Consider the following 113,457-nt stretch of genomic DNA (forward strand, 5'->3'; position numbering starts at 1 on the left):
GTCGGCTTCTACCGACAATCCTACTATCCTACTAAATATTATAAAAGCGAAAGTTTGTATGGATGTTTGGACGTATGTTTGGATGTTTGTTACTCTTTAACGCCGCTACTACGAAAGCCATTTGGCTAAAATTTGGAATGGAAATGGATTTTACTCTAGATTAACACATAGGCTACTTTCTATCCCGAAAAACTCCATGGTTTCCCGAGATTTGCGAAAACTGATTTTAATGATATGAATGTTTGTTACTCTTTCACGCCTCGACTACTTAACCGAATTAGCTGAAATTTGGTATTGAGATATATTATAGCATGGATTAACACATAGGCTACTTTTTATCCCGGAAAATCCATGGTTCCCGAGGGATTTGTGAAAAACTAAATTCCACGCGGACGCAGTCGTGGGCGTCCGCTAGTAGCTAAATACATGAAACAGCTCTCTCAAAATCTCATTTTCATCAACATTTCTTGCTATCTAATTATTTATGGGTTACTTGAGAAAAGGGGAGTGTTTGTTAACAATCAAAGGAACTTCAACCCTACACACAGCGTCCACAAGTGCGTGACTCTACTCAAGGTCATTCTCTGCCATTTTTGGGTCTTATTTCGGTTACAGTTTGAATTGTTAATTAAGTTTCCCTGACAAATTTTGTGAATCAGAACCTTTGTTCCACATTGGTTCTTTTTTTTTAAATCCACTTTTGAAGCTTCTGCTAAAAGTAGGTATATCTCGATAGATAGGTAGGTATACCTATGACATGATCATCGGGACTAATTTTTAATCATCAGCACCTTTTTTGGTACGTTGGGGTGCGAAGGTGCTGGAATGGCGACCCCGCATTAGAAAATGTAGTAACACCTGCTTGAACCACCGAAAGGTCAACGCACTTTATTGCCAATCTATAAGGCACGGACCATATGTGGCTACTAGAAAATCAATCAAAAAGCCCCACCTAAGTAGGTTACAATACAGTAAATTACTAAGTAGGTACAAATGTACCTATGTGGTAGTGGTATTTCAATTCAGGAATTTTAATTGATTGTAACGACATGGTTAAACGAATGAATACTTAATTAGAAAGGATCCTTTGTCCCAATCAGGGGTCCTAATCTCGTAAAATGTCGGCCCATATTATGTTTGATAATTATTGCCGATAATTTAGACTTTTTAAGCACCTCTCTGTCGTAGTAAGTAATTCTGAGGTTTACAATTGAGGTCCTAGGTTCGATTTCCAATCAAGTCATCATACCACTCTCCTGTCTAACAGAAAAAGAAGAGTAGTGTGAAGACAGGTGATGAAGCGAGCTATGCTTGGGGTTTCTCTGCGTGATCGAAACAGACATGAGGAGACCCGCAGAAGAACCAAAGTCTCTAATTACAACATAGCTCAGCGAGTCGCGAAGCAAAAGTGGCAATGGGCAGGCCACATAGTTTGAAAAGCCGATGGACGTTGGGGTCCCAAGGGGCTGGTATGGCGACCCCGCACTACAAATCCCTATTGTATAAATCCGATAATGCGCAGTAAGAGACTTTGAGCTCATTTTATTGATCATATCTATTTTTACTCGTATTCTATACCTATATCAATAAGATTTGCTGACCCGGCAAACGATAATCTCATCTTCATGGAGCAGGATTGCAGGTCCAAGCTTACTCCTCTTCTATAAGAAGACCATGCCTAAAGCTTGGCAAATTCGTTCGTAACACTCCCGATAGTCCGCGCGGGCCGGGAGGGGGGTAGCGATGCCCCGCTAGCACGACTGACATACCCGTGCAGTCCGTTCCCCCCGTCGCCCGCATATATATTTTTTTATCCTTTACAAGTTAGCCCTTGACTACAATCTCACCTGATGATGCAATTTAAGATAGAAGCGGGCTAACTTGTTAGGAGGAGGGTGAAAATCCACACCCCTTTCAGTTTCTACACGACGTCATACCGGAACGCTAAATCACTTGGCGGTACGTATTTTAAGCCACGGCCGAAGACTCCCACCAGGCAGACCTAACTTCAATCGTTTCAGCCGGAGATCGAATCCAGGACCTCGGTCATGTAAATCCACCGCGCATACCACTGCGCCACGGACGCCGTCAAAAAACTCGTCGTTGCACTCAGTGGTGTCTACAAGGGTAGGAGGAGGTGCGCATATCGGCGCCTTCTACCACCCGTTCTTACTCTGCGAAGCGGGTCAGCATCAAACGCCCGTTCTCTTCTTCTCCGATGCCTCTTTTAAGTACAGTGAGTCAGTGAGTGAGTGAGCTATTGTTCGGTCAGTATTGAATTGTTAGTTACTTGGCTGGGTGCCAACACAAGCGGAGAAGGGGAGTGATAACATGTTGTAAAGGGGCCCCTCAACCCTACTGGAATCAGTTGCAAGTCCGAGATCCGCTGGTGGCTGACTCCTTGCCATACGCTAGTTAATCCTCGTATACATCTGATTCAATATTGTAATATGAGGGTAGAACGGTATCAAGCAAACCGCAAATTGTTCCACAAACAATTGATAGTGTTACTTTGTGTATCTACCATCCTTGACACGTAAAGCTTAGAACCTGCTCTGAGGCTACGGCTTCTCCGCCATCAGAAGTGGAATTTAGTCTGGTCCGCCGTCTTACATATAATGCCTACCCTAGTTAAAAACCTCGTGCACACCTGTGCACAGGTGTATGAGGGCCAGACAAGCGCTGTAAACTGTAGAGACGCATTATAAATTCATACCTATTTAGAAATTTCGCTACTGTCTCCCGCCTCGGACGTGATCTCGAGCTTTCTCGCTTGAATACTAACGAGATTTACTGCTTAATATCTTTGTACGTAACCATGGGATTCATAGGGATTAGACGAGTAAGCACTTACCTACTATACCTACCTACACTTGGCGTCAGTGCTGTATTTACATTTACCGCCACAAGTTATAAAATACTAGCTGACGCCACGTGGTTTCACCCGAGTGATTCTCGTTCCTGTAGGAATACGGGGATAATATAATATATATCTAACACTGTTTTTCAAATCGGACCAGTTCCTGAGATTAGCGCGATAAATCAAACAAACAAACAAACTCTTAAGCTTTATAATCGTCGTCGTCGTCGTTATCAATCCATATACGGCTCACTGCTGAGCTCGAGTCACCTCACAGAATGAGAGGGTGTAGGCCAATAGTCCACCACGCTGGCCCAATCGGATTGGCAGATTTCACACACGCAGAGAATTAAGAAATTCTCTGGTATGCAGATTTCCTCACGATGTTTTCCTTCACCGATTGAGACACGTGATATTCTATATTTGTTAAGAATTGTTAGACTTATTTTAGAACTACCAATTCTTGTTGACGATATTCTTGTTATATATATATGATTACTTTCTTAGGTTATGCATAATGTCAAGTAGGTATAAGTTAGCTAGTTACTTCCTTCCTTACTTCTTAGTATATATGTATGCATAGTTAAGTGTATTTCTGGTAAAGTAAGAATCACCTGTACATATATTAAGATAACTAGTAATAAGAGTATTAGACTGTAGTTACTAAGCAATTATAACGTATAGATAAATAGACCGATTAACCAATAATGTTAAGTACTAATATTATATTGTAAACTATCTGTAATGTATTACATTGTTGTATCTGTATTGCTGCATCACTCTAATTGTAATATTGTCTCTTTCTAACGAATATGCACTGTACTACTCACACACTATTGTTATTTCACTTATCATATAATGCTATCTCATTCATGTCTATAACTCTGTCTCTTTTGTATATATTTTTATAACTGGAATAAAGTTGAGAGAATGCGAGCGCTTCTAATCCTATATAATTCAGCACCCCAATAATATTTCACACACTTCACTCCCGAAGCCTGAAGCGATCGCACCTCTACATTAAGAAATTACGTGTTTTATTTATACGCGTCTCCCTGTGGTTTGGACTCTCCAAAATCCTCCACAGTGCATGGTCCTTCGTACCGGATTCACCGAGCCGGCAAACATTTGAAGAATAAGCTCAGGCAAGAGAGCGTCTCCGTGGAAGAACTGAAGAGGAATCAACCTATCGCCGCAGAACAGGGTTCCGCGGGCTGGGAAGATCGTTCAGTTGGGCCACGGAACTGAAGTGACGTCATCGAAGTCTGCCTAGACCGAAGAAAAGGCATCAACCCTTCGCTGCGGGTGCATTGAGGCGAAGCTCAGTAGTAGCTGCCGAAGACCGCGAGGCTTGTGGGGAAGATCGTTTCATCGAGCTACAGACCAACTAAGGATCTACGACGCATCCACGAAAAGGAATCTACCTTCGCTGCGGGTGCATTGAGGCGAAGCTCAGTAGTAGCTGCCAAAGACCGCGAGGCTGTGGGGAAGATCGTTTCGTCGCGCAGTAGAAGACCTTCAACGGAGTCACACCTTCAACAAAACGAAGAGGAATCCACCTTCGCTGCGGGTGCATTGAGGCGAAGCTCCGAGTAGCTGCTGAAGACCGCGAGGCTGTTGGGAAGATCGCTTCGTCGCGTTGGAGAAGACTTCAAGGGAGTCACCTTCAACAAACCGAAGAGGAATCCACCTTCGCTGCGGGTGCATTGAGGCAAAGCTCGGAGTAGCTGCTGAAGACCGCGAGGCTGTTGGGAAGATCGCTTCGTCGCGTTGGAGAAGACTCTAAGCGGTTTACCGCGCCTCATCTGTTCACCACCTAACGGTGTCAAACGGTGAACAGTGAGTTAACGCCTAACGGCGGGAGCAGTATACCAGACGATACTGCCAGCTTGCCTTAACCGGCAGCTGTAACAGTCTGATCGCGCCGATACGGTTCACGTGAGATAGGGGTCCTCCTAGTAGGCACAGCCGAGGGTGTCGGGCGTTCCTCCCGATACCTGAGCACTCTAACCCTCACGTGTTACCCTCTGTCGGGCGATTCCCACCTCACCTTACCTATTACTCCATCCCTGGGAGAGTGTGTCTTTCGAGACCCTCAAACAGGACTGCTAGGGCATTAGGGCTGATAGGGCAGTTAGGGTATTAGGTACGGTAGGTTTATTAGGGTATTTATGTATTTTATTTTTAAGGTATTTATTTATTTTATTTAGGGTTTTAAACGGTATATTTATTAGGGTATTTATTTATTTTATTTTTCGAGTATTTATTTATTTTATTTAGGGTTAACGTTAGGATTATTAGGGTTTTAGGGACAGTAGGATTGGTACAGTTCATAAAACCCCGAAAAAGAAGAGAGCAAGATTAGCTCCAAAATAGATTAAATAAAGAGAACGACGTACGCAAGAACATGGATAGTTTAACAAGCACAGAAATGCAAATGCTATTAAACTACCTACAAAACGTAGAACGAGTATCAAATGAAGACCCCTGCATAAATAATAATTATCGAACACAAGCTTTATATGACGGACCCCGCATGGATAAACGGATACGAGACTCTAATGATAAGAAAAGGAGAAGAGCCATTTTAGAGGCACGTCTAGAAATTCAAAAAGCACGATGTGAACGGGCAAATATAGAAGTCGAGTTAGCAAAAACAAAAATTGAACTTATGCAACTCACAGAAGAAAGTAACTTTAGTAGAGAAATAGAAATTGTTAATAACGATATAGAAAAATTGCCAATGACAAATGAAAATAAAGACATTAACTTTATAAATAGTTTAGACAGAACAAATGCGACAATAAACAATTACAGTAATTCAAATTCAAGCTGTGATATCCAGTCTCAAGATGAAATTAGAATAGTTTCAGCCAGCTCTACTACAGAAAAAATAACTCCTTTTTGCAAACTATACACACTGGAAAGGCAAAGCTCCATAACTAAATCACGTGTCATGGAAGATGGACTACAATCAATAATTTCAAAAAAGAAACTGCAAACAAATTATCATTTAAAATTAAAACAAGATACTACAACAACATGGCCACATAAGTACGAGATTGAGCAACGTGGCAAGTTTGGCAAAAACACTCATATCATACGAAATGCATCTGTATCTTTAGATAAACTATATACAGCGAAACGTTATATAAAATCAAAACCAATAGAGCTGTATATAACAAGCGCAAGGGCAATAGTTAAATTGAAAAAATTACCTACAAGAATATTTCACATGATAACTAATCAAATGTATAGCATTATTGCTTTGGAAGTAAACCTGCTCAAGAATACAATTTCTTATGATTCAACCACATCAGAAAATTTCAACTTAGCCTCGAAATCAATGACAATAAAAAACATCAAAGATTGCCCACAAATTAAGGATAGAAGAACACTTATGAAATATGAAGTAAGATCATCTTCTTTCAAAGATATAAAACAGTTTAGTAATGGTTTAAAAACTAATATTTCGGTTAAATCAACAAGCTTTCTGAATTACGTAACATTAATACCAACCTACGTCTCAGGAATTAAACCTAAACTAAAAATGTCATATTACAATGAAATAAAAGCAAAACTTAATAATAAGATAACACAGAGATTCGACGTAGAAACTATAAAACTCATTGCATTGCCTGAAAATAATTTAAAAATACGTTTAAACTTACACCGCAACATAATAAAACAAGAACCGTTGTATTATATAGAAAAAAAGATATTCAAAAAACCTACAATAGAGATAAATAAACAAGTAAGAAATTGGAGAAACGAAACAACAAAACCAATCATCGCAGAAATAAAAAATGGTTTACTACAGCCACCTGCACGTAATAAAATAATAGTTCTAAAGCTACGACACAATAACAATGTCATAAAACAACTAATCCAAGAACGCTATTGTTCAAAACTAAAAGAAATACCTAACGAACATACAAATGATGATCCCACAAACGAAACCTTAACAATAGAAGGTACAATAAAATATGTTTCCGAAATACTCGACCATATTTTATTATCGTCAGCTGCAGATAAAAAAACAATGCTAATTCACCAAATCAGTAATAACCACGTGTATAGAAAGATAAGAATACTGCCGCAAAGCATGAAAATATTTGGGCATCGTTACAATAAACAGATAATAAACCCAATCTTACAGAGATTTCCGAATTCGGTTATTCAGTTTAAGGGATTAACATTCGACGAGATAAGTAAGATAATATGGAAGTTGAAATCATTAACCTGTTCCACTGAATACACGCGTACAACAAGAATTTATTCACATAAAATAGCTCAAATAGAACATGGACAAAATTGCAACATTAAACGTTTCCATATTGAGCTAAAATTCCTAATCATAACAAAGACGAAAGACGAAAGGAACAATCATTTATTGACAATAACAAAATTCATAGAAAGACGCATAATTTTATCACCATCGTATCAACACACTCAATCTCGAGACGAGGGGGAGCTCCATGTTAATGTAAATTATATTAAATTTATACATAATCAATCTTGGAAAACTAGACTCAAGAACTTTAGAAAACTTAGTCTTGATGACAAGACAACGTCTATAACAAAACTCACTTCAAGACAACAACTACAAGGTTGCAACGGAATTAAATTAATAGCACAGCGAAATGCACAACAATAGCTTGAAAACTACTAACAATCATTAAGTATTAAAAGTAATTATTAACAAGTACTATATGAAAGCATGCGAAGAAGAAATCAATAATCATCTACTTATCATCATTAAGACTGTTAAGAAGTGTATACGTAATCACAAGCTAATAAGGTTAATCTTTTATTACATGTTTGAATAAGTTCAGAGTTTAATTAGATTTAATAATTTACTTGTCAGGAAAATTAAAAAATTGCAAGGTCCAAATTAATTGTACATGATAGTTTAAGAGTATTGACTCGAAAATCATAATATATTTCAACGTAACATAGCCATTTTGAAGCCTACTTTACTAACTCTAGACTAAAATAATTTACTTTAACTTTAATTTACAAACTAAAGCTTTCTATACGAAAACAATAAGCATGATATCAGCATCAGCTTCTTATTATTGTCAACTAAATCTGAGGTAAACTTCCCGTCTTTAACGGCATAAACAATTGTAATAAAAGAACATAAATTGTTTAAATAGTAAACTAGTATTGATTGACAAAAAACAAAATATTAATAAAAATCTTAGATTCAGACAATGAAACAAACTGTCACTAGTTAAAACATTTAGTTGTTGTAAAATTTATTTGATTTGGTACCAAGAGTTTAGATATCGCCTGTATCGTCAACCCCTACATTTGGTGCTGCAGATTACATCTTAACAGATCTTATCTTCGCACGAGGGGGAGACTGTTAAGAATTGTTTAAGGACGAATTCTAGTTGACGATACTCTGATTAATGTACATATTAATATATGATGTTAAGTAGGTCTTAGATTACTTATTTAGGTTTAACCATACTTCCTAATGTATCTGTAGTTCACTAAGTACATTAAGTATAATACATGTATGTGATTATATTGCTTCATACAATCTATATTTAGATAATTAGTTATAAGTGCAATTAATGTATATAAATAAATATGCAGGTAATTTAAAAGTGTTACTCATAAATTGTGAATCATCATTACTTTATTACAACACTACATTACTCTCTATAGCCATCTGTTTGTTAACTATCATAGTCTATATTGCTGTATCTCTCTAATTGTTATATTGTCTCAGTCTAATGTATTTACTGTACTATTCTAACAATATTGCTATCTCACTCTTTAATGTAATGCTTTCTCCTTTGTATATGTAATTCTGTCTCTTTCGTACTGATCATTATAACTGCAATAAAGATAAGGGAATGCGGACGCTTCAAATCCCATATAATTCCGAACCCCAATAATATTTCACACACTTCACTCCCGAAGCCTGAAGCGTTCGCACCTTTACATCAAGAATTACGTGTTTTATTTATACGCGTCTCCCTGTGGTTTGGACTCTCCAAAATCCTCCACAATATTATATAAATTATATATTATATAATTTCTTAAAATGCACACAACTGAAAAGTTGGAGGTGCATGCCACGGACCGGATTCGAACCCACACCCTCCGAAATCGGAGGCAGAGGTAATATTCACTGAGCTATCACGGCACAGCTTTATAATATTAGTATAGATTTGCCACCCCTACTGACCTCTAAAATTAGATATCTACACTGGTCACAATAACGTTAGGTAATTCCCTTTTTTAGTGAATAATCTAGTTATTAGGATTATTTTTACAACTTTTTTAGGTATAATTTTAAGCTAACAAAAGCAAGGCATTGTTTTAATTGCACTTTTTACAACGTGTGATGCACTTCTTACAAGCTAGATATGCTTTAGCTGCGATTTTGCCGTCCTAAGCTTCAGCTTTTTCAGCTTTTATGGCAAATCCGGCACTGGCTTACGTCACGGCTGTATACACGTAATATGATATGAAATTATTGACGACTCACTGGCTTGCGTTCTATAACTATTAGGCAGGAACAAAATATTTAATCATGACCATACTTTGTGTATATTGTCACATCACATACATTTAGGGGCTTAGCTACCGCCGTATCAGCGGTATCAATGATACGGGGTCCCCAAACTACAGGGCCTCTTTAGGTGTGAAACAATAATTTTTGGTTTCACACAATTTATTAGTAAATTAATCCACATTCTCTCTTAACACGTTCGCTGCGGTAACGAGGTCAATTGACCTCGTACGTCTAGTGTCGTCAAGAGATACGAGGTCGATGGACCTCGAATCGCACCACATGAAGTTTTAGTATGAGGTCAAAAAACCTAGTACCGCACCAGAGGAAACTAAAGAAAAATCAGTGCCGCAGCGAACGTGTTAATCTGATGCTTCCCAGTGAAAAAAACATGAAAAACTGCTAAGGGATTTTGAGACTTGCCGCTCGTCTTTTAGGCTCCCCAACTAATATTGATACAGAAGGCAAGGTACGCATACATGGCTAATCAGACAAAATCATGAACGTATCTAAGGAAGGTGGTGGGACGTTTTTCTTCAAGCCATCTTCCAGACTTTGGTGCAACAACATGTCTCCAAGGCAAGCTACGCCATTGCATACATGGCTAATCAGACAAAATCATGAACGTAACTAAGGAAGGTGGTGGGACGTTTTTCTTCAAGCCATCTTCCAGACTTTGGTGCAACAACATGCCTCCAAGGCAAGCTACGCCATTGCATACATGGCTAATCAGACAAAATCATGAACGTAACTAAGGAAGGTGGTGGGACGTTTTTCTTCAAGCCATCTTCCAGACTTTGGTGCAACAACATGCCTTCAACGCAAGCTACGCCATTGCATACATGGCTAATCAGACAAAATCATGAACGTAACTAAGGAAGGTGGTGGGACGTTTTTCTTCAAGCCATCTTCCAGACTTTGGTGCAACAACATGCCTCCAAGGCAAGCTACGCCATTGCATACATGGCTAATCAGACAAAATCATGAACGTAACTAAGGAAGGTGGTGGGACGTTTTTCTTCAAGCCATCTTCCAGACTTTGGTGCAACAACATGCCTTCAACGCAAGCTACGCCACTGCATACATGGCTAATCAGACAAAATGATGAGCGTAACTAAGGAAGGTGGTGGGACGTTTTTCTTCAAGCCATCTTCCAGACTTTGGTGCAACAACATGCCTTCAACGCAAGCTACGCCACTGCATACATGGCTAATCAGAGAAAATCATGAACGTAACTAAGGAAGGTGGAGGGACGTTTTTCTTCAAGCCATCTTCCAGACTTTGGTGCAACAACATGCCTCCAAGGCAAGCTACGCCATTGCATACATGGCTAATCAGACAAAATCATGAACGTAACTAAGGAAGGTGGTGGGACGTTTTTCTTCAAGCCATCTTCCAGACTTTGGTGCAACAACATGCCTCCAAGGCAAGCTACGCCATTGCATACATGGCTAATCAGACAAAATCATGAACGTAACTAAGGAAGGTGGTGGGACGTTTTTCTTCAAGCCATCTTCCAGACTTTGGTGCAACAACATGCCTTCAACGCAAGCTACGCCACTGCATACATGGCTAATCAGACAAAATGATGAGCGTAACTAAGGAAGGTGGTGGGACGTTTTTCTTCAAGCCATCTTCCAGACTTTGGTGCAACAACATGCCTTCAACGCAAGCTACGCCACTGCATACATGGCTAATCAGAGAAAATCATGAAGGTAACTAAGGAAGGTGGTGGGACGTTTTTCTTCAAGCCATCTTCCAGACTTTGGTGCAACAACATGCCTCCAAGGCAAGCTACGCCATTGCATACATGGCTAATCAGACAAAATCATGAACGTAACTAAGGAAGGTGGTGGGACGTTTTTCTTCAAGCCATCTTCCAGACTTTGGTGCAACAACATGCCTCCAAGGCAAGCTACGCCATTGCATACATGGCTAATCAGACAAAATCATGAACGTAACTAAGGAAGGTGGTGGGACGTTTTTCTTCAAGCCATCTTCCAGACTTTGGTGCAACAACATGCCTTCAACGCAAGCTACGCCACTGCATACATGGCTAATCAGACAAAATGATGAGCGTAACTAAGGAAGGTGGTGGGACGTTTTTCTTCAAGCCATCTTCCAGACTTTGGTGCAACAACATGCCTTCAACGCAAGCTACGCCACTGCATACATGGCTAATCAGAGAAAATCATGAACGTAACTAAGGAAGGTGGTGGGACGTTTTTCTTCAAGCCATCTTCCAGACTTTGGTGCAACAACATGCCTTCAACGCAAGCTACGCCACTGCATACATGGCTAATCAGAGAAAATCATGAACGTAACTAAGGAAGGTGGTGGGACGTTTTTCTTCAAGCCATCTTCCAGACTTTGGTGCAACAACATGCCTTCAACGCAAGCTACGCCACTGCATACATGGCTAATCAGAGAAAATCATGAACATAACTAACCAAGGTTTTCGACGTTTTCCTTTAAGCCATCTTCCAGACTTTGGTGCAACAACATGTCCTCTGAAAATTGCCCGTTAAGGTTAAGGTTAGTTACCAGATTAGATTTTAAACATATTTTTTATCTATTATGCAAAAAAAATTACAACCTAAGAGCGTACATTTTTAGAAAAGTGGAAACTGGAAAGTGTTCGTTGCATTTCTTGAGGTTTGTTGTTCAGGTTACCCCAGTCATTCAAGCCCATCAATTGAGGTTACCTGGCAAAATTTCGAGGTGGCAAAATGTATCGTCATTTTGGCACCTTTAATTTTTGCCGCCAGGAAAAATATAGGCCAGTTGTTTGTTCTAATAACCGACAGTTTTCTACTTACTTATTAAGTGGGTCATCAAATTAAAATGCTTAGATCGAATTAATGTCTATGATTTATGAATTATTATGAATTATTATAAAGAAGTAAAGGGGCAGTACTTACACCGAGAGGAAATGGGTTCGATTCCCGCCTGCTGAACTATTGTGGTACCCACTCCTAACACTATTTTTTCCGACTAATTGGAGGGGAATAATAATTTTGCTCATATTAAATATAATATGGCAAATAATCTTTAAAAAAAATTGGTTATGTAAAGTCCTACCTATTTTATATAAAGTCAGTAGATACTTAGGTAGATATTTGGATCTACAAAAATATTTAAACGCCGTTCAAAGACCAATTAATGTTCGGCAAATTGCTCTAGTTCTGTTGAAAACTCACAAACAGACCAAACAACAACCGCGAATCTGCTATTATTTAATCGTTTTCGAGGTGTTCCGAACACTCTACGGAAACCGTAGACCCGTACGTGTAGATCAATCAATGTAGCTTGTAACACTTTAACTACCATTGCTCATTGGGTAGGTAATTCATATAAAATAACCTCGTAAAACCACCATTGGATAGCGTATACAGGAAAAATGTTGAGGCCCTTATATTATATAATACTTTACCAACAGGTCATGGTATGGGGTGCCCACTGCCCGGGGCACGGCAGTCGGGAGGAGTTGGATCATCTACACTTAGTGATACCAGATGAATTAAATTACCAGTGTGATGGGGAAAAAATCCCCTGCTGTGAGTGGTTTAAACTATGTATTTTCCTAAACATTACAACAAATAAGTTAAACCCATTCGGGGTTTAGATTTAACTTACTGAATATCACGCTCTAAAATTATTTTATTAAACAAACTTATCAATAATTTATTATTCATTTATCGAAAACTAGCTGATCCTGTGGGATTTCTACATTTTCTCTTGTCACTATTGACCTACCCATGTAATAGAGCCTTTTGATGGCCTCCGTGGCGTAGTAGAATGCGCGGTGGATGTGCAAGACGGAGGTCCTGGGTTCGATCCCCGGCTGGGTCGATTGAGGTTTTCTTAATTGGTCCAGGTCTGGCTGGCTGGCTTCGGTCGTGGCTATTACTACCCTACCGGCAAAGACGTACCGCCAAGCGATTTCGCGTTCCAGTACGATGTCGTGTAGAAACCGAAGTGTGGATTTTCATCCTGGACTTAACAAGTAAGCCCGCTTGAATCTTAGATTGCATCATCACACATCAGGTGAGATTGTAGTCAAGGGTTAACTTGTAAAGAATAAAAAAAAAGAGCTAACAAACCAAAACTATTATATCGTTATTAACTAACTTAAAAAGAAACGAACGAACGGTAAACATTATTATATACACACAAAGATCCTTGGATTTTGTTGGGATAAAAATCTTCTTCTTCATGAAGGAGTAACGAACACACACATTTACACAGACACAAGCTCTCGCCTTTGGGCTGTTATTGTAACTACACACACTGTTGATATATATATATACCGTCATGATGCGTCGCCACGGAATGCGTCGCCACGCCAGAAATCGGTTTTATGTGCGGCTGTAAATGTTTCACATCAAAAAACACGGAAAATTAACTTCAAAGTAATCACTTCCAAATTTGTTCTACGGATCCCAGGCTAGAGAGTAACAAAAGCTACAATATTATTAAAGCAGGCCAAGTAATATTTTATTAAACGGGGGAATTAAAGTCTCCAGTCTGACAACCCCAATTTCAAACTGCCGGTCGACTCGCTCAGTCTTCACGGGGACGCTAGCGGACTCACAGTTTGCCTCGGCAATACATCTCATCCCATTTCATACTAACGCGAGTGAGTGTATGTGAACTTTGCATTAACTTTGTGTTGTCAGATTAAAAAAAACAATTAAGGTCACAATCGAGGCAGTTGACACCTGTTGTTTTCTCACGTTACTTGCATATAAAGGTATGTAATATTGTTGTTATGTCTCGTGTAATTTAATTATGCATGCTGTCGGCAGTCGTTTATTACGTGTAATTATGGCCCAACTTCTTTGTAGTTCAAGGTCGTTGGATTTATTTTATTTCAGTGTTCCAGATTTGAAGATTTGAGCTTTTTGATGGCAATTTTCTTTATTTTTTTAATTATTATTTTACCTATTACATTAAGTACTTAAGCTACAACATTTTGAAATTGTTTAGTCTATATAAAAAATATTTGTGCTGTTTAAAAAATTTTAATAAATCTTTAGTAGGTACCGTACTTAGTAGAAAACAATTATTTTTTTATTTTAAAATTATTAAAAAAAAATTGTACCTATTACTTATTTTACGAGTATATGTACCTATATACCTACACATCCAATTAATTATTATGTCTATTAACTTTTACAACTTGATAAACGATGGATCAATGGATTAACTAATATCGGTAAAATTTATGGTTCACTTTGCAGATTTGACCCGGTACGGGTAGAGAATTAAATAGACTGCTACCACGTTTCATAATTTACCTAAAATGACCGTCCAATCAGCATCGATTCCTAAATTATTATGCGTTTTTAATTTTATTAATTAGGAAAGAAACACCTGAAACCGATCCGATGAATTGGCGATCGCTCATAATGGATATTTTAAAACAACAAACTTTTTTTTTAAATAATACCGTCAAATATCTATTCGAAATGATGTCGACAAATAGGAATATAATATTGTTTTGAAGCGGCAATTGGTATATCCTGCACAGTTGGCTACGGGGCGGCGGAAGCGTCGGATTCATTCAAATAATTTAATTAAATCTCACGCCGAGCAGAGGGCAGCCCAGTTTCACAGCTGCAGATGGAAACAGAGATGCGCTTTTATGACTATCATTATCGATAAATGCAAATATCATCATTATCATCGATAAATGCAAATATCATCATTATCTTCGATAAATATAAATATCATCGATGAATGCATCATCATCATCATTATCAGCAAATGGACTTTTACTGACGGACATAGGCCTCTCATAAAGATATCCGAACAACACGGTCTTGAGCTGTAATGTAAAAATGTACCTATTCTACCAAAGATAACAAACTAAGATAACAAAAACCTCAATAGCTTAATATTGTCACGGTAGAAGAGACGCTGATGGGTTCAAATACGAGGGGATATAGAATCGATTCCCACCTTCCGGAGTAGAGACAAATAAGCATCTCTAGCACTACCCCAGCACAGGATTTTTGGTATTGACTTAGTCGGAAGAGAAATGATAAACTGGTTATAATTAGGAGAAATAAAAAAATATTCTCTAGAATATAAAAAATAATAATTTTATACTTAAACTTTTAATAGTTAAAAAAATCGTTAAATCTGATTTCTCTCGAATGTTGTATGAACGAAATCAAAATTAATTCTAAGGCTTGATATTTACTCAATAAAGGTACAAAGATATTTACTGAAAATCTAACTACGTCGTACAAAACGTCCCGGACTGTGAAAGTCCCATAAATCTGACCTTTACAAGTCTAGTGAAAAGATTCTGTAATTTCCAGAGGTCAAGCTGTCGATAAGAAGTGGGTGGGCATGACCTTTTAACATTGACCTTCCTGTTTAAAATATCGTTGTACAAAAAAGGGTCTGTTTAATCTTATCAAGATAAAAACCAAAGACAAAATGATAGTATCCAGGCTAATGATAGGCTTCCAGTTTCTCATGTACCTATTAAATTTAAACATTTGTAGTGTACATAAAGTGAATTTTGTAGCTAGCGATTTTAATCTGTAAATCGCTAGACATGATACTGTCTCGAGTTATATAACTCCTAGTAAGTTAGATTATTCACTGAGATAGATTATTTTAATCTTCAAGTAGGTGATATTTACATAATAGTAAATATTATTTTAGGTATGTATTTCAAATAAATATTTACTTATCTTATTTACATTTTTTAACCAAGGCCGTAATTTGAAAAGTAACATAATTATTCAGAATTAAAAATAATTTATCGATAAATTAAATATGCAAGTAGGTACATCCCTAGAAGAAGGCGGCTAGACAGAAAATAAAAGCAATCGCTTGATCCTAGGACGGAGTTGGCGTTATATTGGCTGACAAGTTGCCTGTGACTTTGTCCGTATTGTTATTTGTAGACTCCGCGCCACAAAATAAGTCCAACGGCTAAAATCTGAACTGAAATTAACAGCGCATTACTCAAATGTCAATAAGACCGCCATTACCAAATGACAATGAGTGCCATTAAGACTTCAGCGCCGCGTCTACGGGACTTTTTTCGTGGTGCGAAGTATACCATATACATTTATGTATAGCTGATTTTGGTGCAGCATAACACAAAATATCGCTACAATTCCGCTGGGATACGGGGATAAGATATTACCCATGATACTCACTACAAAACAGAAAACGCTAAAGGTTACTTAAATCCGTGATACTCATAAATAACGTGGCTTTTTATTGGCAAAAGAATTTTCAAAATCGGTTCAGTAGATTATCCCCTACAATCTCACAAACTTTACCTCTATAAAATGTTAACCTCAATAGCTCAATGGTTAGAGCGGTCGGACTCTTCACCGAAGGGTGGTGGTTCGATCCCCGCCCCGTTGGTCTATTGTCGTACCCACTCTTAGTACAGTCTTAGTTCAGTTGGAGGGGAATGGGAATATTGGTCATATTTAATAAGATATGGCAAATATTTTTTTTAATAAAAAAAAAATAGTATAGTAGATTTACTTGTACATAGAACAATATTGATGTTCAAGGCTTTAATGGGCAGGTATTATATTCTTTAGATAAACGTTACAATAACTAAATATTTAAAGTTTGACAGTGATGATTCATCAAAAAGCTAAAGTTATAAAATGTAGTCCAACTTCGCTAAATTTAACCTTTAGTCAAGTCAAAAATGTCATGCTAACATTAAAGTTGGATACCGCCCTTTAACTCTTGTAATGAACTGAACTAAAAGAAAATAATGTATTTCAGTTTCAGACAAAGATCTAAATAAATGTTGAAATGACTATAGTTCCGATACCGGGAATCGAACCCGTGCCTCTTTCATCGGAACTATAGTCATTTCATCATTTATTTATTTAAATCTTTTGTCCGAAACTGAAATATAATATTATCTCTACTTTACTAATCTATACTAATATTATAAAGCTGAAGAGTTTGTTTGTTTGGTTGAACGCGCTAATCTCAGGAACTACTGGTCCAATTTGAAATATTCCTTCAGTGTTATATAGCCCATTTATTGACGAAGGTATAAGGCTATATATTATCCCCGTATTCCTACGGGAACGGGAACCACGCGGGTAAAACCACGCGGCGGCAGCTAGTAATAAATGTATCTATCAAAAATTTTCGTGTGCCAAATCAATTAGCAGAATATTTGGTATAGATACAAAATGTTTTAGGTATTATTATTAGGTTACAGGTTTCGTCGAATGCCGTCAGGCCTCCGCCTGCACTCCAATTATGGATGACCCAATAACACATCGATCAGAGTCTAAATTCACTTTGCAGATTGCCGCTAATAGCGAACCATTTTTGTTTCAATATTAGGTATGAGTTCTAAATAAGCATTTTAAGGGGATTGCAAAAACTGAAACGAGAAAATACAAAACTTTGAAATAAGATATAGGTAATTCTCTGAAATATATATATATTAAAATTAATATTTATTAAGTATAAAAAACTTCAATTTCTAAAGAGAAAAAAGATATTTCTGTAGATTAAATATTGTTTTTAAAATAGCAATTTTAAAAAAATGTCGTTATCACGTTTTGGATTTTTGTTCGGAATCTGCTTATGTGTTTAAATTCAAGTGAAACTGTTTGGTCTTTGAATAAGTTATTTATTTATGAGATAATAAAGAAAAACCGTAAAATAGATGGAGCTAATGCCACTTTATTCCCGCTCTTGTATACTACAATGACGGACTTATTGAGCTGGCGAAATTAAAAAAAAACTAATAAATTAAATATCTATCTATAGACAGAGAGCCAGCGACACCCAGACCTTCGTCATTTTTAACCGACTTCAAAAAAGGAGGAGGTTATAAATTCGTCGGAATCTTTTTTTTTATGTATGTTCACCGATTACTCGAAGACGCCGACTCGTATATGGGTTGATAACGACGACGACGACCTTGTGTTTGGGCTTGATTAATTTGTATTAATGAGAACTTTACATGTTGTGACTGCCATTAGGGGTCTGATGATGGAAACGAAGGATAGTTAAGGGAACTTGTCAACGGTTTACGGTAGCTACCTTATGTTTGGGCTTGATTAATTTGTATTGATGAGAACTTTACATCTAGATGTCTTGTGACAGTCATTAGGGGTCTGGTGATAGAGACGAAGGACAGCTAAGGGATTTCAACGATTTACAGTAGCTATGTTGTAATTTTCTTTCTTTCTTTTTAATTGGGCTTGATTAATTTATACATTAAAGCTCATTATTCGCGTTTAATAAAAAAAAATGTGTTTAAATTTGCAGATTTTACGTCAGTCAGATTCGCGATTTTAACGTCCGTTAAAAAAGTTCTCGTGCGAATGAGGGCTAAGTCTACCTTGCAAAAGCGCAGCTGGAATCTTATTTGAAATTAAAAACATGTCATATTGACACAGTTTTGCAAGTGAGCTCTCCATGCGCCGTCGCGTGTGCCTTTTAACTTGGATGCAAACCAAAAACTGAAGAGCCGCTGGCCTTACGTGGAACGGAGTTTATAACGTATTATAGTATGAATTTATTTTATACTAACGACCTGCCTTAGCCTCAAAGTCACAGCAATTATACGAGTATCTATACATAGCCCACAAAACATAGAAAACTGTTATTATTCCGTGACATCGCCTAAAATTCTGTTCATCGTTCTCTATATCAGACCAGTATCGCGTATCGCGTCACGAAAAAATTGTCTGTCATTTTCTAAAGAAAACGAGTTTAGATTTGGTGTATAACTTATACTAAACTAGTAGTTTTTGCCCGTTTTTACACCATTCAACTACACCAAAAGGTATTTTTACGGAGCTCTTTAACTGACGAACACGATTACAACTATGAAATATCGATCTTAGAGAGCCAGTTTTTATAATCGCATTAGATCGTTGATCATATACTTTGACAGGAAAGTAACGTCTAGCGAGGCAGGTCCTATACAATAATTGGTCTGAGTTCTCTCCTGAATTGGTCAGTCATTGATAACCTTTTCAATACCAAAAAAAAATGCAGCTCTCTGTACCTACTTCAAATGTCTCATAAAAAAAGTTGTAATATATTTTTTTTAATATACCTCAATACCTCTACCGGTTAAGTGGTCGGACTCAACACGCGGGAACGCGAGTAAAGCTGGCTATTCACTAATTCGGTCTTTATCAACAACCTATTAAAAGAAACTTCAAATCAATTGAGAAATGTCATCTACCCACTGTATGATATACACGAAGGGTTGTCAGTAGGCAAGGTTACATAGAATTTCAATTTCGTATATGACAACCATGTCTACTGTACTGTATATATGTTAGGTATTATAAAGTCTGATGTATTTGACAGTTTCTATAATTTTCCTACTCTTTGAAATTACTTTGCGGAAAATCAATAAAATGTTGTTTTCATGATTCTATTATCTTCCGATTTCATGATAAACAAAGTGGATCATTAATATTAAGCTTCATTTTGTGATTAATTAATTACCTTTGCGTAACAAATGGGTGCTAATGAGCCGACCGATGATTTTGCATGTTAGCAGTTGGCTGTTTATTGGAAATTCGGGGAAACTGTAGGTTTAGTACAAACAATAACATTACTATAGCTATTCATTTTCGATCTGCAATTCTATCGACTTTAATTTTTTAACTTTTAATTAATGCTTGTATTAATTGTGAACCCTGCCAGTCTTGTAATTTTTAAAAATAGAAATGTTTTGACGTGACAACGTCTTATAAATTGGTTTGCCGGGTGACACTTCAAGAAACTGCGTTACGCTCCGCTCACGTTATGCGCTCACAATGAGAGCGAGTGTATAAAATTTTGTTAATATGAAATTCAGTGCGAGATTCTTTGTATAAATTAATGTTTTAAATATAATTCTTTGTATAAATAAATGTTTTAAATTGTTACTGTTATTTCATCCTTCTTCCTACTATACGAATGAATATTCACATTAAAATTATTTTACCACTCAAAGTCGTTGTCACGTAAAACTTTCGCCCGTATACCGACTTTACAGGCAACCAATTTTTTTTTTCTTTACTCATGTACCTACATTCTTACACTCGCAATACATCATTACATCTTTTATCTGATACTAGTGGACGCCCGCGACTTCGTCCGCGTGGAATTCTGTTTTTCACAAATCCCGCGGGAACCATGGATTTTTCCGGGATGAAAAGTAGCCTATGTATTAATCCAGAGTAAAATATATTTTCATTCCAAATATCAGCCAAATCGCTTCAGTAGCCGCAGCGTAAAAGAGGAACAAACATACTTACACTTGCATACTTTCACACTAACACACACACATAAACTTTCGCCTTTATAATATTAGTGTGATAGTGCGATTAGTATGAAATATGATGTGATTCATGCGATAGCGCTTTGAGCCGTTTTATTGGTACCCTTTTTTAAACTAATCAACGGATTTTAATACTGTAAAAGAATTACATTATCGAATGAAGAAAACATGGTTTCCAAGAGTATGAAACCGCGAAAAATTTGTTAAATAAAAATAAATTTTGGCGGTATATAGCAAAAAAAGCGAATTTATTATTTATTGTTTTTCTTTACACAACATTCACACGTGATAGAAAATCAGTGGGAATCATAAAAAGTGACGAAGATAAAATATTTATGTTGCAAAAGTGCTTTGATTTCCTTTTGCGTAGCAATAGCGGTAGAAAAACCGTCCAGTCACATTAGGCTCACGCAAATAAGACCGCCACCGAAGGGGCTCATAAAAGCCGTAAATCATACTTAATTCTCTGTCAGAGACACACTCTCTACCCCTCGTCCGTGAGCGGAATACCTATTTACTCTTTAACTTGTCAAAGGGGCTGCTATAGCCTGACTTACCTCATTTTAGGAAGGCTGAAAGTTTGTCTGCACATAGTCATACAAGGGCGTAGCTACAGCCCTATCAGCCAATGATACGGGGCCCAGGGGCCCTTTACGTGTAAAAGCAAAAAATCAGTAAAATGTAGGTAATGGATAACGTTTTTTTTCTTTATAATCCATACGATTTTTTTTTGGTCAAGCGAGCGCCCAAAAGTTAGATTTATTTATTTTTATTTTTCAAAATACATAATTATTGAAATTAAGCTTAACCATAATGCAACATACACGACAGTTGGTTTTACTGTACACTGATAATAGTAATTAAACAAACAATATTAAAAAAATATTGCCGAGGAAATTATAAAAAAAAATCGGTTGTCTGTAAAGATTTACTGGCGATAGTTGAACGTGACAACGTCGAAAATACTGATGGAATGGTTGCATTTTTCAAAAGAAAATGTTCGTTTTTCTAAAATCTCCATAGACCAAAATATACTTTATTTCTTGTAAAAAAAGTTGGCAAACTTAGAACGAGGGAACGTCGCATGACATCATCTTTTTTCAAGTGTCCGGCTCCATCGAATTAGACGACGTTGTCACGTCAAAAAATTTTGTACTTGGACTCTCAAGTCTAGATCTTTGTAACCTGGTATACATTCTGCCATTGTCCAAACTTCATAGTTGGCTACCGTACTCAATAAAATAAGGTATGTCTGGCCATTACAGACTCTTAGTCCATTGTGAAAAATACGTTTTATGTCATCAAAGATTTTATCAACGCAATATTTCAGTGATGGTGTTAAGCTGCCACATAATGAAATTATAGAGCAGTCGTGCTTGCTTGGTATCTATGAGAATATTTTCATAAAAATAACCCCGTATATTAAAATTACGGTTATTAAGTAGCAAAATTCATAAAATCAACGACGAACTTTCTATTGAAAGGCCGGTATTAATTTATAAGGTTCGTGACTGTATATTTATCATACCTACATCGTAGAAAATAAGTTATTTAAAAACAAACATCAAGATTAATCCACTAGCAGGTACCTATACTATGCAAAATTAAAAATGAAATTATAATCATTAGAGTTTTTTCACACTAGTATTATGATTTTGGGTGTTCCTTTTTAGATGTGTTCTGTGGACAGCGTTCGAATTTCGAAATGACTCTTTGATCTATGTTATTGGAAGTGACAGCTCGTATCTAATATATATATATATATATATATATAAAGTAAGTCTGTCTGTCCGTCTGTCTGTCCGTCTGTCTGTCTGTTACCTTTTCACGGCTAAACGGCAGAACCGATCAAGATGAATTTTAGTATAATGGTAAATGAAAACTTGGAGCAAAACATGGGGCAATTTTTGACCCTAAAATAAATAGAAAGTAGGTGTTCAAAGTTTGTATGGAAAGTCCCTCATTTTTAGAGTTACAGTTTTAAAAATTTGTTCGTAAATCATAAAAAAAATACGAAATATAATGTGATTCAAGGATTTTTAAAATTCAACCCCTAAAGTGCTGAAATAGGGGTTGAAAGTTTACATTGATTTCCACGCGGATGAAGTCGCGGGCGTCCGTTAGTTCGTTGTAGTACCTACACGTAAAAACGCAATAGTTATTATACTCGTTTATAAAATTAAAGGTTGACATAGGCTGGAAATCGAAGCTAGGTCCTCAAAGTTATAAATCAACACACTTAGAATTGCGCACTTATATCATAATTCTAACATTGTTTTGTTTGTCCTCTCGACATAATGGATTCACGAATACATTTAACAAGAATACATATTGGGGATAAATCTACAAAGCAGATTTGCGATTTCAAAGGGATTTGTTGAATATGTTTTGCGACTTACGAATATGATATGGAATTAAACAGGGTTACTCGATTCGAAAACAAATTATAACAGTACCTATAGGCTACTAGTCAAAGAATGAGAAAGAAGAGATATAAAAGAACCTTTATTAAATTAATTATAGTTAATACTGTGTACCTAACAAATTTGTTCAAAATGTCAATAGACTAGACTAGTTTAGATATACATTAAAACTTACCACAATTGCCTAGCAACCATTAATAGATAAAAAATTAACAACAACTTAAAAACATTACAAATTACGGCAGAAACTCAACCGTTGTACGGACGATTAGTTCACACAAATTATTTTAACCGAAACATAACATAAATAAAAGGCTGAAGCTACTTGTCCGGTTACCGGAAAAATAAAATTATTTTATAAAATAAAACTTATTTTTACGGTTTCTGTATGAACAGTCACTTCGTAAATACAATTAATCGCGTATTGAAACTATATACAGGCGTTTTTTGATTAAATATTTAAAGTTGAATGTAAACTATTTAGGTGTAATTGTTTCAACTATGGCTCAGTTTAAATTATTTGAGTTGTTGAAACGGGGATAATATTATAAATGAGACCCTTTAGCATTTTCGGAGGGAAAAATGTCAAAGGTCAGTTCGAGGTCACGCAACACCGCGGTATTCTTGGTATGTGTTCTTAGATCATTCAGTGGACAGGTTTCTCATCCCTTGCCATCAGTAGACCCTTATGTCTATTCTTATGATCTGGTAACCAAGGACATTTGGGGTCCTTTTTTGGAATCTGAAGGCCAAGGACGACGTTCGGAGTGTAACGAGTTAAAGCTTTGTTAATACATAATATTACTGCCTAACTAGACTTTATAGCTTATGGGTTCGATCCCTTGTCAATTATGTGCTGTCTCCCAGGAGTAGAACGTGGTCGAACGATTATCACTGACAGGTAAATTGTAGCAAATAGCAATATACCTGACATTGCCATTCGATTGGTCAGTGTGCCGTGCAATAATTGTTGATATTACTGTTCCACATGGTAAAAGCTGAAAAAAAAGGTACAAGTTAACCGTTATTATTCCGATAGTCGTTTAAGTCAATGTCTTATAGCAAAAAGCTTTAACCAACTTTATCTTTAAGAACTTACTCCTTACACTTAAAGAACTCCTTAGTTTAATTGTTAGATCAAGGGCCGGAGACAGAAAGCTTTAAGGCAACGCGTATGGTGATTTCCTCGTCTTTCTTCATTTTGAAATCCTGATCGCCGAATGAGGAATCAAAAGCCATACAATCAAGGATTTTTTTTTAATTTTTAATTAAAAATACTGCAGAAATAAATCGATAAATAAGAGAAAATATATCATTTCCATCATAATAGTATAAAAGTACGAACACATAGCCGCATAGTACGCAAACGAAGCGAGCTCTAGTGGCTGCAAATTTATTGATCTCATTATCCTTTAGTATATCAAAGGAGATCTCCGGCTTCTACTTAGCGTTCGCCAAACGTCTAAATCTCTTGGAAATCTAAGGTTTAATGGAAGGAAGGAATATCATAAAAGCGCAATTTATCTGTGCGATTTTTCCGAGAAATTTTTAGTTCTGTATTTTCTGTAAGGTTAAATGTAAATGTCAGACAATTAAATTCCTTGTAAAGGGATTTGAGTTGAGGTTACATTTTTTTTATTGATAGTATTGTTTTTTTTTTAATTCCGATGCAATGCGTCTGTTTGTCAGTGTTTGTCTGTCTATCTGCCATAGCTTCCGGACGGATGAAGCGATTTCAATTTAGTTTTTTTTTTTGTATGAAAGGTGACTTACGGGCGAGTGTTCTTAGATATGTTCGATGAAAATCGGTTGAGCCGTTTTAAAGTTAAGGTTGAAAGTGGAGAAGAAAAACCGAATGTCTGAAAATATACTCGAATGGGGTCTCAAATGAAAGCGCATTGAAAGGGAATATTCATGACTTGATCGTAAGTGTAATTTTTAATTTCATGACTCGGGTTTTTTTTATTTTAAATAATTAATTTGCATGTAAATAACTGTCTTAGTTTGAATAAACAGGGACAGTCAGCCTGCAGGCAGACATGGCTATTTGGAGTTATAATTACGCGTTTTATACTGAAAAGCGTTAATCTCACAGTTTAAATTGCGAAGTTTGGGAATCTGCATTTTTACGCAACAGATAAGAGCGTATGGTTTCTATGTATAAGATATTATATATAATTACTAGCGGACGCCCGCGACTTCGTCCGCGTGAAACTCGATGTAAACTTTCAACTACCCCTACCCTACCCCTACCCTACCCCTACCTTTTCCTGAATTTTCATTGATATAAACCTCACGGAGCCCGAGATCTTTCCAACGAATGCAAAACCATGGAAATCGGTTCGTGCGTTCTGAAGTTATAGCGTCAGGAAGGAAAACCTGACTTTTTTTATATAGTAGAATAACAAGAAGAAAATGAAATATGAAAGTTCAATTTACACCTATAATTCTTATGGTTTAAAATTCAAACATACACAAACTTCCACTCTACCGCCCGCCCACACAATTTAGTAACAATGTTTGTTTATTAAGTTGTTTCAGAACTTGAAACTTCGAATTTATATCAAGTTTGTACGTATACGTATTTATTTTTATTAGTATAAAACAGTAATGTATATGTGTTGTCTGTATGCCTTGTTTTATATTATACTATCGCTCGCGTTGAATTCAGTTTTTCACAAATCCCGCGGGAACCATGGATTTTACCGGGATGAAAAGTGTGAAACCTTTGTGTTAATCCAGAGTAAAATCTATTTCCATTCCAAATTTCAGCCAAATCGCTTCAGTAGTCGCAGCGTAAAAGAGGAACAAACATACTTACACACTTACAAACTTTCTTTCTTTACTTTCTTTCGCCTTTATAATATTAGTGTGATATTTATACACGAAATACTCAAATTAAAAAAGCTCATCATAAGAATAAAGGCGGTTTTACATTTGTCTGATGTGTCGTGTCGTGACGCATCAGAACAGAATCGGTGTCATACATTGTGTATAGAAACGTTTACACGTATGTGTGGTGTCGTTAACTTTGTTTCTTGGTGTTTTCATGCTATTCAGTCATAACTTTAAGACTTCAAAAACAAAAGCTAAGGTGAGAGGCTAACGTAAATAATAAAATGGCCCTCCAGTCAACTCTGACAAAATAAACCGGTGGGAAATAAATAAATTGGCCAAGTGCGTGTCGAGCACGCATTAGAGACGGAGCCGTCTGCTAATGTCGGGAATCTTTTTTTGGTTTTTTTCGTTGAAATATATTATTTTTAGTGCTACAGATAATAGTGACTCGAATATAGTTTTATTGAATTTTGATAATAATAGTTTTATTCTTACCTCATCCGGGAAAGAACTACCGCTGATATTGTTATTTCAAGGGTTGCTGATGTAATTTCAGGACCTTGAGGCTTTACCGCCTAGTGCATATGACCTCTGCTTCAATTCAGAGGAAGTAAGTTCGAACCCGGTTCGGGGCGAGGAAACCTGCATATCTGAGAATTTTTTTAATTCTGTATCTATGTAAAGTCTGCTAATCTGCATTGGGCTAGCGTGGTAGACTATTCCTAACCCCTTTCATTCTGAGAGGAGACTCGTGCTCAACAGTAGGCCGAATATGGGTTCTTAATGATGATATGGCTGAACATTTAGTATTGCTACTCTGGTAATAGGCGATAATTCTCCACTTAGCAGGAAGTAAGCTTCTGAAAAAATAATATTTTGTTCCAAAATTCTTTTTTCATCCCCTGGTGTGCTAGCGGTTTTTTTATCTCATTAAATATAGAAGTTTCTTAAAGTGTATTTATAAATATCTTTTGAATTTCAATGATTATAATATTATTATTACGCAGGTTTAGCGGAGTACCTAACGTTAAATAACACATGCGTCGATTTCATAACCTACTTCCGTTTCTAAAGCCTTTTAAACCTATTGAAATACAGTGCTTTGTGTACCTGCGTACAGCTATTCAGGCCCGTGTGTGTTCACTAATCATTTATGAGTTTATTATCAAAACAAGGTCACGTCGAGAGCTTATAAGTAGTGCTTTGTGCTTTCATAAAAGCACACAGTTCGGAATATTATAGAGATCTTTAATATTCACAAGTTCATTTGGAAAATTTTACATACACTGCGCCGGTGCCCGAGGGACTAGGTCAATAAAAGAGAATAGAGGTGTACCTACGACTGTATGGGTAGGTGTTTGGGTAATTGAATTGTCTGAGTTCCACCAGCCTTTCATATAATAGGTATGTGTTTTAAAACTAAAACTAATATTAGAAGAAGAAGAAGAAGAAGAAGAAATATACTTTATTGTACATTAAAAGAAAAATAAACAATAACAAAAAATAACACTTAGAAACTAATGTACAAATGGCGGTCTTATCGCTAAAGAGCGATCTCTTCCAGACAACCACTGTGGAAGAGAAAAAAAAACGTAAGCACCGATTCGAGTATACGCACGCAAAAAATAATATTAGCGTTTTTCATAACGTTATTTTATTTTATATAAGATATAAAAATATAATATATGTAAATAAATATTATATCCTATATATATATAAATATATATATGATATAATATTTGTATACGTATTTTTTTTGTATAGGAAGTATGGCAAAATGCTAATTTAGGGCCTTTTACTAGGTAATGCCACATATTGCAAGGCATTCTTATTTTATTGCTCCACTATTTGCGTGGACAATTAAGTATGTACTTAATAATTTAGAATTTAAGAATGTAATACATTACTTAAAAATAAAGATCTTTCTTTCTTTTTCTTTCTTATTGATATAGATAAACGGCTAAACTCAAATAGGGCTAGATAGATTAGTTAAACATTACTTACTCTGAGAATTGGATATACTCAGATACACATAAGGTCGTTTATTCTTTTTAGTTATTTACAATTCATTCAAGTACGAGTATATAAATGCATTGCCTTATTATATTAATTGAAATAAATCATTATTTAGAATAATATGTGCAAACATAAATGCACGTCTTTAATTAGACTATAGGTAGCTATACTAATATTATAAATGGGAAAGTAAGTCTGTCTCTCTGTGTGTCTGGTACCTTCTTACGGCTAAATGGTTGAACCGATTAAGATGAATCTGTCGAGTGAGTTATTCGATCGGTTAGCAAAATCTACGTTAAAATTTTTATTTATTTATTTATTTATTCATCACGCTACGATCAATAGGAACATAGCAGTGAAGTGAAATGTTGAAAAAACGGGAGAAGTTACTCCATTTTTACAGCGATACAACTGTAAGGGCTGGATTAAAGAGATTTAAGGGCGGACGAAGTCGCGGGCGTCCGCTAGTTTTTAATATGGCATTTACGTATAACTAAGTATTCATGTATAGTTAGGATTGCATTGTTCTCTGCATCGACCCATCCTGTAATTATAATTCCTCTCGCCAAAGGTAGCTTGGGAGATCGTTTTAGATATAAGACCACTTTAAGCTTATAATAATACGTAAGCTTCTTATGTGCTGTTGTTTGCACACAAGATAACAATTTGCAAATGATGTTAGTAATATAATAGAGTCGCTACAAACATACTTGTCTACCAAAAATGCTCTCAAAAACATATTTTGTTATTTACTTATTATGAAACACGTCTAAAACTCAACTGATTCAACTTTATAAAGGAAACATAAATACACCCGGGACAATCGCACATCAAAATTTTGGATTCCGTTCACCTAACCTAACTTTGATATACCAACCGAGGTTACCTTACCGGTACAAATTCCCCATACAAATTGACCAGATCCGTAGAATAAAATTTTTTATTGTGATATTTCACTTTTTCTTCGCATAGTTTATCTCCGGGGTGTCCCCTCCTGTAAAATAAAAACACACAATTAGTAGATACAAATATTTACAATAAAAATTTAATTTAATTCCAATTTTTTTCCAAATTTACGCTTAAATTCACCTTGCTTTGTGCCTCAGCACACCCGGGACCATCGCACATCAAAATTTTGCATTCCTGGAAAACTTTTTTGCGATATGACCTATAGTTTTAAGTAGGTAATGCTATACATCGTAATATATTAAATAATTAATATATTATTATATTATAAAAATATAATGTGATGATGATGATATTCAATTTTGACTTTGAGTTAGGCATTGGTACCCTTAGTAGAGGTATGTATCGTTCGATGTCTACTAAAGGTATTAGTGTCACCGCACACGGGCCACACGACCAGCCATAAACGCTGCTACAAGAAGCAAGAAGGGGCCACAAATTAGCAGAAGCGCGCGACAGCCACTTGTAGTCTAGTTGACGAGTTGAAAATGGTACAAAATAGAGATACTGCTCTTAAAATTATGTGTGATGGCTCATTGGATCCGCAATGACTCCTAGAAAATTGTGCTAAAAGCGTGTATTAGCACATAAAAAATTGCAAAAGTTATAAACAATTAAAGATGCAAAAAATGGCGTTTTGTTTTTTGCCAATATTCCATAAACTATTGAAATTTCTTAAATATTAATAGTTTATGAAGTATTAGCAAAACACATAATTTTAAGAGCAGTATCTCTATTTTGTACCATTTTTAACTCGTCGACTAGACTGTGGCCAACGGCGCCACTCAGCACTATCTATAGTCGTGGGTTCGATTCCCACAACTGGAAAATATTTGTGTGATGAGCAATGGGTGTTTTCCAGTGTCTGTGTGTATTTAAAGTATTTATATGTAGTATATAAATGTATATGAATATTATAATATCAACTATCTTACGTAAGCGAAAAGGATTTGAATTTTGTAACAGCTTTCTCGTTTGATTTGGACAACAGCAGTCTGTTTTCAATAGTCTAATACAGGATTTATTAATTCCTATAAGAGAACAGGATTTGGAGATTACGAGCTACGCTCTTAAATGCTGGTTGGCGTTTTACAGTGGCGTTTGTCAGGGTTTTCATTGTCTTGGCCCGATTGGAAATTTACCGCCCATGCGATGACCAGAAATACGACCCCCCCTCTCTATTTTAACTATTACTATTAACTTTAAATATATATTTTAGGGGTCTTCTGCCAGGTATGACTAGGTTCTCGTATAAATGGAATTTACATTGTATTATGCTGTTTCGTGATCAACTTAAATTTTTTATAACACAATTTTCAAAGATAATGAGTAAGAACTTCAACTTATTTTACTCGAAGGACATAAAGCAAACATCAAGGTAATAATTTTCCTTTGTCGCGTGATTCAAAAGTAGCTTTTTTATATCTGCCCTCAAAAATTATGTTTGTCGTAAAGTGAAAAAGGAAAAAGTGGAACAATTATGTAACCTTGATTTTGGAGCTAATAATGATAAATAAGCCAATTACGTGTTAATTACATTTTTAAAACAGTAAAGTTATAGTCATTTTTCTTTCGTAATAACTGTATTTCAATGTTTGTTTTGCGTTCTTTTTCACTCATAACCTCAATACTTTACAAACTAGTAAAGAGTATAATGTATAAACCGTGACTGGAGACAATTCAATGATTTACAGCCTTTCTTGGTGAGTACTGTTTACTAACAAAGAAATCAGAAATTAAGGTAGAAAACACATGCCATTTCATATTAATCATATGTTCTAAGCTTATTAATCAAATTTATTTTCGTTAGTTTAAGAACAAGTTAATTATAATTATTATTATACCCTCATTTTTAATTTGTTTGTTGGTAAATAGTACTCATTAAGAAAGGCGGTTGTATAGTTATTAGTACTTTAGATTGAAATACCTTAAAGGTAATTAAATGTAGGTAATTCTAAATAAAAATAACACAAAAAATATATATGTATTACCGGTTTGGAGGGCAGGTGCTAAGGAAAAGTCACCACAAGTAGACAAAACTGACTATTCAAAAGCAAAAGTGCCTCTCAATATTTCCTTGAGAACAAGAATTGAATTATTTCTGTAGTCATAGAATCTGGCTTGTATTAAAATCGCTAACCAACATACAAACACACTTGACAATTCAAAACTGTCTATTTGAAATAAATTAAATTATTTGGCCTGCCGTTGTGTGTACATACGAAGTACGAGTATCAATATACAATATCGTATATACATATATAGTAATATCGTATAATATATCGTTACTGGCAAGTATCAATATACAATAGGTATTACGATAAGTAGATTGTTCTTTTATCTTCTCCATTTCCTATTTGGCTTTGTATTCTCGCACAAATAATGGGAATTGCTTTTTATCGGGGAACGCAGAACAAATTCTTTCTTGCATAATTTTGCATAAATCGATATCAAATGGAGGCAGCGCTATAATTTCACTTTACTTTCAGAGGCAGGTATGATATTTTTGACGTTTCATTTCAATACGTTCGCTTCATTTTATTCTGCTATTTTTTTGTAAAATGTTATCTTACCAAACAAAAAGTGAAATATTTTCATAAAAAAATTCAACAGACTTCCGACTCAAAAAAAACCTAAACTAAAAAGCAAAAAATAACATCTTACCTATGTGCTACCTTCTGATCAGTTTGAAGGCGGTGTCAAGCCAGTGATGTTTTATGTCAAGCCATTTAAATTACAAAATTTCTGTAATTCTTTCAGAAACTTCTTTAATTAAAACACGACACTGGATTGGAATGGACATGAAATGGAATGGACAAAACAACAAAATTGGTCCATAAATCACGGAATTATCGCTGGACATACATTAAAAAAAAAACATACATACAGCCGAACGTAGAACCTCCTCCTTTTTGGAAGTCGGTTAAAAATGATAGTGAAATTCAATATTTAATATGAATTGTTATCGACTGTACCTGCAAAAGAAATGATATCTAAGTGGGTACCAAATTCTTATAAAAATTTGTCTGTCTGTTGTATTAATTTACACAAATTGACGTACAAATCAAAAATTATATGATATATCATTTTGAATAATAACAACGGAAATGTGTCAATTAACTAATGTTCGTAAATCAACAAGAACAGAACAATGCTGTAATGTAAGACAATTTACTGTACGTGTTTGTAATGAGTTTTGCACAAAGCTAAATAAACAACACTAAGGGAGCGGGGGGCTTGTTTTAACAAGCCTCTAGCTACTAAACTATACACAACAAAGTATGACGGCCTCCGTGGCGCAGTAGTATGCGCGGTGGATTTACAAAACGGAGGTCCTGGGTTCGATCCCCGGCTGGGCAAATTGAGATTTTCTTAATTTGTCCAGGTCTGGCTGGTGGGCGGCTTCGGCCGTGGCTAGTTACCACCCTACCGGCAAAGACGTACCGCCAAGCGATTTAGCATTCCGATACGATGCCGTGTAGAAACCGAAAGGGGTGTGGATTTTCATCCTCCTCCTAACAAGTTAGCCCGCTTCCATCTTAGACTGCATCATCACTTACCATCAGGTGAAATTGTAGTCAAGGGCTAACTTGTATAGAATAGAATAGAAAAAAAAAAAAAAGTGTTTTAACTTCAATGTTTTAACTTCGGGTGATGCTAACGAACAAGTCACTGGTGTACATCAACTGACTGCTTACCGCCGTGTATCTATACTAATATTATAAAGCTGAAGAGTTCGTTTGATTGAACGCGCTAATCTCAGGAACTACTGGTCCGATTTAAAAAATTCTTTCAGTGTTAGATAGCCCATTATCGAGGCTATAGGCTTTTATAGACATTTTATCAACGTATTCCTACGGGAATGGGAACCACGCGGGTGAAACCGCGCGGAGTCTACTAGTCGTAGATATCGCATATGGGTGCAAAAGTACAGGTAGGTTTTGTTTTTTCTTCTCTACAAGTTAGCCCTTGATTACAATCTCACCTGATGATAAGTGATGATGCAATCTAAGATGGAAGCGGGCTAACTTGTTAGGAAGAGGATGAAAATCCACACCCCTATCGGTTTCTACACGACATCGTACCGGAACGCTAAATCGCTTGGCGGTACGTCTTTGTCGGTAGGGTGGTAACTAGCCACGGCCGAAGCCTCCCACCAGCCAAAAGGTAAGCAAACATTTTTGCGTAATGTTTTTTTTGAATTGAGCTTTAATTAATTACTTTCGGGATTCATGTATATCTAATGATTATCAAGTGGAACATTGTATCTGTTTGGTATTTTGTTAAATAAATGGGAAGTAATTTTTTAATATTTTTTCATTTTTAAAAAGTACCTCTGAAGCAATAAAAATAGTATTGTTTGGCTTTAGTACGAAATGAGTAGAGTAAGTATTAACCTGTTAATATTTGCCCACCTTGAAAGATGTGAGGTTCAAAATTTAAAGTGCGGTGTTTATTGTTGCAAAATGAGGACTTACACACGCAAAACTATTTAAACATACCTAAATATTACGGAACCACCTTCACCGTAATTTGAATTTTTCTAAAACAGCTTCTAAAACTGTCTTAGAATATTTCTCTTGAACTGTATACATATTTACTGTAGCAAGGTTATAGCGTGAGACGAACCGCATTTCAAGAGCTTTAAAGAGGCATTTTCAATAGCTAGGGTAAGTTTTACAATATCCCACTTATGAAAGCTTGTTGCATGAAATACATATGGAGTGACCTCATAGGATGGGTACGGTTGGCCTTGTTTCTATTTCAGTCGTCTGCAAAGGACGTTTTTAGCTGAAAATACCTGATCTAAAAGCAGACAGGTTATTTCAACCGTTGTGCTTATGGTTTACTAAACATGATAAGCCTTCCAAGCTGTTATTAATACATTATTGGAATATTTATAGAATAACCCCAAAATTTATAAATAAGCGTTCGGTATCAAACATACAAGGGAAATGAATGTTTTGCACCTCTGCCTCCGATTCCGGATGGTGTGGGTTTGAATCGGTCTGGAGCATGCACCTCCATCTTTCAGTTGTGTGCATTTTTTTTTAAAAAATAAATATCACGTGCCTCGGATGGTGGCGGAAAACTTCGTGAGGAAACCTGCATACCTGAGAATTTTCTTAATTCTCTGCGTGTGTGAAGTTTGCCAATCCGCATTGGGCCAGCGTGGTGGACTATTAGCCTAACCCCTCTCATTGTGAGAGGAGACTCGAGCTCAGCAGTGAGCCGATTATGGGTTGATAATGATGAATAATAATGAACTGAAGAATATTGCAACTAAGATAAAAAATAACAAGCAATCAGTCCTATGATGATTTAAGAAATAACACAATAGTAATTAAAGCAATTAAAAAAAGAGTTTTCAAAATATTCTCTTTTAAATACTGGGCTTATTTACTTACTTGTTTGAGCACGTACGATTCAAGACTTGACTTTACCAGCAAAAAAGTACAATCAATCAAATCATTATCATGGAAAACTTATAAAAGACACACTATAAAACAATTTTCGCATATAGAAAGAAATACTAGAGCTTTGTAACCTTTTTTTGGAGAAAGAGCAATGAAATAAAATCTTCTTAACAAAACAATTAAACCGACTTCAAAATCACAAAAATAAACTAAAAAGCGAAAAATAACATCGTATGTGCTACCTTCTAATCACTTAGAAGGCGATGACCAATGACGTATTAATTAAAGTTATGACTTACAACGAAGTTATGAAGTTAACAAACATTAAAAAAAACAATACGCGTCGTATTGAGATCCTCCTCCTTTTTTTTAAGTCGGTCGAAAATAGGCTGATCATGATTATGATGAATATTAGAATCTATACATTACAGATAGCTAAAAGAGTGTGCAAAAATCTGTGAAAAAAACTTGAATTTTGTTTTCAAAAAGCTGTGAAAACCTGGCCTACAAGTTAAAAAAGTCATACTCCACGTTGCTTTATTTTTGATCTGAACAAGTGAGAATTTTTCGTTTGCCTCAAAGCTATAGAGCTTCGCTATTGTTAGGCAATACGAGTCCCTTAGGCGTGTTTGCTACATTTTATAAACTGTATAGTTCCCTTTATTCTAAACAATGGATCTTTAGAGAATACTCAACGTCTTTGATGGCACATACTTTCAACATGTATGGGTGTGTGAATAACGAATTCATTTAACTGTTTTCTGTAAAAGAACAGAGAAATCTGTGTAAGATTACTATTTAATGCGTCATACGAGGATTCTTAAGGATGTCATTAAAATATTATATTACAGTCTATCTTGTTTAAAAAATTTAAACTATAATAAACGTTTGCCAATTGCTCGTAGTGGATTGATTTAGTATTTTTATCTCTGCATTTAGCAGGTTCTTTTTCATTTCTTCAAATTCAAAGCCCGTATCATTACTTATTTTTTTTATTTAACAAGTTGTACATACAGTAACAGTTTAAACTTATTATGTCTATGCTTTGTATGTTAGTATGTTGTTAGTCAGTTATTCGTATTTCTATTTAATTAAATATATCAATTTATTAATTAAACTAGTAAGGTATTGGGTATAGCCCTTTTCGAGACATACCATTCAGTTCTATTTTTAAATTATAGGAACTATTAATTTTATTTCCACGATTATAAGTCGAGAATAATACGTTTGAAGTCATGCCATGTACATGCCACCGTTAGATTGTAAAATACGTTAGTTATAATCTCACTCGTGATATCATAATCTGCCGCCATATTGTGAACTGAAAATACTGTTTACAATTTAACGTGTTATTTTTCGGTATATTATAAATCTATCGGAAGTGAAACCGTTAAATTGTCAATCAGGATATATTTACCATGCGTACCCGGAGGATGCCCATGACTTGATATGGTACTTCTATTTTTAAACACGAAACCTAGTTAGGTAGATCTGTTTATCGCCCCCGAAACCCTCTGAATTCTAAATTTCATGAAAATAGTTTAAGCTGTTTCTGACCTTCAAGAATTTCAATTCGAAATATCCGCATCGTTAGTGTCGGAAGCTTTAAACGAATTTTTAAACGGTACATTCATGTCGTGCGATTCATACGATTCGGGTCAGTGGACGCATTTGTATGACTTTCTATACTAAGAGTACTACGATGCGTCCGATACTTACGATGTGGATATGGGGACGCCGATCGTTATCAACCTATATTCGGCTCACTGCCTAGCTCGAGTCTCCTCTCAGAATGAGAGGGGTTAGGCCAATAGTCCACCACGCTGGCCCAATCCGGGTTGGCAGACTTCACACACGCATACCAGAGAATTTTCTTAATTCTCTTTTAAGAAAATTCTCTGGAATGCAGGTTTCCTCAGGATGTTTTCCTTCACCGTTTGAGACACTTGATATTTATTTTTTTTAAATGCACACAACTGAAAAGTTAGTGGTGCATGCCCCGGACCCTCTTTCGGGGATTCGAACCAACAACCTCCAGAATCGGAGGCAGATGTCATATCCACTAGGCTATCACGGCTCTTCCAAATTGAATTTAAATACCGCTATACTTAATTTTTACTTTTACTTAATACTGTCGTGGCTATAAAAAAAGACAGCCTAAGTGACTGGGATTAAAAGAAAATGCTAAAGTGCCATACCTGGCCTTAATGAGGAATGACTTTCATAAGCTTTTATATCCAGGCGTGAATGGGATGGTTCGAATATTGTACGGCTGATAAATTACTATTGTAAGGGGATTACAAAGTCTCCAATAAGTTGACCTTTATTTTACCTATGACAAGATTTTAGCACGATTACCTAGAAACAGTGTCGTACTGAAACTATTATGTTACCTGCAGCTTGTACTATTATTACTCGTATTCTGTATCTGCAGTCTGCGAGACAGCTTCCAACCTTCCATACATCATACACCATATATTAAAAACGGTTAAATTTAAGTTTGAATCATATTCATCATCATCATCATCATCATCATCATCATCATCATCATCATCATCATCATCATCATCATCATCATCATCATCATCATCATCATCATCATCATCATCATCATCATCATCATCATCATCATCATCTTATAAGCCGATGGACATCCACTACAGAACAAAAATGCCTTTTTGTAGGGATTTCCAAACATCACGATTCTGAGCCGTCTGCATCCAGCGAATTCTTGCGACTCGCTTGATGTTGTCAGTCCATCTGGTAGAGGGGTCAACCAATATACTTAGTATTGAAAATATATGTTTGTGCCAAACGTCTTGCAATTACAGATCTTTTTATTAATTTATGGCATTTAGACTGCATCAAATTACTACTAGGTTTGTGTAATTTTCGTGTATTCGAATTTTTGGTTTGGACGTTCAATTTCATTATTTTAAAAGTAGTATCCGTTCAGATAAAAAAATAATGAGCTCAAACCAATGGTATTAGATTTTGGTATTAGAATGGAATGAGTCATGGTAGCCCAGTGAATACGACCTTTGCCTCCGATTCCGGAGGGTGTGGGTTCGAATCCGATCCGGGGCATGCACCTCCAACTTTTCAGTTATGTGCATTTTAAGAAACTGAATATCACGTGTCTCAAACGGTGAAGGAAAAACATCGTGGGGAAACCTGCATACCAGAATTTTCTTAATTCTCTGCGTGTGTGAAGTCTGCCATTCGCATTGGGCCAGCGTGGTGGACTTTTGGCCTTACTCCTATCTTTCTGGGAGGAGACTCGAGCTCAGCAGTGAGCCGAATATGGGTTGATAATGATGATTAGAATGATTAGAATCGTAAAAAAGGGGGTACAAAGTTTCCGCGAATACCGAGCTTTTACATATCAACAGTTACGAGTACAAGAGAAATTGGCATAAAAAGTCCGTGTTTCGACATTTACGAGGATTTTATAATTGTGTCAGGACATACGACTTGGCATTGAACTTGGGGGGACGGAGGTGTGTCTCGGCTGCACGCTCCCAAGGCCGTCGCATAGCATTGTATTACCCACATCGATTTATCGAACGGCGCGCGCTGGTGCTGGCGGCCTACTTTCCCCCCACTTTCGCCCCACCCTCGCTTCTTACCGCTCGTAAGTTGCGACTCGTGGAAGCGACTTATCTAACGGTATTTTTCTCCGCAAAAGTTATATTATTCTAGCTGAGGCGCAATAATATGAATTTTGCTGTTATTCTTTTGATGATTAAACGCTTGAGGTTTATATTAATGATGAAGAGATCCTTAGTTCAAATACCGATTTAGTTTGGGCTCATTTTTTACGTAGAAATTTTAAATTCAATGCGAAGGGCGTAGGTTCGAATCCGGTCCGAGTCATGCACCTCCAACTTTTTGTTATGTCATCATTATCAACCCATATTCGGCTCACTGCTGAGTTCTAGTCTCCTCTCAGAATGAGAGGGATTAGTCCAATAGTCCACCACGCTGGCCCAATGCGGGTTGGCAGACTTCACACACGCATAAAATTAAGAAAATTCTCTGGTATGCAGGTTTCCTCACGATGTTTTCCTTCACCGTTTGAGACACGTGATATTTAAATTTGTTGGAGGTGCATGCTCCGGACCAGATTCGAACCCACACCCTTCGAAATCGGAGGCAGAGGTCATGTGCATTTTATGAAATTAAATATCACGTGTCTCGAAGGAAAACATCTGAGGAAACCTGCATACTGAGAATTTTCTTAATTCTTCACGTGTATAAAGTCTGCCAATCCGCATTGGGCCAGCGTGGTCGACTAAGGCCTAACTTTGCTCATTCTGAGAGAAGACTCGTCCTCAACAGTAAGCTGAATATAGGTTGATAATGATGAAAGTAACCGTTTAACATGCTCTCCTAAGCTTTTTACTGAAAATTTATTAAAGAAAGAAAAGCTCAATATTTCACAGCCCGACCCAAGACTCAAAGCCTAAACCTCCTGATATAAAGCCATAACTTAACCCTTGAATCAACGAGACAGTTTAAATTTCTAGTAAAGATTTGTTGGTAATCATGAAAAATCATTTAACGCTAAATAATTCAAAATTGTTTTAAATATTTAACATTCATCAGAACTTTCTGTGACTATCTTACATTAAAGGCGAATTTAATAGCTTGTTAGAACCAAGTTTGAGCTCTATTTCATAAGCTGTAGGGTTCCGCAGGGCTTCAACCTCGTTACACAAGGATATCGTCTGCATACAGAGTAACCTTAAGTTAATTTACAGAAGTCGTTTCTCGAGGGATTGCCCCTTGATCTCGGAAAACGGTACTTTGATATGCTCTCCTATTCTATACATGATCTGAATTTATTCGTACGACAAGGAATCCTTAAGTTGCAATTAGATTAGGTGTAATTGCTTTTCCCTTTTTCGGAATATCCATTAGTCCTGTAGTCAATAAATTCATGTAGCTTGTTTACTTACTATCTATTTTATATCGCAAAAAGAAGGGTTTTATAAGTTTGATGTTCTGTTTTTGTATCTGTGTTTGTCTGTGGTATTGTAACTACTAAACGAACGTACTGGTGCGGTTTATATTGTTTGATGGACCTGTCAATGCATAACTTTAAGCAATGTGTTAAAAACATGTACTTAGTCGAGGTTACCTACTACACCATTGATGAGTTCCTTAATGATAAAGGTGCTTGGAGGCCATTGGATTAGCTTCCACCTTCACACAGAAAGTAGTAAAATAGTAAAACTATAAAAAATTGCATTTGGATCTACAGCACCGATTTTATAAATTCTTTCATCGATAGAAAGCTACGTTATTTGCGAGTGTCATAGACATATTTTTTACTCCGTGTTCTTTCGGTAACAGGAACTATGTGGGTGAAACAGCGGGGGGCTTTTAGCGGCATTTTTGCGTCTTTTAGAAATTTTGTATTATCTGTGAAACTATATGACTAATTAAACATTAAAAGGCAAATCTTATTTCTATAATATCCTCTCCATTATTAAGTTCATTCATTTTGATAAGGATTTAAGTTTAGTTGTGTAAATAATGATGTAAACCTAAGTATATGATTTAAATAATGTATTAAAGTACAAAAGGTACTATATCTGCTAAAATATAGAATTTAGATATATGCTGTCACGACACTTTTTGTAGGAAATAATATGTTCTACAAAGTTGTAGTACATTATTTTATTCTTACATCAATAGCTTTTGCAGCGCACGCCATGTAAACAAAACCACCACCACCTTGGATTACATTATTAGAGTTTCAGGGAGGATCCCTAATTGTTTTGAGTATATAATATAGCCTATAGCCTTCCTCGATAAATGGGCTATCTATCACTGAAAGTATTTTCCAAGTTGGACGACTAGTTCCTGAGATTATCGCGTTCAATCAAACAAACAAACAAACTCTTCAGCTTTATAATATTAGTACAGAAGTATAGATTTAAATAACTGTCATCATCTCTATTAAGAAACTTTTCCTGACTGAATTGCTGAGATTATGCTCACTTCGTCTAGCAGCAGTCTAACATTGCCAGCTTCTAAAGTTTTAATAGGCTAATAACTACTTGATCTACTCGGACTTACTGGGACTCCTTGCCTCGTGTAGTTTCTAGCTAGACTCTCTAATGTGCTGGAAAATTCAAGATTCATTATGAACTTCACATCATCGTCTTTATATTGGAAAAGTATCTACCTGGCGATAAATAACGATTAAGTCCAATAAAGCAGAGTATTAATTACGTGTAGTTGTCAAAGTTTCTATAATTATAATTACGTAATAAATTTGGAATGAAATACGAAAGCTAATAGAGTCCTCATAATATTATATATATTTTTTCATTTATCAATCATTTTACACCAATATTTATTTATAACTAGCGGACGCCCGCGACTTCGTCCGCCCTTAGACCTCTTTAATCTAGCCCTTACGCTGTAAAAATGGAGTAACTGCTCCCGTTTTCTCAACATTTCCCTTCACTGCTCTGCACCTATTGATCGTAGCGTGATGAAAAGTATACTTTAACCTGCCCAGGAGAATGAAGAATAATTGTATCAAGTTTCATTTAAATCAGTAGAGTAGTTTTTGTTTCTATAACGAACATATAGACAGACAAATGAAAATTTTACTGAATGCATTTTGGCATCAGTATCTATCACTAATCACCCCCTGATAGTTATTTTGGAAATGTATTTCATGTACAGAATTGACCTATACAGATTTCTGTTGTCGCCGCAAATTAGACATTTAAAAAGGAAATACCGACCTTTTTATTGTACTTATTTAAACCGGCCGGGCAAATAACGGAACATATATCGCTCAAGGGTAAGTGACAGTTTTGACAGATATAATTACTCAGTTCGTTACGAATTATCCAACTGTCAACATCCCTTGTACCGGTAAACGTCGCGAAACGCTCATTTTCGCCGATTATTTCTGTGTTTTGTTTCGTCCGTTACAATTTCTTAATTTTCTTAGTTTACAATAAAAATTCATTTATTAATTATGTAAAGAAGTGAATTACATTGTATATTGTTGAGCACACAAAGATTTATTTTCCTTGCGCTGCATTATTTACGGTTAGCGGCCATATTTCTGGCCAATATTCCACTGCACTGAATTCAAAATTATATCCTCATCATGTTGAGTGAATTATTAAATTACAATATTATTATTTTTTTGGGAAATGAATTATATATTTTTATTATTGAGGACACAACGATTTATTTTCGTTGCACTAGAACAATTACGGTGATCTCCTATATTTTTGGTTAATATTCCACTTCACTGAATTCAAAATTCATCCTCATACTCAGCATGATGAATGAATTATTAAACTTTTGTATTCATTTTTAAGTTTACAATAAACTTTCATTACCTAATTTATTTATATATCATGTACCTAAGGAAGTGAATTACATTGTATATTGTTGAGCACACAAAGATTTATTTTCCTTGCACTGCATTATTTACGTTTAGCGGCCATATTTCTGGGCAATACTCCACTGCACTGAATTCAAAATTCATCCTCATACTCAGCATGATAAATGAATTATTAAACTTTAATATTCATTTTTAAGTTTACAATAAACTTTCATTAATTCATTTATTTATCATGTAAGGAAGTGAATTACATTGTATATTGTTGAGCACACAAAGATTTATTTTCCTTGCACTACATTATTTACGGTTAACGGCCATGTTTCTGGGCAATATTCCACTGCACTGAATTCAAAATTCATCCTCATACTCAGCATGGTGAATGATGAATGTATTATTAATCTTTAATATTCATTTTTAAGTTTACAATAAACTTTCATTAATTCATTTATTTATCATGTAAGGAAGTAAATTACATTGTATATTGTTGAGCACACAAAGATTTATTTTCCTTGCACTACATTATTTACGGTTAACGGCCATGTTTCTGGGCAATATTCCACTGCACTGAATTCAAAATTCATCCTCATACTCAGCATGGTGAATGATGAATGTATTATTAATCTTTAATATTCATTTTTAAGTTTACAATAAACTTTGATTAATTCATTTATTTATCATGTAAGGAAGTAAATTACATTGTATATTGTTGAGCACACAAAGATTTATTTTCCTTGCACTACATTATTTACGTTTAGCGGCCATATTTCTGGGCAATATTCCACTGCACTGAATTCAAAATTCATCCTCAACCCGGCGTCCAATGTTGAAACAATGTAATGCGTCCCCGGAGAACGGTTCGGACGTCCGATGAAATAGTGATTACCCGGTGGCTTTGAGACCGAAGGTTCTTTGGGACGTGCATATTTATCGGTTCCGTGCCGCAATCTGTTGAATCGAAGGATATTTTATTGGTATCGAAAATAACTCTCCCGGATTCAAACTTGATCGTTGTTTTGTAAATATAAAATATCAATGTTAATTTATTTTTTGTCTTCGGGATGATAACTGTTCAACGAATTTGATTTGGATTGAAAATGTAAACTAAAGGTATCTGTCTATTAGGCACTTTAAAAGAAATTGTAAAGTTGAAGAAATTAGGTTCTCTGAACCAAATAATTTAGAATAAATACTACAATAATAATATTTTTAACATAAAAATGGAACCGACTTCAAAGACGTATTTCAGCTATTTTGATTTTAACACAAAATTACTACCTACGAGCTTCATGAAAATGAAGTGAGACTAATCTGGAAGTATACTCTTGCAAACAAAAAAATAATTTTCAAAATTGGTTAATAAATGACGATGTTATGAGGTAACAAACATAAAAATAAAATACATACGCGCATCAAGAATCATGATTTAAAGAAATTGTATGTTAATGAATGCTTGAGATTGTTCACATTTTTTTTTTTTTTTTTTTTTTTTATTCTTTACAAGTTAGCCCTTGACTACAATCTCACCTGATGGTAAGTGATGATGCAGTCTAAGATGGAAGCGGACTAACTTGTTAGGAGGAGGATGAAAACTCCACACCCCTTTCGGTTTCTACACGGCATCGTACCGGAACGCTAAATCGCTTGGCGGTACGTCACATTAACAAAAGTTTTTATTTCAGCGATAATACAATTTTTGAAAGTAAATTTACGTTATTAAAAATACTGCAGTCTTTGCTGTAGTACTTACTCACCATAGACGTTGACTCCGCGCCACGAAACAAGTCCCATAGACGCGGCGCTAATGTCATATCGGCGTCATTGTTATTTGGTAATGGCGGTCTTATTGTCATTTATGTAAGGCGCTGTCAATTTTAGTTCAGGTTTCAGCCGCGGGACTTTTTTCTACAAATCTACATGCACAATATAAATCTAACTACCTACAAAAAGTTTTAGCTCGGAACTATGAAACATCTCTCACGAGGATTATTTGATTTTCAGATGAGCTCGTTTTGGTTTTGTGGCTTCCTTGGGGCACTTGTATAACCATATGAATTTATTTTTATGGACAAACTGTTGAGTGTTGTTCTACTGTTCAGTTCAAAAGAGTGTTAATATAATTCGATTCAATTTAATGCAGTTTCTATAATATCGAAATCAATACACAACCTTTAAGCAATGTGTTAAAAAATATTTACTTAGTAGAGGTTACTACACTATTGATGAGTTCCTTAACAATAAAGGTGCTTGGAGGCCATTGGATCAGCTTCCACCTTCACACAGGAAGTAAAAATATAAGAAATTGTAATCGTTATCAATTGTAAATTATAATTGTATGACTTTTTCATTTCAAAAGAGCAACTGTTGAGTTTCTTGCCGGTATATTCTCAGCAGAACCGGTGGTAGAATCTTTACAAATAGTCAACTGACGTGTCAAAAGTGCTTGTAAATTGTACCTACTTGAAATAAATGAATTTTGATTTTGATTTTGAATATCTGCAACACAACATTCATGGTTATTGATGAAGTCTCATTAATTATGTTGCTTATTGTAGTGTATTGTATGAAGTATACCTAATTATTCAATTTTGTTTATGACACAACATGTCTTCTCGTCGTCGTTATCAACCCAATAACGGCTCACTGCTGAGCTCGAGTCTCCTCTCAGAATGAGAGGGGTTAGGCCAATAGTCCACCACGCTGGCCCAATGCGGATTGGCAGACTTCACACACGCAGAGAATTAAGAAATTTTCTGGTGTGCAGGTTTCCTCACGATGTTTCCCTTCACCGTTTGAGACACGTGATATTTAATTTCTTAAAATGCACACAACTGAAAAGTTGGAGGTGTATGCCCCGAACCGGATTCGAACCCACACCCTCCGAAATCGGAGGCAGAGGTCATATCCACTGGGCTATCACGGCTTTTGTGGTCTCTTCACATGTCTTCTAATCTATACATAATATTATAAAGATTTAAAGTTTGTTGGGGAAATCTCTGGATATAGTTAAACGATTTTGAAAATTCTTTGACTACTAGCAAGTCACGTTATTTGTGTATTACAGGCTGTATTTTATCCCCGTATTCTCACGGAAACTACGAGAGCAAAACCGCAGGGCGTGGGATAGTATAATAATATTATTTTGTATCTCATTTGTTTTGTGTGTGTTTGCTTTATTCCGTTATATCTCGTTAGTATTGTGCAGTCGAGATACACGATAATAATTTCTGGAAACTCTTTTGTGCTTAGATGTTGGATTGTTGTTATTTTACCGGGATTTTGTGCAGAAAATTTCTGAAAAGCTCCGGTGCGATGTTTTCATTTTGCGGGAACATAGGTTAGTGTGGAAATTCTGTTCCGAAAATGTTTATACATTTCTATGAGTTTGACTTTTAATAAACCTTTAAAAAATTAAAGTGTTCTTAAAAACAAAAAGTATACAATACAAAACACATTGATTATAAAAAAACGTTAAGAATAAGAAAAATTACATATAAAAATTACATTGAACTAAAAAACTTTGTTAATTGTTTTGACACATTCTTATAATATATATATATATACATATGTATGTAAAAAAATTTTTAAATACTTTTAAAATACTTTTAAATTTAACAGAGCATTGGAAAAATATAGTAAACTAGCTGACGCCGCGCAGTTTCACCCGCTCGGTTTCCGTTCCCGGAAGAATACGGGGATAATATTTAACCTATAGCTTTCTTCGATAAATGGGCTACCTAACACAGAAAGAATTTTTGAAATCAGACCAGTAGTTCCTGAGCATTTCCTCTTTGAAAATCAATGAAAATATTTTTTGATGGTAGTTTAGTTTTGCTATGTCTTGAAATTATTCTGTATATTTTTCAGATTTTCAAGTTAATATTTAGTAAAGTTAAATAAAACTATCTGACCTACCCTTCCAGCGGCGACATGCTCGTGTTTCAACGGCCAGCGGAACCCCATTTTCAGCGCAATATTTAGTTAAATAAATATTTGGTCAGACTTTTAAAGGTTACAGTTTTTGTTAGAAAGTTATTCTTTTTGAATCTTCTCTCAAATTGAAAGTATCTTAAACAGTTTCTGAGATTCATGCAAAAAAAACTAAAACCGTTTTTATTTTTAGTTAATTGTTTTTAACATTGCAATTTTTGCGAGCCCTTCAATTTTTTAAAAAACTATCTACACCTCAACCATTTCCAAAAAAGAAGAAGTAAAAGATTGGCCTAAACAACACATATTGACAGTATACAACAAGCGATTTAGCTTTCCGGTACGATATCGTTTAGAAACCGTGTGTGAATTTTCATCCTCCTCTTAACAAGTTAGCCCGCTTCCATCTTAGATTGCATCACAAACCATCAGGTGAGATTGTACTAACTAGCTGACGCCGCGCGGATTTACCCGCGTGGTTCCCGTTCCTGTAAGAATACGGGGATAATATATAATCTATAGCCTTTCTCAATAAATGGGCTATCTAACACTAAAAGAATTTTTTAAATCGGACCAGTAGTTCCTGAGATTAGCGCGTTCAATCAATCAAACAAACAAACTCTTCAGCTTTATAATATTAGTATAGATGATTAAACAAAAGTTCAATAATAAAACAAACTCAATTTGGCCCTTTCGTTTTCAGGGAGTGCAAATCGGAGTCTGATTGTCTTTATAGCATGAATTCCAATTTCAGTGTTGGCCATTAAAGAAGTGGAAAGTGCTCGTAGCCAAACGATTTCATTGTGATTGATTTACCATTTCAACGGCTGTAAACCTCCTTCGCATCCAACCGACCTAATGGATTCACGTGCTGCGTGCAGCTTTTACTCATTTATCTTTATTTTATGAAAGACAAATGCAGTACTTGAGTGATTATTTCATTATGAACCAGTGGATATGAGATGGAACGAGCTATGTTAGGAGTATCTTTGCGTGACCGAATCAGAAATGAGGAGACCCGCAGAAGAACCTAAGTCAATGACATAGCTCAACGAGTTGCGAAGCTGAAGTGGCAATGGACGGGGCACATAGTTAGAAGGGCCGATGGACGTTGGGGTCCTAAAGTGCTGGAATGGCGACCCCGCACTAGTTAGCGCAGTGTTGGCCGATATCAAGCGAGTCGCAGGGATTCGATGGATGCAGGTGGCTCAGTATCGTGATGTTTGGAAGTCCTTACAAAAGACCTATGTCCTGCAGTGGACGTCCATCGGCTGATATGATGATGATGATAATGAGAGCCGCTATAGGTAAGTGGATATGACCTCTGCCTCCGATTCCGGGTGTGGATTCGAATCTGGTCCGGGTCATGCACCTCCAACTTTTCAGTTGTGTGCATTTTAAGAATTTAAATATCACGTGTCTCAAACGATGAAGGAAAAACATCATGAGGAAACGTCATACCAGAGAATTTTCTTAATTTTCTGCGTGTGTGAAGTCTGCCAATCCGCATTGGGCCAGCGTGGTGGACTAAGGCCTAATCTCTCTTATTCTTAGAGGAGACTCGAGCTCAGCAGTGAGTCGAATATGGGTTGATGTTGATACGAAATAAAATTGAAGTGTGTCTGTGATTTCTAAATAACTGACTTTTTCTAGTGCTTATAGCTATTTATGTGGTACTAAAAGTCTAAAACATACTATTTTAAAATTTTTGTTTGTCTGTCTTTCTGTTTGTCCAGGCTAATCTCTGGAACGATTTTAATGAGACTTTGTCTTGAGAATAGAGGGGGTTATGGAGCAACATATGGGCTACTTTTTATTTCGAAAGAATACATAGCTCCCGAGGGAATTGTGAGAAACAGAATTTCATGTGTACGAAGTCGTCGGTGTCCGCTTGTATTTAGTATATGTTTTCATTACCTTTATCAGATTTTACTATGTTCCCACTGTTTTACCCAGAAGTAAAAGGGTTTTTCGTGCTTTGACTAACTACCTACTACTGTATGTTTGGCAGACTAACAACGTGGTGATATTTGTGTAACGGTTATTTATAGATTGTCGAGTAAATCAATCGAATCGATCCGGATCGACGGTTTAATGAACTCTACAAGAGCATAATGCATATTTACGTACAAACAAAAAAAACAGTACATAAACTTGTAGTAACAAATTGTTTAACATTTCGAAATTGTAGTCATACATTTTGGTACATTTTAACTATAAATAACTATGGTAACCCATGTATGTGATTAGAAACATCTCCATACTAGAATTCGTGCTCTATAGCATGGTGCGAGTGACAGTCCGTTTCACTCTTGAATTTCGTCGCGATTTACGATAGTAGCACCTACGTATTATGAATGTCATAAAGCAACTGTCACCCGCACCATGCCACAGTGCATAGAACACATTGTATGTTTATTTCATTATTCATTATTGTTTGAAAACTAGTTTGTAATTTGTCAACACAAATGTATGTTTACTTAAATGCTGTTTCATTGTTTCAGGAATGTGAAGCAGCGGTACAAAATTCAAGCAAACTAGAAATGTGTTTTAACAAATACTTGATTAAGCTGGCGGACTACTTTCGGTTAAGCACGTCTCGTTGAGTACACTGAGGAGAAAAAGTATTCGAGATGAGTTACATCTCTAAGATTGTAATCATAAAGTTACTTCTGTGCTTTTGCACGACGACAGTGTTGAGTAGATCATGGGCGAACCATCACGACACTACCACGTCTACTACCCAAACAACACCGACGACTAGCTCCGTACCCAAGAATATTCACAATGACCCTCTTATTGTTGAAACTAAAAGTGGTCACGTCAAAGGTTACGCGAAAACTGTCATGGGGCGTGAAGTACATATCTTCACTGGCATCCCATTCGCAAAACCGCCTCTAGGCCCACTAAGATTCCGCAAGCCTGTCCCAATCGACCCCTGGCATGGAGTTCTCGAAGCAACCGCAATGCCAAACAGCTGTTATCAAGAGAGATATGAATATTTCCCTGGATTCGAAGGTGAAGAGATGTGGAATCCCAACACGAACATATCAGAAGATTGCCTTTACTTGAACATATGGGTGCCACAGCATCTTAGAGTCAGACACCATCAAGACAAGCCTCTTACTGAAAGGCCCAAAGTACCTATACTAGTATGGATTTATGGTGGAGGCTACATGAGCGGAACGGCTACACTTGACCTGTATAAAGCTGACATAATGGCCTCATCAAGTGATGTTATAGTAGCATCAATGCAGTATAGAGTGGGCGCATTCGGGTTTTTATATTTAAACAAATACTTTTCACCTGGAAGTGAAGAGGCACCTGGTAATATGGGCTTATGGGATCAGCAGTTGGCTATACGCTGGATCAAAGACAATGCGCGCGCCTTTGGCGGTGATCCTGAATTGATAACTTTGTTCGGAGAGTCTGCTGGCGGTGGCAGTGTAAGTCTGCATATGCTGTCACCTGAAATGAAAGGATTATTCAAAAGGGGAATATTACAATCTGGTACATTGAATGCTCCCTGGAGTTGGATGACCGGAGAAAGGGCGCAGGATATCGGAAAGGTTTTAGTAGATGATTGTAATTGCAATAGCAGTCTTCTAGCTGCTGATCCCAGCTTAGTCATGGATTGCATGCGTGGTGTGGATGCGAAAACTATATCGGTCCAGCAATGGAACTCCTACACTGGCATTTTGGGATTCCCGTCAGCACCAACTGTAGATGGTATATTTTTACCAAAAGATCCTGATACGATGATGAAAGAGGGACACTTTCACAACACTGAGGTACTACTTGGAAGCAATCAAGATGAAGGTAAGAGCTATTAAATAGTTGATGACCACTCTGATCCATCTATCACTATAAATTTATCATCTATAACTTTATAATTGAGTTGGAATCCTAACTCAGAGCAAATCAGGAATGTATTATTTTATATTTAAACTTGATTAAGTTTGGTCTGTAGACCATTACTTTAATCCTACTAGCAAAACTGTTTATTACAATGATTTAGCGTTTTACCATGTAGATAACAGTAGAAAGTTAAAAACCCCATTGACAGTTAGCGTGCAACCATCTTTTATTAAATTTTACCGCGAATTAAACATCAAAAGAGTTACGGTCCAAAGCTAAAAAGAAAATGTTTTTAGTTCTAGTTTGTTACTTCTTATAAAGGTACTAAAACATAAAGCTTAAACAATACAATATAACTTCTGATGTAAATGCAAATCTACAAACTTTTCCAGCCATGAATAACATCAACAGGTTTTTTGCGGTTTGAGGTTTTAATCGAACGTCCGCCATCTACCCACTTGTTAGTATTGTAAGCGATTCAATCAACGTTCGCTGAACACTAGTTATAGTCCACTTCTTTCCCTTCTTTTACCTTTTTGAATTTTTTTTTTATTTGGAGTTATGCGTAGATCTTCTCTGGTGTCAGTTGTCACTCTATTTTTATACCCTTATTTGTAACCGTTTTCTATTGCTATACGTAAAGGTACTGTTACACATGCTCTAAAATAGCATGCTAAAAACGTGCTATTTAGTATGCTTCACACGAGCATTTCTAAGTATGCTCCTGAATAAGCATGCTCAACGCAAACATTCCAATTACACATGCTAATTTGTATCTATATCTCTCTGCCTATAGTATCGTGTTAGACAGGGAGAGATGAAGGTGATACAGAATGCTGATCGACTAGCATACTGAATAAGCAAACCTGTTCAGACGCGCTAAAAGCATGCCCCCTTCCACTGGCGCAGCAAGTAGCATGCTCATAAATCGCACGGCTGTTGGTTCTTGAGCAAGTTCGAAATAAGTATGCTCATTTTTAGCAATGTTGCGATACACATGCAAATAAGTAGCATGCTTTCGTGCTTGAAATGAGCAGGTATAGCATGAGCATGTGTAGCTTATAGCAAGAAAACGAGCAGGTCACCTTCAGTGAGACGTCGCGAATTGATATTATAAATTTGCTACACCCGAGGCACTGCGTATACTTTGCCGGCTTTCCCACATTGAAATTATTACGAAATATCGATACATAGATTATATATTAAGATGCACGTATTAGTTTACTGCGGTGAGTCCCCGATAAGTTTTTACTTGAGCTTGATCTAGTAGGTCATCATTGTTATACCTGTAATAATAGGTAGCAGAGTTATAATAGATAGGTTTTATGTATTGAGATCAAGTCATATGACCTTGTGAGAAATTAAACTGGAACTTTGTAGGTAATATAAAATTTAGCAATTATGCAAAAATTCAAAACGTTTATTTATGACAACGCGTCGTATATCGCACAGAACATTGAATTATATAATTGTAGGTATATATGATAAGATAAATTTGAACAGTTTTTATAAAAATTCATTTAAAAGTCATAGACAAATATGATTTCCATTTAATGGGTAAAAATATCTAAAACTTTTGCTGCATTTTAGCAGTTGGAAAAATGAAAAATCTAAAATGATTGCGCGGATTATGTATTAGCTACGAGCTAACTTTTAAAATAGATTGGGAGCCTGTAATAACCAGACCTTCGGGAGTGTATAAAAGCTGAAATTATGATTTATAAAATCGCTTTCCTACTATAGGTAAGTAGGTACAGTTCCCAATTATGGATTTTATACCTTAGTGGCTTTAATACTCGTAGCTTACTACGTATCTAGCGACTGGAATTTGATTTCTCACTTCAAGCCAGTTGAAATAGAAAGACTACGCCGAGTACTACGAGTATACTTCAATGGTCTGCACCAAAGGTTATAATTATGCCATTAGATATGTCACTAGCGCGTCTAAACTGAGGCGAACAAAGGAGGCTATTATATATTATTATAAATTATATAATACCTAAATATTGTCCACAAATTAAGTAAGTAAACACAAAGTTGTGCGCAACTGTCACCCGCACCGTGCTACAGTAAATGAACTTTAATCAATATCTTTTAACAGTGGTCGTATGTGTGCGCTCCATGGAGTGGCTAAATTCGGATTACTTTTTGCGGTGGTTTTATAAAAACGTAACATACCTACTTCTCTCATCATCATCATCATCATCATCATTAACATTTGGCTCAGTGTTGGGCACGAGTCTCCTCTCAAAATGAAAGGGTTTAGGCCAATAGTCCACCACGCAAGCCCAATGCCGTTTATCTAACTTCACACACGTAGAGATTTAAGAAAATTCTCAGATATATAGGTTTCCTCACGATGTTTTTCCTTGACCGTTTGAGACACGTAATATTTAATTTCTTAAAATGCATATAACTGAAGCTAGAGGCTCTCCGAATCGAAAGCAAAGGTCATATCCACTGGGTTATCACGTTTCATATCTACTAGTATAAAAGCAAGAGTGAATATGCATCTTCTAGGTAAGCGCGCTCCAACTTAGAACGCATCCATCAGGCTTAATCGTAATCAAGCGCAAGCCTTTATTGCATTAAAAATAGTATACGTCACGTAACATATTATTTTAATAGTATAAAATCGGTGGTCTGAACTATTAAAATCACCAGGGTCCTGAAACCCATAGTTACCTAACGTACTTATTTAGGTACGGTAGGAGTATGGCTGACAAACTATCAGCTTTATAATAAAGACGCAAGTCTGGCGTCCATGGGCCCTTAGTCCAAAGGTATATCGTTACATAACGTTCCGTTCTGTTTCTATGTAAGAACTCATTAATCTAAAGTGCATCGCTGTAATGTTTGCTACACACTGAAGGCTTGACGCAAATATTTGCATTTAATCTTTTACGTGCATTAAGCAGAATGATTTATTATATCAAATTCTCTTTTACCAGCGTAAAGCAAAAAGCTTTAGAAATATTTCCAGGTTAACTCAGAACTAAATTAACTATAAAGTAGTTACTTACTCGACTAAAGTAAATAAAATAGTTACGTTAGTTTTAGTTGAAGGATTTATTTACTAAACTAAAAGTGAACAACTAAAATTAAACTTACATATAAAACAAATATTCCGTCAAGTTGAGTACTTTCTACTACTTTGACGACGACAACGCTAGATTAAAAAAACAATTACTTTTCAATAAGACCTTTATTGAAAATGTGCATAATGTTAATTATTATAACTGGGTTCCATCCCCGGCTGGGCCGATTGAGGTTTTCTTAATTGGTCCAGGTCTGGCTGGTGGGAGGCTTAGGCCGTGGCTAGTTACCACCCTACCGGCAAAGACGTACCGCCAAGCGATTTAGCGTTCCGGTACGATGTCGTGTAGAAACCGAAAGGAGTGTGGATTTACATCCTCCTCCTAACAAATTAACCCCTTTCCATCTTAGATTGCATCATCACTTACCATCAGGTGAGATTGCAGTCAACGGCTAACTTGTAAAGAATAAAAAAAAATATTATAAGTTGACGGAAGAAACAAGAATTAAGAATTTTTAGCGACAAATCCCCGCCATAAAAAATACAGAACGAACGTAAAAAGAGAAACAAAACGGGCAATTTCCATTCAGAATTAATGGACGTGATCCCTATTCATTTGGAAATGTTGATACGGCGAATTATTTCATTCGGGATCATTCCGATGACCTATTAAAACTGTGCGCATATTTCTGCACTCATGTTATCGTTATGTTGTTGGGAACTATATTAGAACTAATGACTTTTACTATAACGATTTTATACTATAGACATGTTACGTGCCTACAAAATAACCTCAAAAAATGATCCGATTTTAGCTACTCCATCTAAGCGCACAAATTTAAGTTTACTTTACACCAACTTTTCAGGTGTGTGCATTTTAAGAAATTAAATACCACGTGTATCAAATGGTGAAGCAAAACATCGTGAAGAAACCTGCATACCAGAGAATTTTCTTAATTCTCTACGTGTGTGAAGTCTGCCAATTCGCATTGGGCGAGGTGGTGGACTATTGGCCTAACCACTCTCATTCTGAGCAGCAGCAGTGAGCTGAATATGGGTTAATAATGACTTTAACTTACTTTGTATGTTTATGTATATAGATATGTAGTTTTTACCCTTCCTGAACACACAACTCGACATTATACACAACATTTAGGTATTATTTGTTTAGATAAGTTTCGTTATTTACTATGCAACTAAATGAAATCAAGACAATTAGCCAGCTTTCTTCGCGTCAGTTTCGACGTGTTAGTAACGTATCTACTAGTATAAAATCTTTGATTAGAATTCGTTAATATAAAGCACTACTTGAGCCTCTATCTTTCAACACTTGAATCAGTGACAAACGACGACATAATGGACGGCAGCATTTTTGACGTTTAGAAAATTTTAAATTGAGTTTTATAAGAAATCCTCAACTTTTATTAATTAATATCGATATATTTCAGACTCTTATTCTATGCGAAATTAATATTGTTTATATTAATTTGATATGAGTCAACTACCCAATTATAGTAAAGTCTGTATCACTGGCAATCATAATCACACATGCAATCTGTATTATACCCGATAAGTATACATTGCATCGAATGTTAATAGTTCAGCACTTACAAAATTAGTTGTGGACTTACAAAATGGAGCTCCAGTGACGACATCAATGTTGAATTGCTTATTATTGCATGTAAAAAAAGCTGTAAGCTCGTCAAAAGAAGCATTGACACACGAAAATAATTGAAAAATTTTGCTCGTTTCTTTGAAAAAGTAGATAGAGTGCAATGAAATGTCTCGTTTTTTACATGGCAAAAATTAACATGTTTTTTCTTTCTAAGTGTACAGAGTTCTTTTCCGAAATCCATTTTGCAACTAGCTCCTGTAAAAGAAAGTCGATAGTCGGCGAAGGCAGCAGTTGCTTCTGCCGATGGCAACACAGCTCGTGTATAAGAGCCCTTATTTAATTAAAAATTATAATAAACTAAATATGCAAAATCTACAAGGTAAACCTTGTGGTTTGGAATATCATGTTTCATATAATACCTACATTGAATGTCATCAAATACACAGGTATTTCCTGAGCTCATTAATATAAACTGCAGTGGCAAGTTTGTTCTACACTTGAAGGCTTTTCGCAAACATTTACATTCGCAAATTAAATGTGCGCGACTGTACGAGTATGATGGAGTTATTTATTGCAATTAGAGCAAGTAGGTTTCGTTTTGACCTTTAGTTTTTTAAGGTTTTTCATCTTCATATTATTTATTATAATTAGACTCAAGAACTCCTAGGCTTGGTAAAATTCAGAAGGTAAGGCTGAAATTCAGAAGGTATTATTACTGAAGTTCTTACTCCTAAAACAATAATGCTTTTCAGCTATTTAGATAGAATAATATTAGAAATTTTCAAGAAATATTAAACTAACCTAAAACTGAAATACGTAAGGGGTACCGAATTTCCAGACAAATTTTGGGAATCAAAGGCTTGGTAATTTATTAAAATCTCTACTCTCAATTAATTAAAACCACAGAACCTAGACAAAGCGTATAGAAGCACAGAACATAGACAAAGCATTTAAAATCACCACAGATACATAGATAAAGCGCTCAAACTAGCGCTAAAACCACTGTGCAAGCAGACTCTATTGGCATACCCAATTTTAACAGTTTGCTGACTTATTAGAGGAAAACGGGAATATTAGTCATGTTTAAAAGATTTTGCAAATATTTTGCAACTAGCGGATGCCTTTATTTTATTCTTATAAGTTAGCCCTTGACTACAATCTCACCTGATGGTAAGTAATAATGTAATCTAAAATGGAAGCGGGCTAACTTGTTAGGAGAAGGATGAAAATCCACACTCCTTTCGGCTTCCACACGACATCGTACCGGAACGCTAAATCGCTTGGCGGTACGTCTTTGTCGGTAGGGTGGTAACTAGCCACGGCCGAAGCCTCCCACCAGATATGCCTGCACTTCGTCCGTGTGGAATTAAGTTTTTCACAAATACCATTGATTTTTCGGGCTGAAAAGTAGCCTCTGTGTTAATCCAGAGTAAAATTTATTCCATTCCGAATTTCAGTCAAATCGCTTCTGGAGCCGCAGCGGAAAAGAACAAACAAGTTTGTGTGTGTGCAAGTTACACACTTACACACACTTTTGCCTTTATAATATTAGTGTGACTCTCAATGTTTAGATGCCTGCAGTTTTGTAATCCATTAGAACTTTTCCCAAAAAAGAAACTTTTTAATGCAGAATTTACCTACATCACGATTTTTTTACCTGATCTCTGATGAGAATTGAGGCTGGTTTGAGCTTTGATAATATATACATGATACTTTAAACCAATTTTACAATACGATTAGTACCTACAATGGGGGATAATATTGTGTTCAATATAGTTGTATGCCTACATAAGGCAAAAATCAAAGCAATGGTAATGAGTAAATGGAAAGTATAAAACTAAGGCTATTAGAGTTTAAGATCTTAATCTGAAAAGAGCCTACGACAAAATCATCCAGAAGAAGAAGAAATACTTTATAGCACTTAAAAATACATTAATAAACAAAAACATTAAAAATTAATCATTTAAACTTAGCATGCAAAGGTGGCCTTACTATAAGCTATCTTTACCAGGCAACCCCTGACGAGAGGACTTGCGAAGAAAAATCAAAATGCAGGATATCGTATCGAAAACTGAAAATAAGTATCAAAATTAGTCCCACGGAATGATGAAAAATTCGGAAAAATGTTCTCTGAGGTAGTCGTTAGGAGATGTTTCAACAATATAAATCATATTCCACGAGATATGACCTTTGCTTGTTTTTGTTGTAAAAGCGTGACTTATCAATATCGGGCATAGGGTTCGAGGTCGTCTGGGTGCTCGCACCTGGAGGCAGGGAGGCACGCATGCGCACTACCACGTAAACACAACAATACCACGCCGTGGAACGTTCGTACTATTGAAGTACTACAGACTCGCCCACGTAACTAGGCGGGCCCCTCTCTCCCGTTTGCCCCCCTGTTGCTACACCCCACCCGGGTTGAGAGAATTTGAAAATGGTGGACCGTATCGACGACTCCATCCTTGGGGATTTTCAAATGAAATAAATGTCTCGCGCTCACCGAGGTCAAAGCACAGTAAATTGCAAAAAACGCTCTTTAAATCACATTTGGTGCAATTTATCTGGATCAACGCCACAGACGGGAAAATTTGTGGCAACGCCGCTGAAATGTGACTAAACATTCTTAACGCATGTTTCAGTTGGATACGAATACATTCTCTGATGTTGACTTGATCTTCATTATCACAGCGTAATGTCTTACGGTATTTTATTGTGGGGCAAGGCTGCCGATATACAATCTATATTTGTACTTCAAAAAAGAGCAATTCGAGCAATATATCAATTAAAATCACGCGAGTCCCTTCGTCAAAAGTTTAAAGAAATAGGTATACTAACAGTAGCCTGTCAATATATATATAACAGTATAGTCTATGTAAGACAAAATATTAATTTGTACAAACGAAAAGGAGATTTAAACCCACGTCTTACTAGACACGGGCATAAGTTAGTTATTTCTGCATATCGTCTCCAAAGAGTAAAAAAATCTTTTGTAGGTTTGGGTGTACTCTTCTATAACAAGATCCCCAAGACTGTGATGGACCTGCCAATGCATAGCTTTAAGCAATGTGTTAAAAAACATTTACTTAGTCGAGGTTACTACAACATTGATGAGTTCCTTAAAGATAAAAGCGCTTGGAGGCCATTGGATCAGCTTCCACCTTCACACAGGAAATAAAACTATAAGAAATTGTAATTGTTATCAATTGTAAATTATAATACTGTATGACTTTTTCAAAAGAGCAACTGTTGAGTTTCTTGCCGGTATCTTCTCAGCAGAACCTGCCTTCCGAACCGGTGGTAGAATCTTTACAAATAGTCAACTGACGTGTCAAAAGTGCTTGTAAACTGAGCCTACTTGAAATAAATGATTTTTGATTTTTTTTTTTTTTTGAGCCTCTCTCTTAATAGAAGGTGGATATGAACCCACAACGCTGCTCTATAATAAACTGGTGGACACCCGTGGCGGATATGAACCCACAACGCTAAACTGGTGGACGCCCACGGCTTCGTTCTCCCTTAGACCTCCTAATTCCGGCCCTCTTGCAAAATCCGTTCTTAGCGGACGTCTACTAACTGTAAGCTCCCTGCCGAATTTCATCTTTGCTTGCCAATTGGTTTTCGAGATTTCATGATGAGTGAATCCCATTATCGTAGAAAGCAGTGATAGCCCTGTGAATATGACCTCTGCCTCTGATTCCGGAGGATATGGGTTCGAATCCGGTCAGAGGGATCCACCTCCAACTTTTCAGTTGTGTGCATTTGAAGAAATTAAATATCACGTGTCTCAAACAATAAAGGAGAAACATCGAGAGGAAACCTGCTTAACTGAGATTTTTTTAATTCTCTACGTGTGTAAAGTCTGCTAAGCCAGCTTGATGGACTAGGGCCTAATCCCTCTCATTCGGAGCGGAGATTCGTGCTCAACAGTGAGCCGAATATGGATTAATAATGATGATCGATACTTTATCACTGATCTTAGTATTTAATTATAGCATGACCAAAAATATCAAAAAAAAATGGATTAAAAGAGCCGTAAGTACCTAATTTTCAACAGTCTTTGCATAATTTGCTAGTTATAGTAATTAATTTTCTTTTTTGCTTCAATATGCTTTAATTTTCCTTGCCACAAATAAGAAACTATATAAAGTAAAAAAAAGTTAAAATATAAGAACTATATATGAAAAACTATAGAAGTTATTGTTATATTAATACTTTGTTTCACAATTATGCATTACGGGACGATTTATGCCAGTTTAGTAAACCGCATAAAAAACATCGATCCCTAAAAAATAAAAATTTTAACTCAACCTTTGACCCATTGACAATAAATTAGGACCTAGGCTTCTTAGACTAACCATTAGAAGGACTCAAACTTAATTTTATACATCATTATTGTAATAAAGTCTTGAGTGCTCCAAATCGTCTTTTGTCCGTAAACGCTTGTGAGAATTTTCGCCGTCGATTTTCGGATAAATACGTGATTACGGTACCTAACACGAACGTCCGGTGATACGTCTACCTCGGACGTTTATGACAATCAGGCAATTAGGGTTTCCGTCGATAGCTTGTTGTTTATTAAAGGGTTCGTAAACGTTGTTGGTCAGGGTTTTATATATGGTTGAATTTTAGCAGCCACTCTGTATATATATTCAACTCTTTAGATGCTCCCGCTCAGTTGGGAAAATGGGAATTGAATATACCTAACTATTTCGTGACGACGTAGCTTTTTTAAAATCTGTCGAGTAATTCTTGATTTAAATTGTAACAAATAAAAAATCTAGTATTGCTTACCTCTTTGTATTATTACTATAGTGTTTTTTTCCTTACATGGCAAAATTGGTAAACAAAGATCCGTTGTCACGACATTCACATATTTCTCACTAACTGTCCGTTTAAACTAAATTATTTATATACACATCACTTCATTTAACGTGTACACCGCGAATTACATAAAAACTGCTTGTAATAAACTATTTTATCACATTTATTTCACTAAAAACGAAATCACAACAAGTTTTATTTCTACAGATTAACGAAAATGTTGCGAATTTGACATTTCGTAATGCTAGATTGTCTATGAATTGAAGAGATGGGAAAGATACATGAAATTATAACGTGTCGATAACTATGTACATATTTTTTAATTTTATTTGTGTCCTTTGTGGCTTATAAATAAAATAAATGTGTATCTTTATTAACACAGCACCAAAGAATATATTATACTCCATGGACAAGAAGTAAATCTACATACATGAAAACGTTGGACATAGCAGCGACATTATTTCCGCATACGAATATTTTTTCATAAAGTCAGTGGCAATTTTAAATGGAGATTTTTGATTTTAAAATAGTTGAAGGAACCAGTTGAGAAAAAACAAATAATAATTTAAAAAAATATATACAACCGACAAAATAATAACGTACCCACGAAATTACAAAAGGGAAAAATAATATCATTATATTTTCTGCCAAGCCAGTGTATTCAATCTATTAATTCAAGGTCTACCCTATCGTAAAGATTTTTGTTTCTTAGACATTATTTTTGTCTGTCATGTGTTTTTTTCAGTAACGTCTTAAGTCAACATCGGGCTTGGCAGCGACTTCAAAATGATCAATAGGTAGAAAATATAATAATGTTATCTTTCCCTTTTTAGTTTCTTTAGTTAGTTTAGTTTTTTTAGTTTAGTGTAATATATAATCTTTAATTCATTAGAAAAACATTTTTGTAGCTTTTTTGTTTTTCTCGATTGTTTTCTTCAACAATTTAAAAATTAAAAATTTCCATTATAAATTGCCACTGACTTTATTTCAAAAATATTCGTATGCGGAAATAATGTCGCTACTATATCCAACAAAATGAAATGAAATGTTAATGTTTTTTTGTAACTTTTGCATCTTTTGTAATTTTTAAAAATTTTAAAAATTGGAAATAAAGGCTATACTATTATTATTATTATTACTATATCCAACATTTTCATGTATTTCATGATTCACTTCTTCTCCTTGGAGTATATATTCTTAAAATGATATTTAATTTCCTAAAATGCACACAACTGAAAAGTTGGAAAACGAAACGAATATGGAACGTATTCGTTTTTTAAGATGACGTATAGTAACGGATATTTTAGTTTAGTTATTTCAGTTCTAACGATACCTACTTGATATCGTTACGATGCCTGCGGTTAACTTCTCAACCATACTGATTGTCTTTGGTTCATAGTCAGCCATTATTGTTGTTTAAAATTGACATCTAAGAAAATTTCGAGTATAGCAAATTTCATCCACGTTGTTTCCATTCCTGTGGAATAAGGATAAAATAAAACCTACGACACTCTATAACGTGTCTTTATATTGGTAAAAGAATTTTTAAAATCGGTTCAGTAGATCCAGAGAGACATCTACAACCTCACAAACTTTACCTCTTTACAATATTAATATAGATATAGATAACATAGTTTAGATCAAAAAAATATCTTGATACAATATATAAAAGATGTTGCAGCTGTGAATATAATATGATATGAGATGACAGAGTCATAAATCACATGAGTACACGCAATACGAGTAAGTACTATCCTATTCTATATCGGTATTGTTGAGTACATTAAGCCGGATTTAAATTTGTCTGACGTGTCGTGTTGTAACGCATCAGAACAGAATCGGTATGATACATTTTGTACGCGACACATCAGAAGCCATCACGACATGCCACAACACATAAATGTAAACGTTGCCATTTAAAATGTATGATACTGATTCTGTTCTGATGCGTCACGATACGACACGTCAGACAAATATAAATCCGGTTTGACCATCTCAACAACAGCATTCGGAAAGTTGTGTAATAAATAATGTTTTTATACTAACGGGTATCTTTTTTTTATGCTTTGCGTTATATTTTCGTTTATAATGAACATCAAATAGCCGATTGAAATATCACTTATCACTCACACAAAAATACACTTTGATTATTTAAGTTATCGTGTGACGTGACGGGTAGCAGCAACAGTGATTGTACTATTATTTTGTGGTAGAGGAAACACCTCGAGCAGGTCCCAGGACTTGTGACGTTGGCGTAGGTTAAAGGAATCCCTTGCATGCATCAACACTCACCGTCCCTGTCTGACATGTTCTCCATGCCCACACTAAACAATTTACTAATAATTACAACACAAAACGATATTGCAAAAAATCACTAACGCGACTGGCAGCGTGACGGTGACTACGCTGCCTAACAAAAACTGAGCTCAAATCATCAAATACCCACTAATTTATATCAACATGGTTACCTCTCTTCTGCAATAACATAAATGATAAATGTTAATACCACCTGTAAGCGCAGTGTCGACCCCCCACCAGGTGGACTGACGACATCAAGCGAGTCGCAGGGATTCGCTGGATGCAGGTGGCTCAGTATCGTGATGTTTGGAAGTCCTTACAAAAGGCCTATGTCCTGCAGTGGACGTCCATCAGCTGATATGATGATGATGATGAGTACCACCTGTAATCTAGGAACTTTGAACAATCGTCCTTTTTATTAATCTTAGCGATCATGACGCGCGGCAGTGTCTTTGTCAATTGTGAATTGACAGACTAGATGTGGTAGTTTTTAAAACTAACCACAAATTAGCAATCATCATCATCTCCTTACCCTTATCCCACTTAAGTGGGGTCGGAAAAATATGTCAATCTTTTCCATTCGTAAAAAGCAAATTAGCAATAAACTTTACCAATGAAAAAACCGTACATAGCTAATAGAAGAATGAACAATTCCAAAAGCGGAAAAAGTAGAAATTAAGATCCAGTTTCAAAAATGATAATAGTATAACGGGTAGTTATTTTTATCATACATCTTCTAACAAAAAGAATTTCATAATGCGCTCGGCAAGCACGCTTCAACGTGCCAAGTAGGCACCCACATACACGAGTGTGTTTTAATGAAGACACTCGCGAGGCTGCTCTTTGTATGCAGGTAGTTTTATATTTCGGTGAATTTTGACAAAATTTATGTCAAAGCAGGAATAATTTCTAGAAATTAACCGACTACAAACATACTTAGCCCTATATCTATCTATATTATTTAAAAACGAATGAAAATATTTTGATAAAAAATACGCTCTTAAAGTCCTTTTCATGAAAGAATCGCGATCTTTGTCATTTGTCTAAGGCGTTGCCAATATTAGATCAGGTTTTAGCCGCGGCACAGAAAACATATGTACAAGGTCGCTGGAATTCTTTCATGAAAAGGACTCTACTTTTAGTAGAGTACTAGTAGTTAGAGTATCCAAGCAATAAAAAAATATAATATGTTTCATATTCTTTGCGATATGCGCAGACAAACATACAGAACTGGTAAAAATTGGTGGGTTGAAATTGATTACCTCCTTTTAGAAAGTCGGTTAAAAAGGTTCATACATAATCCTTATTTACGTTAAAACAAGGTAAATGCCGTCATTGGTCACAGATCATTGAATACCTTAAAAAAAGCTTTTTAATGGTTGTGGATGCAGTTTATGGTCGAACTCGATTACCTAGAAGAATATTGACGCTAAAGGAATATTAACCCTCATTCGCACGAGAGCTTTTTTAACGGACGTTATGAAAGCGTTAAAATACAACAAATGCATTCCCAAGTATAAATATTCACACGACAGCGTTTTTAAAATACGACGCTTGTTTTCGAGCAGTGTGGCATTTTCAATTTTGGGCGTTGGAAATAGAAATTCATTTAACTTCATATTAAATTTGAACGCTTTTTTAACGTCCGTTAAAAAAAACTCTTGTGTAAATGAGGGCTAACGCATCCTTACAAAATATCGCTGGACACAAAGTTTGTATAGCGTCTGACACAAGATGTTTCACAAATTTTCAGTTACCGAAGCGAATTCATACCAAAGGGAATTTGTAATAATTTGTTTACAATATTAATCTTACAGTTCCCAATGCAGGTGTGTCAATCCATTATTTAAGACACGCGATGTAGCATTCAAAGAAATAATTTTCATATTCAGATTGAATTTTACTTGGCTTATATTTATGGAAGAAATATTGTAATTTGAACATATTTTAAACTAATTTACAGATTGAAGATAATGTTCAAAAAGATTTTAACAATTGAAATACATGCCTTCACGATACGAAATGGTGTCTATTTTTCATACAGTGCACGTAATGAAGGGCGTAGGTTCGAATTCGGTCCGGGGCATGCACCTTCAACTTTTCAGTTATGTGCATTTTAAGAAATTAAATATCACTTCTTAAACGGTGAAGGAAAAACAACGTGAAGAAACCACGTGATATTTAATTTCTTAAAATGCACACAACTGAAAAGTTGAAGATGCATGCGCCAGACCGGATTCGAACCCACTACCCTCCGGAATCGGAGGCAGAGGGCAAAGCTGGGTTATCACGTATTCTGTTCTATGAAATAGTAGGTATTATATCTTATAAAATATTTTTTAAACAATGTTCAGTTGTTTAAATAAAAAATGAAAGTTAGCTCTTCTAATGAAATTCTTCTTAAAAACGGTTGAATACTACTAAGACCAGTTGTAGTTTTGCTGAAATACCTTCCATTTTAGTCGCTAACAAGCCTCGTTATTCTGCGCAAACTTTGAATTTCCGGCCCAAGTGATTAATGTAGGTCAAATTTACACAAATATTTGCTCAATTTAACGAAGTAAAGTTTTCGGATCAACGATTTTATTTTTACCTGCTAATAGGTGAACTTTTGGTATTGCATTCAATTAAATAATATCATTAACATAGACTTAATAAATAGACAGACACTGTCTCCTGAAGTAAAAAGTTAGACACCCGTATTTGATGCCGTTCGTATGTACGCACAAGCCAACCGACGCACACATTCACACCATATTCGGCCTGACCGACCGGGCAGTCGCATATTATGGATACTCGGCATCATTATGGTGGTTCAGTTATTTCACAACGTGATACCGTCTGCCTATTTATTATGTAAATGATGATTAATTAAGTTTTCAGTTCAGTAAGTCTGATGACTTCGGATACAATACCCGTCTTCAATTCTTAGACTAAATAACCTATAGACCTAACAATTATTCACTCTGAACGTAAGCCTATGACTATGTGAGAGTAAAAGCTAAGCTAATTACACTAGTCGTCTCACACGAGCGTACTTATCGTAGCGTAGCGATGCGTCAAGGGCTCCTATTTCGGGGCACATAAAACTGCTTACGAATCCTGCGACTACACACTATCTATGTGTTATAAATCTATGCTTCAATGCCTATTTAGCTCGTCTTAAAATTCAAATTGTCTCGGAAAAGCAAACCTCCTTTTCTTAAAGCAAGATTTAATTTACTCTTTAAGCCAGTTATTAAAACATACAGAGACTCAAACATATTAACATAAGGACTGCTGTTTATAATTTTAGAAATACAATTTTAATAATAATAATAATATACCTACTTAAACAATACACATCACTATCTAGCCCCAAAGTAAGCATACAGAGTAGCTTGTGTTATGGGTGCTAAGATAGTTGATATTATAATATTCATATACATTTATATACTACATATAAATACTTATATATAATGTATAAATACACACAGACACTGGAAAGCCCATGTTAATCACACAAATATTTTCCAGTTGTGGGAATCGAACCCACGGCCGTGGATGCAGAAAGCAGGGTCACTACCCACTGCGCCACGCGGCCGTCAATTTTATCTTTATAATTTATTTATTTTATTTATTTATTTTATCTTTATATTTATTTTAACTTTAAACTTTAAGGCTTAACGTGTTGTTTGCTTACAGGTACTTACTTTCTGCTCTATGACTTCCTCGACTACTTTGAAAAGGATGGGCCGAGCTTTCTGCAGCGGGAAAAGTTCTTGGAGATTATTGATACAATATTCAAAGAATTCTCTAAAATAAAACGCGAAGCTATCGTGTTCCAAGTAAGTAAAGTTACATACCACATTTTATGAATATCTAACAGCCAGTTTCTTCATGTAAAGCTAAAGTAACAGTAAAAGTAGTAAGTAGTAAAGAAGACTTTATTTTTCAGTGAATAAGACCGTCACTTTTGATTTATGACGTTACTTTGACTGTTACTTGCGATGAAGAAACTGGCCGTAAGTAGGTACTACTAGTAAGATACACCTATTTGTCTCTTATTTAAGCACTAACGGATGCCCGCGACTTCATCCGCGTGGAATTTAGTTTTTGACAAATCCCTCGGGAACCATGCATTTTTCCGGGATAAAAAATAGCCTATATGTTAATCCATGCTGTGATATATCTCAATACCAAATTTAAACTAATTCGGTTTTATAGTCGAGGCGTGAAAAAGTAACAAACATTCATATCATCAAAATCATCAGTTTACGCAAATCTCGGGATACTACGGATTTTTTCGAAATGAAATTAGCCTATGTGTTAATTCAGAGTAAAATCTATTTCTTATCCAAATTTCAGCCAAATCGTTTTAGTAGTAGCGGAGTTAAAGAGTAACAAACATCCAAACATCGTTACAAACTTTCGCGTTTATAATATTAGTAGGATAAGAATACACAACAACAAAATATGAACTTTAAACCCACCACTCTGCTCCAATACAGGTTGGCGGACAGCCTGATAATGTTTTTTTTAACTATCACTGTCAGATGTTAATCATAATGTCGAAGGCTTAATATACTTCATTCTCTCCGAGGGTATATTTTTTTTTACTAGCGCTTAAAAAATGTTAGATACGCAGTTTTATCGTTACAACGTAAGTTAGCTTAAGTAGTTCTGCAGTACATTTTAAGTCATCCCTCATTATCTAAGACTAAGCCTAACTCAATTGGTTAAAAAGTTTGTAAGAATTGAGTGTTAATTTTGACTGAGTAATTACTTTACGAGGCTCTCAGTGTCAGTGGAGAAGTTACGGTCTATCTTAACAATTAAGTTAAATGTTAAGACTACATCAAGTAGATGGTACTTAACTTTTTTATGCATAGCACGTATGAGTTATTTCTCATGTTGATTATTACATAAATATCCTAATTTATAACAACTCGAACTGACCTTAAAATATTTTGTATAATTTGAAAAACAGTTTCAGGTTTTATTTATATTATTTATTGACTTCCCCTTAATCAATTAAGATTATTATGATTTCCCCTTAATTTATTAATTAGAATTATAATAGAATAATAGGACAATGGAAAGATGTAAATACTCCTATTTGGAAACCATTGAGTTAACCGGGATAAAAGTAAGTTTATTTCATTCCAAATGACGTGAAGGATTAGCAAACATACACACACAAACTTATATACTCGTTATATTAGTGTGTATCTACTAAGTACTTTTTTACTTGTAGTAGGTAAATACTATGTATATCTATACTTATAATAAAACTGTGTATTGGACATTATACAATCGATACTGAAGCCAAAAATATTTTTTTTAATTTTTATCTTTCTGCCTGTGTTTCCGTGGTTTTTGGCATCACGCATAAACTACTGATTGAATTCAAATGAAACTTGACACTATTTGAGACCATAATACGGAAAAGGTTACAAAATACTATTTATTGCGAAAATAATATCAGAATGGGGTGAAATAGGGGTTGAATGTTTGTATGGAAAGTCCTTCATTTTCAGAGTTACAGTTTTTAAAATGTATTCTTAAATCATAAAATATATACAAAGTATAATGTGATTAAACAATTTTTAAAATTTGAACCTTAAAGTGGTGAATTATAGGTTGAAGTTTAAATAGATTTCCACGCGGACGAAGTCGCGCGCATTCGCTAGTTATATTATATAATCGTGATATTCGTAGGTAAAATAAAAATATAAAAAAATGTTGAAGTGCGATGTTAGAGTCATTAGCATGGAGTGCTATTTTTCTCTAGTGTGAGGCAGATTCTATTAGCACTTTGATAGGTCCGTGGGCGTACTCGTAGGCTATCCATAATAAAATGACCTAGATTTTCAGCTTTTCAGATTTATGTTTTTATTGCCCGTCCACGGAAGGTTTACGGCTTTAGATGTTATGTATATTTATGGAGGAGATGAAATAGTGTTTCTTTTTTGTTTTTTTCGTACCTACTCGTACAAAAAGAGCGATTTTTAACTCCCGACGCTAAAAAATGGGTTTTATAAGTTTGAAGTGTCTGTCTGTCTGTGAGTCAGTCTGTTTTAGTCAGTTAATTTAGGTTTTTCGTATGAAAGGTGATTTATGTGCGAGTGTTCTTAGACATGTTTGATGAAGATCGGTTGAGCCGCTTAAAAGTTCTGGGGGTTGAAAATGGGGAAAAATATTTATATTATAAAGACTTTCTTCAGGTACCAAGTTTTCACCAACATCTATACTAATATTATAAAGTAGAAGAGTTTGTTTGTTTGATTGATTGAACGCGCTAATCTCAGGAACTTCTGGTCCGATTTGAAAAATTCTTTCAGTGTTAGATAGCCTATTTATTGAGGAAGGCTATATTTTATCCCCGTATTCCTACGGGAACGGGAACCACGCAGGTGAAACCGCGCAGCGTTATTATAAATTAATAAAATTAAAATTAAATGTAAATTTATTTTACCAATTCTTTTTCAAGTACACGGATTGGGAAGAGATCACAGACGGCTATTTGAACCAGAAGATGATTGCTGACGTAGTCGGCGACTACTTCTTCGTCTGCCCAACGAACTACTTCGCTGAGATCCTCGCTGACTCCGGGGTCGATGTCTACTACTACTACTTTACTCATGTAAGTAGTTCTACTTTTTTAACCCTCAACTTACTTGCGGTCTCAAATACCGATACATGTTTGCAAATTATTTTTGTTTAAATCTGTGGATACGGACCCTATCTACACTTCGAACTGTTATCTGCTAAAGCTAAATGTTTCATCAGCGGTCTCTAAAATCATAGGTTGGTTGTGATTTATTGACTAAGGGTTAATTACATTATAGTGGTGAGCGATATGATAAGGTATTTTTAAATTTATCAGCTTAATTATTAATTATATTTATGTTAATGTTAATTTAATATCCTGTTTAACCATTTAACTACCTTCATAACATACCTACTAGGATAAAATATGAGATAATTAATTATAAATGATATCATGAATTAGTGTCAACACTGCAGTTTTTTATATGTAAGTATTTTCGTATTCGACTCAGTATACCATTATCTTAATAATATATAAATGCGAAAGGTCATTCATCACGAAATCTCGAAAACTTGTTGATGTATCAAGATGAATTTTGGCAGGTAGGTAGTTTGTAGTTAGTAGGCATCTGCTAAAAACGGATTTTGCGATAGGGCCGGATTAAGGAGGTCTAAGGGTGGACGAAGTCGCGGGCGTCCTAGATTGTACTTATCGAGATATGTTTAAGACATTCGCCATATTAAACTTTTAGAGTGCCATCTTTTTCTTTATTGATTAATAATTGACACCGCTATAGGATTACGAAAATAATACTTAATTAGACAACATCTTTAGAATTCATCGATATTTTATTAACAATGACGTCACTAGTTAAACTGAAATAAGCCAGTCATAATGATGTTGATTATGATGACTATAATTTGAAGACAATACAGTGCTGATGTTCAGGACTTGATTGTGAACTTTGTGTTACCTCACCTTGCCTACAGAGAGGCGGTTGTTCGAGGTGCAATCGTGTCATCAAAAGGTAGTCCCAAAGCAATTACGTGTTCTGAAATCAATGTTCATGGGCCTTGTTCATTGACCGAATTGTATTCCAAATTATCATCAGTTGTTATTGATGCTATTGCATTTACCTACAATCATGTACTCATTGTTGAAATCATTATCATTTAGCCTGTTTCTGTTAAACTAAGTTAAATCCTTGAAAGCAGCATTATAGGTCCAAACCAAGGAAACATTTTACTATTCTCCTATTTAGTCACTGGCACCAGTTCCAGGATTCTTCCTTAAATTGTAAATCGATTGGGAGATAGCATACGTCCGGACGTCATGCCTGGGACGCGATAGTAACGCACAAAAGCATTTAAGGATACGACCGGTCGTATCGCTGTAAATTGGTAGGCGATTTGGAATTTAGGTTCACCAGACTGTTCCAATGAGACGTGGCGTGCTTAGGGTGACAATGTTCAACTTGAAACGAAAAGACTATACTATTAAACGACTCCACTGCCTCATGATTAATATTATAAGGCCAAAATCAAAGTCAAAATTCGCTTATTTCAATTAGACTTAGTTTACAAGCACTTCTGAAACGTCAGAAAGTTCAAAACAAGAGTGGATAGGCATCATCGTAGACCTCATCATCTCTTTCCATCAGGCGTTTTGGTCAAAAATACAAGGTGTATAATATAATAAAGTGACAGTAAATGTACTTAAGGTAAGCGTACTTTATCTTGTACTCGTATAACAAGCTTTTTTAATAAAAATTATCACAAAATGTTTACCCGTCTCTTCGTCGCACCCTCAAAGCGACACCTGTCATTTTGTGAACTCTACCCGCGTTCCGCTCGGCATATCGACATAATCTTAAATGACATAAATGGCCCAAATCTGTCATGATAATTTTATAGTTTCACTAGAATATTATATATAATTATTAAGTTATTTTAACAAAAATTGGTCACTCTTGTATCTTGAATCGTCGGTAGTTATAGCTTATTAGCAAAGCGGGTATGAATAGCATTACAAGCTCCATGGGAAATAAGACTAAGTATTATTTTTTGCATGTTTAACAAAGAGGAAAAAATAATCGTATAACCTTCATAATTAGGATCATCATAAAATTAATATCTTGAATATTATCTATGGACTATAAAAAACAACACGTTTCTATTTAGGGACTCAAGGCTCGGAACTAAAACTACCTCCTACATAATTATGAATATCATTTCTCATTTCATCACCTTGTTTATCTATCTACTATCAAATATATTCTACACTGAAAAAAATATAATGCACTAAATACATTATAAAAAAATATGTAATGTACTTTTTACAAACCATGGTTACGAATTGGTTGCCATAGCAGATAACATCACTTGATTAAAATGAATGAAAAACTTTAACAATCTCTTGGGAAGATACACCATAATCTAATTCAAAGGCAAAAAGTCTTTTGAACGCAGAAATGTTTTTCCTGAGCGAATTTTAATTAAGTTTCTTACGTATTGCGTACCTGCTCTTAACTCGTTTTGAGAATTCTTCATGCTTGTAATTGTTTGGAATAATTTAAAATATTTACTACTAGCAGATGCGCGTGACTTCGTCTTCGTGGAAAGTTTACCCCCTTTTAAGTATGGTTATGTTTATGAATCTACCTATGTTATTCAACAAAACTAAAAGTAGTCCCACAGATAGCGTTTAAATAAACATACAAGTATTCTGTTGCGCTTTATACTACAATATATAGGAGAAATTTAATAATTGGGTTAAGATACACAGAATATAGATTCCTCCAAACTTATTAATAAAAACCGCATACAAATCCTTTCCGTAAATCTAGAGAAAAACGTTAACATACAGAAACGCAAGATTTTAAATCAAAGGGATTTTTATTGTGTTTTGTTATTCTTTGATCGCCCCAATTTGTTCTTAATATTTTCATTCAAAGTACTGTGACGTGAGGGGTAGCAGCACCAGTGATTGTACCATTATTTTATGGTAAAGGAAACACCTCGAACAGATCCCAGGATTTGTGACCTTGGAGGTAGGTTCAAAGGATCCTTTCAGAATGCAAAAAACACTCACTTTCCCTACCCGACATGTTCGCCATGCCCACAAACAATTTATGATAAACAATAATTACAACATTATTGCACAAAATCACTAACGCGACTGGCAGCATGACGGTGTCTACGCTGCCTAACAAACAACTAAGCTCAAAGGTCAAGTCATCAAATACCCTCTTATTTATACCAACACTGATACCTCCCCTCCACAATATCATAAATAATGTTAATACCACATGTAATCGAGGAACTGGTAACATTAGATAGTCTTGATGGTTATAATATCTGCTTTTTTTATTAGAAAGGCTCTCAATAATTAATTATGAAATAATAACATCGTGCCTATAAATTAATGGTTTATAAAAAATAATAATTATGGATATTGAACTGTCCACATGTTGATTCCCAGTGGAGTTAGGCGAATGATGGCGACGAGTTCATAATTATTCACGCACAAATCAAATAATGTGCTGACATGTGGATAACTAAAATATAATAATTGACCTTTGTTTCTATTATTACTAATATTATAAAGAGGTAAAGGTTGTAAGGGGTAATCTCTCGATTAACTGCACCGATTTTGAAAATGCGCTATTTGGGCTATATTTTATTCCTAGATTCCCATGGAAACGGGAACTACGCGGGTGAACCGTGGGGCATCTGCTAGTCGCACTGCTGTGTGTGTGTGTGTGCGTGTGTGTGTGTATTTATGTGTGTATGTTTGTTCCTCCTTTGCGGCTACTGCGATTCAGCTGCAATTTGAAAAAGAAATAGATTTTACTCAGGGTTAACACATAGGCTATTTTTCATCCCGGATAAATCCATGATTCCCGCAGGATTTGTGAAATACTGAATTCCACGCGGACAAAGTCGCGGGCATTCGATAGTATAATTCTAGAGGAACAATGTTAGTAGCTATCCATACTCCTCTGATTTTGATGAACTTTTATGTTTATTCGATAGGTCTGAGAATAGGCTGCTATCTATTATAGATTTTATACCCCTAAGTGATAAGGGTGTATCACGTTTGCCGGGTCAGTTAGTATTAAAAAAAATAAGTATAGATTAAAGTAATATAATTTAATTTGCTTTACCTAGCTTAGACTAACAATAGTGAGTATTTCTTTGTTAATAATAAAGGATTCCTTAACATAATATAGTCGAGTTAAATAAATACCGATTATCAGTAACTTAGATTTCGCCCCACAATTCATTTCGTATTACAAATCCTACTATCCCAAGACCTTAGTGTAAATCTGAAGCAAGAATTACTTTGCTAATTAGTGTTCTAATAGTGCAAATCTTTGGCGACAATGTAAAATATAGATTTACGTTTACATCATTTACATTTTCTAAGCAGTGCAAAAATCTCGTATATTTTTCTCCATATTAGTCACTACACCTTCTTGCAGTAAAGCTCTATGTGTTGTTATTGATAAAAAAATCGGTTTTCTGTAAAGTCGGTTTACTGACTATAGTTGAACGTAACAACGTCATAAGAACATACTGATGGAATGGTTGCAATTTTCAAAAGAAAATACGGTTAAATAATCTTTATAGACCAGAATATACTTTATTTCTTGTAAAAAAAGTTGGCAACCCTAGAGTGAGGGAACGATTCATGACGTCATTTTTCGAGTGTGCAGCCTGCTCCATCAAATTATAAGTTATTGTCACATCAATAAATAGATAAATATGGTTAAGTGGCTATTACTCACATGTAAACAGTTTTCTTGAAAAAAATCCTATGTTCTTTTTCATGATGTGTGTATGCATAATTTCATAACGATCGTTTGAGTACTTAGAGCGTGAAGCGAGCAAACAGACAAACACAATTTCGTATGAAAATCTCAGTCATTTATGTTGAACGACCGGAAAATGTAAAGAATCAACAATGTAATGAAATGTAGGCGAAATGTTTAACGTCCGTTTTGTAAATGGACAAACAGGACATGTGGACCAATTGTGTTGAGGGAGGCATAAAACATTAGCTCATCAAACCCCTCGGAACGGATTTGTAAATTCATGCGGGCGAGCGATCGTTAAAATGTTAAATTTAGCCGCTTTGCATTTTCCGCTGAAATATGCGCTTCGAGACAGTACATATGTATAATATATTGAGGAATTAATATTCAGTGATGACATTTTGATGTTTTCGTATAATCTTCTGTGAGCCGAGATGGAGCCGAGCGAATAATAGGGATCACAGATAAGCGTTAGCTTTTAGCGCTGTCTGTTCTGTGATAGGGACCGTTACATAAGATTGACACTACAGAACTTGCTTATACGAGTGGGAGTATGGAACTTAAACCTACCACCAATGATTATATTATACTAAAGATATTTTACGTGCCAACAAAATCACCACAAAATGAGATTTGAATTTAACGACTCCACTAAGAGCACGCATGCATAATTTTTTGTTCATTGACATATATTTATGTATATACTTATAGTTTTTCACTTCCTAAACCCACAACTCGACGTTGTATACAATATTTAGGTAAACCTGTTTTAATAACCTGTTTAAATTATAATGATCGAGACCTGTTTTCGGAGTCACGGGGATGTAACACTACCAACATCCCATCTTTTATACTAAAAATATCTTAAAGAAAGAAGTAGAACTAGACTAGTACTACTTCTTTCTATTGAACCCAGGACATCGTCACCCGAAGATACAAAGCCACTAGACGATAGAGAAGCTGACAACTCAAAAGGTTCATCATCATCATAAGCAACCCATATTCGATTCACTGTTGAGCACGATTCTCCTCTCAGATTGTGAGGGACTAGGCCAATAGTCCACTGCGCTGGCCCATGCGGATTGCCAGACTTCCCACATTCAGAGAATTAAATAATCTCAGATATTCAAGTTTCTTACAATGTTTTCCTTCATTGTTTGAGGCACGTGATATTTAATTTCTTAAAATGCACATAACTAAAAAGTAGGAGGTGCATGCCCCGGACCGGATTCGAACTAACACCTCTCGAATCGAAGGCAGAGGTCATATCCACTGGGCTATCACACTCAAAATGTTACTTGGTACAATTGAAAGATATTTATTTTCCTGACCTCTGTTTTACGCTTGAATGGTTTTGTGGAAGTTTATTGTGAATTGCTACGTGACAATTTATTTCTACACCTTTGCGATATAAATTTTCGAAATAGGTCGTTATAGAGAATTGCGGAATAGGACGTTATATAGAGTTGCGTGTAGGCCTAAGCCCTCATTCGCACGAGAGTTTTTTTAACGAACGTTAAAAAGGCGTTGGAAAACTTGGAAATGCATTTGTTGTATTTGAACGCCTTTTTAAAATCCGTTAAAAATCTCTCGTGCGAATGAAAGCTAAATAGGTCGTTTTGTTCAACTATACAGGCTAAATCGCTTTGTGGTACGAATACTTTACTCGTCTTTGGTGTAATCTGACTGAAGACTAATTTAATGTCTAAGCCCTTATTCGCATGAGAGTTTTGTTACTGCCACTTCAGTACTATGCCACACTTGCTAATTCTTTGGGCTACATCGATTATTTTCGTTCTCCTACGGATTTCTTCCTTCCGGTTTGCGTTTACTTACATTATATATTTATGTACGCTTATTTAGTTTTTAAACTACTCGACATTGAAGACAATTTTAGGTATTATGTGTTTCAATAAATTACGTTGTTTGATAAGCGACTAAATGAAATTAAGACAATTGTACACATTTGTCCGCCTCAGCACAGTAAGTAAAAAATCTATTTCTTTACTGTGGCCTCAGCTTTGCTGAGCGAGTATCGCTATAGCTTGGTAAGTTCACTGATGACACTCCCATGATATGCGGGCGACAGGGGGATGGACTACGAGGGTGTGAAGTCGTGCGCGCGTAGCAGAGGGAAGGACTGCGCAGGTATGAAATCGTGCGCGCGGGGCATAGCTTACGAACGAATTTGCCAAGTATAAAATATCCTTGGCGATAATGATGAAAAAATTCAAAATGAGTGATCCGGAAAAATAGGTAGTACGCCTTAAGAATATTTTGATTGGAGCACAAAAGAGGATGGCATGCCCAAGGGTAACGATTTGCGAACAATGAAGTGGTAATCGGTGCAGTCGTGACGACAGCTCTTTGAGATATAGCGATGTGGCACGTGATTTGTTTACTCAACTCAACACGTGGAGCCGTTGGTCGATAAACATGATTTTCATTATTTATTAACCGCTGCAGCAGGCCAGTAACAAGCCTAGCTAACTAAAAAGGTTTCATTTAGAAAATTAAAGACTCAGATCTAATAGAACCATCAATGTACAACAAATTTTATGGTTTTATCTAGAAAACGTATGCTTTTTTTAACCGACTTAAAAAAAAAGGAGCTTCTCAATTTGACGCTTGTTTTTTTTTAATGTTTGCTACCTCATGACTTCGTGATTTCTTAACCTATTTTGAAAATTCTTTAAAATTTATTTATTTAAAAGAAGTTTTGTGGATTTCATCTTCCTCCTAACAAGTTAGCCCGCTTTCATCTTAGACTGCATCATCACTTAAATCATCATTAAATTAAATCACCATCAGAGGAGATTGTAATCAAAAAACTTGTAGAAAAAAATAAGCATAGCTCACTTAGCTGGAAACTATGCCAGCGAAGGTATGTTAAATAGCCCAGCTAATTCGAACTAACTAATATTGTGTAGGCCGATCCCTAACTACTAAGCTTAACTTAGTTTTCACTTAGTTTAGTTCACTTAGTTTAGTCGGCTTTATAATTGCACGTGGAACAATACACCAGGTTGACCATGACTGCTTTAAGAAGTATATTAATCGAGCACACTTCGCTACAGGCTCTGCTTTCATTGTATAAGTCAGGTAGTCTTTGTTAGCTTGTTAGCTAAGTTTTAATTTATACCCCGAGGAGAATAAACGAAAGAAATACTTGTAGGTATTACGCGATTTAAATGTCATCAACCCGTATTCGGCTCACTGCTGAGCTCGAGTCTCCTCTCAGAATGAGAGGGGTAAGGCCAATAGTCCACCACGCTGGCCCAATGCAGATTGGCAGACTTACATACGCAGAGAATTAAGATAATTCTCTGGTATGCAGGTTTCCTCACGATGTTTACCTTCACCGATTGAGACACGTGATATTTAATTTTTTAAAATGCATACAACTGAAAAGTTGGAGGTCATGCCCCGGACCGGATTCGAACCCACACCCTCCGGAATCGGAGGCAGAGGTCATATCCACTGGGCTATCAAGGCTCGATTTAAATGTAGCCTACCCATACTATACGTTGGGTTAAGCCTTCGGTTCCGGTTATTAATTATCATTCACATCTGCTAGGCTATTCTGTAATGATATTTTTAAAACTTGCAAGTGCGAGTTTATAATTTACCTCTATCTCCATATCCCTATCTAGTACGGGGATAAAATAGCATATAACCTTCTTCGATAAATGGCCTATTTAACAATGAAAGAATTTTTTAAATCGGATCAGTAGTTCCTGAGATAAGTGCATTCAAACAAATAAACAAACAAATTTTTCAGCTTTATAATATTAGTATAGTTATCATTTATTTTAGTTAATTAAACTTTCTGGTTGTAAAACGTTCTTAATATTAGTGTTAGTAGTACATGAAAATGTGTTAGTAAAACTTAACCCTATGGGTTAGTTAATTACTAAACTGAATTTTAAATAATAACACTTTTGAATAACATTTCTTTGGTCCAGATTCTCAACCGTCTAAGTAATAATCATATTTTTGATTTTTTGGTATAATAATTATGTCCCTAGTCAACATTAATATTTTATATGTGAAAATCGAGCAGTTTTTTTAAAGTTTCTTTGTACATATTTTCTCTTACGTATTTTTTTACTTATTGTGTTATGTTTTTATTTTCCCAACAATGGTGCTCACCTAACGTTGTCAACGGCTTTGTGTTCAAATATTTAAAGAATTGCACCGTAGCTGGTTCAGGTTGTTCAGTTAAAAACAACCTTCTTACAAAGAGCGGTAACGTCGTTTGCTCTAGAGGCTTTTGTAATATTAAAGTGGATGTGTGCGCGAAGTTTATTTTTTTAAAATGGTATGCATAAATCTTATAAATGGTTACCTTTTTGCTAACACCATCTGGTAACTTACCGTTTAACTTTACTAACCACTTGAGTTAAAACGTAGATAGATAGGATATGCTGAATTTTTGACGGGTGCTGGTTGACATCGGTGACTACTGGTGGATATCATACGAACAGATGACATGTTTCAATTGATTTGATATTTCTATTAATACTAGCGGACGCCCGCGACTTGTCCGCGTGGAATTTAGTTTTTCACAAATCCTCCGGGTACCATAGATTTTTCTTATTACGGAATAAAAAAAATTACGGAATAAAAAGTAGTCTATGTATGTTAATCCAGACTATAATCTATCTCTACTACTTTCAGGTAATTCGATTAAGTAGCCGATGCGTGAAAGAGTAACAAACATTCATACCATCAAAATCATCGCTTTTCGCTAATCTCGGGAAAAAATAGTTTTTTTTTTGTGATGGGATAAAAAAAGCCTATGTATTAATCCAGAGTAAAATCTATTTTCATTCCAAATTTTTGTCAAATCGCTTCAGTAGTATCGGCGTTAAAGAGTAACAAACATCCAAACAAACATACATCCATACAAATTTCGCCTTTATAATATTAGTAGGATGTTGTTATAATAAAGAGCAAAATGGTGAATAGGCCACCTGCTCACTTCATTTCTTAAACTTGGCGTGACATATAACGAGATTTGCTCCACTTTGATCCTATCCATCAACGATCTGACCTCAGCCTTATCTGAGCCGCAATAAATTACGCCGCGCCACGTAGCATCCATAGCCCGCTAACTGCCGGTGAACAGAGGTTACTAGAGGTTACTTCAATTTACGAAACAAAAGACAGTTTTGCTCGTGTAAATTGATATGGTTTTAAGGTACAGACGTATTTCGTTTGAGATCTTAAAGGTAGGTTATGAATTGTTTTTGATGGTACTTTATTTCAAGATTGAATTATTGTGCTGACAGTGATACTTCTATACTACAGCCTTTCTTGATGAGTACTGTTTGCCAACAAACAAATTAAAAATGAGGGTATAGTCTAGTCATTTCACACCTAATAATAATTATAATTAAATTGTTTTTAAATTAGTGAAAATAAATTTGATTAATAAGCTTAGAACAATTAGATATGGTTAATGTATTTTATATAACATTTTATAAACAAACAATACATAATTTAAAATAAATAAGTTATGAAATGACATGCGTTTTCTACCTTCATTTCTAATTTCTTTATTGGTAAACAGTACTCATCAAGAAAGGCTGAAAAGGCGTTAGCACATTCGAGAATTTAGGACACTTCACATTGTCAGCGAAAACGTTCATTTGGTTATCTCACAGTTAAAGTACCTACCGAGCTCATTAACCCCTGACGCAAAAAGAGGGGTGTTATAAGTTTGACGTGTCTGTCTGTCAGTTAGTTTGTCTGTGACACCTTATCACCCGAACAGATGAGCGATTTCAATGTAGTTTTCTTTGTATGAAAGGTGACTTACGGGCGAGTGTTTCTAGATATTTTTGATGAAAATCGGTTGAGCCGTTTAATAGTTCTGGGGGTTGAAAGTAAGGAAGAATTACCGAATGTCTGCAAAAACACTTGAGTGGGGTCTTAAATGAAAGAAAATATTGTAAAGTACTGAAAGAGAATATTGATGACTTGATCGAGAGCGTAATTAATAATTTCATGACTAGGGGGTTTTTCAAAATTTTCAATTTTATGTTATGTTTTAAAGCCACGAAAATTAATTACTAAATGAGTAGGTAAATTGATTGTTAGAGTTCCACTAAGACAACGGATTCGGTAATCAAGTAGGTACATATTACCTATTCGAAAAAAAAGAATAAAATATTATAATTCGATGGCAAAGTCTTTTGCTAACAAAATTAAGGCGCCGCATTTCTGGACTCCTGTTACTGAAACATCGTGACAGCAATAAAAAGGAATTTCAAATTATGTTAGCAGAAGCTCGGAAGCGTCCATAAATTCTTTTAGGAATTCCTTCGACTTTAATTATTATTATCATTTCTTTGTTTGTTTTTTAACAGATTATCATTTATTCGTACTTTTTTTCACCTAATGTCTGAGGTAATCGCTCGTTTGTCTCAGTTTCATGTATGGTATTTACTAAATGTATTATTTACTTAGAGCCGTGATAGCCCAGTGGATATGACCTATGCCTCCGATTCCGGAGGGTGTGGGGTCCGGGGCATGCACCTTCAACTTTTCAGTTGTGTGCATTTTAAGAAATTAAATATCACGTGTCTCAAATGGTGAAGGAAAGACCTACATACCAGAGATTTTTCTTAATTCCCTGCATGTGTGACTCGAGCTCAGCAGTGAGCCGAATATGGGTTGATAATGATGATGATGATGATGATATTATAACTTAATTCAAAAAAGGCCTTCTGTGAAGAGCCGATAACTGTATATTGTAGTTTGGCTCTAAGATGGTTGTTTTATCGGTCTTTTACTTTTAAATTTTGTAATTAATACATTAGGATTTAATTTTCTATATCTATGTTATTTAAAATACAAAAGATTTTTAATAATGATATGAATAGGTGTTGTTAGGTTAGCTAATTAGAAAGAAGAAAGAAAGAAAGAAAATATATTTATTACTACATTATGCCACACATCACAATTATTTAAGAATAATACCCTGCGATATGTGGCATAACCTAGAAAAAGGTCCTAGCTCAGCATATTGCTGTATGCTCCCCATAAACAAAGAACATACAGCGCTGATTTTCAGCTAGGACCCAGTTCTAAGTGCCACCACGAAAACAGGCAACATAAACCTATATTAAAAGCAAAACCAAATTAAAACTTATAACTAGTTTAAAAAATATAAAAAAGAACAAAAAGAAAAATTATATAACATTAAAGTACCTACAGTATTAAAACCAACAATCAAATTTATTCCCAAGTTTAAATTCACCTACTATACTATTATTATTATATTTACATACTATAACTACATAATAAATAATAAAGAAAAAGAATATTTATATAAAAATGTAATATGAATGAATAATTACTAAATTTGTACATTATTAAATATAATATTGATTACACATATAAGTTACACATAGTATAATATATAAATATTTGCTATAAGAAAGAAAACTCCGCCACATGATGCTGGAATTCCATCTGTTTGTCGAGGAGAAATCGGTTCAATAATTTTTTAAATTTAAATTTAGACTTGAATTTTTTTATTGGTGGGGGAATATTATTCCAGCATTTAGTAGCGGAGTATGTAAATGACCCTCTAAACGCGGCAGTACGGTGAGGGGGAACCCGAAATTGATGTCGGCAGCTGCGACGCACGGTTTCATCATCAGCCGCCCAAGTGAGTTTATCAAGAAGATACAGTGGTTTACCCTCCTTAATAACTCCAAACAGTAAACACGCCAAATGTAACTTTCTTCTAGTTCTCATCTTTAGCAAACTATGATGGTTCAAAAATGGAGTAATATGAGTTCTTGACGGGACATTAAAACAGAAACGAGCACAAGCATTTTGTACTCGTTGTATTAAGCGCTTGGTTCTACACAGAAGTCGAGGACCAAATACAACATCTGCATAATTGAGCTTTGACAATACCAAAGATTCGACCAATTTTATACGTAGTTCCTGAGAGAGGTAATCACAGACCTTATAAATGATTTTTAGCCGATAAAAACAATTTCGAACTACCTCTGCCACATGATCCTCAAACCTAAGGCCAGAATCCATAAGTAGACCTAAATTACGTGCTTGGAAAACTCGCTCCAAAATGTTACCCCTAATGGAAATATTGACATGCTCCAAATTGACTTTATGCAACTGTTTAATTGTACCAAATAAAATGAATTTTGACTTTGAAGGGTTAAGGACAAGAGAATTACGCTCAGACCAGTCTGCTATTCGATCAAGGTCCTCATTAATCAAATTAACGGCTTTATCAACATCTTCCGGCTTACAGGAATAGTACAGTTGCAGGTCATCAGCATACAGGTGGTACTTGCAGTTTTTAATCTGCTGGATTATATCCGCACAATATATAATGAAGAGAAGCGGACCCAAAACCGAACCCTGTGGTACACCTCTAGGTACTAACGTAGATGTTGAACGCCGTTTACTGCCATCATCATATGCTATTTCCACAAACTGTGTCCTGTTACTGAGATAACTATCAAACCATTTAACAGTATCAATATCAAACCCATAATATGACAACTTTGATAATAAGAGTGCAACATTGATACTGTCAAATGCTCGAGAAAAATTACGTGATCACTTGAGACGGAAGCTTCCGTATGTACGAACTGAATAAAGTAACGAACCTGATATTACACATTACATGGATCTCACAACTTTTTACGGTAGAAGAACTGAGTTGCGAGAATTGTAAAGTAAATTTTACAAGTAAAGGTAGGTATTGTTTTTGATGGCTATAATTAATTTTCTGAAAACCCATGGATTCTCGTAACTACGTCTTGATATGGAAGTAGGTACCAAACCGCAGCTTTTTATCAAAGTACGAGTAAATTACTAAAAAAAAATCTAATTCGGTTTATATAGACCGAAAATATCGCTGATATGATAATTTTATACTACATCATTGGCTGAACATCATGTAGCCGAAAGTAGAACTTTTTTATTAAATTTAAATTTCCTTTATGGAAGTCAGTTAAAAAACATGTGTTTCCCTTTCACGTCGAGCAATAAAGAGTTCGCAATCAGAATTTCCTTCCTCAGGTGTTTCTTTCCGTTCTTTTACTCTTGAGTTTTCCTGTAATGTTTCTACTTGAGTAGGTCATCAACTACGGGGAAGCATTTTAATTTAGCCAGATTAGTATTTGGGTCAGTGTTGATTTTTAAATGATTATTTTTTTACAAAATAGCATGGTTTGATTTTACACGCTTAACTTTTAACTGTGTATGTAAAAAAATCTTGGAATCTTAATTTGACCCACTTCCTGGTCTTCGATTAGGATGAAATTTTGCACACGCTCTGAATTATGATGACAATACATGACTAGCTAAGAAAAGTCATTACAAATCCAATATGGCGGCTTCGCCAAGATGGCGGACTGGCTGTTTGAAATCCACCCCCATGATATGGATATCAAATAAAAAGGGTTTGCTGTCAGGAATACAAAAAAAATTGACACGTGACTTAAATCTAATATCTGTAGTTTTTAGTGCATGCTAAAAGCTTGTTTTTGAGTTTTAAATTTAAAATGAGGGAGGAATAGGTTTACTTTGAATGGGTATTTGCTTTTTCTTCATAGAATGAGCAACTAGACAAATGTTTGTGTCCTTTTATTAAAAAATAACAAGGAATATGCTTATAAAATTCAGTGAGCGTCCATTTCTCAAAGTTGTGAACAAATCGCCTCGTCCTTGGTAACTTCCTGATTTATAGCAAACCATTTATCCAATTTGCCCATATTTGCGCCGAAAACATTCTAGTCTTTTCTTTACAATTAGCATACCAAGTGCCTACTCGTTGGTACCTAAGTATGGAAGACTTTAGGACTGTAAGACTTTGTTGGTACTGGTCGTTACAGTTTGTTTCATGTAGGATGGTGCGGGTGACAATTCGTTTCACTCTTGAAAGTTTGCCGTGATTCACGATAATAGTACCTACGTATTATGAACGTCATACAGGCCACTGTCAGCGTACCCATGCTATCTGAGAAAGACTTTCATCATTATCAACCCATATTCGGCTCACTGCTGAACTCGAGTCTCCTCTCAGAATGCGAGGGGTTAGGCCAATAGTCCACCACGCTGGCCCAATGCAGATTGGTAGACTTCAATTCAGAGAATTAAGAAATTTCCCTGGCAGGTTTCCTCACGATGTTTATCCTTCAGCGTTAGAGACACGTGATATTTAATTCCTTAAAATGCACACAACTGAAAAGTTGGAGGTTCATGCCCCGGACCGGATTCGAACCCTCTGGAAACGGAATCAGAGGTCATATCTGGGCTATCACGGAAAAACACTTTAGTGCTAAAATATCATTGTCATTTGCTAAAATCTTGATCACAATTACTCAACCGATTGTTTATAAGTTGAATCTAATACAGGGTCCATGATATTGTAAGTACTTGGTTGTATATCTTTAACTGTTAAGAATTAAAAAAACTCGGTAAACGGACTCACTCCCTAATCCCTTTCAACCCGAAGGTATATGAATTACGTAGTATAACACAAGTCCACATGAACCGCTGTTTCATTAATTATTTGTATGAAGGCAAGCGACCAAGTCTCCCGAATGCTTCATACTAATCGTGCTTTTGATATAATATCACACAATATGAAATTATGAGCTAACATATTCGTATATTCTTTATTCAATTTTATAAAGTTTTACAATAATATTAAAACTACGTACCTAAATATCTATAACTACATATTATAAAAATTAAAAAGAAAATATACTAAATTTAAATTATATCTAAAGGCTTCGTAGAATTCGTCCGAATCGACGATCATAGGTAAAGTGCCCAGAAGGCTGGCAGTATTGCCACGTTGTATGGCAATACTAATTCTTTGGCCTAAATATAGGCCAGCCTTCTGGTCACGAGAGGTGTCGATTAAACGCTTTGCAATTTCTTTGTAAAGAAAGCGTGTACTCAGACCCCACGGTCCTAGTGTTTCGACCGCAAACAGCTCAAATATGTAATCTCCGACGAGATTGCTATATTTGCGCCGCTTGAGGGTCTCTGCTGATGCAGCAGCAGCGCCCGCACATCCCATCGTGCCACGAAGATGTGAAGATGAAATTATTATATGAAGCAAGACAAAAGACTTCGAATAGTGCGTGTTGCCAGTGATGACCTATGATTCTGAGACTTGGTCATAAAAAGGCTCAGTCACACAGCAGGCGATGGAACGAGCTATGTTAGGAGTATCTCTGCGTGATCGAATCAGAAATGAGGAGATCCGCAGAAGAACCAAAGTTACAGAAAGCTCAACGTGTCGCGAAGCTGAAGTGGCAATGGGCGGGGCACATAGTTCGAAGAGCCGATGCACATTGGGGTCCCAAAGTGCTGGAATGGCGACCCCCGCACTAGAAAGCGCAGTGGGTCGACCCCTAGATGGACTGACTACATCGACCTACATTACTTGCTACTGATAATGTAGCTTTCCATAAGAGTAAAAAAAAACAAAATCAGTTACGTAGTTTATGCGTGAAATCGACAAACAAACTCACATTCGCATTTATAACATTTAGTTATAATGTATGGATTAATTCGATACTTTATATTATAAAGCTAAAAAATTTGTTTGTTTACTTGAACGCGCTAATCTCAGGAACTACTCGTCCGATTTGAAAAATTCTTTCAGTGTTAGATAGCCCATTTATCGAGGAAGGCTATAGACTATATATTATATCTTCACTCCTACGGGAACAGAAACCATGCGGGTGAAACCGCGTTGCGTCAGCTAGTTTTAAAATATAGCCTTTAGTAGTAGAGTCCCTTGTGTCAACCAGTATTGTATATGTAAATTATAATGTATAAGGGAAGGGTGACATACCTACTGTGGGGAATAGAATTTTATCAATTTCCCTGCCCCGGATATTGCTACGAGGAAACTTACATTTTCATAAAACTTGAAAGAAATGTTATATTTTTATTACGAATACGTATAAGGTGGTCGTGAAATTGTATTTGGTTCGTTTCTTTATTGTTAAAAAAATCAAAAATTCAAAATTCATTTATTTCAATGAGGCTTAGTCTTGTAAATATGTTTTCTGTGGCTTAGTTTACAAGCACTTTTGAAAAGTCAGGATTATGTCATAATTTAATTCTAATGTAATAAATCTAATGGTGGTAATAATAGTCGAAAACTTTAATTAAAATTAAAGTTACGAGGGTTCCAAACGCGCCTTGGTCCGAGAAGAGCCCGCAACAAACTCAGCCAAGTTTTATTTTTTTGTTTACCACCATTTTACAAACTTATTAAAAACTAAGCACATAGTCGTATAAGTACAGTTTAAAACACCAAGCTTTTTTATCATTTATATAATCATTAACACTATAATAAGACATTCCTAAAATAATATTTTAACTTTACCTGTCAACTGGCATTTTAGCAGCGTGGTGGGCTTAAACTTCATACAAGGATTATTGCCTAAAGAGGGTAGTTCACCACGCTCGCGCTAGTTAGAGCGCGGCTTGACCCACCATGCTTGCAATCGGGATTGGCAGACATCACACACATAGAGAAAATAAGAAAATTCTCAGATATGCAGGTTTCCTCACGATGTTGTTCCTTCACCGTTTGCATATAACTGCAAAGTTACAGGTGCATGTCACGGAGCGAATTCGAACCTACGCTCTCCAAATCAAAGGCAAAGGCCATATCCACTGGGCTATCAAGTGTCTAACTTCTCAATTATAAGCCTAGGTATAAAACTGAGTGGCCTTAATAAATTTTTGGACGGCGGGATATATCTGTAGGTAGGCCGCAGGTCGTAGATTAACGAGGGTTATTTCGGGCTGTGACCTTACTATTCTTATTTATATGCCTGTCACTGCATCGAGTCGCCGGTGTTATTTTATCTCCCACTTAGTTTGTTTTGTTTTTGTTGGGAATGGAAAACGTACTTATTTTTACCGATTTTAAAAAAAGGAGTTTCAGTATTTAATACGGATAATAGATATGTATTTATGTGATGCCCACCAACCTGCATTGCAGTAGCGTGTTGTTTACATGCTCTTGTAGGAGGGAGACTAATTAAAAAAACTAGAACAAATATATAAATGCGAAAGGTCATTCAACCGCTTGACGTACAAAAATGAAATTTGGCAGGGAGGTAGTTTATAGATGGTAGACGTCAGATAGGACGGATTTTGCAACAGGGCCGGACCTGGCCCTATAGTGTACCGTTCAAATGCGCTAGGTAAACGGTAGGTAATCATGATGATATCCGCGATTTTCTCAAAACTTATGATGCTATTTTGATTCGATTTTCGTTATTGTAGATTTAACGTGTAGGTCTGTAGTCATAATCCTTCTTCGATATTTGAGTTATGTCTTACAGACTCGAAATAAGAGGATAAAGGGACCAAAAGAAATTCACAGTTAAGCAAACGTTTGGATATGACTCGAATCTTAATATATAAATGCGAAAGGTCATTCATCACGATATCTCGAAAACCCTTGACGTACAAAGACGAAATTTCGTCCGTCCGTCAGTTAAGAACTTTGCGACAGGGCCGGATTTAAGAGGTCTAAAGGCGGACGAAGTCGCGGGCGTCCGCTAGTTAATTTTAATGGAGCATAACTGAACCATTGGACTAACTGGTGTAGGATTTATTTGCACTTGTTCAACAATCAGTCGTAACTAGAGATCATTATGACGAGTACAGCACGAGTATTGTTACAGGAAATGAGATAATCCAAGGGGGAACGTTGATAGTAGCGCATACACAATATTATACTCATAATCTGTACTATCTATAGCTGACGTGAAGGAAAACATCGTGAGGAAACCTGCATACCAGAGAATTATCTTAATTATCTGTGTGTGTGAAGTCTGCCAATCCGCATTGGGCCAGCGTGGTGGGCTATTGGCCTAATCCCTCTCATTCTGAGAGGAGACTCGAGCTCAGCAGTGAGACGAATATGGGTTGATGACGATAGCTGACGTTCGCGATTTCGTCCGCCGTTAGACTTCTTTGACTGTATTAAAATCACCGATAGCTTTATTGCTATTGGTTGCTTGGGTATGTGTAAAGCGAAGCTTTACTGGGTCCGCTAGTATAGATTAATAACTTTAAATATATTAGTTTTAAAAACAAAAAAACACGCTTTTAGCACGCACTAAAAATTACAAATATTCGTTTTAAGTCAAGTGACTTTTTTTCGTATTCCTGACAGCAAACTCTGACGGCCTTCGTGGCGCAGTGGTATGCGCGGTGGATTTACAAAATGGAGGTCCTGGGTTCGATCCCCGGCTGGGCAGATCGAGATTTTTTTAATTTGTCCAGGTCTGGCTGGTGGGAGGCTTCGGGCGTGGCTAGTTACCACCCTACCGGCAAAGACTTACCGCCAAGCGATTTAGCGTTCCGGTACGATGCCGTGTAGAAACCGAATGGGGTGTGGATTTTCATCCTCCTCCTAACAAGTTAGCCCGCTTCCATCTTAGACTGCATCATCACTTACCATCAGGTGAGATTGTAGTCAAGGGCTAACTTGTAAAGAATAAAAAAATCCCTTTCATTTGATAGGTATCCATCATGGGGTGGATTTCAAACAGCCAGTCCACCCTCTTGGCCAGGCCGCCATATTGGATTTGTAATGACGTTTCCTTGCTAGTCCTGTATTCTCATCAGAACTCAAAGCGTGTGCAAAATTTCATCCTAATCGAAGACCGGGAAGTGAGTCGAATTATGATTCCAAGATTTGTTTTTCTTACATACATATGTTACGAGTGAAGCTAACGAAAGAAGTTAAGTTTGTTAGTTTCCGTCCCTCGTTGGTCCTTCGAGTTCGGAATCGAGTCCTGGGTCGAGCTTTGAAATACTGAGCTTTTCTTCAAAAATTCTCAGCCTTATCGTGATCGTATTGATCCTGATCAATATCTGATCGTGTTATTAACCCCGACGAAAAAGTTGTAGGGGTTGAAAGTGGGGAAGAATGTCTGCAAATACACTCATGTGGGGTCTCAAATAGAAGTTTCACCTTATCGTCATAAGCCCGCCAACCCAAAGTATAGTAGCGTTGTGGGAGACGGTATGCTATAAAGATATGCCTGTAGTAACTGATGATAATATTAGTATCTACATAGAACACGTGCAAAGCCGGGTTGTTCGCTAGTTATTGTTTATTCTGTCGTTTTACAGTAACTACTTACTGTTGTTATGTAGTTCGGATTGTAATTACATCGCTGCCCATCAAAATTACAACTACGCTGACTATTCCTCTGATTAATTAATGAAGCGATTAATTAATCAAATAGGCCTCATGAGTAATTGATTAGTCAAGCAACATTCGGAGCAATTACATTTGAATGTTCACGCTTATACTTTTGTTTGTTCGTTTACATGTTTTGGGAAAAAATACCTAAACAATAAAAATATCAAAATCATTCGATTCAATTTTATAGAATACACTAGCTAATGACCACAATCTCATCCGCGTGTCTCATAAGTCGTCTCCATTCTAAATTTCAGCCAAAAAAAAGTAGTTGATTTTTGATATACATATAACTCGCGCATTAACTTGACACCTATACTAATAGCATTAACAACTGAGTCTTAGGGCCATAAATCATTTCTCTATATCTATCTCGCTTGCACTTATGGGTCTTATGGAGCCGTCTAGTGAAGGGTGTAACAATGAAAGACATATTATCGATAAGTAAAGTTTATTATCGTATCTTGTTCACAAAATTAAAAAAATTAACAATATTTGATTTAATATAATACATATTTCATATTATATAATTATTAACTAAATAAAATTAATCTTCATCTGAGTCTTCATCATCAGAATCTTCGTCTTCTGCCAAATTTATTATATATTAGTATCCATAGTGCGCAACGAGTAACACATGAATGTATTTATTTAATTGCAGTAAACACATTTATAGCAAAAAAAATACGCAATGCAATTACATTAGAAACCGACCAATCAGAATCGTCCAAATCATTATTGACTCATCATTAGCACGTGCGCAGGTAGCCGTTTATCGATAATTAGGGTGCGCAGGTAGGCGCGCTGCACATTCCTATCTTTTTTGACTTTTATGACCGGACGACTCAGATGATAATGCGCATACTATAGCTACCAAACAATACCAATAACAATATCCAAACAAACAGTACAAACATCATTCGAGCCAGATGTCAAATTAATCTGCACTAGCTGTACCATTCGTGACCATCAGTTTTTCACGCAATTTCATATCTCGCGGAAATAAACTAATTGGTTTTTAACTAATATTAACAAATGGTATAATAAAATAATAAATTTGATTATTTGTTTGTTTGTTTATGGCGATTTAACACAAATCTCTCTGACTGATTTTAAACAAGTGAGCATTAGAAAATTACATACTCAATATTCATCGAGTAACATAAAGGTATTAACCACTTCCCGGTTTTCGATTGGAATGAAATTTTGCACACGCTCTGAGTTCTGATGACAATACATGACTAGCTATGAAATGTCATTACAATTCCAATGTGACGGCCTCCCTAAGATGGCGGACTGGCTGTTTGAAATCCATCCAATTTTTAATGACGTTTCTTAGCTAGTCATGTATTGTCATCAGAACTCAGAAAGTGTGCAAAATTTCAAACAGCCAGTCCGCCATATCAAATGAAAGGTCAGGGATACGAAAAAAATAGTCACGTGACTTAAGTCCAATATTCGTGTTTTTTAGTTTTTTTAACTATTTAAAGTTATTTTATTCCCGTATTCGTACTGAAACGGGAAAACTACGAATGTGTAAAGGACTTTGCTAGTATATTAGTATTACCTCTCCACCATGAGGAAGACTGAGGGTCGCGCAGTATATACAAACAGAAACTTGAACTACAATAGAATCAGTGAAGGATTGTTATTCGAATCAGTTGTAAACTTGGAAGCATGGGCGTTTATTTTGAATACAAAACGTAGAGTGGGTGAATTGTTGTTTCGCCCTACACCTACTCAAACCTGACATTTCAAACTGAAATGCTCCTGAAATACTAATACGAACTGTGCTGTTTCTCTTTTCAGTTCTAAGAGTTGTGCTTTCTTAGTGTTACTTGCCTGTTTAGTTACAATGTTAACTTAAACTATCACTACATAGTTTAGAACAAAGTCGCTTTCTGTGTCTCTACATCCCTATGTCCTTATATCCATATGTCTCTATATCCCTATGTCTCTTTATAGCTATCGTCGTTATCAACCCATATACGGCTCACTGCTGAGCTCGAGTCTCCTCTCAGAATGAGAGGGGTTAGGCCACCACGCTGGCCCAATGCGGATTGGCAGACTTCACACAACTGAAAAGTTGGAGGTGCATGCCCCGGACCGGATTTGAACCCACACCCTCTGGAATCGGATGCACAGGCCATATCCACTGGGCTATCACGGGAGCTATATATGTATATTGTATATGCTTATTTTATAGCTATATATTTGCTTAAATCTTTAAAACTACGCAACGGATTTTATGCGTTTTTTTTAATAGATAGAGTGATTGAAGAGGACGGTTTATAAGTATAACTAGCGATCCGCCCCGGTTTCACACGTAAGAAATACTGATACTAAATACACTACAGAAAAACTGCGAACGTTGTATTTAAAAACATATCCCGTGTGATTTGTGAAAAATAGAATAGAATTCCACAGGGACGAAGTCGCGGGCGTCTGCTAGTTAAATATAACTTGATATCTGAAAACATTTGCAATCATGTATTCACATAATATCACGACTCTAAGGTCGGCCGCATACTCTCGCTTTCCATATTCGTTTTCCGTGTTCGGAAAACCGAATGCCGAACCGAATCAATATGAAATACATTAAATGACGCACATGTACGTTTTTTTCCGAACGGAACAAAAAACATGCGTATGTAAATATAGCGAGTTTTTGCGACATATATTCCGAATGAAGAAAAACGTAAAGTTTGCGGTAGTCTCACGGAATTCCAAATCGAAACGAGTGTCTGCAGCTGGCCTAAAAGCTTGCTTCGTATCTGACGAGTGCACCTCGCATGTTCATAAATCTATTGAGACATTCGGGCTGACAGTCATATAAAATGTGGCGTAAGCCCTATAGTACGAGATCCGGCATGAGAAATATATACCTTCATCTAGAGTTGCCGACATTTCTTAAGAAAAATATAGTATGTTTCAGATTTTGCCATAAAAATATATATGACTACACTATACTACAACAGTCTGACCCGCCATGATATTGATATCTTTCAGGACACCTTGTTTAGTTTTAAAAGGAAATTGACATCATTTCTGTAAATATTATTATTATTGTTATTTTTATTAATTAATTGTATTATTGTTTATTTTTCTATATTAATTTATGACTTTAGCTTATGTATTAATTAATGACATCCCTTTCTTAAACTCAATTATTTGATTTTGACATTTTAATTAATATTGTAAACCTTCTTGATTTTGACATTTTAATTAACATTGTAAACCTTCTTGATTTTGACATTTTAATTATTTTTTTTATTATTTTAAATTTTTGGTAAATTATTTTAGATTGTAAGTTAATCTTTTACTTTAAGTTTTTAACCGGACTCTGCAGTGTTGTGAATGCCTGTAAAAGATGGCTGCAGTAGTTCAAGAATTTTGTAACTCACTTATATATAATGTTTTCTGCTGTCATTGTTGGCGTTACAAATAAATAAATAAATAAATAAATAAATAAATACTAAAAATATGCTTAAAGAAAACTTTACGAAATAAGCGAATAAACAATTTTGTTTTTATATAAACTATAGTTATTTACTTATGAGATTCTTAAATTGAATGGGGATGATGACTAGGTTTGAATATATTGATTTTTATGATACATTCGGGTAAATACGGTCAATGTTAACTGATTTATACATAAAAAGCAAAGATTGTCTGGATATTATATATAAGATTATAAAATTTCAAAATCTTTTAAATTTTTTTTATCGTAATTAGATGAAAATTCGTACAGTTTTAGCTTCCTTACATTAAATGTGACATTTTTCAATAAATGAACTATAAACATAAACGCACAAATAACAAAGATATTAGTAATTTTGTTTGAACGCCCATACAAATCTAACGATCAGCGAGCCAACGACGTCACTAACTCGTGCCATTTTGTATGGAGCGTTTTTCAGGGATCCGCGGCAGCGCCGCAAATCTGACCCTTTAAATCCCTGTAGCTCCGAAAGTAATGATCGCAGATACCCTGTTTCTTTTACAAAATTGCTTTACTATTAGCATACTCTTAATTTATATACAATTTAAAAAACTGTCATCATCCCTATTTAAATAATGTGAGTGTTTGCCATAATATTGAAATGATAAAAAATGATTTAGATTACATGATTGACGTCGAAGTAATCCCAAAGTACAAATTTAGTACCCATACGGGGCCCTTAGTCATGAGCTTGTTCTTGCATCTTTCAGCGCACCAGCACCAGCCTGTGGGGCGAGTGGATGGGTGTGATGCACGGAGACGAGATGGAGTATGTATTCGGGCACCCTCTCAACATGTCCCTCCAGTACCACACCCGGGAACGAGACCTGGCCGCGCACATTATGCAGTCGTTTACGAGATTTGCGCTAACTGGGTAAGTTATAAACAATGAATAATTTGAATTATAAAATATTATAGTACTCTCCGGAGAAAACCCATTAACCCAAGTCGACGACTTTAATAATCTAAACAAAAATTCCATTTAATACATCGCGTTGCAACAAATCGGAATATACATTTTACATCGCCCCAGCGCAGGACAGCGAGCAATGGTAGTGCGCGCAACAGGCTACTCGCCTGCTGTACAAAACTAAGAAGATTTTTTGAGATTAGAAACTCTAATCACATTTTTATTTGTGAAAATAATCTCGTAATTGTAAAATTTTTATAAAACAAAATTGTATTTTTATCACGACACCGCAAACGCCAATCATAAACTGTGACGTCATTCGCTACAAGGCATCGGTTTGTGATTGGCGCTTGCGGTGACGTGATATATCACATCACTGCAAGCGCCAATCACGCTTGAATCACTATGAATGACGTCACTTGCTAAAATGTTGTGTTTAGGCGGCAAAAATTTTACGTTTTCTTTTTTTTTTTCTTTACAAGTTAGCCCTTGACTGCAATCTCACCTGATGGTAAGTGAAGATGCAATCTAAGATGGAAACGGGCTAACTTGTTAGGAGGAGGATGAAAATCCACACTCCTTTCGGTTTCTACATGACATCGTACGGTACGTCTTTGTCGGTAGGGTGGCAACTAGCCACTGCCTAAGCCTCCCACCAGCTAACGTAGATATTTTTTCATTTATATTAAATTTTTTACTGGTTATTTTGACGAGAAAAAATAAAATATAGCATATAATACTTCCATAATTCCATTTAAACACTGTTTACAAAAGAGGCAAGTAGCCTACTCTGTAATTGATAGCTCAATCAATTATAGCATACACTTATTAAAAAAAAGAAGTTTTACATTTAGCAGTGCATATCGGCAGGGTGTTATCACGCGTATCTCCGTATCTCGACGCATCTGTGCACCGTTCCAGGAAGCCGCACAAACCGGACGAGAAGTTGCCTCTTTGAGTATTATAGAATACACTTATTAAAAAAAAAAGTTTTACATTAAGCAGTGCTTATCGGCAGGGTGTTATCTCGCGTATCTCCGTATCTCAACGCATCTGTGCACCGTTCCAGGAAGCCGCACAAACCGGACGAGAAGTGGCCCCTGTACTCGCGGTCGTCGCCCCATTACTACACATACACCGCCGACAGCGCCAGCGGGCCGGCCGGACCGCGCGGGCCACGAGCCTCGGCGTGTGCGTTCTGGAATGATTTCCTCAACAAACTCAATGGTAACCTTTTTTTTTCGTCGTTCGAACGTCAAAAAAGCAATCAAAAACAAAATTGATTTCCCATGTATATGTTCACACGAAGGCGTTTTTAAAACACGACGCTTGTTTTCGAGCAGTGTTGCATTTTCAATTTTGGGTGTTGAAAATAGACCTTTATTTAACTTCATACTATATTTGAACGCTTTTTTAACGTCCGTTAAAAAAACACTCGTGCGGATGAGGGCTTACGATCCAGACGGCATATCCAGACGGCATAAACGACATAAGATATACGACATACATACTCATAAAGTGAAAAAGAGAAATGTGGACCACCAATAACGGAGTGGTCTCAGTCCACAATGAAAGAGCGATATTTCCGTTTGCACCTCTGTTAGTCGATATTTTTGTCTATTTATCTTCAAGAAATAATGTCGTTGGTCGCATGTTAAGCCCACAGCAACTTACACAAACATAAGTGAAGTTGAAGTCGGCCAAAACCCTTTCCTATCGGCCTTAAGCCAAGGTCCGAATCTCAGACGAAACGCCTCTAGAGATTAGTTTCACTTATCTCTTCTGCTTCTGCTTGCGAGCTCCATCAGGCGATGGAGGCGATCACATAAAGGACCTCCTTAAATCACTTTTTTTCTTTTCATTTATAAAAAATCCAGCAAATGTGGGTCGGACTCGCCCACTGAGGGTTCCGTATAAATCGATAACATCATAAAGATAATTAAAATCAGTTTAAGTTTGTGCTAATGAAACCCTTACAATGACATAGTACAGTTAACTGCACCGTCATTCCTTGCATAGTAGTTTTTAGATTTTTCCATTTTGTAAGACATAATGACTTGCCAACTTTTATAGTAGTATAGAGGATACCTCCACGCGATTCCGAGGTAAAGGTTCTAGAGAAACAATAAAGTGATATTATTACGTAAGGTTCTCTTTTTCTTTATTCGGAAAGGAACCCTAAAAATGTACAAAATTGGTAATTAATTTTATGATGTCAAATTAGGTACATAATTGGTATACGACTCGTTGTAATCACATTCCAACTATGTAGAACTAATTTCAAATGACAGGACATCTAAAATTTAAAGAACCAGTAGAATGTTTTGATCGTGCAGCCGTCAAACGCCAGTAAAAAAGAATACTCGCGACTTTAGTTTGGCTCTTTTAAAAGATTTGCTAAACCTGTTTCGAAATTGTTAACGAGTTCTTTATAATTCGGTAAGTATGTAACTACTTCGCTGGGTCGGTTGTGAATTACGACCTCTTTGAATCGAGTTCTGAGTTTGGCCCTGTGTTTGGCCATGAAATGATTCGTGCGATTGAATTCTGCGTTTCGCTATGAAATGATTCCTGATACCGAGTTCTGGGTTTACCATGAAATGATTTATTATATAATGATTTATTTATTTTGCTATCATCCGCGAAAATTCGGCGAACCCATGCGACAACGTCACCCAGGTCCGACAAAATACTCTCTACGTACGTTTCACCCCGAAACCGGAGCATCCTCAGGAGATGTTGACTCTATAACGTGCAATTGCAAAAATTTTTTGCAATTGCACGTTGGGTTCGCCGAATTTTCGCGGATGATAGCAAAATAAATAAATCATTATATAATCATGATGAACTTCCGCAAAGTAACGCCTGCTTCTATCCAATATGAAATGATTTAATTTTTTCAATGAAATTCTCTCTAAAACTTCTCACCTCGGAATCGGGAAGTTGATGGTGTTACACCGCTGTCTCTCGGAGAGCACGTTAATGGTAGGCGTCCACAGATCCGCACCGTACGCGTCGGACGCATCGCATCAAATGGATTTGAATTTTACGGTAGATGAAATCCGTTCTATGCGGATTAGTGGACGCACTTCATGACTTTCTATACAAAGTATCTAAAGTAATCAGTAAAAGATGATGCGTCCGATACGTACGATGCGGATCAGTGGATGCCAGCTATAAGTGAACACCTACGTTAAGTCGTATATCGTACTCTATTACGAGTACATTAATTTGTCGTTAAAGAATTTAACACTACCCTAAGCTAAGACAATCCGCATTGAAGCAGCGTTTTAGGTCTAATCTAATATCCCCGCTCCTGTAAGAAGGATGATATGGCCCAATAGTTGGCTGTTAAAATATGCTGATAATAATAATGATGATATCCTAAGTAGATTGTCTCGTTGATCTAGTAGGTACTTAGCCTATGCCACTGTCAACAATCATGAGGTCCTAGGTACGAATTCAGGGTCGGACTATGATCTCAGCTCAGAATCGGTAACTTGGAAATGTAGCACCGAGCTCGACGCCCGTGCTTCGGAGAGCACAGTCACGGTCATTATCATTATCATGTGACAGTCATTGTTATAAAATAAAACACTATCAACCCGCCCTGAGAGTTAATCTAAGTTCCAAGTTATACTCTCTCCTATAAAGAGAGCTTTGCTCCGTTTCCAGGTTAATAATGATGATGAATTGTTTCTTTTTCAGAGCTAGAACACGTTCCATGCGATGGAGCGGTGACCGGCCCATACAGTAGCGTCGCAGGGACAACACTACCCTTAGTGCTTCTCACAACATTAGCTATCACTGTGGGCGCGCTGTAAGCCGTTTCATCCGCCATTAAGGGCACACCATTGCAACGTTAAATAGCAAGTTTATAATGTAATATTTTTGATCGGCAATCACATACTTAGATTGTAAGGGAAAGTAGGTATTTGAGAGGCACTGGAATCTTAAAAGTTTTGTTTGGATATGAAAAAATCAAGGCACTGATAGGTCAAAATGGTAATTTTGAATTAGATACCTACTTGAGACTGTTTTAAGATTTGTGTGACATAGAGAAGGGTGGTCCAATAACAACGTTCTAAGAAACTGATTTCTCGCTTTGAGGTCGATTATTGTTAAACGTTTCATTTTACAGATTTCTATTAGGTTTAGATCTTGCATTTAGGAAATTGTATTTTGCCTATTCTTACAACTGCGTTCATTAATTGCTCGAAACGAAATTTTATGAGGTAATAAAACAATTAACTTAAATTAATTTATTATGTGATTTTAGTGTTTGAATCAGGTGTATGCGTAATCACCTTAATGCGTAAAATCAGTTGGTTAGCGTCAATTCTGGATACAAAGACACACGGAAATGTAATGTAATGTAAAATGAAAAGTTGGACATATTTGTGGACATTTAAAATATCTAATTGTATCATCTAAAGTTTTAGGCCGATTTGTATATTTAGGCTTTAGCCAGAAGAATTTAGGGGAATTTATTCTAAAACAAAATATTTTATAGTCTCTGTATTTACTTGTAAGGTGTAGGCCGCTTAAGTGAATTAGCTGTCACAATGTTCCTCTACCTAGTAGAATACTTAGGTATTGTTGTCTATCAAAATTATGTTCATAGTTAAGTATTATGTCTATATTAAGGTGTAATATATTAAGGTACGATTTGAAGAGAGACGACGTAGATTAGACGAATCCCGCTTGAAAATGCTGTTGAAAATGAAAAAACTGTGAAAACAGTTAACTGTCGATAAAATGATGTTCTTTGATTTTTTTTTAATTCTAGTACACAAAATACTATATACCTGTTTTTCAACTTGTTGTGAAAGGTAAAAATAGGAAAATTAGCTATACTCAGATCAGCTGATACTAAATGGTTTGAAAAGAATGAAGAATCCTAGCACGAGAAGTATAAAAATTTCTCTATAAGATTTTCTTCGATTACTTGTCACAGTGTATAATTTAAAGATTTTTTCATTTAAATAACAATGTTACCTTTACTTCCTCGTATAATTGCATTGTATAATCAGAAAATATATTATAAAAACGTATTTCGAGTAAATTTTTTATATTTGGTCGAGAGTTATCAATGCTGAAATTTGCGACAGTCTTGTCTCGTCGCGTCTTTTCGAATCGTACCTTTAGGTTATCTAGAAAGATTGTCTACACATCGGCTTTGACTGTTGAAGCGATGCGATGCTCAGCTTAGACAAGATAATTTCAATTATATATTATCACTATACATATCAATGTGTGCCTCTGCTTGGATAGCAAATGATACATATCTTAATTAGAGCAAAATTTTAGAATTTTATATAATAATATATTACATTATACTATACGTATAGATGGGTGTACGTTGTGAGACGAATTTTTATCAATATATTTACTATATAGGATGCTATTGACTTGAACCACTTGAGGATCTTATGAAATCCAATTCTTATGACTTCAAACAAATAATAACTATATTTTGTAAATAATCCCTTCTTATAAGTTAGGCGCGATGTCCCGATATTGTAAACTTTTCTATGTATGAATGATATAGATATTATGATTATAAATTAGTATATAAAAATACTATAAATTATCTAACTTATAATAAATAGTACACGCATTTTATATATTTACGAAGTTTGAATAGCACTGCCTACAATAAAATCCATCGTAGCGTAGTCAGTGCTTCCTTATATGGTAAGCACTGAATACAGTATCTGGGCGCACGGTAGTTTAGTAACCAAGTACTGTAACTACAGGAACATTTAATAGGAAACTGAATACAAAATTACCAGAAGCGAATTTACTGTACCAATTTCAATTATGAATTAAGTTTATCACTTTGTCTATCATAATATAGTATTAAAATGGAGAATATACTAGGCAGTAATATCCATATTTATATTTTGATTTCACTGCGATGTGGGAAAATACATTTTTAATAATGGATCATGATTTTCAATAATGGTTAAAACCATAGGTAGGCAGTGTATTTATGCATATATGAAGAACACGCTACTAAATATCTTCACTCTGATACGGTGTACAGACCTTTTTTCTAATTGAAATTACAATCAAAATCTTTGGAAAAAAAACTGTACAGTTAATACTGCACAGTTAAAACTGAAGGTATGTAGCTCTTATTAAGCTCTTTAACATATAATGTTGTCACATGTAGTGGCGTTGGTAAACCTACGAGTAATGGGAACTTCAGCGACATTAGAAAAACAAATTAAATTTCAGGACTATTTAGGAAGGGCCAGCGACTTCATTCGCGTGGAATTCAGTTTTTCACAAATTCCGCGGTATCCATATTTTTTTCTGGAATGAAAAGTAACCTATGTATTAATCCAGAGGAAAATCTATTTCCATTCCAAATTCCAGCCAAATTGCTTCAGTAGCCGAAGCGCAAAGGTCGAACAAACTTACTTATGCTTACTCGCACACTTACACGCAAACATCTTTTATGATATTAGTGTGATGAAATGATGACGATGCCCACAAATCGTAACTGCCTATATGACAAACCGGTCGCTTCCGCTTGCTGCTCTGGTTGCTCACATCTTCACTTAAGTGGTGACACATGTGAGCAAAAAAATGTCGTAATACATGAAAACAACCAGGACGTTGCTACTACAAAAATGGTTAGAGGCTGAATAGGAGAAGAGATTGAAGCAAGAACTAATAAAAATGGTGTTAATCTTATTGAAGTCTATCATGGCCGTGATCGTAAAAAATTTCCGTCGAATTGACTTAATCTATTGCATAATAATGCTTTAAATGGAAAATCATCTTATGAATTTATGAAAAAAATTAAAAACATGGTATTTGTAAAATGAAAACATTAGTGATAAAAATATTTATATGCGGTTGTCAATTACTATCTTCGATTGGATTAAAAATATATGAAATATAGTTATCTACCCAATTGATTTACACAACTCAATGATATAATATGAACCATAGATGATAAAATGCAAATCATTTCTAACTATTGTATTTAAAATAGTATTGCTATCTAGTGCAAGTTTTGTAGTTTTTACAAATAAACAGACTAAGCGTTTGCATGCACATAGTAGTGTTATTTTTTACAGGCATCTGTAATCTGTAAAGGAAAAGTATTTCACGGAACGTTATCCTTCACAAGTGTATGTTACATATGCACATGTTATTATGCGAAAAACACGGTTATCTCTTACCAAAATTTCTAAGAAATGTTAAAATTAAGACACATTTTTGAAACGTGGTATAAGTTGTTTGTATATTTACAAAACCAAATTAACAATTTTGAAAGAGTCCATTTAAGCCAAACTAAAAACCGTGTGTTTGGCTAAATATACGACTTTTATGTTAAAAATTAATTTAATATGAAGATATCTCCCGATTAGTATGTCCTTTTTATCTGATTTATTAAAATGCGATAAAATCTATTTACTTTGATTTAATGAATGAATTGAATGAGGTCTTATATAAAAAAGTTTATAAAGTTTACCAATCAATGAGACCGCCAATGTGCATTAAAAACATTGTGCACGTGTAACAATAAAAATATATTGTACAAGTTCTGATACTAGAAGAATGCACCAACTCGCTTTTTTGTCGAATAAAGCACAATATGAAAAGTTGTATGGGATAGCTTTAATTAGTTAAAAATAAGATGTAAAGTGATAATAAAAATAGTAATACTTACCATAATTATAATTACTTAATTCAAAATAGACAGCATTAAATTATGTAAAACCAATAAAGGTTAAACATATTTGATAGAAATGACCCAAATCTAATTTGACTAAACTAAATTCAAAGATCTGACAACGACCCTAAAAATCCATAACTTAAAAATATGTTTTCTTAAAAAAATATATTTATGATTAAAGGTACAGTAACACTAAACAAATAATGTCATATTTTTACGACCACTTACATATCGAATACTAATCTATTTATTTCTTTGAATGCATAATATATCCATTGCATTTTCAAATTGAACTATATTTCAAATAACAAAAAGTAACTACTATATATAGCATACCTAATATTAACGTACTAATTGCATACAATCAGCTCTATTCGCCATATTAAGCTGGGTTGTTCTACGCATGCTACAAGTATGTTTCTGCGTATAATCAGCTTTGCAGGACAATGAGGACGAATTTTTTGCAGTGACGGTAAATAGCATACCGATACTCGCACTTTACCGTCGACAGATTTTTATTAAATATCAGCAGAATCTTCTTTTTAGTGTGGGACCGCGCTAAGAAGAAGAAGAAGATCAGCAGAACCTCGCGGTTTCACCCTTAAAGATTGTTATAGTGGTGATACGGGGGAAAAATTTTTATTTGGGAAAAAAAATCCAAATCCAATAGTTTTGTGTTTAGTAAAAATTTTGCCTCTTTATTTTTATTATTAGTATAGATGAATTCTACTATAAAGTACGTTTTATATCTACCGGGATCTTCCTTTTTTGTTTTTTTTGTATTTTCTATTTCATATTAAGCTTCTATCACCAGAATATAAATAAAAAATTAAATAATACGCGCATACTTGTACAACGATATTCCACCTATGTATTAAACAAATCGCAAATAGAGCTGAATGGATGTTGAGTCTCCTACTCGTAAACATGTGTTTAGTTTACGTTTAATAATTTAGTGATCTGTAGGGTAATATAAATAATATCGTAAGTTTAATTTTAGGCCTAATGGAATGTAAAGAATATGAGTTTGGCGTAGTCATAAGCCAATATAATTTCTTGTTATGTGTGTATATTGATTGAATGTGGTTTCCATTTGTCATAATAAAATTTTTATAATTTCGAAACATTTAGATATTAATTAAATAAAGTGTAGTTTTTAAGCGGTGTCTATATTGTTTTTATATTTCACAAAATATTTAACTTGCACCCAGTTTCGTTGTATAGATTAGGTGTAATTTTAGTATATAAGATTAAGATAGCAAATAGTGATCGAAGTATTAAATATCATCCTATATGACATATTATTGCCAAATAAAATTGGGTTATTTATTTGGATCGTTTAACATTAATATAATTGATAAAAAAATATTGTTAAATATAAAGTTTATTTTAATAAATAGATTCATATTTTAAAAATTTATTTATTTACACGAAATTGTAATTCCTAATAATCTGAAAATGTTATGAATGGTATTATCCTTAAACAGAAAATAAATGTGTAGATTCTTAGAGAAAGTTGTTTGTTAGTAAATGTTAAATGTTTTTGTGTAAAAAAAGCTTTTTATATGTTGTCCAAAAATAATCGATGTCTGTATTAGAACGGCTTGCAATTAAAATTATAACTGCAACTGCGACCTTAGACTTTATAATACTAGTAAAAATATATTTTACAATTTGTTAATGTACGCCGTATGCCGTAGATATCGTAAATTTTATGATAATTATTTATGAAAAAGATTTTCTTGGGACACGAAGTAAAATACAAAAATGAATATTTGTTATGCCTAGCTGCAGAATATATTGTTTACAACAAGTGTGCGAATTAAATATCGATCAAGTGGATTCTTGTATATTTTATTACTAAAAGAATATCCAAAGGTGTTCAGAGGCAATTTCAATGTTCATTGCATATTACTTTTCATCTCACGGCCAGAAAAAAGAAATAAAAAAAATAACAATTATTCAAACAATTCAAATTCGAATTAAAGTCACTTTCTATGCTGGCAGATAAATTATAAAAAAAAAGTCTTTCTGAGCTCCTGAGATGAAAAGGTACTTTAACATATTGATCCAACAAAACGATATGTTTAATCATATTAATATTATAATATTTTAAATAAAAAAAAAAAACTTACCTACTTCTATTTATTATTAACGTTGATAGTGTAAACAGTTAAATTTCTACAATCATAATGGTTTTATTAACTCTGTAACTTACAACATTTCTTTTAAATCATTTAAGCAGCATCGCTTTCAATTTCACGCAAAATTTACACAGAATGACTATAATTATAAATTATTTAAATTTAAATAATTTCTGCTAAGATATTTGGATTTAAATTATTTACGTTATCAGTAACTGGATATTATTAATTTATTACATATTTCTTTTTTATTGAAAAATTTCGTAAAACATTAATAATATTTTCTGTATTAATTAATTAAATGTAATTTTTTTAGTATTGTAAAAACTCTATATTTCGACACACAAGAATACTCTGTATCATAAAATATTTGAAATAACTACTAACTATTCTTGTATTATCTGGTAGTTAGGTGTTGCTTAAACATTAGGTGCTATGTAATGTATACATATCGGCGTGCACTTACTCATAAAAATACCAATTAAAAAGTGAAATGCAAATGACATTGACAATATCTGTTAATAATTTTGGATTTCAATAAGTATGGTGTGCTGTAACGCTTTTAGGTCTATCTCTGTTGATATAAATATTTTCTTACATATAACATTTAGTTGATAATAGAAAATTAAAGAAAAAATATAATTTAAAATTTTGTGATGTACAGTTAACAACGCTATGAATGGATTATGTATATTCATATCTTGAATAAAACCTTAACACAGACCCAATCAGCGAATATAACTGATATATTATTCTACTATATATGACTCCAAGAATACATTAAAAATGAACAGACTGAAATCTCGGCATGTCAATATTTAAACAGAAGCACTACCTATTGTCAAAGAAGAATTTTATTTTATAAAAAATGAAATATCCAAAAAATATGCATAAAATTATCATAATTATTCTTGACTTATTTAGAACTTGGCGTTATACTGTCATGCGCCCAGATTCTATTAAAATATTAATAATAAAAACTAGGAAGTACTATTGGAGTATTATATATTTCGTCTTTATACTAATTGTTTTTTATTTATTAATTTATTTATCTTATTTATTGCCTTACGCGTATTTAACTGTACATGCGCATTCGATTAAGAATTTTATAATATTTATTTAATAGTACCTAGATGATTTTTTTTCCCGAAATATTTTAGACTTAAATAGTTTTGCTTTGAATTTAAAGTACCTAACATAATTATCTTTATTCGGACAATTATTCAATAAATTTTAACTATACTATTTGTTTTACTGCGTTAATCCCTTTTGAAATAATTAATCATTCCAATGTACGAGATATAACTGCGCAAAAGTTTTCACAAAGATTAAGTTTCTTACTGAAAACATTTGAACGTAGGTTTTATTACTTTTTCTGGTAAATAGACTTGACTACAATCTACTTTGACTACAATCTACTATGTTTGACTACAATCATGCCCGATGGAAAGCAATGATGAGGTCTATGGGATGCGCTCATCCGTACCGATTAATAAATCTAATGGTTGAGCTTGCCTTAGATCGATGCCTCAGAGGCGAACGCCTTAGATCGATAGATTATTTTTCTTACCGGGTGTATAGACCATTTTAAAATTATACGATTGTAATCGTAGAACCCATCGTTCTATTCTTGCGCACAGTTTGGAGTCCGCAGGCTAATTCACTTTCTTTGACGTATGCTAGTTGACATTAACGAATTTGAAATTCTATGTAATAAAAATGTCGTCCATTGCTTACTGGTGGATATCACACAGTAGGTAAATGACATTTTGTCAATTGATTTTATGTTTATTTTAATAGGTTGATAATAAAGACCAAAATAATGAATAGGCCAGCTGATCCAAGTATTACTTCTAACGACATTTACAAGCTCGAAACTATCCTTACCAAACAGATACATATTAAAATGTTTTACCGCTCAGATTAATGCAAGCGCCTCTTTCTCGGTCTAACAATAGCGTTTTTCTCGATCAGTGAGACTATTGTAACCGTATGCATTATTACGCGCCCTCTATTATTAAGTTGAGCGAGCACAGCCCCTAACCAAATGAAACGGCATCAGCATAGTCTTAAGTACGATCAAGAGGGTCATAATAACCTAAAGTTCTAATCTCACTCATGATACATTTCGAACCATCAAATGCTTGTGAATGTTGATCACACCAATGAGAAGTAATATCAGCACTCTTTCCTAGTTTTAGTCTTAACAGTTCGCGTTAAGCTTCAGACCACGTTGCTGAGTTTGGAATCCATTTACCAACGTAATTAACAAATTCTAAAAAGCTCCGTACCTCTTCAATAGTTACAGGTTCTTGGAACGCTTCTATTGCTTATATGTACTTGTCAGTTTATGTCCAAGAAATTCAACTTGTCTAACCTTGTAAGTACTTTGGCTTCATTTAGCAGACCAAGATTAACTTTTAAAACCTGCAAAACATTTATAAGTCTAGTATCATGTCTACGCAGATGCAAACATATCTATCTGCTTTTAAAACAGGCACTTATGGTGAAATCGAATCTGATGGTTCGTTACAGTCTCTATAATGTCTAAATCCATGAGCTCTTGCATTGTCTTGTTGATTCTAGTTTCTATTTCCATTCAAGGGCATGGGAACTCTTCGGCAAGTTTGAGCAACTGTTTTGATAGAAATGTCTATGGGCATATGATTTTCAACATCGTTGAACTTAGGAAACAGTTATGTTTGACTGTATTTATATATATCAAATCAAAAATCATTTATTTCAAGTAGGCTCAGTTTACAAGCACTTTTGACACGTCAGTTGATTATTTGTAAAGATTCTACCACCGGTTCGGAACGCAGGTTCTGCTGAGAAGAAACCGGCAAGAAACTGAACAGTTGCTCTTTTTAAAAAATCATACAACATTGTAATTTACAATTGATGACAACATTACAATTTCTTATAGTTTTACTTCCTGTGTGAAGGTGGAAGCTGATCCAACGGCCTCCAAGCATCTATTCCAACCTTTAAAACCCCAAGCTCAGTGGCGGCGTCACCGTCTTTTATAACATAAAAAGCTTTTGATACTTGGAAACCCGTTCTCGACTGTTATGGTACAGACGAAGGACCCAAGAATAAAGAGGCTTTTGACTTCCGTAAGTCATAATTTCTTTGTTCGGATTTCTAAGTTGGTTTTCAACACGAACACCATTTTATTGACATTATGTTACATCATTAATAATGTTACATTTACTACCCGAATCTATTAACTGTTTCTACGGTCCCCAATGTGCACTTAGAGGTATCAAACGTTGAAAATATAATCCACTTATTCTTTTCTAGAAAAATCTCTAGATTTTTCTTCTTGGAATTTCTATCTTCACTATTTTCGCTAAAAATCCTTTTTCTAGATCTAGTTCTGCACAGTTTGCGGAAATGTCCTAGATACACACATTTTATGCATATTTTGTTTCGGACTGGGCTAAACTTGTCATCGCTTGAATGATTGCCACCACAGCGAGATCAGGGAGTTGCATTCAAACTCTTTTTATTACCAGTCACTATGTTTCTAGACATATCTTTACTTGGTCCAGATGAGTTGAAGTTACTAAGTTGTCGGTTTACTGTCTCTAAGGCGTTCGCCTCTGTAATAATCTTATCTAGAGTCACCTCGTCACCAAGAGTCAGAATCGCTTTCCTTAATTTGGCCGATTCACATTTCTTAGTGATTTGATCGATCATGTGTTCTTTAGGGGCAATGAATTTGCATTTAGAACACTGACGTCTGAGCCTGACAAGAAATTTTTCAAATTTCTCTCCTTCCTCTTGTTTGATTAGCCTAAACAAATGGCGCTCATAAACTACACAACTTTGTTTAGGAGCGAAGTACTCATCAAGCTTATTTATAGCTACTATACAAATGTCATTAGTTTTCGTCAGCAGTGTCTATATGGGCCCCGGGTATATCATAATATATTTCCTGCAAGCTTAATCCACCCATATGTAAGAGCACAGCTCTTTTTGTTTCTGGCGTGGTAACATTGGCCGCTATGAGGTACAACCCAGGTGCACGCTTCCATTTTTCCCAACGTAACCCAAGTGAAACTGGATCACCGTCGCAATCTAAAGATTTTAAAGGTGATAAGTGCGACATTTTTTGGTGTACCTGTTTAGGAAACGCATTATTCGATTTTTCGAATTACCTTTACATCTTATATTTTATCCATACTGGCCACATAGTAGGTATATTTCAATATTACCATTACAGGATATTTTTTTTTTCCGAACTCCGACCTAAAGTTGATATACTAGGTACCGTTCCGACTTTAGCCGAACTACCATTAGATCAAGATAGATAGATTTTATTCTAGTAGCCATTAAAATATCCTTTGGGAATCGTTTAGTTTTCTAGCTTCCTCTTAGCTTGGTTAAGGAGTTAACATCCTTTATAGGTACTGTTCCGACTTTCGCCGAACTACCTCTAGATCTTATTGCATTAGCCATTAAAAGATCTTTTAGGAACCATTTAGTTTTCTAACTTCCTCTTAGCTTGATTAAGGAGAAATGTCCTTTTTAGGTACTGTTCCGACTTTCGCCGAACTACCTCTAGATCTTATTATTGAAAGATCTTTTAGGAACTGTTTGATTTACCAAACTTCCTCTTATCTACACCCATTTTAATCTAATATTGTTGACATAACGAAAGTAAGTTAATTATAAATAAAGTGCAATTATAAATAAAGTGAGTAATACACACTTTTATATATTTAGGTCTTACAACCAAATATGAAACTAAGTTATAACTTAGGTAGGCATATAGGTATCATAAGTTCAGTGCAAATAATTTGAAGATTAATAAACTACCTACGACGGCCTATGATGTTAAATACTGTTAGGTGTGTTACTAGGTCATGAAAAATGAGGCGCTCAAAAGAGGAAATTTCCACATCTCAATGTTAGTTGTGGCCAACAACGAACGTTATTTAAACAAATAATACATTCAGGAATTCAGGAAGTGTAAAACTAGATATAAGTACAAATAAATAATGAAATTAAAGACATAGTTGCGCATGAGTGCGCACTGTTTTGTAGCCTATTATTCTGATCACTTTTTGCGGTGATTTTATAGGGACATAACCGATCTATAGTTTAAAATTATCATTGACGACGGCCGTCGTCGATTGTACTGTGGAGTAGGTGCGAAGTGGCGTAATGCAAAAAGGGGCCTTCGCAAAATGTACAAACATACATGAAACATGAAATGTGATATTTAGTTTTATTCGTATATACACACATTGTTCAAAATACCCACAATTTTGTTTAGCAAAAAGTAAATTGGTTAGATAATATTTCTTTATCTTGTGAATTTCTTAATATCAATATAAATTATTTTACCTAACTACCTACATCCTGTGTACTTTCTGTCAACAATATGTCGATTGGTACCTTTACACACGATGTGTCATGGGTGTAGAAATATAATATTTAGGTAGGTACTAACCAATGTAACAAATTCAGCTTTGCTGTATAACTCCGCTATTATTACGTTATTTTATAATTAGGTACCCACTATTCCTCAAAACAAAACTTAGTTGGATTTACCTTTATGTTAACGGTACACAACCGAGTAGGTATTAATTTATACCATCTACCTGGGACCTATCTGATTTTAGATAGTAAAAAGTAATACAGAATATTTAATACTTATCAGATTATAATGTTAAACAACGAAGCTGACCGGTTACTGATTTACCTCTCGATTACTGCATTAGTTTCATTATGCATTTCTTTTATTGTGCGTATTGTGCGCATTCTTACTAACCTTGAATTTTAGTATCCTGGCAGGGTCGCCACTTGTACAGGTTACTCTTATGGCCGTAATAAGTTAGGTTAGAATAAAACACTATGCAGTTACACAGTATGCGTCTTACCCTTACCCGCACAACGTCACGGAACGCAAGTGTCGTACGACTTCTGTTTCGTTTCCCCGCGCCCGCACTCCGCACGCAGTGCTTGTAAGTTGCATACATTTATTATATGTTACACTACCTATATGAAATAATATTGTTTTTATTAAATTTAATATTGAGTACGCCAAATACGCTTGCTTTGTGCACGTAACACACACCAAAGCGTAACGTACCATCTGTGGAGGATTTTGGAGAGTCCAAACCACAGGAATTGACGCGTAAATAAAACACGTAATTATTGTTATGTAGAGGTGCGATCGCTTCAGCCTTCGGGAGTGAAGTGTGTGAAATATTATTGGGGTGCTGGATTATATAGCTTTAGAGGCGTTCGCATACTCTTATATTTATTCAAGTAAGATACGATAATAGTAAACAAGGACAGACTTACAATTAGACAGAGATAGACTTAAACTTAGAGTGAGACAAGTATATACATTAGACAAGGAACACAGATAAGACAAGGATAGCAACATTGTAGGCTTATTTTCTACAAGGGCGACGAGCAGTGAAATAGTAATAACATAATGTATTAACTTATAGCTAAGGGTAGTAAAAGCCAAATAATATAAACGTTTATTGACAACTTATAGCTAAAGAATGTAAGTTAAAGTGTACGTAAGCTATTTACAGTCAAATTGGTATTCTGCTAGATCAAAGTATCTTACTCTAATATCAAAGTATATATTGCTTAAATAACTAAACATATGCTTAATCAATCTTCAACAGAACTACTCATATATATATCTAAGTATCGGAAACATGAATTGTTAGTTTAGACACTAATAATTCTTAACAGTCTCCCCCTCGTGCGAAGATGTAATATATTGATATGGAATCTGCAGCACCAAAATATAGGGGTTGACGATACGGGCGTTGTATAAGAACAGTAAAATCTGGTGCTAAAACAAATAAATTTATGTTTTCTTGCTGACTTGTAGCATAGTGTCTGATTAACTGATTCTAGGTTTTGAATTTAATCCACCACTTTTTGCGGTGTATGCTTACTACTAAAGACAGCTGTAGGATGTATATAAAGACTTAAATCTAAAATGTAAGGTAGGTAGTTTACTACTTTGATAAATCAAAGTCGTATGAGGAGTATAATTGTTGATTTTTAATTATTAACTTTAACTAAAGTAATTCTAATTGATCTTATTCATGATTTTGAATTCACTATATATTATGACAAATATTAATATTAACTGAGTTTTTATTCGCATGCTTTCACAAGGTACGTGTTAATAATTTCTACTAATACTTAATGATCGCAGGTGTTTTACAAATTATTGTTGCTATGATATGACGTAATTGGATGGCAACATCGTATTACATCTCGGAGTTCTTATTTTGTTGAAATTATAGGTGCCGTTAATTGAGAAATTGCTCAGAATGCTAAATGACGACGAATGACGGTGGTTATATGTTTGTTTATTGTATATTAGAGCTAGCTTAGGTCTCAGTGCCTCGACTCAAGTTCTTAATTTTGAGTCTTATCTTCCAATAGGTAAAACCGATATATTTTATAACGTTTAATAGCGTAACATGGGGCTCCCCCTCGTTTTGATATTTAGCATATTTTACTGTTATCAAGGTTTCTTGCATTGTAACAATATTAATTATTATTAGTTTGTAATCTAAGTAGCAATGAGATTGTATAAATGCTATTCTTCCATATCGTTGGTTTCTTATCTCTGACACAAAGACTTTTTGTTTTTTAACTAAATATTTATAGGTGCACCATTGTTTAGTCATATGTTGGAATAAGTAATTCTGTTTAACTCTTATTTGTTTAAACTTGCCCCCATCTTTGGCTACTAATATTAATTTTAAGAGCTTATGGTTTGCTTCTTTAAACCTCGATTCTTTGAATTTATTGACCATCGTCGGCTGCCCTTTGTTATTTGTTTTATTTTTTTGATTGTGGTAGCGGTATTTAAATTTTGCATTGTTTAGCGGCTCTGTTTTTATAAAAAGGTGGTCAATAAGGTTTAGGTATACCGACATTGATTCCTTATCTGCAGCTGACGGTAATAAACTGCTTATGCCTATTTCGAAAATATATTTTATTATGTCTTTCTCTATTGTTGTTATTCCTTCTTTGTGTTGATCTGAAGGCTCGTTATGAACTTTTATTAGTTTTGAATAATTGCGTTCTGAGATTAGTTGTTTTATGACAATAAGGTTGTTGCGGCAGAAATTTGATGGTTTTATTTTAGTATTTCCAGGTGGCTGCAATAAACCAAGTTTTATTACTTCTTTGGAACCTTTCTTCGCTTTTGTCTTAGCTACTTTTATTATTTGTTTAACTGATGGTTTTGGTTTTTTATTCTTTTCTGCATAGCTGTTACATATTAACTTTAGGTAATTTAGCGATCTTGTATATTTAACCGTATCGTAAGTTCGAAGATTGTGATTACGTTGTTTTATAAATTTAAATAAACATAGTGTGCAATCATATTTGTTTCGTACTCTTCTGTACTTAAAACATGGGCACTCTCTGACGTTTTCTTGTGCAATCGATTTTGAATTCAAGTACGGATGTTTTCTTTTAGTTGGATTAAAATGAATTTTCTTCTTTAATAATTTTCCTGTCACAGGTCTATGTATGTGATTAGTAATAATGTGTTGTATTCTTGTAGGTGATATATTCAATGTAGATATTGCGGTTGAACTTAAGTTACGTAACTTGCTTGGTGTCAATTTTAAATATTCTTTTTCGATATATAATTTTTTCAAAGAAACTAATAAATCCAATTTAGTATTAGGATTTCTACTAAACTTGCCACATTTTTCATTTTTGTAGTTATGCGGCCATGTAATAGTCTTGATAGTGTCTTGTATTGTTACGATTTTTTGTAAACAATTATATGGTTTGAATTTATGTTCTGTGTAACTATCCAATATTGACGTTCGGTATTTGGGTGAACTTCCGAGTTTAATTGAATGAACACAGTTATTGATAACATCATTAATAATGGGTTTTGATGCCAAGGTCAATCTCCTGTCTTCATTTCCAAATGGTTTTAAAATCAAGTTAGACTTATTTTTATTTACAAGACTGAATCTTTTTTCTTTAAAAGGTACTGTCGCATTATTGATTTTACTAACAATATTATTTAATGTTCTACTTGGTGCGTTATTCCTCAAACACATTAGTGTTGTACTATCGTTTAATCTGTAGAGTGTTTCTTGTGGTAATTTTAAATAAGCTGTATATAATTTTCTTATCTGAACAATCTGTTGTTTGTTTTTCTTTCCAAAAGTTCCATGTGGCGATTTAATGACTTTTTGTATTTCTATTTGATTTAACTTACGTTGTTCTGGTTGACGCATAAAAGTTTGCTCTTCTGGTTTAGAAATGACCGAAACTATATTAGTTTTATCTTCTGAATTACTATAATCGTATGACTCATAATTGTTGTCTTTGTTTATTACCGTTCGTTTTGAAATATTACTAAAGGTGATGTCATTAATTTTACATGTAATTGGAAGTTGTAAATCTTGTGAATGATTGTCAATTAATTCAGTTTCTTTATTAAAGCTACTGTTTTCTGTGAGTTGTGATAGTTCTATTTTTAACTTTGCTAACTCAACTTCTACATTTGCTCGTTCCAATCGTGCTTGGTTGATCTCTATACGTGCCTTTAAAATGGCTCTTTGTCTTTCTTTATTCTTACATTCTCGGTTCCGTTTATCTATGCGGGATTTGTCATTTGTGGCTTCTGTCCGATTATTGTTTATGCAGGGGTCTTCATGTGAAACTCGTTCTACTTGTAGGTAGTTTAATAGCTTTCGTAGTTCTGTGCTTATTAAACTATCCATAGTCGCGCGTACGTCGTTGTTTTATAATTTAATCTAATCCTAGAGCCACTTGCTCTCTCCGTCTTCGGGGTTTTATTGACTGTACCAATCCTACTGTCCCTAAAACCCTAATAATCCTAACGTTAACCCTAAATAAAATAATTATATACCTTGAAAAATAAAGTAAAATAAAGTAAAATAAATAAATACCCTAATAAACATACCGTTTTAAAACCCTAAATAAAATAAATAAATACCTTAAAAATAAAATACATAAATACCCTAATAAACCTACCGTACCTAATACCCTAACTGTCCTATCAGCCCTAATGCCCTAGCAGTCCTGTTTGAGGGTCTCGAAAGACACACTCTCCCAGGGATGGAGTAATAGGTAAGGTGAGGTGGGAATCGCCCGACAGAGGGTAACACGTGAGGGTTAGAGTGCTCAGGTATCGGGAGGAACGCCCGACACCCTCGGCTGTGCCTACTAGGAGGACCCCTATCTCACGTGAACCGTATCGGCGCGATCAGACTGTTACAGACTTATAGCCAGTTAAGGCAAGCTGGCAGTACCGTCTGGTATACTGCTCCCGCCGTTAGGCGTTAACTCACTGTTCACCGTTTGACACCGTTAGGTGGTGAACAGATGAGGCGCGGTAAACCGCTTAGAGTCTTCTCCAACGCGACGAAGCGATCTTCCCAACAGCCTCGCGGTCTTCAGCAGCTACTCCGAGCTTCGCCTCAATGCACCCGCAGCGAAGGTGGATTCCTCTTCGGTTTATTGAAGGTGACTCCCTTGAAGTCTTCTCCAACGCGACGAAGCGATCTTCCCAACAGCCTCGCGGTCTTCAGCAGCTACTCGGAGCTTCGCCTCAATGCACCCGCAGCGAAGGTGGATTCCTCTTCGTTTTGTTGAAGGTGTGACTCCGTTGAAGGTCTTCTATTGCGCGACGAAACGATCTTCCCCACAAGCCTCGCGGTCTTCGGCAGCTACTTCGGCTTCGCCTCAATGCACCCGCAGCGAAGGGTCGATGCCTTTTCTTCAGTCTAGGCAGACTTCGATGACGTCACTTCAGTTCCGTGGCCCAACTGAACGATCTTCCAAGCCCGCGGAACCCTGTTCTGCGGCGATAGGTTGATTCCTCTTCAGTTCTTCCACGGAGACGCTCTCTTGCCTGAGCTTATCTTCAATGATGTTTGCCGGCTCGGTGAATCCGGCTCGAAGGACCATGCACTGTGGAGGATTTTGGAGAGTCCAAACCACAGGAATTGACGCGTAAATAAAACACGTAATTATTGTTATGTAGAGGTGCGATCGCTTCAGCCTTCGGGAGTGAAGTGTGTGAAATATTATTGGGGTGCTGGATTATATAGCTTTAGAGGCGTTCGCATACTCTTATATTTATTCAAGTAAGATACGATAATAGTAAACAAGGACAGACTTACAATTAGACAGAGATAGACTTAAACTTAGAGTGAGACAAGTATATACATTAGACAAGGAACACAGATAAGACAAGGATAGCAACATTGTAGGCTTATTTTCTACAAGGGCGACGAGCAGTGAAATAGT

The 113,457-nt window shown here is 35.4% G+C and overlaps 1 protein-coding gene across 2 annotated transcripts; it reads left to right on the forward strand.

The window, feature by feature from the left end:
• The first annotated feature begins 13,944 nt into the window (after window positions 1-13,944).
• On the forward strand, window positions 13,945-103,395 carry LOC112053571 (acetylcholinesterase). 2 transcript variants are annotated; one of them, XM_024093031.2, is made up of 7 exons: window positions 13,946-14,145; window positions 48,176-49,490; window positions 64,985-65,127; window positions 67,773-67,925; window positions 92,114-92,277; window positions 93,383-93,540; window positions 96,022-103,395. In XM_024093031.2, exons 2-7 carry the CDS (start codon window positions 48,305-48,307, stop codon window positions 96,135-96,137), a joined length of 1,920 nt encoding a protein of 639 aa, XP_023948799.1. In that variant the 5' UTR covers window positions 13,946-14,145; window positions 48,176-48,304; the 3' UTR covers window positions 96,138-103,395. The 2 variants fall into 2 exon arrangements, with proteins under 2 accessions (XP_052740504.1, XP_023948799.1); XM_052884544.1 differs by lacking the exons at window positions 93,383-93,540; window positions 96,022-103,395 and adding an exon at window positions 93,235-93,286 and having other exon boundaries at window positions 13,945-14,145.
• Window positions 103,396-113,457: the final 10,062 nt, after the last annotated feature.

Source organism: Bicyclus anynana, chromosome 12 (genome assembly GCF_947172395.1).
Source record: "Bicyclus anynana chromosome 12, ilBicAnyn1.1, whole genome shotgun sequence".
In the NCBI taxonomy this organism is placed as follows: Eukaryota; Metazoa; Arthropoda; class Insecta; order Lepidoptera; family Nymphalidae; genus Bicyclus; species Bicyclus anynana.

What these genes read in the sequence shown, in the direction of transcription:
- LOC112053571 (XM_024093031.2), top strand. Translation starts at nt 48,305, where the DNA reads ATGAGTTACATCTCTAAGATTGTAATCATAAAGTTACTTCTGTGCTTT. An exon ending in TGGAAGCAATCAAGATGAAG is followed by an intron (nt 49,491 to 64,984) that starts GTAAGAGCTATT and finishes GTTTGCTTACAG; the next exon opens with GTACTTACTTTCTGCTCTAT. An exon ending in ACTACTACTACTTTACTCAT is followed by an intron (nt 67,926 to 92,113) that starts GTAAGTAGTTCT and finishes TGCATCTTTCAG; the next exon opens with CGCACCAGCACCAGCCTGTG.